The sequence below is a fragment of the Lissotriton helveticus genome, chromosome 7 (assembly GCF_964261635.1).
Source record: "Lissotriton helveticus chromosome 7, aLisHel1.1, whole genome shotgun sequence".
Classification (NCBI taxonomy): domain Eukaryota; kingdom Metazoa; phylum Chordata; class Amphibia; order Caudata; family Salamandridae; genus Lissotriton; species Lissotriton helveticus.
Genome location: NC_136068.1, coordinates 606,845,573 through 606,987,302, shown reverse-complemented (window position 1 = coordinate 606,987,302; position 141,730 = coordinate 606,845,573). Strand labels below are relative to the sequence as shown.

The window sequence follows — 141,730 nt, the reverse complement described above, 5'->3', positions numbered from 1 at the left end:
GGGGCTCTGTTTAACTTTAACCAGGTTTACCAGTAACTACATGTCTTCTCCCTCTAGAAGGGTGGAATGCTACCCCCGCCGCCAGAACTGGCGGGGGGTAATATTCCAACGTGTTTGACCCCTTACACGACTTGTTTTGATAAAGCCAAAGCAAAGTTAGCATTAACCGAGAGGATTATAATGCACTTAAGAGTATATGGAATGGCTATATCATAGAACAGATATAAGGAGATGGTTCCAAAAGCTGCAGAGGGGCTCAGCTCATGCTAGGGCACCCTCTCACATAAACCCAAGTACTCCGCCTTTAGGATTGTCAAGGCCTGCCATAGGAGTGACTTATAGGTTACTTGGGGGCCTATTAGGATAGCGGGCGGATTGCCCCCGCCAACCCGGCGGGGGCATTCCGCCTGCCATCCTGAACAAAACGACCCCCGGCACATTAGGATGGCTGGAGGGTCCACGGCGGACGGAAAGTCCGTCCGCCGAATTCTCGACCGGTGGAAAAAGTGCTTTCCTATGGTGGCGGTGTCTGCGAGACACCGCCAACCATATTAGGATGAGTGTGGGAGGGTGCCTTTCCGTGGCTGCGTTGCCGCCACGGAAAGGCATGCAGTCTTTCTGTTTGGGGGCCCGTTGCGGGCCCCCATGATGATGGGGGATTGGGGGAGGCACATGGGGGGTACCTATGGTACCCCCTACATGTGCCTGCACAACATGGCAGGCACCGCGCGGTGCCTGCCACGTTGTGCATGCACATGCACGACAAGCTGTTTTAGCATTGTGGCGGGCGGTGCTGAGAGCACCGCCCGCCTCAATGTTAAAAATGCAGGATGCGCCCACCACTGTGGCGGGCGCATCCTAATACCCCCCACAGGACCCCCGCCCTTATGGCGGGCGGTCCCATTATCCGATAGGATGGCGGCCAGACAAAGTCCGCCCGTCATCCTAATGGCCCCCTATGTGTCTATATAAGGTAGATATCGGTATACTATATCTAAGTAAGGGGTGCTTACACCACCTTACCCAGATTGCAAGTGCAGACCTGTGGTGTTAGTTTGGAAGGCTAACCAAGGGTGGCACAATACATGCTGCAGCCCCTGGTAGGCCTCTGGGGTCGCTATGCCCTGGGTACCTAAGGTACCATATACAGGGGCTCACAAGGGTGCCTCAGTAACCAATCTGGTATGTACCTAAAGTACATGGTAACAATTTAGAGAGAGTACAGCTAGGCTGTGGGCCTGATTAGCAGGGCCACAGACATACTAAAGTCGAAAAACCAGTGAAGCACAGCAAAAAGTGGGGTAACCATAGGAAGCCGACCCTACTCTCCTACACCTCCACCACGGATTCCTTCACTACCACCCTTTAACAGTGCCCCTCAAGTCTCCATAACCACATTCTCATGCATGCACATGCACGACAAGCTGTTTTAGCATTGTGGCGGGCGGTGCTGAGAGCTCCGCCCGCCTCAATGTTAAAAATGCAGGATGCCCCCACCACTGTGGCGGGCGCATCCTAATACCCCCCCACGGGACCCCCACCCTTATGGCGGGCGGTCACGTCATCCTGATGGCCCCCTATGTGTCTATATATAAGGTAGATATAGGTATACTATATCTAAGTAAGGGGTGCTTACACCACCTTACCCAGGCTGCAAGTGCAGACCTCTGGTGTTAGTTTGGAAGGCTAACCAAGGGTGGCACAATACATGCTGCAGCCCCTGGTAGGCCTCTGGGGTCGCTATGCCCTGGGTACCTAAGGTATCATATACAGGGACTCACAAGGGTGCCTGGGTAACCAATCTGGTATGTACCTAAAGTACATGGTAACAATTTAGAGAGAGTACAGCTAGGCTGTGGGCCTGATTAGCAGGACCACAGACATACTAAAGTCGAAAAACCAGTGAAGCACAGCAAAAAGTGGGGTAACCGTAGGAAGCCGACCCTACTCTCCTACACCTCCGCCACGGATTCCTTCACTACCACCCTTTAACAGTGCCCCTCAAGTCTCCATAACTACATTCTCTCTCAGTTGCATTTAATTTGATTTACACTGCCACTCATGCTATTGTAGGGTGTCAGAGCACTTTACATCACGCACATTACATAATCAATATGTGTGTAAATTACTGTATAGAAAAAGACTAAGGACTACAAGGTTTAGGAGTCACATGACAACCATACTAATAGGCTGAATAGTTTAATAGTGATTGGTCTGGAGAAACACAAACTCATAATTTAAAACGTAGTACCATGGTCGGGGGTTCTCTTTAATAATCAGAATTGATTTCTATCCAAAATAACACTCTTTGCAATATTAGGATAATCAAAGACTAGGGGAAAAAACATAACACTCTAATTTATACCTTGCAGTTTGTATGCAGCTCTTAGATGACAGTTAATAGCTCATTGTTCTATGTTAGGATTTTAACTTATAAACTGCAAGTAACAAAAGGATCTCTCTGACAAAAGCAGTAGCCCACTGACATATTTATATTATGTGCACTTTGTGATCTGCATGGTACATGTTCTTTGCAGCAGGCACATTAACCCTCTGCGCTACCTTTCTATGAGTCAAATCATCTGACACTAAATAAAACTCTGATCTCTCTCTAGGTAGAACATTACTCACCAGAGTCATCAGGACATTTTTATTGTTGCCGAAAATTGCTGGAGGCCACGAAGGAGGCAGCAAGCAATTTTAAAACCATAATATACTTGCAAAAATGATGCCTCCACCCAAGGTCAACACCCGGTGCATTCACATCGGTTGCACCGCCCTAGAGCAGACAGAGTCACTGTTGTTCTAGGCTGTGCTGCTTCATAGGCCTGCCGGCAAGACTGGAGGTGAACTTCAGTATGAATTGTGGTGGACAAACCTTGAAGGTTAACCCACACTTGCCACTGCTAGGGTGTGATCCAGCGCGGTTCTCAAACAACCCTCACAATTTACCTAGCTTAACCCAAGGGCTGATTTAATTTACTCATCAGTGGGGCCCATAGCACCGCGAGTCACACATTCACACACCACACTGCTCCTGAATCAGTGGGAACAGAAGGCGAGCTGCTGGACAGCGGAGTACCTTATTAATCTAGATCCAAAATGTTATACATTATAGACATATATGTACATATTCCCTTTCTCTAAAATTATTAGGAAATAACATCAATGCACCCCACTGTTTAGTCGATGGACCAGCTAGTAGAAGTTAGTTGATGGAGATTAGGACCAGCTCAATCATAATATTCCCATTACTTTATAATTTACCTTGTCATGACTTTTAATTTAAAGGAACACAGACTCAAATATTTTTAGAGAAGCGTTTATCTAAATTGAGTCAGAAAACAAAATAGTGTTTCAAAAATATTTTTTTTAGCATTTATTAAAACATTAAAAAAATAGGAAATTTAGCAAACATATTACCAGTCTGCCATAGAGGATGACAGAACTACAGCGAAACAGGTTCCCAAGCTGACTGTCTTTCTAAGCTTCGCGATGTCTACCTCCCAAAAGGACTCTGCATTCGATTCTTTGCCCCATCAAAATTTAAAGTCCAAAAATAATTTAAAGTCTTTCTGCACCAAAAACCGTTCAAACCGACAACATGTCGTGGTGCGCAATTATATCCACGGAACCAACTTTTTCCCTCTTTCATATAGGCTCTTATATACCCTTTTTCCCTAACTATCTAACTCAAAATTGAAACTTTTAGGGTCCGCACTCATTTCTCATTGATCCATTAGAGGGGTGGTGATGGTCACCTCATGTCCTCCTTGTCCAAACCAGTTCATAATTTCGCTATGTCATCCTTGCATACTCTCTCACGGCCGAAATTGTCCACTTTGCAATTTGTCATTCCGTCCTTGTATCTTTTGTACATCAAGAAGTTACAGCATGCTAGTTGCCCAGGCTTTTAAATTCAAGCATCCTTTTTGGCACGTCTCCAGTGTCCTAGGCCAAGCTAACCTTGACATCTTTTACTTCGAGCACAGGCCATTCAAGCATCTCTAGCACAGTTGCCCATCCGTAGGGGCCATGATTCTCGAAGTCTCGCATAAACAGCCATTTTCGAACTAGGCCGCACGTGCCTTTATGGGAACTAATATGAAAACAAACACAACAGACGTTAGATTCAGAATTGTAGCCCTTCTGTTTACCTCCCACCATTCTAATTTTCCCTGTTAGAGGTTACCTAGCAAAAAGCATACACATATGCATCTTTTACTTACCAATTTCATTGTTTTTGCCACACAAATGTTTAATAAAAGCACAAGTACACACTTTTATCCAATTAATTTAAAAATACTACAACTCTATATTAGTTTGATTTATTCAATTTATTACTAAATTATTCTTTGCAAATCAGCAAGTTAGTTTTCCCACATGTAATTTTAATCTATGTATGTTTGGTTGATTAATTCTCATGCTCCACACGTTTAATGCATGTTACTGTTATGAGAGACTGACTTTACAAGGGGTACACAACCTTTTTTGTCTCTCCCTATGCTCCATCAGGTGCACCTGCTGGTGCTAAGACACCAGGGCTGCCAAGACCTTGCTGGGCCTTCTAAGGTCTTGCATCGGATTGAGCTCCCTCAGTAGAGTGGTCTGGGGGACTGGTCATTAAGGCTGAACCTGGTTACCCAGTTCCAAATTCAGCCACTCTGGCCATAGTGCCATATCCTCTCCCCCACCGAACACCATACTGTCCCACTGAGAGATACTCACACTGCCTTCAACTACAACCCAATTGTTGCCGGCAATAAACTCCTGGATGTGGCTCAATTTAAATGACGCACTAGACAAGAGCAATATGTGGCCTACAAAACAAAGTAACAACATCCTGGGAAAAGCACTGTCTATTGCTTATATCCTTACAAAACGTAAGCAGTATGGTAAAAAGACCACATCCCTGAACGCAGAGCCACAGTACACATTTTGTTTTCCAATCCATGCATTGCAGTACCTCCAGGATTGGTGCACTAGTTCCAAGCCAAGGGAAAACAAAGACAAGAAAACAAAAATAGCGCTTCACTGGCAAGCTCTGTAAAAGTGGCACTAATGTGTTTGAGTGTGAATAAAATCAATCTGGCCAGTTTGCTACCACTCTGTCTTACTTTATTTCTTTTTCATAGTTTCAACCTTTTATTCCTGTCAAAAGAATTCGACACTTCCAGCAAAAGTGCTTTTCTTTTTTTGATCCATTTCACAGGGGAGCAAATAGAAGAAAGGAGAGGAAAGCGAGACAGAGCCCCTTCTTGAAGTCACGGTTTTCAGTAAGTGAGGAACTGCTAGACAGAAAGAAAGGGAAGAAGGGAAGAGGGAAAGAGTAAGGGGGCAGCTGAAGCGGCAGAGCACAAGTGGACACAATCTTTGTCTTCTCTGGGCAAGAAGGAAAAGACAGAGTCCTGTTACTTCTCTGTCGCCCCGAACCTCACGAACGCCAGGAACGCCGAGCTTTATTAATAGGCATTGCAATTTCTTGCGTCCTGGGATGCATTTTTAAAATAAATAAGTAGGGGAACGGAATCTTTGGAATTTAAGAAGTAGGGGCACACCGTGCCCTGCCGATCCCGCCCACTTCGACCACTGGCTTGGGTCAGATGTTGACTCGTGACTCCTAATGCACTGGTATGTATACACAGTACAGGGTTTAGCTTTTCTGGGTAAATATATTTCCTTATTAATAAATTAATCCAGCTTCTCCAGTAAGTAATGTGGTTATTCAAATATATTTCAGAAGTTGACATGGTATTCCACTTATACAACTATGCATTGCTGCACTGCCCTCTGCTAAGCAATTGGCTTAAGAAATGCTCACATTTTAAACACTTTCCACAATTTAATACATAAGTAGCAGAATAATGTGAGTGTGCAATCATAAGGATTCTTAATAGGCCATTCTACCACTCCATCAATCTCTAATTGCAATCCTGATATGGTGGCCACGTTTTACTAGGTACAGTGGCCATGCACCTGCATGTAAGTTCATAGCTTCACATCACTCAAATATTATCATCTTTGGGAAGTATATTCCAGTCCCATCACTACGTGACAGGGTAACCACAGTCTGGCAATAGAAGAGAACCAGCAATAGATTCACCATTGAGGAAAGTTTCTATTTCCAGAGAGCCGTGTGTAAGTAGAGGACTTCACACACTCATATTGAACATCGCCCTTGGAAAGCACTCTGACAGAGTACAGAAATGACCACTTTAGCAATACTCAATGACAGTGACCTGTAAATCTGTCTTCTCTAGCAGTCACCTTCCAATGCACACTGGCAGAAACCTCTAAGAATCTTTCATCTGATACCACACCTCACTCCAAGCACAGGCAGAGATCACAGAACCAGCTTCCTGGTGGTGCTCTCTGACAGACACCTCCAAACTTTTTTTTAGTAAAATACATCCTGCAATGAGGCCTGAGATCCACTTTACTGAGACATAATCATTTACAAATTGATTTACTCACATGTCAAATTACACCCACCTGGTGTACTTGTATGCACGCAAAAACGTATCCATGGGCCTGGAAGCGGGAGCTACAAAGCAGGGAAGCCTTTAAAATAGATGAGCACCCTCTACCAGTGTTTTTGTAAGTATTCACAAACTTTAGAATGTGCTTTTCCACCCTTCAGAAGGTCAGCAATTTATTTCTATCGATGACAGGCACACACCAGCATTACAGGTGCGAATTAGACGTTAGCACCCTCAAAACTGGGATAGGAATAGAGGAAATGGAAATGGTTTGAACATACAGAAAAATATTTTGCCTACGAAGAAATAAAAATCTAAAATGTTTTCGTGAAAAGGCTCTCTTGGATTAAACATTTGTTGCATTTATAAACGTATAAATATATTAAATCCTTCATAGATTCATACGCTTGAATCAGACAAGTTAGCAGTATCGAAGAGAGAAGAGGCCATGGGTACAATAAAACCACCCTGCACCAATAAATAAACATAATAAAAGCAGTCAACTTATAAAACTGCAAAACATATACATATATTTATATATAGATACATATATATACATATATATATATATATAAATACACACATATATATACACACACATATAAATATATATATACACACACACATAAATATATATATATATATATTCACTGAAAAAAAACATAGGTTTCAGGAGTTATATAGTTAGGAATTCGTTTTTAAAAAACCTTTGAAATTCACTCAAAAAACTATAAGTTTTAGTGGTGTTATAGTTAGCTGGACATTTTACTCATACAAAACCAATGAAATTGCTCCTATATAGTTAGTTGTACTAACTATATTTCGCGCACCCGCAATCCACTGCTGATGATGTCACATATTAGATCATTCATGACATGGCCAGTGACATCACTGATGACATCTCAAATGACATCACTGATGACATCACTGATGACATCATCCAGTAAATGTGGTTTGCTTCGTTATTTAAATATGCATTATATATATATAGCAATTTACATTGAAGAATGAGTGGATATATATAAATAAATATTTGGATGGAGAATTTAGTAGCAGTGTAATTGACTGTTTACTTGACCAATTTATAATGTCTCACTAAATATAGTGGATAGTGACTAAACTGTGTGAATATCTGTATCACTTTGTCAGTTGTTGTGTAAACTGATTCTACAGTTGGTTACTAGCTATGTGAAAGTCTATATTAGTTATTGATTAGTTAACTGAGTATTTGTATGGGAGTGTGAAAGTGTGTGTGGTTCGGTGGGGGGTGTGTGACTGTCCAAAGATGTGTGAATAGTTGATTCAGTAGATATATGAAGTTAAAACTACATGTTCTAACAGTTTGGGTGAGGGAATCTCTTTATGGGTGTGGTGAGGAGCAAATATATTTCTCAAAGGTACAGGTCCAACAAACTAGAAAAAGAAAAGGCAGTGTATGTGTCAATTGTTGTATATAAATAAGTATACATAAGACACAATGATTGTGTGAGCGACTGTATGGATAACTGTATACTTATAATAATGATTTTATAATTCACTAAGTATGACTACCTATCTAAATGAATAGAAGAAGTGGTGTTTGTATAAGTGTTTTGCTAAGTAAATATGTAAGTATGATCCATTGTTTGCATAAGTGAGTAGGATGACTTCATATGTGAATAGGATGCGTGCTGTTGTTTAATGTCGATATAGATGTATAAGTATTTTTGATAGTGTTCTATTGTTCATTGACAGCATGTATGAGTGAATCCATAGGTAAGTGACTAGATGTGTGTATACATCTATGAATCACTGAGTGGATTTTTAGATACTTGTATTGCTGTGACAATGGATTTAAATATGATATTCTGTATTTTACAAAGAATGATGAAAAATTGTAATAGTGTATGAAAAGGTGTATGAGATTGTCACGTGGATGATGTCATCAGTGATGTCATCAGTGATGTCATTTGAGATGTCATCAGTGATGTCACTGACCATGTCATGAATGATCTAATATGTGACATCATCAGCAGTGGATTGCGGGTGCGCGAAATATAGTTAGTACAACTAACTATATAGGAGCAATTTCATTGGTTTTGTATGAGTAAAATGTCCAGCTAACTATAACACCACTAAAACTTATAGTTTTTTGAGTGAATTTCAAAGGTTTTTTAAAAACGAATTCCTAACTATATAACTCCTGAAACCTATGGTTTTTTCAGTGAATTTCAAAGGTTTTTTTAAATGCTAATTCCTAACTATATAAGGCCTGAAACCTATGGTTTTTTCAGTGAATTTTAAAGGTTTTTTAAATGCTGGTTCCTAACTATATAAGGCCTGAAACCTATGGTTTTTTCAGTGAATTTCAAAGGTTTTTTAAATGCTAATTCCTAACTATATAAGGCCTGAAACCTATGGTTTTTTCAGTGAATTTCAAAGGTTTTTTAAATGCTAATTCCTAACTATATAAGGCCTGAAACCTATGGTTTTTTCAGTGAATTCGCAAGGTTTTTTAAATGCTAATTCCTAACTATATAATGCCTGAAACCTAAGGTTTTTTCATTGAATTCGCAAGGTTTTTTAAATGCTAATTCTATTAGCGGATAACGTTTTTATATATTCAAACGTTTTTTAAATGCTAATTCCTAACTATATAAGGCCTGAAACCTATGGTTTTTTCAGTGAATTTCAAAGGTTTTTTAAATGCTAATTCCTAACTATATAAGGCCTGAAACCTATGGTTTTTTCAGTGAATTTCAAAGGTTTTTTAAATTCTATTAGCGGATAACGTTTAAATATATTAATATCCTAGTGGGACCGCCTGAGCAGCCCTAAGGGGTCAGGGTGTTTCTACCCTGCCCCCTTTTTGTGTTCTACACGTTTGTTTTTCTGCTTTCTTGTGCCTCAGTCTACTGAGACCCAAGATGGATGCCAACACTTCCTGGTTAGAAGTGTTGACAGCCAATGAGCATGCAGCTTTCTCGGGAAGGCATGCTGATTGGCTGTCACTGTCTGTCAACACTAGCACAAGATGGATGCCAACACCTCCTGGTTCGAAGTGTTGACAGCCAATGACCATGCAGCTTTCTCGGGAAGGCATGCTGATTGGCTACCACTGTCTGTCAACACTCAAAACCAGGAAGTGTTGACAGCCATCTTGTGCCTTGTTAGAACCAAGGCACAAGAAAGCAGTGAAACAAAGGTGTGAAACTCGCAAAGGGGCCAGAGTAGAAACACCCTGACCCCCTAGGCCTGCTCAGAAGGTCCCACAAAGACCCCAAAGGCAAAAAAAGTCGGAGTACGCGTACCATGCGCGTACGGTGCGCGTACCCCGCGATTTTTAATTTTTTTAAAAAAAATTTGCCTTGGGGGTCCTTGTGGGACCCCTGAGCAGGTCTAGGGGGTCAGGGTGCTTCTACCCTGCCCCCTTTTTGAGTTCTACACATTTGTTTTTCTGCTTTCCTGTACCTCACTCTACCGAGGCACAAGATGGCTGCCCACAATTTCTGTTTTAGAGTGTTGACAGACAGTGGCAGCCAATCAGCATGCAGCTCGTGCACGTAGGGGTACGCGTACCGTACGCGTACATGCGCGTACCGTAAGCGCACGGGTAAGCTCCCGGGTAAGCTGCTATAGATATATACATTTTTTGGAACCTAAATTACTCAAAATCCTCTGGAGCACATATCTTGAGACATAGCAAAGGCACATCGGGCTACCAGTCCCTACAATTTTGCCAAGTTTGGTGAAAATCCATTCAGTCAATCGAGCTAAAAGTGAAACCGACCGCCCTATGGAAATTAACATGGGGAAAACACGTTTTGGGACCCCCCTTTTATCTCGGCCCCCGCTTCACGGATCCCCCCCAAACTTTCAGAGAAGGATCGGACCGCCGCGAGGCAAAGTTGCTGAAAAATTCAGGCAGATTCCTCAACCGGCGCCAAAGTTATTCCCAATAGAATGTTGCGATTTCCCTCTGGAAAACAATCCTAACTATATATACCTACTGGCTATCGCCAGTAGGTAATATATATATATATATAATATGTATATATAAAATATAGGACTATCCATTCTTTCGAAAAATAATAATCCGGCACTCCAAGGTAGTTCTTATGACACTCGGTCTTGATTTATTGACAAAGTTTCAAAACATCAACACGTTTCAGCAGTCTCATGCTGACTTGTTCACGATGTCAAAGCGCCATTTTTTTTGCATTAAAATACACAGTCAGAAGTGAGTGACACTAACAAAGGACACAACAAAATGCATGGAGGGCTCTACCTCTCACAAACTGGCGGCCATACTTTAATATCCACAAAAAAGTTGCTCCTTCTGGACTTCATCAACCCATGGGGAGTGGCGCGCGCACCGGCGGGGCACACCGACTGATTCAACTTGTAAACATACAGTTCAGCGCGTTCTCAGGAAAATCAAACTCGGCACAATCTGGCATTCACCTCCAAGTTTATTCACTACGCGTTTCGCTTCAGGACGAAGCTGTAATGGTTGCCAGCAGGTTCCGCAGGAGCGTCAGGAATCCGAAGATTATTCCACAGCCTTCCTCTACGGTCTTCCGACTCTATCAAACCATAGAGTACGAGAGACTCGCCAGAGGAAAACAGGGAGACAAAACAAGGAGAGATTGGGGGAAAAAGGTGCTTGCGGGTGGTCTTCAAAAAGGGATGCGAAGCAACTCCAATCAGTACTGGACAACAGGTGGCTGTAACAAAAGGTCAGTAACAGCTTATCTATAGGAAACACTTATCTCTAAACTCTCTGATACATTTAAATCCATCCAGAAACATTACATACCCAGGGGTTTTTCTGATAAGATGCAGAACTGATATGTAGACTAATTCTAGGAGAATCTTCTTGAGTCTGTGGCAAAGATGAGACAACAGAACAATAAGCAACTCTTCTACATCAATACAAGTGAGAATAGTACACTTAAATAATTACGCTTCTCACTCTGATGGTTGCAGAAGGTTCGAGGAATACACATCCAATAGCCTGATGGACATGTAGAAAACCTGTTTACCAACACCACTGACCGTTGCAATAAAATCTATGAAAAGAAACCAGAAATACATTCAATTTTCTCTTATAGTTATAAGCTTACTCTATATCATGTATAGTGCAAGTGGCGCTGTTACCGTGTTTCTAGGTCGAGATGAAGAAGTCTGGATTCCACTCCGGTCCACGCAAGCACTCCAAACAGGTAAAAATGTAAAACCCCGGAAAATGTGGTAACCAACAGGATTACCTAAGAGGGGGTACGCAGTCACCAAGAAAGGGAATTGTAGAAGGAGAGAAAGGGATAGAGACACGCACCTATCTATCTTCCTAAAGGGAAGGGGAGAAACCCAGCCGGGCAGCGGAGACAAAGCCCGGCCACCGGGCGGAGCAAAGCAATAAAGGGGCTTTGGAATGGGATGCCCGGCCGCGCAGCGGAGACCAAGCCCGGCTGCAAGGCGGAGCAACAAATGGGGGGAAACTGAAGAAGACGCCCAGCCGAGCAGCGGAGAACAAGCCCGGCTGCTAGGCGGAGCAACAAAAGGAGAAGGAAACTAATAATGCAGAGCCCAGCCGGATGGCGGGGAAGAACCCGGCCGCCGGGCGGGACTCAAGGAGGGGAATTAAAACCAGCTACGGAGAAGTAGCTGAAAACACCAGAACAGCAGACGCCAGTAGAATGACACGCCCGCTGAACTGGCCGCTGGAAAGGGAGAGTAGAATACCGGAGCCTCGCAAAGATGCGCGAGGGGCCGAGAATACTCTCTCAAAGTACAACAGGAAGTACCAAAACGGAAGTCAGGCAAACAGGATCTGGACGGAACTGCACCCAACGGAGCTAAACGCAAGAACGTGAAGCGTTGCTCCATAGGTCAGGGTGCCCTAAATAGCAAGCTAGTTAAAGAGACAGAGGTACAGAGGACTCGAGGCATGACAGAAGCTTGATCACGTGAATTTTACAACAACGTGGGCAACTGATATTGAAAACCATCATGAAAATAGAAACGGGACTGAAATAAAATAAAGAAGTCGCACTGTTCATTCCAAAACAATAACATGGTGCATGAATCAAAGTGACGCAAAGTGGCCGCGAAAAATACACACACAATGACTATGATAATGACTGACTAACAATAGTAGCATAAAATGGCTGTAGATGTCATGTTTGCAAATCTGCTTTGGAGTTTAAAATAAATTGGCCGGATACATCTCATTGACTAAAACATCTGGACTGTTCTAAAATATAAACAGTTAATTTCTCTTTATATCATGTATGGCCAAGCAGAAAGGAAAGGAAGATTAATCAAAAGCCCATTGCTGCTTGTGCATGTGCGCAGCCCGGTGAACAATAAAGTTACACGCGACTGATAACAAGGCGGTAACCTGAGCTTGTGCAGAAGAGAACAAGCAACGAATCAAAAGCACCAGGAGGTGTTCTGATCACAGTGGAAGGCCAATTTTGGAAAAGGGGGGTGGTGATGGACAGAATTTCTGAATGATGCAGAATACTCTTACCAAGTCAATAGATCATGGTTTTAATCCATCACCGTTTTTTAGCTCACTGCACCATCCCAGCTCAGAACCTGGCTATATGCAAATTAGTCTGTTCCTGTCCCAGTGCATGATGGGAACAGGGCAAACCAAACTACCAAGCCAATTCTTATACTGGGAAGGAAACAAGCTTCCGGGGACCGGTTTCTGGCATCACAGCCTTCTTCAGCCCGGCTTGCTTGAATCCTGATGGTGCAATGAGCAAGGGACTCACGTCTGAGTATACCCTCCCACACATAGTGTGGATAAAACCGATTTTGGAAAAGGGGGGTGGTGATGGACAGAGTTTCTGAATGAGGCAGAATACTCTTACCAAGTCAATAGATCATGGTTTTAATCCATCACCGTTTTTGAGCTCACTGCACCATCCCAGCTCAGAACCTGGCTATATGCAAATTAGTCTGTTCCTTTCCCAGTGCATGATGGGAACAGGGCAAACCAAACTACCAAGCCAATTCTTATACTGGGAAGGAAACAAGCTTCCGGGGACCGGTTTCTGGCATCACAGCCTTCTTCGGCCCGGCTTGCTTGAATCCTGATGGTGCAATGAGCAAGGGACTCACGTCTGAGTATACCCTCCCACACATAGGGGGTCATTATGATGGCGGATTTTCCGCATACTCCGGGCCGGCGGAAGCCACCGCCGGCCCGGAGTATGCGGGAAATCCGCCGAGGTGGCCTGAAAGACCCACCGCCAAATCAGGATGGCTGGTGGGTCTCACAATGTGTCCGCCGCTTTTCCGCCGCGGTCGGAAGGCGACCACGGCGGAAAAGCACTAACATGGCTGGCGGTGTCTATCAGACACCTCCAGCCATATTAGGATGTAGGGAAAGTAATGCTTTTCCGCGGGGCTTTTCCGCCGTGGAAAAGCATACGGACAATCACTTTGGGGGCCCGTTGCGGGCCCCCTGGGTGAAGGTTGCGTGGGGGGTGCACATGGGGGGTACCTATGGTACCCCCCTGCCTTTGCGTGCACGAAGCGGCAGGCACCGCGCGGTGCCTGCCGCTTTGTGCATGCAAATGCACAGCTTTCGTTTTTTACATTGCGGCGGGTGCTGCTTCAAGCTGCACCCGCCGCAATGTAAAACATACAGGATGTGACCGCCAGGGTGGCGGTCACATCCTAATTGCCATGGAGGGACCGCCGCTGCCCATGCGGACGGTCCCTCCTACTCAGGGGTGGCGGACGGACGCAAGTCCGTCCGCCATCCTAATCGGCCCCATAGTGTGGATAAAACCGATTTTGGAAAAGGGGGGTGGTGGACAGAGTTTCTGAATGATGCAGAATACTCTTACCAAGTCAATAGATCATGATTTTAATCCATCACCGTTTTTTAGCTCACTGCACCATCCCAGCTCAGAACCTGGCTATATGCAAATTAGTCTGTTCCTGTCCCAGTGCATGATGGGAACAGGGCAAACCAAACTACCAAGCCAATTTTTATACTGGGAAGGAAACAAGCTTCCGGGGACCGGTTTCTGGCATTTCAGCCGGCGTCGGCCCGGCTTGCTTGAATCCTGATGGTGCAATGAGCAAGGGACTCACATCTGAGTATACCCTTCCACGCTTATGGTGGACAAACGACGACGGCTGAAATGCCAGAAACCGGTCCAGTGGAAGGCCAAGCATAATGTCCAATCTGCCCTAGTGGCTAATGTGGCTGTAATGTTATGGGCGAATGCGCAATACTACGTGTTACACAAGAGTATAATGTGAAAATGAGAATGTGCTCACAATGCTCAGACAGCCCACAAAATGTGCCAAGTATTGCCATGGTGGCATGGTCATGTCCATAGTGGGAGAGGTAAGTACCCAGATCAGTCCGCCCTAAATACAGGAGTTGAAGCACAAGTCCTTTGTATAAGGGAAATCCACTTGGTTATAGGGCAATAGTTCTACAGAAAAAATCCGATGTTGCAAAAAGCGAGGCATGTAAACAGTACCTCGGTGCTATGCGTCCCGGAAGTATGCTCATGATAATATTAAAAAGTACAAAATACGTTACCCACAAGTTGTACGGTGACAAAGTGCTCATGTGAGAAAGGAGAAGAAAAAAAAAAGGTAGGTGGTCCGTGCTGGGGGATACCGGTGAGTGGACCCCTTCCTTTCCTCCTGTGAGATAGAACAAAGAGAAAGAGAAATGGTGGTTAAAAACAATGCTATCTTCCTGTAGTGTACTCAATACAACTAAATAATATTACAAACACTGAATAAATTCTTCATCAAAAAATGGAAGAAGGAGAATAACAGTTACTACGCAAAAGCCAGGGCTAATTGCAGGAGACACGATAACAGCAAAATAACATCCGTTCTCTCTGTCATAGACTCAGAGAGAGAGAATACGGATGTATCATAATCATAAGGGTGGAGATATGGAACTAAAGGCAACTGGTAGTTATTCTTTGAGGTGTATTGACAATTCCTCTTCCTGATTCAGACCACCTGGGTTCTTAGTTTGGAAGTCTATGATGTATTTTGACTCCTTTTGCCTCAGAGTAAGGGCCCTCTTACCACCCCTGGGATGTTTCTCGATATGTTCAAGGATAAAATATCTCATGTCTTTGGTGTTAGAGAAATGTTTATCCCTAAAGTGTCTGGCCACTGGGTACTTAGGGTCGAAGTTATTAATAGCTCTCCAATGCTCTAATAAGCGTTTTTTCGCCATACAGGTAGTACTGCCGATACACCATAAATTAAGGGTACATTCTATGGCATAAATGGCGAATGTGGTGCTGCACGTCAAAAATTGGGTTACGTTCTTACTGATCCCATTGTAAAGGACCTGTGTTTTGGATGTACTGTTGTTGCATGCTTTGCAAAGGCCGCAAGGGTAAAAACCCTTGAGGCCATGCTGGTTTTTCTGAGGATAGGTGGTGATGTTGCAATGTACAAGCATGTCTCTTAAGTTTCTACTCCTTCTATAGGTGATACTCGGTCTGTCTGGTATACTGTTGCCTATAATGCTGTCATTCTTGAGGATATTCCAGTTTTTTGCCATTATTTTTCTGATGTTGTCGGCATCTGTGCTGAAAGTCATGATCATTCTGGTTTGGTCGTTGACATTATCATTGCCTTGTTCAGGTTTCTCTGAGATAGTCACGGATCTGTCAATGAGATTGGCCCTATCTGTGGCTTTTTTCAGTACCCACTTGGGATAACCGCGGTCCCTGAAACGTGCATTGATGATGGAGCTTTCTCGTTGGTAGGCCGCCACCGTATGACAGTTCCTTTTTGCCCTCTGTAGTTCCCCATAAAGAATGCTCCACTTGAGGGTGTCTGGGTGACTACCGAGGGCATGCAGGATGCTGTTACCTGCAATTGTTTTCCTGAACAGAGATGTACAGATTGAGTTGTTAATTATTTCCAGTCTGACATCAAGAAATTCTATCTCTGTCTTGCTGATCTTACCACTAAGTATATTATGGTGGTCGTTGTTGTTGAGTTTCTGAATGAAACTTTCGGCCTCCACTGTTGACCCTCTCCAGATGATAAACAAATCGTCGATGTAGCGTAGCCACACCGACACATGTTTCCAATCAGACTGGAGATCGGGTTGGGATCTTGTCTCTTCCTCCCAAAAAACAAGATCCCATGGCTGCGCCTGTCGCCTGTCGCCTGTCGGAACAAGTTACCATCAAACAAAAATATATTGTTTGCGAGGCTATGTTTCAGCATTTCCACCAACATGCTAGAATGTTCCCGCAATCTGATAGCTCTAGTTTTGAGTTAGTGCTCACATGCCTCAAGTCCCTGTTGATGGTCTATAATGGTGTAGAGGATGTGGACATCCAGTGTGATGAGCAGAGAATCATCATCCCACCTGAGGTCTTTAATTTTATTAAGGAAATCTTTGGTGTCCCTGATGTAACTGGGAAGATTCAACACAAAATCTCTTTAAAAATGGTCAATGTACTTGGAAATGCATTCAGCAGCACTGCCTCTAGATGACACGATGGGTCGCCCTGGTGGTCTAATGGGATCCTTCTGTAGCTTTGGCTGCTGGTAGAGAGCAGGAAGAATTGGATAATCTACCTTGAGGTAACAGTATTCCTCCCAGGTGAGAATGCCCTTGTCCCTCCATACAGTCAAGAGGTCCCATACCAACGTGATACTTGAGTTGTATCTTTCAGAGTTGACTGTTTCTTAGAACCTAACATCACCTAGTTGTCTAGTAGCTTCCTGAATGTAAAGTTCCCGATCAAGGACAACAACATTGCCACCCTTGTCAGCTGGGCGGATGACAATCCTGTCGTCCTCCATGAGTGCCTTAAGGGCTAGTCTCTGTTTATATGTGAGGATGGTGCCCTGCCTAAAGTGTTGTTTCTTGTTCTTCTGCCTAGAATTATTGAGCGCTTTGCTAACACATTAGTGGAAAGTGTCTATACTGTCATGTGGTAACATGGGAATGAAACTGGATTTCGGTTTAAATTTGGTCATGCGCGAGGTGTCTGTAGGAATGCCTAGATCAGCATGTAACTGGGTGGTTACATGCTGTCGGAGCAGCCTAGTCGTATATAGTGTCAAGAACTGCAGCATCACTGATGTTGAAATTATAATTAAGACGATCAGTAAGCCGATTATGCTCAGTGCTCAGTGTTGCTGGTATTACCTTTGATTTTGTGCCATTTTTTAAGTTTCAGCTTCCTGACATATTTAAATAAATCTATACGAGTGTTAGCATAGTTTGATGGACATGAGAGACAGAATGACAGTCCTAGGCAGAGGGTCATTTTTTCTATCAAAATTCAAAAGTCTTGGGGAAAGATTAATAATGGTTTTATTAACCATTTCTTCATCCATTAGTAGGTTCTTTTGGCGCGTCCCTTGTTGTTTCCCATGGCGTGTTTTCTCTTCCGCGGCCACGTCCCCATCCCCTCTGGCCTCTTGGTTTCGGCTGAGGTGTTTCTCTCATTGTTTGCCTGCCTCTCCTTAGAGTCCGATACTCGTCTAAAAAAGTAAGTTGACGAATAGTGCGTCGTTCGGGTATCATACTGTGAGTAGATACGTCTGATTCACTTTTACTGGTGCTGATCATCCTGGTTTGTGTTTTGTCTGTATTGGCATCAACATGCGTCTCCTCTTTCTGTTCTTGTACATATAAATGATCATACTTGTGGCTGAAGGTTAATATTCTCCCACTGTCATAATCATTGTAGTCCTGAGTCAGTTTTACTTGTTTGTGCGATTTTATGTTTTCCTTGTGTTTCTTTAGGCGGTCCTTAATCGCACTAAGTGCTTTATTGAGTTTCTCCGATTACATGTTTTTACTGAGGTGTTCCATGAGTGATTTAATTTCTTCCAGTAATGTCTCACGATCCAACCAGGCATATTTTACAAGAATTTCTAGCATTCTTCTTGAACTTTGTGCTGAGTTGGCGAAAAATACACACACAATCATAGTCATTGTGTGTGTATTTTTCGCGGCCGCTTTGCGTCACATTGATTCATGCACCATGTTATTGTTTTGGAATGAACAGCGCTACTTCTTTATTTTATTTCAGTCCCGTTTCTATTTTCATGATGATTTTCAATATCAGTTGTCCCAGTGGTTGTAAAATTCACGTGATCAAGCTTCGTCCTGAAGCGAAACGTGTCGTGAATAAACTTGGAGGTGAACGCCAGATTGTGCCGAGTTTGATTTTCCTGAGAGTGCTGAACTGTATGTTTACAAGTTGAATTGAGACAGTCGGTGTACCCCGTCGGCGTGCGCGCCGCTCCCCATAGGTTGATGAAGTCCAGAAGGAGCAACTTTTCTGTGGATTTAAATTAAGGACTTCGCTAAGACCGGCCGTGGCATTGAGCATCTGGAAGTACGGTCTGTCTCACCTCTTTCTAAGCGTTAGAGAAAAGCAACGGGATTATTATAGGGTGCTTCTAACACAGGACGAAGTTAAAGTCTTGATGATATAGCTAATGTATTTAGCCTACGTTACAAAGCAGATAGCACATTCTGTGCACATCGGCAATTTTTCCCTCTATCTGACACTGCCGCTTTGAAATATCATTTAATAGCCCCAGTGCTATTGGGTAGGTCGTTTTTATAATAATATCAAAAATATTTCGAATGCAAGACAACATGAGACAAATGGGGTAATAACACTTTAAACCCTAATGGTCAAGTTATTTTTTACATAAACGGTATTGCTATTAATAAGTAAAGTATAAACATACAAGGTATGCCATCAATAAAATGACTATATCGAGAGTCGGAGATGATGTGTGTTAATAAGATATCACTACACAGACTTACTAAAATGGCAATTACAGATGCCATCGTACAATTGACAGGAATCTTCAAATTAATTTTTTTTTCAGAACTGAAATGAGAAAGTGATTGGGAGAAACAAGGCCCCTCGCCATTCTCAGCGAAGTGCCAGCAGACCAATTTCTCAGTCTGGTTCATTTTCATTTCAAGGCAAGTCGACGTGGACCTCTGTTTTAATTATCTTGCTTAACATTCAATAGATGTATAGAGACTTCACATTATATTTCTATTTATCTTTAGTGTCATATATACACTTCCAAATACTTCGGTGGCACCCACAGACGGCCGTCCAATTTGAATATTCCCTTATTATAGGGTAGGTCTAAAAAATATAAATCTCTACCTAAGATAATCTTTGAGATAAATAAAGACTTAAGAAACGTAAAGATTGATAAGTTCAAACACTATTTTATCTACCTATAGGTTTTCAACTTTGGACCGATACAAACAATTCAATGATAAAAGAATTGTTATTTTAAATCATTTATAGAAGTTGAAATCTACATTCGACCCTTTAAGCTTATAGAGGTATGTCATTCCACGATAATATATCGTTGTATAGATGGCTAACGGAAAGAAGGCTCAAAATGTACTATCTATAGATGGTTGTTGTTTTGTATAACCTGATAGACCGATTATTAATAGAAGACGTATAATGGTGATATGTCATAAAGACCAGATATGATATATTGTTCCTTTGTCTAATAAATAAGACACATCAGTATATGAAAGAGTTATTTTTAAATGCCAATGTTATAGGCATAAGGATTTTAGATGAATCAATAATGTTATGCTTATAGTTGTCAACAAACATGTGGTCACCAACAATGGATGTTAATATTAATTGTAAATATCATTTCTTGTAGAAAACAGTCCTGAAGAAGGTGTATATAGTAGAAAATTCACCGAAACGCTGCGTCGACGAATGTTTTCTTTTTCTTTTAATTTGGAATATAATCGTTGAGAACTGTATTGACTATACGATTTTGTGATTTTTAACCTATTTTTATATGTGATATTTAAAAAAAATATATGAATCTAATGTATTCCTTGTTCTCTATGAGATGATATAATAAAATATGTTTATGTTTTTACTCTTAGAGTACATTTTGCTTTTATTACGATTTATTGTTGGTGTGACCCTTGATAAAATCTCATTTGTTTGTATAAAATATTTGAATTGTTGTAAACTAATATATGGCCTAACAGTCATCTGCCCCAGTAGAGATACATTTCTAAGAATAGATCTTGAGGGACGTTTACTTACTTTTTCGCATCTGGAAGTACGCCAAGTCGATAGTGCCGCAAGCGTGGATTGTGAAGGACTTAGTGGTAAGTGGGTGCTGGCGATTTCTCCAGGCCCTAGTGCGAGAAGGGTGGGGCGCTCTACTGAGGTGGGGCGTTGTTTCCTAACTCCTGGGGCAGCGGGGAATAACTGCCACGCCCTGTCACGCCTGATCACACCACACAGTGCATGATTGTCAAACTGGGAGGAAATACCTACTCTGCAGGCTTTACACCCAGAAGGGACTTACAGGTGCAATGTGTTCCTACCTGTAGGATTGGACCACAAACTCTGAATTTGTCATTTGGCAGGGAGAACCTGAAATTTAAATGGGGAGTATCAAACTCAACAGACATTTATTTTATTCACCACTGAGGTGCAAGACATGGAGGAAGACGAGGAACGCAAAATGGCAGCACATGCCCTATTTACATGTCAAACTGGGCCCGCAAAAATAACAACAAAAGACACGACCACTCAAGGAGAGTCTATTGATGATTAAGTGAAGCAGTATGAAAAACTTAAAAGGAATGAGATCGCCAAGTGGTGGGAGGCAACCTCACTACAAAATTATATAGACCAGAACATGGTGCCCAGAGGTCTAAGGATCTTCACAACTCCAACTTATGAGAAACCGAACCCTCAAATGCTAGAGGAATGGTCCGCCAACTCAGCACAAAGTTCAAGAAGAATGCTAGAAATTCTTGTAAAATATGCCTGGTTGGATCGTGGGACATTACAGGAAGAAATTAAAGCACTCATGGAACACCTCAGTAAAAACAAGACTGACTGGAAATAATTAACAACTCAAGCTGTACATCTCTGTTCAGGAAAACAACTGCAGGTAACAGCATCCTGCATGCCCTCAGTAGTTACCCAGACAACCTCAAGTGTAGGATTCCTTATGAGGAACTACTGAGGGCAAAAAGGAACTGCATTACGGTGGCGGCCTACCAACGAGAAAGCTCCATCACCAATGCACGTTTCAGGGACCGCAGTTATCCCAAGTGGGTACTGAAAAAAGCCACAGATAGGGCCAATCTCATTGACCGATCCATGACTATCTCAGAGAAACCTGAACAAGACAATGATAATGTCAACGACCAAACCAGAATGATCATGACTTTCAGCACAGATGCTGACAACATCAGAAAAATAATGGCAAAAAACTGGAATATCCTCAAGAATGACAGCATTATAGGCAACAGTATACCGGACAGACCGAGTATCACCTATCGGAGTAGAAACTTAAGAGACATTCTAGTACATAGCGACAGCACCACCTATCCTCAGAAAAACCAGCATGGCCTCAAGGGTTTTTACCCTTGGGCCATTGCAAAGCATGCAACAACAGTACATCGAAAACACAGGTCCTTTACAATGGGATCAGTAAGAACTTGACCCGATTTTTGACGTGCAGCACCACATTCGTCATTTATGCCATAGAATGTACCTGCAATTTATGGTATATCGGCAGTACTACCTGTATGGCGACAAAAACGTATATTAGAGCATGGGAGAGATATTACTAACTTCGACCCTAAGTACCCAGTGGCCAGACACTTTAGGGATAAACATTTCTCTAACACCAAAGACATGAGATATTTTATCCTTGAACAGATCGAGAAACATCCGAGGGGTGGTAACAGGGCCCTTACACTGAGGCAAAAGGAGTCAAAATACATCATAGACTTCCAAACTAAGAACCCAGGTGGTCTGAATCAGGAAGAGGAATTGTCAATACACCTCAAAGAATAACTACCAGTTGCCTTTAGTTCCATATCTCCACCCTTATAATTAGGATAAGTCCTTATTCTCTCTCCTGAGTCTATGCCAGAGAGAACAGATGTTATTTGCTGTTATTGTGTCTCCTTCAATTAGCCCTGCCATTTGCGTGTTAACTGTTAGTCTCCTTCTTCCATTTTTTGACGAATAATTTATTAATTGTTTTTAATGTTATTTAGTTGCATTGAGTAACACTACAGGAAGGTAGCATTGTTTTTAACCACCATTTCTCTTTCTTATCTTTTTTCTATCTCACAGGAGGAAAGGAAGGGGTCCACTCACCGGTATCCACCAGCACGGACCACCTACCCTTTTTTCTACTCCTTTCTCACATGAGCACTTCATCACCGTACAACTTGTGGGTAACGTGTTTTGTACTTTTTAATATCATCATGAGCATACTTCCGGGACGCATAGCACCGAGGTACTGTTTACATGCCTTGCTTTTTGCAACATACGATTTTTTCTACAGAACTATTGCCCTACAACCAAGTGAATTTCCTTTTTACAAAGGACTTGTCCTTCAACTCCTGTACTTAGAGCGGACTGATCTGGGTACATACTTCTCCCACTATGGACATGACCATGCCACCATGGCAATACTTGAGAAAACACATGAAAATGCCTAGCCACCTACATTTGAATCCACGCTTAGGGAATGTCGAAAACGCTGACTGTCAAGATCGACAAGGTACTTTTATTTATACCAATTATTTCATAGTTATTCAAAGTTTTTTTTCCAAAAAGAGTAATTAAAGGCAGAAAAAACAGATATCTACATCACATATTTACAACACATTTTTACAATTATATCTACACAAGTGTGTTCCCGACTTGACACATACAATTCAAACGAAAAAGACCAAAGAGTGAATCCAGTGTCTACATCAAATATATCCCACATAGAAACAATACAAAAGCAATGGACATATGCATTGAAAACAGTGACTCTGTACAAGTGAAAATAACGAATAAAACAACAATGAAAGTGAAGGAGTCAGGTCAACTTATGACCGTTAATGCAACCAGCAGTTGCTGGTATGAAGGACTTTATCACAGTTGCTCCTTTTTTAACAAGCCAACGCGTTTAGATACCAGGGCGAGAGTTCCTGGAATCTCATCAGGGCGCTGTCAGTCTATCTGTGGGGGGTGCAATTCGACCCAGACACCCAACTAATGGTTACGATGGATGTCACCTCCCTCTATACGCAGATCCCACAGGAGGAAGCGTTAGAGGTGATGGAGATATACCTGGACAGGAGAGAAAGACCCCACAGAGTGCCCACCTCCTTTATCTTAAGGCTGGCTGAAATCGCTCTCAAAATGAACTATTTTTCGTTCAATGGCGAATACTTTATGCAGGTTAAGGGCACCGCGATGGGGTGCCCTTACGCTCCGGAAAGGGCCGTATTGTATATGGCACAATATGAGGAAAGATTTGTCAAGAATAATAACCCGTTTAAACAGCATGCCATCCAGTGGTATCGATATATAGATGACGTCTGGCTCCTGTCGCAGGGGCGCCAGACCCATCTGTTGGCGTTCCACGAATGGCTCAACAACAGACATGGAGATATTAAATTCTCTATGGCGTGCAGCAACACAAAGATGACTTTCCTCGATGTTGAAATCGCATGCGCCGAGGGAGAATTGAAATCATCCCTCTATAAAAAGAATACGGACAGAAATACCATCCTGCATCATAAGAGCGCACACCCCAGGAATTTGAAATCTAATCTCCCATACGGGCAGTTATTGCGTATCAGGAGAAACTGCTCTGACGTTGAGGACTTCTCGTCCCATGCACAAAAATTCTGTGAAGAAATGAAAGAAAGAGGGTATCCGAAGAAGTTATTAAAACACTCTTTCAAAAGAGCGCGTTTTACTCCTCGAGAAACCCTTCTCCAAGTACGATCTAAACCTGCACTTGAAAGACTGGTCTGTGTAACCACCTTTGGACCAGACACCAATAAACTTAGAAAAGCTGTGTTGAACAACTGGCATCTACTAGAAAATCTTGAATGCTCTTTTCCACATCCCCTGTTCGCATATAAGAAAAACCAAAACTTAGGCCAACAGATCATGAGAGCAGACGTGTCCTTACCAAAAAAGAAAAATGACTTACTGGCTCAATGGAACCTTAAACCAATTACAGGGCACCACAAATGTGGCACCTATGTGGTATGCCCCAACACGATTGAAGGATGTGAGTTCCGACATGCAGGGACTAGGTGGAAACATCTTGAATTTCCCAACTGTAAGACCAAGAACGTGGTCTATTTGGTTCAATGTCCCTGCGACAAAATATATATTGGTAAAACATGCCAACAAGTTAACCTACGCATTTGCCAACATAGATCCAGGATAAAAAACTAAATTTTTACTGCACCAATGGTCGAGCACTATGTGACAGCCAAACATGATGAAAACGACCTTAGGTGGACAGTGTTGTACACTTTGCGATCAATACATCGGAACGCAGACGTGAACAGAATGCTTCTAAAAAAAGAAGCATACTTAATTCTTAAGTTCAACAGCGTACAGAAAGGGTTAAACAGTTTGTCTAAAATTGCAAGACTGTAAATCCCAAGTGCTTTGTGCGTTCCGCACCGGCCATGACTGTTCTGTCTGTCTCAATGATGCCCTCTTCCAAATTCTTGATTAAATTTCCTTTTTTAAACGGGGCGCCACCCCCATTTTCTCTAACAAGTAAATTCTTTCCCCTACATATAAAATGCCACCCTTTGAATTCCCATGCACCAAACACGTGCAGCTGTATATTATTAACAAACGTAGAATAATGAAATAGGTCTTTCATATACACAGAACCACATTTCCCATAATGCACAGGTCTGGTATCCCAGGGTCATAACCAGTCATACACCTGGCATCCATGTTGGATTGACCGCAGAATGTTTTAGGCGAGGATGAGGAAGGACATAGGTAAGTGCTGTCAGCGCTATCAGCTACATTCAGAGCATAACAAAGGTTTTTAGAGCCATGAAGTAATTACTTCAACTGTTTCCACAGCGGACTCCACGCCGCCCGAGAAACGGTGAAAGTCAATGTGAGGAATAAATATTCAACCCCACGCGCGACTAAAAGGTATGTTAACATACTTACAAATTCACTGTCAGTACCCTACGCCCCACCAAAAAGCAACAATTTAAAAATAACCCCTCCCATTCTCCCCAGCGTTCACGCTTTGGCGTCCAAGCTTTTGCGGATGAAATTTGTTTTTTCTACAACGCAAAGTCGGAGGCAGTTTAGAGCCTCCTTCAAACGAATTATTTGAAGGTACGTGTTCTTCTTTTGATATTACACATGAAATCCGTTGAAATAATGGTTCAAACAAGGAAGTTACTTTATTGCTTCATTCATTTCTTTAGGTGGCCGCTCACTCCCTCCCCTCAGTTGCGCTGCAACAGGACCCAATTATATAAATAAGGAAGGTTACAGCACGTGAAGAATTCCGTGCCAGACCCCCATTCTACGAATCCATTTCTTCTTAAAATATTGGTAGGTCTCGATTTACACTTTACTCTGAGTGTCACTTGAAGTGAGGCGAGTCCTGAGTTCTTGAGATTGAAACTCCTTTTCACTCTCTTTGCACCCCCCACAGATAAACTGACAGCGCCCTGATGAGATTCCAGGAACTCTCGCCCTGGTATCGAAACGCGTTGGCTTGTTAAAAAAGGAGCAACTGTGATAAAGTCCTTCATACCAGCAACTGCTGGTTGCATTAGCGGTCATAAGTTGACCTGACTCCTTCACTTTCATTGTTGTTTTATTCGTTATTTTCACTTGTACAGAGTCACTGTTTTCAATGCATATGTCCATTGCTTTTGTATTGTTTCTATGTGGGATATATTTGATGTAGACACTGGATTCACTCTTTGGTCTTTTTTCGTTTGAATTGTATGTGTCAAGTCGGGAACACACTTGTGTAGATATAATTGTAAAAATGTGTTGTAAATATGTGATGTAGATATCTGTTTTTTCTGACTTTAATTACTCTTTTTGGAAAAAAAACTTTGAATAACTATGAAATAATTGGTATAAATAAAAGTACCTTGTCGATCTTGACAGTCAGCATTTTCGACATTCCCTAAGCGTGGATTCAAATGTAGGTGGCTAGGCATTTTCATGTGTTTTCTTATTTAAATAGGGTCCAGCCTCTTCACCTGTCCTCAAGGGCCTGACTCCTTAGGTTTCTCACCATGGCAATACTTGGCACATTTTGTGGGCTGTCTGAACATTGTGAGCACATTCTCATTTTCACATTATACTCTTGTGTAACACATAGTATTGCGCATTCGCGCATAACATTACAGCCACATTAGCCAGTAGGGCAGATTGGATATTATGCTTGGCCTTTCACTGTGATCAGTACACCTCCTGGTGCTTTTTATTCATTGCTTGTTCTCTTCTGCACAAGCTCAGGTTACCGCCTTGTTACCAGTCGCGTGTAACTTTATTATTCACCGAGCCGAGCACACGCACAAGCAGCAATGCGCTTTTGATTAATATTGGTTTCCTTTCTGCTTGGACATACATGATATTTTGAGAAATGAACTGTTTATATTTTAGAACAGTCCAGATGTATTAGTCAATGAGATGTATTCGACCAATTTATTTTAAACTCCAAAGCAGATTTGCAAACATGACATGTACAGCCATTTTATGCTACTATTGTTAGTCAGTCATTATCATCGTCATTGTGTGTGTACTTTTCGCGACCGCATTGCGTGACATTGATTCATGCACCATGTTATTGCTTTGGAATGAACAGCGCGACTTCTTTATTTTATTTCAGTCCCGTTTCGATTTTTATGATAGTTTTCAATATCAGTTGCCCCAGTGGTTGTAAAATTCACGTGATCAAGCTTCGTCCTGAAGCGAAACGCATCATGAATAAACTTGGAGGTGAACGCCAGATTGTACCGAGTTTGATTTTCCTGAAAGTGTGCTGAACTGTATGTTTACAAGCTGAATATATATAAATATATATATATATGTATATATATGTGTATATATATATATATATATATATATATATATATAAATAAAAATAAATAGAAGCAAACTTGAGAAAATCACCATACAACCATGTAACCTGCAATACGAATTCAATGACAATATTTTTGTACCTTACTGGAAGAGGCACCGTAATACTGCCTTACCAAGGGCAGCATCCGTCTTCCAAGACTAGTCCAGACAGTAATGCTTGATGAAGGTATGGGCATTAGACCATGTTGTCGCTCTACAAATGTCGGGCAGAGACACTCCAGCAGATAGGGCTGTGGACTCCGCCACTTTCCAAGTAGAATGTGGCCCAACTTTTGAAGATAGTGGTATTTCTGCTTTCTCGTGGCACAGTGCAATTTCTGAAGACACCCACGAGGTATAGCGCTCCTTGATATTGCATATTCCTTCTTAGACTCAGAGAAAGAGATAAGAAGCTGGTCGGACTTTCTAAAAGTCTTCGTCCTTTCAATATAAAATGTCAAACTATGTCTGACATCCAATGAGTGTAACACTCTTTATGCCAAAGTAGTAGGTCTCTTAAAAAATGTTGATAGCACAATAGGCTCATTCAAATGAAACAAAGTTGCGACCTTTGGAATGAACTTGGAATTAATCCTCAATATGGTTCTGTCATCTTTGGATTGCAAGAAAGATTCTCCAATCGTAAAGGCTTGGATTTTGCTTATGTGTCTCACAGACGTGAGGGGCAAGGGAATAACGGTTTCCACAATGCATACTTAATATTTGCCTTGTGAGTAGGTTAGAATGGGTCTTTCATGAGCTGAGATAGGGTGGTATTCAATCGTCAGGATACTGGAGGACACTTTGATTGATGTATAGGCTAAGCCAGATTTGGCAAGGTGAAGAAGGAAAGGCAGTAATTACTCTGGAGCAGATGCAAAAGGATGCAGATTGATATTGCTACACCAATAGATAGCAAAAGAACCTTTTCCATTTGGCGCAATAAGATTTACTTGTTGTCACATCATGGGGCTGCTCAAGAATTGATCTACATTCTTGAGGAATGGTCATTGATCCGAATACATTGTCACGAGGAGCCAAGCTGATAAATTGAGACCTTGTCTGTGGATGGAAAACTTGCCCCTTGTTCATTGAGATGAGATTCTATATCAGGAACCAGGGGCTCAGATTAACCTCTACTCTTTAATTTATGTTGCTCAGCAGCCTTATTAAAACAACATGCTTCATTCAAAGACTACAACTTCCAAGAGTCTTTGCAATAAATGACCACAACCATAGAGTCCGCACTATATGAGTTCCGCAGGGGGCATGGCACGGAGACTGACCTTATTGTTGCAACAGAGGAAATCTGTTCCACCTTGGCAGAGCTGCCTTGGTCGTACTGGGCCTAACTGCTGCTTTTGATATGGTCGACCACATATGTTTGGTTGATTGGTTGAACAACCTGGGGGTCGGAGACCCTGCACTTGCTCTGCTCAAGTCCTTTTTAACCTATAGATTTCAATCAGTAAGCCCAGATGACTACACTTCAGAACCTTACATCTTATCACATGGTGTTCCCCAAGGTTCCTCTGTAAGCCCATCTTTGGTCAACATTTATGTCACCCTTTTGGCAGCACTCATTTAGATACTTTGGGTTTTCATTAGTGTCATAGGCTGATGATACAGAGATAGTGGTGTCCAATTCCAACACTAGTCATGGCATAGATTAACCTTTTTAAAATTGCGTGTCTGCAGTCAGCGACTGGATGGGCAAAACTTGCCTAAAACTAAACTCAGCCAAAACAGAGGTGATGCTGTTTGGGCATAGTAAGTCCTTCTGGACCCCTCGTATTGGCCGATTGACATGGGAACTCTTCCTACTCCAAGTAAAAATCCTGGGAGTCATGCTGGATAATAGTCTAACTTATAAAAACCGTATAAAACCAGGATAATGCAGTCATTCCTCTTCCTTTTTTTGTTTTAAAAACTTTGAAGAAAATGAGTCACCTAATCCCATTCGACCTACTCAAAACTGCAGTCATTGCACTGGTTATCTTGACTAGTGCAATGGCTTGTATCTGAAACTGCAAGTAAAGTCTATGCAGAAGTTACAAACTGTGCAGAACTCTGCAGCCAAAATGCTTTTAAAATTCAATAAATTCCACTCTGCAACCTCAGCCCTGAACGAGCTTCATTGGCTCCCCACAAAAAAGCGAGCACATTTAAAGTGTTATGAATTGCTTTCAAAGCCTTAGCTGGAACAGGCTACTTGAAAAATAAGTTCAGATGGTATATTCCAAACAGATCCCTCCGATCTAGCTTTGAAAATAAAAAAAAATGGTACCCCGACTTAACTGGTTTCTTGGCGTGGCAGAGGCTTCATGAGAAACACTACACTCCTTTGGAATTTTGGAATAAGCGGCCTCTGGATATAAAAATGGCCCCTACTCTTCTCGGCTTCAGGAAAAAAAACAAAAAAAAAACTGTCTATACAGTAAGTAATGTTCCGGTAAAATGTTAAAGAATTTAAAAACGTGGCCATAGTAAGTAACTGTACACTACTCTTGATTTCAGGGATCACTGACATAATATCGAGTGACAAAATATCGACTACCAAAAATATCGAGGAAAAAATATCTACAGACAAAATATCGAGTTTGTATCTACAAACAGGTAAGTACAAAAATATCGAGTACAAAATATCGTTTACAAAAATATAGTTTTAAAAAATATCAAATTTATTAAAAATAGTGTTAAATTAAATTAAAATTTAAAATTAATTACTAAAATATACTTAAAAATACTTACACTAACTTATAATAATTAAATATTTTAAAAAAGTTATAAAAAATTTAACAATCATATTTGTTAAAACATATATATATATATATTAACATAAAATAATTAATTAATATCCAATATTATTAACGTACAATAGCACAATGTAAAACATACTATTCCCACTCCAGTGGGTGCAACAGTGAGGAAAGCGTTGGATAGCGTAGGGGTAAAAAATACTATTCCCACTCCAGTGGGTGCAACAGTTGGGAAAGCGTTGGATAGCGTAGGGGTAAAAATTACTATTCCCACTCCAGTGGGTGCAACAGTAGGGAAAGCGTTGGATAGCGTAGGGGTTAAATTTACTAATTCCACTCCAAATAGTGCAACAGTAGGGAAAGCGTTGGATAGCGTAGGGGTTTAAATTACTATTCCCACTCCAAAGAGTGCAACAGTAGGGAAAGCGTTGGATAGCGTAGGGGTTTAAATTACTATTCCCACTCCAAAGAGTGCAACAGTAGGGAAAGCGTTGGATAGCGTAGGGGTTTAAATTACTATTCCCACTCCAGTGGGTGCAACAGTAGGGAAAGCTTTGGATAGCGTAGGGGTAAAAATTACTATTCCCACTCCAGTGAGTGCAACAGTAGGGAAAGCGTTGGATAGCGTAGGGGTAAAAATCACTATTCCCACTCCAGTGGGTGCAACAGTAGGGAAAGCGTTGGATAGCGTAGGGGTAAAAATGACTATTCCCACTCCAGTGGGTGCAACAGTAGGGAAAGCGTTGGATAGCGTAGGGGTAAAAATTACTATTCCCACTCCAAAGAGTGCAACAGTAGGGAAAGCGTTGGATAGCGTAGGGGTAAAAATTACTATTCCCACTCCAGAGAGTGCAACAGTAGGGAAATTAAATACTTCATATATTATTTCAATAAATATAAATTAATATCTATCAAAAACGAATTAAAAATAATTACGAATTTAATATAACATAATAATTAATCAATTAAAATTACAAATTAAATTTAATTATTACAATTATTTAACTATTAATACAAATTAATTACAAATTAACAATTAATAATTTAACATTTAAAAATTACTTTACAATAAATTGTAATTAAATACAATAAAATAAATTGATTTATTTAATTAATTATAAATAAATTACTTCCCACCCAATTCCCCTATAAACCCACAACCCGCTACAGAAAATAAATTAGGAAAATTAACATAATTAACAATTAATCAATTAATTTAAATTAATTGCAAATTAAAATGTAATTAATTACCAAATATAAATTAATTAACAAATAACTAAAAATTAATAATAAATAAATTTACATATTTAATTAATTATAATTAAATTACTTCTTACCCTATTCCCCTATAAACCCACAACCCGCTACAGAATTAAATAACGCAAAAATAAAAAAATAAAAAAATAAAAATGTCATTAATTATAATTATTTATAACATAAATACACACTTTTCGCACATATAATAACATAAAAAACACTATAAAAAATACAATATTATTAAAAATTGGATAATTTTAATGACCTATATTCGATATTTTAACTGTCTATATTTTTAACAGTCGATATTACTTTACTTACCTTAAAAACGATATTTTTGATGTCTATATTCTGTCCAGTCGATATTTTGTCCATTCGATATTTAAAACTCGATATTATGTCCAGTCGATATTTGGAAGTCGATATTTTGACTGTTCACCATTCAACATCAAGTAAAAGTACTTCCTTGTTCTTTGCTGCTCAGCTGCCTGATAAGTGCTTTACCTTCATATCGGATATCTTTGACTAATTGCTGCTGTTGTAATATGGGCTGTTTATTTCCACGTGGGGTCGTGGAGAGCACACGTCTTGACAGAGGGCGTCCCATCCTCCTGAAACATTCTGCACATTCCTTCCTTGGTGGCTTGCAGGGTTAATTTCAAATGCTTCTTCACCAATTTATTTAGGCTCCTGTTAAGCAGGTTTTCCTGTGGATCGCTTTTCCCTCAGGGCCTGTGTTATTTAGAGGGTTGTATTCACCCTTCCCCAGTCACCCTGCATCAAACATTAGTACATACACGCCTACAAGCGCCGGCTGGCGAGTTTGGGGGATTGCATATTCTGTGTATTCCTGCTTAGTACCACTAATTCTCACCTGATCACCATGGCAGGTGGGTTTGATGAATTCTGGGTGTCTGTTGAAGAGTAACAGGAGCTTCTCCCTACTAAGGAGGAGCTAGCGGATGCTACTGACACTTCTTTGGAGTGGGCGGTATCTTCAGTCTTGCAACCTCCGAGTCAGAGAATTATCGAGTTGACGATAAGACGCATTTGTTTAAGCCTGAAAGGGGAAGACTTGAGGCGTGAGCATTCTATTGATAACAGGGGAGCCCCTAAGGGTAAAGGCAAGGCCAAGCCTAATACCACCATTTAACAGACCGCTACATCATTGGATGTCTTTGAAAGGCTCCGCCAGGCCTTTGGATGATTCCCAGCCTCGTTGTATCCCAACAACTGTTCCTGCTCCCATCAGGGAATAGATGATTATACCGGGGAAGTCTTAGATAACCCAGATGGGGACTCGGATGATGAGCCTGGTCCGAGCCGACCCTGGTGACCGGAGGGTGGCGCCAAGAAACTCAGGCTGGAGGAGAGGGCAATAAGGACACTGCAGGGATGTTGGGGTTCCTGAACCCAGAGGATACTTACCATTCCTGTTCAGCGGACTGGATTCCTGCATCCAATGTGGCGAGATATGTGGCCACCCGCACCAAGAAACCTATGGACCGGGAGGTCAGGGGTCGTCTGCGTGCCCCAGACCTTCTTTAGCTAACAAAGTAGCTCATACCCCAGACATCGACGCCAGGGTCGCAACTTTTATTACAAAATTTGTTAAAGACCCTAAGAAGGGTCTGGACCACTTCTAGCGGGACAAGGTCTTGGATGTTCTGGGGCCTCTGACTAAGATCCTAGATATGGCAGAGGATGCCAAGCCTTCGGGTCACATGATTGACCCCATGAGTTTGTCAGGTTGGGCTTAATTGGCCCTATGTTTCTTAGGCAACAGCACATGTGCCTTATCAACGGAGCACAGACGCTTGTAAATTAAGATCGAGCCCAGATTGGTTGAATTAGCCATTGCACAAGCTGGCCTAGTAGCCAATGGAGGTCTCTTCAGAGAACCCGTCATCAAGGAGCTCTCATGCTTTTTTAACACCTTCTCATCGCTGGACGAAGCCCAGCAGTCAATCAAAAGGTGTTTAACCAACACATTTTTTGAGGGACTGTGAGAGGTAGGGGGTCGCTCCTCTAGCCGGGCCACCTCTTCCAACCCTCTTGAAGCTCCAAGCGCAGCCCCATCCAGTAACAAGACTACAAGAAATTTGGAGGGTTTTATCCCTGAAGAGGGTCATGGCAGAGGACGTGGCAATAAAGGATCCTTCCGAGTAGCCAGCAACGCACCAGGTGGCACAAACGGTAAGCGATATCCCTTCTTCCCTACTAGGAGTGGGGGGGCGGCTACAGTGGTTCCGCTGAAATAGAGAGTCCATAACAGGGGACACATGGGTGCCTGAGACTGTAATGGGCTTTTATATAGAGTTTTACAGCACACCCCCAAAGCACTCGCATCTCCGTCCTTTGGTTTTCTCACAAGAGGGGATGCGAGTGGTAAACCAAGATGTGTCAGACCTTCTAACAAAAGGGACGATTACCAGTACAACCCTTCATCCCTCCGGTTTCTTGAGCAATATTTTCCTAGTAGAAAAGGACAACGGTCATAAATCTGAAAGATTTCAATCGATTGGTGGTTTGTCGCCATTTCAAGATGGAGGGCATTCACCTTGTACAGGATATTCTGTTGCCCAATGATTTGTTGGTACAGCTCGACCTAAAGGAAGCCTACCTCACGATTCCCATTTTTCCGTTGTAGGCCACTTGTCCTTGTTGATCTAAGCAATCTTTCTGGGGCCAATGCATTACCAGGTCCTGCAACGCCTGAAAGTATAGCACCTCCAGCGAGGTCTGTCATATGTGCAAGAGGACTCACTGTCACCAGAAGGCCAGGTGGAGCTTCGGTGGTGGCTTAATGACATGCAGGCCTGGAATAGCAGAGCCATCTTCGGCTAGCCCCGGACTTGGTCACGTAGTCCGATGCCAGTCAGCAGGGATGGGGCGCATGCTGTGGTGATATTACAACAGGAGGATAGTGGTCAGAGTGCGAGGAAGCTCTACACATCATTTGCCTGGAGCTCCTCGTAGGTTCCTTTGCGGTGAGGAGTCTAGCGTCCAAGAAGGTTTCTTGTGCCATTCTGCTGAAAATGGACAAAATCTCACCAGTTAGATACATAAACCTCTTAGGGGGCCACCATTTCCTTTTTTTTTTTTTAAACTTTATTTTTATTTTTCCTTTAAAGATAGCATGTTGGCAGGAGACTGTAAAACATACAATTATACATAGAAAAACAAAAAAAATGTAATCGAAAGGTGAACAAGAAGAAAAAAAAAGATTATACAATACGATAAAGTAATTTTTAGTTGGCGAGCCAATTCTCAAAAGGTGCCCAGTTCTTAGAAGCAAGCAAACACCTTCTCCTCCCTCTCAACAACTGGACCGACGTTTCCAATTTATGCCATGCAAGCATCCTTGCTTTCTAATGACAGAAAATGGGGGGTTCCACGCTAAGCCATTGTGATGTAATACACAGTCTGATCATAGCCATTGCAATAAACAAAAAAGCTTGGGTGTGTCTCGTTCTTTCAGAGGCCATTGAATGTTCGTACCCAGTTATTATTAACTCCGCTGTAATCTTAACAGGCGTTTGAATTAACTGATTAATAAAAACTTCGATTTCATTTATAAAGGAATGTAAATCAGGACATGCATAAAACATGTGAATAGAATCAGCAGAGAAAAATGTACATCTAGCACAAGAGGACCCTTTAGCACCTCTGACAACTCCCCAGCTAGCTAGTTTGGCAGGGGTATGATAGAGATTAAACATTGACATATAGCTTTGAGTACGAAGCGTACCAGAAACCAGAACCGACCTGGCTAATTCTAACGGAAATTTTAAATCTACAAATGAGACCCCAAATTTACCAGCCCACTTAGTATTCTGAACATCTAGATCATCAGGGAGTTGAGAAAGAAGACACTGGTAGAGAGCACCTAATCTAGCCTTTCTTCGTATTAATTCAACAATGGTAATCTTATCGAACATATTAGGATTCCTAAGGGAATTCTTGTCAAGAAAACTTCTGAGCTGTAAATATTTAAAAAAATGATTGGATTGTAAATGAAACTTCTCCTGCAAATATGAGAATGAAGCCATCTGACCTAACTGAGCCAGATCCCCAATTTCTTTCAAACCAACAAAGCTCCATTTAATGATCACACCCTCATAAAATATTAGTGGTAATAATTCTGGAGCATTAAATGGAGTATAATAATTAAGCTTTGAGATAAGAAAGTGGCGACGGATTCTTTGCCAGACTGAAAATAGGGCCCACAAACCTTAAATTTTGTTTTTTTGAAGTAGCTTGGTTCGAGGTTAGAACTCCTTTGGCAGCATCGCCAAGCGATATTGCATATATAGATGGCGACATATGTAAAGGAATGTCAACTGAATCACCCAGCAAGGGAACGCCAAAATGTTGTATCAGAGCGGCCCAGTAATAATATAACAGATTCGGAACTGTCCAACCGCCACGCTCCCGCGGTAGACAGGTCCACTTTGCCGCCCTTCTTGGTCTGCGATAACCCCATAACAATCGTTGACATATCCTTTCTGCTCTTATTAATGTTGCAGTAGGAATTAAGAGTGGGATGGATCTGAAAAGATATAAAAATTTCGGGAGGACAGGCATTTTTAAGATGTTACAGCGTCCAAAAAGATGTAGATGATCCAATCTCTCTAACTTAGTGTGAAGTGAGTCGATTATAGGAGAGTAATTCAGGTCAGGGATTTGATCTACATCAGCCGAAATGTGCACACCTAAGTATGTAGCCTCTGGAACTGCAGGAGCTTGTGACAAAGGCATAGCTATAGATTGAACAATTTGCGTCTTTGCAACGTTTAACTTAAAGCCAGATATAGCACCAAATCGCCCCGCAAGAATTTCAAACGCACTGAACGACGGACCAACATTATCAGTTAGCACAACAATGTCGTCGGCATATGCCAATGCCTTGTACTCAACTCCCTGAACCCTGAGAGGAGAAATGCCCTGAGACCTTTCGATCATACTAAGGAAGGGATCAATGAACAAGGCAAAAAGGAGGAGGGAACAAGGACAAACTTGTCTAGTCCCCCTGCTGATAGAAAAGTACTCTGACTCCTTCCCTGAAATACGAATTGCAGCAGATGGAGCCAAGTAAAGGGCTTGAAGGGCCTGAATAAAATTCACGGAGAATCCTTTCCAGCGCAAAACGGCCCACAGATATCCCCAGGAGACCCTGTCGAACGCCTTCTCGGCGTCCAACAGGATCACCCCAAGAGGGCCCAATCAAGCAAAGCAATGACACGCCGAATATGATCGGTTGTGTCCCTACCGGGAATAAACCCGTGTTGACGGGGCGAAACCAAAGAGATAATAATTTGGGCTAGTCTAAAAGCTAAAATTCTAGAGTAGATTTTACTATCGGTATTGATGAGGGCTATTGGCCGATATGATGAAGGGTTCAACTCATCCTAGCCTTTTTTCTTGAAAAGGACGATTATCGCCCGTCGCCAGGAGTCGGGAACGGTCCCGGCTTGGGCAGACCTAAAAACGTCTAGCATTTCCTGCTTAAATACTGATGAAAAGGTCTTGTAGAACTCTAAATGAATAAGATCGGGGCCAGCTGCTTTGCCATTAGAGAGGGATTTTATAGCAATTTCAACCTCCTCCCAACTGATAGGTGCTGACAAGACTTCATTTTGTTCTGCTGTGACCCTCAGAGTGTCCAAAGGATAAAAAAAATTGATCCGTGCTAGCTTGTTGTTGCAGGGTGATAATAGGATCTTCCATATATAAGCTAGAATAGAAGTTCACAAAAATATTCATGACACCGCTAGGAGTTTCCTGAACACTACCGAACTGGTCCATAACTCGGACAATCCGATTAGCCATGGCCCTTTGTTGTAATCTTTTTGCAAGGACCTTGCCTGAGTTTCCCCCAAACTCATACATTAAGGTTCGAAATTGTGTATATTTAACTGCAAGATCTTTATACAGTGGTTCTAACAGATTGGACTTTGGTATTGCAACCAGTTTCTGACTACTGGCCACATCTTGACTCAGCCGGATATTAGTACTTAAATCAAATTCTGCTTGTCGGAGTGCTTCTAATCTAGATTTGATTTGCTGCTGCGCTGGTTTACACCGATAAGAAGCAAATCTTTTAGTTTCTCCACGCAAAGCAGCTTTGAATGTGTCCCAGACAACACAATTAGAAGCTGCGCCCCTATTGATATTCAAAAATTCTACAATCCAAGCAGTCATCTGTTCCTGATATTGCTCATCTAAGAGCAGTTTCCTTTCAAAGGTCCATGATCTGATCTGTTTGATAGGACGATCCCATAAAAGATTAACAGTTATGGAATTGTGATCAGATATAGTCCTAGAAGTGACTTCAATCATTGCAGATCCAACAGATTGATCGGACATAAAGACATAATCGAGACGCACCATTTTATTGTGCGGAATGGAATAGAATGTATAGCCATCCTTATTTTGATGATGATAATGCCACACATCAATCAGGCCATGTTCCACAAGGAGGGTCTGAAGGGCCCTAAAAACTTGGGGCTTCCGACCTACATAACCATGGTACATTGATATATTGATTAGACTGGAGATATTGATATTGAAATCGCCACAAAACAACATTGGGTGGGGCCAACCTGCCAATTCCACATTTCCAAGGTACTGGCGAATTTGGCCAGGGACTTCGGGAATTACTGTCTAGAGCACAAGTTGTTGGTGAAGGCAGAATATCTACCGGGAAGACTCAACCAGTCGGCAGATTGGTGCTCCAAGTATCTGAAGGATTACAGCGCAAGGAAGCTGGATCCTTCTCTGTTCCAGAGGATCATGGATAGGTTGGGTCCTTGTCAGGAGGATCTTTTTGCCTCGAGGCTCAACCACAAACTTCCCATTTTTCCAATTGGCATCCTGACTCTGGCGGAAGAAATAGATGCTTTTCGCCAGGATTGGAGTTAATTTTGGGGTATGCATTTCCTCCGTTCTCAATGATAGCCAGACCCATGTCTGTGGTCAGGCATCAGAAGGTGGATGTGATCTTGGTGACACCACTCTGGAGGTCGCAAGTGTGGTATCCAGTTTTTCTGAAACTTTCTATGGATTTTCCAATCCAACTACTCGACTCCGACTTTTGACTGACCCTCATGGCAACTTGCACCAGCTGGTTCAGGAGGGAACTCTTCAGCTGATGAGCTGGAGGATTACGAGGGACGTTGGGAAGTCCTGGGCCTTTGGACACAAGCTTCTTCCCTCATCACAAGAGCTTGGGCAGACTCTACCATCAAGAGATATGGTTCAGCAAGGAAGAGATGGTCACGCTGGTATATGCGAACGGATCTTGATCCCGTGGGGGCAGATGTAGTGCATGTTGTCAATTTTCTATAGGAGTTAGTGGAAATGTGATTGGCCTACTACACTATCAATGCATTTGGATCTGCAATTTCGGCAGGTCATGTGCCTCTCCAGGATGTCCAAGTAGGTGAAGACCCTTTAGTCTGTTGTCTCCTGAGGGTTATTCAGTTATACTTCCTGCTAGAGCCGAAATATTCCTCCTTTTGGTATGTTACTGTTGTACTTAGAATGCTACGTTCATAGCAGGATAATCAATACCTGTCACAGAAGGAACTTACAGGTAAGCTAGCAATGTTGTTGTGCCTCATTTCCTGCAAGTGTCTGACGTTCATGCCCTCAACATTACAGTGCATGTTTACTCCAGAAGGAGTGTCATTTACTATTTTGAGTCAAACGAAATCCAACACTAGGGTGGTTCATTACCTACTTTTCCTGGTCATCCAAAGTTGTGTGTGGTCCGCAGCCTGAGGGCCTATGAAACCATGACTGAAGAATTCAGACTACCAGGGGTGGCGTAGTTATTAATTTCCCTCAAGCAGCCTTTCAAGTCGGTCTCTACAATGACCATCGCCCACTAGGTGAGATGGTTCTTGCAGGAGGAAGAAATGTACACGATATCCATTGGAGCACACTCTTCTAGGGGTCTAGGGGTGCTATGGCCTCCAAGGCGTTTGCATTAGGAGGCCACCTGGAGGATATCCTCAGAGTGGCCGATTAGTCTTCAGTGTCAACCTTCAAGACCTATTATTTCAAATCAATTAATAGTATGGCTTCACTGGTTGTTAACCAACTAGCATAATCTGGGCTTCTAAGTCCTGACACAGAATATAAAACTTCCTAGCTAACGTGAAGGAACATTTCAATTCTATTAAGGTCATGGAGGCGAGGACTATCCTGCCTGATTGGATACCCTGCCAGTAGTCTCAGAAGACTTCGGTTGAATAAGTAACTTGGTTTAGAGACACAATAAGAACCTTTCAAGGATTTCAAATGTTATGTATGTTTAAAGCAGTGCTGTTATTTAACATGTCTTGAATGCCCTGATGTTGCGTTGATTTTGGATCCCTGATTTTGTAACAAAGGTTAAAGGTGATACTTTGTTTTACATGGAGTTGGTATTTGGTTTCTTACCTGGGATGTTTTTGGTTTTTCCATAGGGTCGGACCAGAAACAAGAATTCTGAGAGGAAAACTGAGTTCAAGTTGCCTCGCTTGAAGAAAGAGGAAGTGCTTTTCCTTGATGTTGGATATATAGGACTGGCTCTATAGTTGTGTTGTTCATTTAACGCAAAGACTCTAGGAAGTTGTAGTCTTTGAGTGAATTATGTTGTTTTCATAAAGGCTGCTGAGCAAAATAAATGAAAGAGTAAAGAATAATACCCGCCTCCGTGTGCTTAATAGAATGGAAACTTTCAGAAGAATGTCTTGTACCTTTCTGCAGAATTTCCTTGCTTTTTTTCCTTGTCTTCAGACAAGTAGTGAAGGAAGGCTGACAAATCCAATCACATCTGCCTATCATAATGCCCGAAAAAGGTGTGAGCATTAGACGCTCCAATAGACGTGGCTGTCATAGTCGAAAATCGTTTTTCAATGTTATCTAATCTTCTGCCCTCCTTGTATGGGTTTGTTGAACATTGGGCAGAAAGGATCTTATAATAATAATAATAATAATAGGGGGTTTTATAAAGCGCTTGGTGACGCACAGCGGCGTGTCCCCGCGCTAAGGAGCGAGTGCTGTGGGAGAAGTACTAGGCGGAAACCTGTTACCGGGTAAATAATAATGTTTTTAACTTGGCTCTGAAGATAAGTTCTGATGGTTCTAGACGCAGCGCCACAGGAAGTTTATTCCAGCTTGACGCAGCCAGATACCTAAAGGATCTTCCGCCCATCCGAGCTTTATACACCTTGGGAATAGACAGGAGCCCCGTGCCGGAAGCAGGTTGTTGAATTTGCAGTTTTTCTGTATTTCTTATTGAGTCGGTGTACGGGATCGGGAGCAGGAGGGGAGGAAGGGAGCGAGTCTGACACTTGAAGTATAGATTTCAAAGAAGGCTTTATTTTCAGATAGGCTTTTCGTCTTCTACTAGTGAGTCTCAATCGAGCAAACTCGTCCGGCTCCGTCCTTACGCCCTTGGGGAACGCTGGTAGTTCCAGGATGCTTCTACCACGCAGGGGGTGCGAGCCCGCCAGACCGGAAGTTCAGCGGTGTTTGTCGGGGCCGATGTCCTCAGCAAAGGTCGGGAAGGCAAAAGAAAGGAGAAAGACAGCAGTCACTCTGATGTTCCTCGTAGGACGTTTGGGGCCAGGGAAGTGAGGGACACCAAGTGCGTAAGTGTATTTACAAATGGTCGATCCTGTGCCTTTAGTGCTCGTGAGGGTAAAGGGTTGAGGAGACTATACACTAATATACACGTTGGCTGTTAGTCGTTTGGATGGCCACTACGAGTAACCCAACCCGCCACTCTGCCCCGTACCTTTGTGAGCCACGCTCCTCCCGCGGGAACGTGGCGGGGCGAATCGCCAATCCGTTGGCCTCCTGGCTTGAAGTCCACAGCTGGGCTCGTCAGGGTTTCTTCCTTGCCGCACTTCGGTTCCGTTCTCGCTCTCCAGTCTCTCACGCCTTCTTCCTCCGGGGAAACGCCGTCCGCAGTCTTCCGGGTTCCACCTTCTTTTAGCTCCGTGACGACCCAGGGGCGGAGTTTCGTCTCCCTCCAGATCGGCATTAAAGGGGCCGTGTCCCTTCTTGTCTTCATCTCCCCACCGGTGCTCTGTGTCCGCCTGAGGCCACTCCTCAGGCCAGGGGGAGGAAGGCTGTTTGTCAGGAATAGAAAGGGGTGATAAGGGAACAGCTGACCACCAGTCTTTTGCAACATCAAGTTCATCACTGTGGGCATCACTGTGGTGCCCCGCCCCGTCACACCCCCCCCCCCCCCTGGAATCTCCCGATAGGGGAGAGGAAAGACCCTTGACAGAAAGTCCGCATTCCCGTTTTCCGTGCCCTTTTTATGTTGCATAGAAAAGGAGTAGGGCTGTAGGGACAGGAACCACCGGAGCACTCTCGTATTCACTGTTCGATTCTGGTACATCCATTTTAATGGAGCATGATCGGTCTGTAAGATGAAGGCCCTCCCTTCCAAGTAATAGTGCAATTTGTCAATAGCCCACTTGATAGCCAGGCACTCACGTTCCACAGTGGAATATCGACACTCTCTAGGGAACAGCTTACGGATGGTATATAAAATGGGGTGCTCTACCCCATCGTCGCCCACCTGTGATAGTACAGCGCCTATACCTACGTCTGAGGCGTCAGTGGCAAGTATGAAGGTCTTAGCGAAGTTGGGAGACTCCAAGACCGGGGCGGTTGTTATAATGTTTTTCAAGCCTTCAAATGCGTCTCGGGCTTCCCTAGAGGGGTTCTGTATCTCCTTGGGTCTGATGTCTTTTCGTAGGAGATCCGTGAGGGGCGCGGCGACCTCAGCAAACTTGGGAATTAATCTCCTGTAATAGCCGATTAGTCCCAGGAAGGCTCGTAGTTCTCTTTTGTTGGTCGGAAAACAGGTATTCCGAATGGCTTTCACCTTCTCTGCTTGGGGTGCGATAGTGCCCTTCCCCAGGACATATCCCAAGTATTTAACACTGTTGAAGGCGGCACGGGATTTCTTTGAGTTGACGTGCAACCCTGCTTGTTGTAGCGCTGACAAGATGATGTGTAGGTGCCTTAAGTGCTCCTCCCATGTTTTGCTGTAAATGACGATGTCGTCCAAGTAGGCCGAACTGAATGATGGATAGGGTTTCAACACATGGTTCATAAGGTGCTGAAAGGTGGCAGGTGCCCCGTGTAATCCAAACGGAAGAACCGTGAACTCATACATTCCGTCGTCGGTGACGAACGTGGTCTTCTTTCTGGCTTCTTCACGGAGGGGCACCTGCCAATACCCTTTTGTTAGATCAAGGGTGGTGATGAAGACAGCATCCCCTAACTTTTCCACCAGTTCGTCCACCCGGGGTATAGGGTAGGCATCAAATGTAGAGATGGCATTAAGGGCCCTAAAATCCATACAGAATCTCTTCAATCCATCAGGTTTTGGAACCATCACAATCCGGGAGGCCCAACTGCTTTTGAACAGCCGGATCACACCCAGTTTTAACATGTCCAGCACCTCTTGTCTCATGGCTTCTCGTCTGGACGCGGGGAGCCTATATGGTTGTTGCTGCACTGTTTTTCCTGGTGGTGTTTCAATACAGTGCTCCACCAGGGTTGTCTTCCCTGGAAAGTCAGAAAAAATATTGGATAAGGGTTGTATGACGTCCTGAAGATCCTTCTTCATTTGTTTGGAAAGATCAGGGTTTACGACGAGGTGTTCTATTGTTGAGGCCTTTTCTGGCAGCGTAGGGAGCACCAAGTTATTGCCCCTTGGAATCGGACCGATCCACTTCTTCAATAAATTGATGTGGTAACTTTGGGTCTTAGTCGAGGAAAGCCGAAGTCAATATGTGGTGTTCCCGATCGTCTCAATCATTTCATAGGGTCCAACCCATTCGTTCTTGTGGGTAATAGATGGTAGTAGTATCAGTGCCCACTCTCCGACTCTGAGTCTTCTCAGTTTGGTCCCCTTGTCATAATACCTTTTCTGTTTTTGCCTTTGTTGTTCTAGGTTCGTATGTGCAAGACTTCGTAGTTTTCCCAGTTTTGAGCGGAGTTGCAGCGTATATTCCAGGAGGGACTTCTGTTCTTGTGCCTCTTGTGTTTCCCAGGTGTCTTTCGTAATTTCCAACAAGGACCTCGGGACACGTCCGTAGAGGAGTTCAAAAGATGAACAGCCAAGGCTGCTCTGTTTTTGAGCCCTGAGCACATATAGTGCTAGCGGAAGCAGACGGTCCCAGGCCTGCCCTTCTGTGGAGAGCATCTTCTTTAAGGTAGTTTTCAACGTCTGGTTGTACCTCTCGACCAGACCGTCGGTCTGGGGATGATAGACCGACGTCTTCAGGTGATGGATGTTCAGAGACTTTCTAGACCTCTTTCATCATACGTGATGTGAAGGGAGTCCCCTGGTCTGTTAGGACCTCTTTGGGAAAACCGACACGGGCGAATAATTCCACAAACTTCTCTGCCACGTTTGCTGTGGTGGGTGCCCTTAGGGGAAATGCCTCTATGAATCTTGTAGCGTAATCCACAATGACAAGAGCATATTGGTGTCCCTTAGACGACTTGGGCAGGGGTCCGATTAGGTCCATCCCTACCCTCTCGAAGGGTACACCGACAATAGGCATCGGTTGTAGAGGCACAGCCGGGGGTCTGTGGGTATTCGTTCGCTGGCAGATTTCGCATTTCTTACAATAGTCCTGCACATCTCTGTAGACGCCTGGCCAATAGAAATGCCGCACAATGCTCTCAGTTGTTTTTTCTTTGCCTGCATGACCAGCCGTTAGATGGGCATGAGCAAAGAAGAGTACCTGCTCACGGAAGGAAAAGGACACTAAGAGTTGAGGGCATTTTCCCGCTTCTGCCTCGTTATATAGGAGGTCGTTCTGTATGACGAATCTGGGAAAGGATGGGTTTGGTGCATCTTGGGCGGCATGAGCGGCTTCACAGGCATTGTATAGAGTTCTGTCCTCTGCTTGAGCGAATCTGAAGCTGCGATCCAATATCCACGGGTCAAGGGGTTATGTATGCTGCCTTGGGAACCTCTACAGTCAGGGGGCGTTCAAACACAGTCTCCTGAAACAGGGCAAGGAACTCAGGATTGTCCACCCCCAGAATCATGTCCTCTGGAAGGGAGTCCACTACTCCTACTTTCACTACACAAGCTGGTTTGTCTGTAGGCCGTATGGTAACATTGGCTATGGGATATGGTTTTATGTCCCCATGGACGCAGCGGATATGAACCAGGGTATCGGGGACATACTGATTGGGGAGGACAAGGCATTCTTGGACAACTGTCTGTCTGCAGCCTGAATCTAAAAGGGCTTTCACCACATGATCATTTATCCTCATAATCACGTAGAATGAGGTTCCCATCTCTGCGGAGTATAGAATGGTTTTGGGTAGATAGCCCACCTCCATTGGCTCTTCTGGTGGGTGTTTTCTAGGACATAAGCGGGCTATGTGGCCCCATTCGCCACACTCAAAGCATTGAGGCCCACGTAACACATAGGTGATTCCATCCTGTATGGTCTGGGTCTTGAGGGTTCCACTATCGGTTTTGTTTTTTTCTCTGGTTTGGCAGGTGGCAGGCTTTTGGTGTATTTATCATGTTCCCAGCCTGAACCGCGGGGTTGAGCCCTTGCATAATTGCCTGCCATCTCGATGGCCTGCTCTACCGTGAGCCCTGAGTGTTGTCTCAGCCATCTCTGAGACCCATACGGAAGGGCCTCCATGAACTGCCCCAAGTATATTTTGGCAAGGATATCTTCTTTGGTGCAGGCCTCGGGCTTCAAACACTTGTCTGCCATCATTTTAAGTCTGAAGAAAAGGGTTTTCGGATTCTCCCCAGGTGTCCCCTTTTCTTATCTAAATCGTACTCGATACGCCTCAGGGTCTAACCCTAAGTGATCCAGTATCACGTTTTTGATCAGGTGGTATGGAGCATTGCCTACAGGATTGGCCACCTGGCATGCAAACTGAGCCTCGCCAGTCAACAAGGGGGCAAGAAAGAAGGGCCATTTCTCCTCCGGCCATCCTAATGCCCTAGCCGCTCGTTCAAAATTCATGAGGAAGGCATCAGGGTCTTCCCCCTGTACTTATTTCTGTAGAGCTATCCCCGAGGGGTTGGGGACGTGTACCCTACTCTCCACCGCAACAGAGCTGGATGGTGTTGACATGTTTTTCTGTAGACTTTCCAGCTGGGCTGATATAGTGTTTTTGAACATGTCCCGGTCAGCTTGCGCCGCAGAGAGCTGCCGCTCCACCGCCCATTCCAATTTCTCCTGCCCCTTTACGAGATGTTGAATGAGGGCGTCCATCTCGGGAGTACAGACGGACTGAGATGTTGATCCCACTTCTGACACCAGTTGTACGGGATCGGGAGCAGGAGGGGAGGAAGGGAGCGAGTCTGACACTTGAAGTAGAGATTTCAAAGAAGGCTTTATTTTCAGATAGGCTTTTCGTCTTCTACTAGTGAGTCTCAATCGAGCAAACTCATCCGGCTCCGTCCTTACGCCCTTGGGGAACGCTGGTAGGTAGTTCCAGGGTGCTTCTACCACGCAGGGGGTGCGAGCCCGCCAGACCGGAAGTTCAGCGGTGTTCGTCGGGGCCGATGTCCTCAGCAAAGGTCGGGAAGGCAAAAGAAAGGAGAAAGACAGCAGTCACTCTGATGTTCCCCGTAGGATGTTTGGGGCCAGGGAAGTGAGGGACACCAAGTGCGTGAGTGTATTTACAAATGGTCGATCCTGTGCCTTTAGTGCTCGTGAGGGTAAAGAGTTGAGGAGACTATACACTAATATACACGTTGGCTGTTAGTCGTTTGGATGGCCACTACGAGTAACCCAACCCGCCACTCTGCCCGGTACCTTTGTGAGCCACGCTCCTCCCGCGGGAATGTGGCGGGGCGAATCGCCGATCCGTTGGCCTCCTGGCTTGAAGTCCACAGCTGGGCTCGTCAGGGTTTCTTCCTCGCCGCACTTTGGTTCCGTTCTCGCTCTCCAGTCTCTCACGCCTTCTTCCTCCGGGGAAACGCCGTCCGCAGTCTTCCGGGTTCCACCTTCTTTTAGCTCCGTGACGACCCAGGGGGGCAGAGTTTGGTCTCCCTCCAGATCGGCATTAAAGGGGCCGTGTCCCTTCTTGTCTTCGTCTCCCCACCGGTGCTCTGTGTCCGCCCGAGGCCACTCCTCAGGCCAGGGGGAGGAAGGCTGTTTGTCGGGAATAGAAAGGGGTGATAAGGGAACAGCTGACCACCAGTCTTTTGCAACATCAAGTTCATCACTGTGGGCATCACTGTGGTGCCCCGCCCCGTCACAGTCGGGGAACAGTCGTTGCTACAGAAGCTGGAGACTTCATCAGCTTTGAGCTGTCCTCCCAAATATAATCCACGATTGGAATGGATCTAACAGACTTCCTCGCTGGATCCTTGAAATCATAAAGGAAACATTTGGTTTGCTTTACTGGCAGTCGCAAGTCAAAGCGCTTGGAAGCATGCTCTAGGAGTTCGTGGAAACCTCTTATGTCCTATAGAGAACTAGCCGGTGGCGATGAGAGCGATGGAGACGAGGGAGCGATGTAGTCATCCCAATCCTGCCCAAAGTCATCTGGGTCCTCAGGAAATTCCCCGTCCGCTGGTTGATTTTGCCCTCCACTATCAATGTAATCATCTCTGACAGTGAGTGGAGGCTACACTTGTTTTTCCTTATGAAGTGGAGAATCTATTGGGCTTCTAGACAGTGATGTTATGGATATCTGAGCACCCCGGACTACTTGGCACTAGAGCATTCACCTCTGGAAATCTTTTAAAACAGTCACTGAGCATGTGACTTAGGTCAATAACCAAAGAGGCAAAGATAGTGTCACCCCTAGGCACATGCTGATCTGTATACTGGGCATTGTAAGGGTAATGTTCCTGAAACAAACGTAGGGGGCTGTCCCGGGGTGTCCGGGGACGCGAGGGGTAGGCGGCCCTCCTCGATAGTATCCTGCTTTGTAACGGAAGGAGAGGCCGAGACCTCGGTTCTTAAAGATGGTTTTATTTGTGTGTAGGTTTGTGTGTAGGTTTTTCGGTTTCTACTGGTGATGCGTTCTCTGGCGAACGCGGCGGGGTCATAAGCAGGAGGGCGAGGCGGGTCCAGGGTGGCTATTGCTTCAGTTCTCCACGTCTTCCGACTCGGACTCCGTATGGAAGGAAAGAAGACAGGGGAGGTATCAGTACTGGGTAATCCGCTCTACTACAAGGGACCGGGAGTGAGGGAAACCAGTGGTAGGTGAATTCAGTACACTCTTAGTGGAGGGTAGTGCTCGTGATGGGGTGGGGGTCAGAGGCTTAGGCTACGACGCTGCACTTCACTCTTTGACGTTAGGGACTGAACTTCCCATCCACCCTGCCATACGCCCCGTACCTGCTGAAGCCACGTTCCTCCCGTGGGACCGCGGCGGGGCGGGTCGCAAAACCGTGGGCCTCCTGGCTTCGCCGACACTTCTGTTCTCCTCAGGATACCGTCCTCTTCTTCCTCACGACTGCAGCTCTCTCGCTTCTCCTCTCCGTGGCTCGCTGCTCGGGAAACCCCGTCCGATGCTTCCTGGTTCCGGGTCCCTTTTGACCTCGACGCGTCATGCTTAGGGGGCGTGGCTACTCCTCCAGAGCCCAGTTCCTTAAAGGAATAGGCGTCTTCATCGTCCGCTGTCGGCCACCAGTATCCGCGGTCTCCAGTCGTCCAATCTGCTTCGTCTTTCGGTTCCTGGGGCTGGGACTGAGGAGAAGAAACGGAGGTATGTGAAAACATGGGGCCGGACCACCATTCGGTGGTCAGACCCCCTTCAAGGGGCCCCCGGGAACCCACCCCGTCACACTCCTCCACCCCTGGACTCTCCCGATCGGGGAGAGGAAACACCCGGGAAAGGAAGTCCGCATTCCCATTGTCCTTCCCTTTCTTGTGCACCACCGTAAGGAATAGGGCTGGAGGGAAAGGAACCACCGGAGCACTCGGGGATTGTGCCCACTGTTCTGGTGCATCCACTTCAATGGGGCATGATCGGTATGGAGAATGAATGGCTGTCCCTCCAAGTAATACCTCAGTTTTTCTACTGCCCACTTGATGGCCAATCCCTCTCGTTCTATAGTAGAATACCTGGTCTCCCTCGGGAATAGTTTCCGACTGATAAACAGCAGTGGATGTTCAACTCCATCAGGGCCTGTCTGTGATAGGACCGCCCCCACCCCCACATTAGAAGCGTCCGTGGCCAGCACAAAGAGTTTGGAGAAGTCGGGGGATGCCAAAACAGGGGCGGTGGACATGGAGACCTTCAGGTGAGTGAAGGCCGCGAGGGCGCCCTGAGAGGGCTGATGTAGTTCCCTCGGCCTTACGTCATTCTTCAACAGATCCGTCAGAGGAGAGGCTACTTCGGCGAAGTTGGGTATGAACCGCCTATAGTAACCGATTAGGCCCAAAAAGGCCCGTAGTTCCTTTTTCGTGGAGGGAAAGGGAACTGCGGTAATGGCTTTGACCTTTTCTGTCTGGGGGGCTATGTGTCCCTCCCCCAGTACGTACCCCAAGTAGTTCACTTTTGAGAACGCCGCCCTTGACTTTTTGGCGTTGATATGCAGGCCTGCCTGGCGTAGAGCGTTGAGGATGGTTTGTATGTGGCGTAGGTGTTCGTCCCAACTTCTGCTGAAAATGACGATGTCGTCCAGAGAGGCCGAACTAAAGGTGAGAAAAGGTTGTAGAACTTGGTTCATGAGGCGCTGGAAGGTGGCCGGTGCCCCATGGAGGCCGAAGGGGAGGACGGTGAACTCATAGAGGCCTTAATCTGTTACGAAGGCGGTTTTCTTTCTGTCTTCCTCACGAAGGGGCACCTGCCAATATCCCTTCGTGAGGTCAAGGGTGGTGATGAACCGGGCGTCGCCGATCTTTTCTATCAGTTCGTCCACCCGTGGAATCGGGAACGTATCAAAGGTGGAAATCGCATTCAGAGCGCGGAAGTCCATACAAAACCTTTTGGACCCGTCTGGTTTCGGGATCATCACAATCGGGGAGGACCATTCGCTGTTCGAGGGTCGGATAACCCCCAGGTCCAACATCTCCCGGACCTCCTTTTGGACTGCCGCTCGACGAGCCGCGGGGATCCTGTAGGGCCTCTGTTTTACCACCTTCCCCTCGGGGGTGTTGATGTGATGCTCCACGAGACGAGTGTGTCCGGGTATGTCGGAGAAGATGTGGGCATAGGGTTGTAGGACGCCGTGCAGGGCCTTCTCCTCAGTAGGTGTTAGGTCGGGATTCACCACTAGTTTGCTTACGGTGGAAGGGGCACCAGGGTGAGGAGAAGCACTGTGTACGCCTCGAGGGGAGGGGCCCAACCATTCCTTCAAAAGGTTTATGTGGTAGGTTTGGGTTTTCCGCGCCGACATACGCAGCCTGTATGTGGTGTCCCCGATGGTATCCACGACTTGATATGGCCCCTGCCATTCGTACTTGCTTTTGCCTCCTACGGAAGGGAGAAGCACCAGGGCCCACTTCCCTACGGATAGACGTCTCAGTCTCTTCCCTTGATCGTACCTTTTCTTCTGGGCAGCCTGTTTCCCTTCCAGGTTGGAGGAAGCCAGGTTCCTCAGCTTACCTAGCTTCCCTTTCAACTGTTGCGTATAGTCCAATACCGTCTTCTGGTCATAGATTTCCTCGTTTTCCCATAGGTCCTTAGTGATGTCTAACAGGGAACGAGGTAAGCGTCCGTATAAAAGCAAGCTCAAAGGAAGAGCAACCCAGGCTGCTTTGTTTTTGCGCGCGCAACACGTATAGGGCCAAGGGCAACAGTCGGTCCCATTCGGGCCCTTCGGATGTCAGCATCTTCTTGAGTACTGTCTTAAGAGACTGGTTATACCTTTCGACCAATCCGTCGGTCTGGGGATGGTAGACTGATGTTCTCAAGTGTTTGATGTTCAAGGTCTTGCAGATCTCCTTCATCAGTCGGGACGTATACGGCGTTCCTTGGTCCGTCAACACCTCCTTAGGGAAACCGACTCTTGCAAACAGCTCCACGAAACGATCCGAGATGGCAGCAGTGGTGGGGGCCCTCAAGGGAAACGCCTCGATGAACCGGGTGGCGTAGTCCACCAACGCATACACGTGTCCTTTGGGAGTTCTCGGCAAGGGGCCTATCAAATCCATACCCACCCTTTCAAAAGGGACACCAATGATGGGCAAGGGATATAAAGGGGCCACACTCGGTCGGTGCGTGTTCCTTCGTTGACAGACTTCACACCGGGCACAGTATTCCTGGACCTCTTTGTAGATGCCTGGCCAGAAGAAACACCTCAAGATGACGTCCGTGGTTTTCTCCTTCCCGGCGTGACCGGCCGTGAGGTGGGTATGGGCGTAGAAAAGGACTTGATCCCTAAAGGACTTTTGTACCACCAGTTGGGGCGGGCTATGTACCTGGGCCAGTCGGTATAAGAGCCCGTTCCTGATTTGAAACCCCGGGTAGACCCGGGTTTGTGATCCCTGTTGGGCATGGGCAGTTTCCCAGGCGTTGAACAGGGTTCGGTCCTCGGTCTGTGCGAACCTAAAGCTCTGGTCAGTAACCCAGGGTTCCGGAGTGAGATAAGCAGGAAGGGGGCTGTTATCGTGGGGGGGGGGGCTTCTTCAGTAAATCCCTAAACAGGGAAAGGAAATCGGGATTATCGACCCCCATGATGACGTCTTCAGGCAATGTATCCACCACCCAAACCCGAACGGTACAGGGCCCTCTAGTTTTGTGCTTCAGAGTGACAGAGGCCAGCGGGTAGGACTTCACGTCCCCATGGACGCATCTTATGTGTACTAGTGCTCTAGGTACGTACTGGGTCGGGAGAACATATTGTTCCTGTACAACGGACTGACGACAGCCTGAGTCTAGGAGCACCCAAACCTGATAGCCATTCATCCCCATACTTACATAAAAGGATGCACCCATTTCAGCGGAGTAGAGGACTGTCCGAGGCAAATACCCAACTTCCATGGGTTCCTCTGGGGGTCGTTTTCTGGGACACACCCGAGCGATGTGTCCCCAGTCCCCACATTCATAGCATTGTGGGCCTCGTCCCATGGGGGAAACCATGCCAGGGGGTTTGGGGCGGGGCTGCTCCATGAGGGGTTTGGGTTTTCTGTCCGGTTTAACAGGTAGGGGATGTTTCGTGGTCTTCTCTATGTCCCAGGGGAGGGCCTTCGGTTGGGCTCTCGCAAAATTCGCCGCCATCTCTATAGCCTGCTCTATTCCTATACCGGAATGCTGTCTTAGCCACCGCTGAGTGGCGTAGGGGAGGGCGTCCATGAACTGTTCTAAATAGACCTTCTGGAGAATCTCTTCTTTGGAGCATGAGTCAGGGGTCAGCCACTTGTCGGCCATCATTTTCAGTCGGAAGTACAACGTTTTAGGGTTCTCCCCAGGGGTGCCTCTCTCCTTCCTGAACCGGACTCTATACGCCTCTTGGTCCAGGCCTAAGTGATCCAGGATCACGCCCTTGATGGTGGCATATGGAGTGTTGCCCAACGGGTTGGCCGCTTGGTAGGCGGATTGCGCCTCTCCGGTGAGTAAAGGGGCGAGAAAGAAGGGCCACTTTTCTTCGGGCCAGCCTAGGGCTCTGGCGGCCCTCTTGAAGTTCATCAGGAAGGCGTCGGGGTCTTCTCCTGGGAGGCATTTCTGGAGCGATATGCCGGAGGTGTGAGGGGAATGCACCCGGGCTTCCCCTAGGGCGGTCGCTATGGGAGGCGGCACATTCTTCAGGCTTTCAATTTGGGCGGTGAAGGTGGCCTTAAAGAGCTCCCGGTCGGCCCGTGCCGACGACAATTGCCGTTCCACCGCCCACTCCAGCTTCTCCTGTCCTTTGATCATGTGATGTATGAGGGCGTCCATCTCGGGGTTACAGACGGACTGGTCTTCCAATCCCACTTCTGACACCAGTTGTCCCGGGGTGTCCGGGGACGCGAGGGGTAGGCGGCCCTCCTCGATAGTATCCTGCTTTGTAACGGAAGGAGAGGCCGAGACCCGGAATAAGGTTCTTAAAGATGGTTTTATTTGTGTGTAGGTTTTTCGGTTTCTACTGGTGATGCGTTCTCTGGCGAACGCGGCGGGGTCATAAGCAGGAGGGCGAGGCGGGTCCAGGGTGGCTCTTGCTTCGGTTCTCCACGTCTTCCGACTCGGACTCCGTATGGAAGGAAAGAAGACAGGGGAGGTATCAGTACTGGGTACTCCGCTCTACTACAAGGGACCGGGAGTGAGGGAAACCAGTGGTAGGTGAATTCAGTACACTCTTAGTGGAGAGTAGTGCTCGTGATGGGGTGGGGGTCGGAGGCTTAGGCTACGATGCTGCACTTCACTCTTTGACGTTAGGGACTGAACTTCCCATCCACCCTGCCATACGCCCCCGTACCTGCTGAAGCCACGTTCCTCCCGTGGGACCGTGGCGGGTCGCAAAACCGTGGGCCTCCTGGCTTCGCCGACACTTCTGTTCTCCTCAGGATACCGTCCTCTTCTTCCTCACGACTGCAGCTCTCTCGCTTCTCCTCTCCGTGGCTTGCTGCTCAGGAAACCCCGTCCGATGCTTCCTGGTTCCGGGTCCCTTTTGACCTCGACACGTCATGCTTAGGGGGCGTGGTTACTCCTCCAGAGCCCAGTTCCTTAAAGGAATAGGCGTCTTCATCGTCCGCTGTAAGCCACCAGTATCCGGGGTCTCCAGTCGTCCAATCTGCTTCGTCTTCCGGTTCCTGGGGCTGGGGCTGAGGAGAAGAAACGGAGGTATGTGAAAACATGGGGCCGGACCACCATTCGGTGGTCAGACCCCCTTCAAGGGGCCCCCGGGAACCCACCCCGTCACAGGGGCCTATTACGATTGCGGTTTTTCCGCATCCTCCAGGCCGGCGGAAGCCACGGCCGGCCCGGAGGATGCGGAAAAAACGCAGCGGACCCACCAAAGACCCACCACCACATTAGGATGGCTGGTGGGTCCTGGTTTCCGTCCGCAGCATTTCCGCTGCGGTTGGCTTACAACCGCGGCGGAAAAGCTCTAATATGGTGGCGGTGTCTCTCAGACACCGTCCGCCATATTAGGAAGGGCTTTAAAAAATGCTTTTCCGCGGCGGGTTTTCCGCTGTGGAAAAGCATGTGTAACTTCACTGCAGGGGCCCGTTGCGGGTCCCCTGGGTGAAGGGGGGGTGCACATGGGGGGTACCCCCCTGCATTTGTATGCAGAAATCGGCAGGCACCGCACGGTGCCTGCCGCTTTCTGCATACAAATGCAATGTATGCATTTTTACCACTGCGGCGGATGCAGCTTGAAGCCGCTCCCGCCGCAATGGTAAAAATAGAGGATGCGACCGCCAGGGTGGCGGTCACATCCTAATTGCACAGGAGGGAACTCCGCAGGCAATGCGGAGGTTTCCTCCTACTCTATGGTGGCGGACAGACTCAGGTCCGTCCGCCATCATAATCGGCCCCATTGTGTTGAGGCACTGATTGATGAACTTTGGTGAACAACACTTACAACGCAACTTTTACATCGCAGAGCCTTTACAACGCAACCATTACAACGCAAACTATTACAACGCATTGCTCTGGGGGGCGCTCTAGGATAGGGAATAGGTTAATTTACTATCCAATAACCTTCCCTAGTGTCCACGGGGACTGGAGTTGGAATAGTAAATTAAACTATTCACTATCCAGCGCCCCAAAGCACTATGCGTTGTAATGGACTGCGTTGTAATAATTGTGTTGTAAAGGCATGCGATGTAAATGCATGCGTTGTAACGTCATACATCCATGAACTTTACCACAGTTTAAGGGTAGGTGGATAGGGAAGTAGTGGCAGGCTTCATGTGCACAGATTTTTTGAAGATAGGTGGAACCATACCTAGATTGATGTCTTGGGCCGGGGGACCAGACAAATGTAAGATAGCTCAGAAATTAATTTGAAAGTTGAATGCAAGGTCAGAGGGGTGCAAAAAAAGGGGTTGGCGTTATTAAGGTATTCTGGGAGTGAGGCATGGAAAGTCATATATTTTTTTTAATTGGGTACTGCAGCAGTCCGTGATCACATGCATACTAGTTGTTGGGTTGGAAAGATGGGGCAGGAAGAGGCAAGGACCACTTTCCGCAAGACATTTTTTGATTATGAATCTTAAGGAAGGTCATGCTTCTTTCAAAGGGCTCTTCCTTTGCCACTAAGCACACATACATTCTTATACCTCCCCAAACACTATACTTTTTTTTTTTTTAAATCACTTGCGGGTGGTGCCAGCACACACAGAAAGGAGCCATAGGCATAGGAGTAATAAGCACTCAAGACAAAATGTAACAGCCACCATCATGATGAGATGGTAGCATGATGACAGGTTTATGTGATGATGTCACTTTCTGCATGGATCACATTCCTACATTTTTTAATAAATTGTATTAGGACTATCACAACACAACTAAAAGTTTAGGTATCCAGACCTATAAACGGAACTTAAGAGATGATGGTTGTAAAGAAGGCTTTATTACAAACAAACAAATTTACAATTTTCAACCAAAATAAATCATACTGTAACAGTTTGCCATCATTTGACACAGAGTTCTATGGCACAATGTCCACATTACATCATATCCATAAAAGCACGAAAAAGGAAAGATAGGCTTAGCATATGATGAATATAGAAGAGAAGCTTTAAGGGGGCTGTGTGTTCTGCTTAAGTTGAGAAAGCCAGGGAAGGCCCAACTCTGCCATGTGATTGGCTACAGGGGCATGTGCAACTGTAGGATAACATCATAGATCTTTCCTCCTCGTGCACAGCCCAGGTCAGAGCTGTTTGTGTAGGGAAAACCCTTATCATAACAGCCATAGAACCTGCATTCTGTTCTCACACATCCTCAGGCAAGAATCCCTTTAACTACAATTTTGATACTCATATCTTGATGTGCAACATTCTCATCTGTAGTTAACAGAGTATAGTTACTGTCAAAGACATTGCTCCAGAATGGTGTTTGACCTTTGACCTTCTAGAAAACAGGGGTGTTTGAGGGAAGGAACTCGGGAGGGAAGCATGAGGAAAGCCTCATAAAATGCATTAGAGAAACTTTAAATTCAAAAGAAGCTACTGCTCTGCATATCAACGAAAATGAACACAGTTACAGAAGATGTCTCTCTTTAAGATGCAATGTTCCTTATCTCTGTGGTGTTCCTTGCTCCTTCCACCTACACGGCTATAGCAACAGTGAAAAAAGCATTAATGTCAGTAGTCAAATATATCCATAATAGGGATGCATTGGACCCTAAAACCTCTGGGCCAAGGTGTCACTACACCTGTTGCACAAGGGTAGCCCACCCCTTTAACAAAGTAAGGCCTTCAAGACTTACTTGAAGACAAAACAATTTAATGTAATTGTTTTAAATCACCACCCAGCTGCTTAAGGGTCTTCATCCCAAAATCGAAGGCATGGGCAGTAAATGTGGGGGTGACTTTTATATCAACACCCACTTTTTTAAGCTTTTATGTATCACATCGGAAATTGAAAATAATGTCATATTCCACATTCAGCACCATGTTAAATGTGATTGCCAGCCAAAGTCATTTCTCAAAAATGTGCAAAAACCAGATATTTTTCAACATTTTGGGGCTTACCTGTACGCCACAGTTGGGTCATTCTTTGTCTTTTGTAGTAGGGAAAGTTAGATTAACTATATGTTTTTACTAGCTATAGACACACTGCAGAGTTAGCAATAGAAAGAATAATATTATGGCTACATTATTACTCAGTACGTAGTTTCTCATCCAAGTCACCATAAATTTGCTTCATAACAATGCTTGTGGCTAACCTTAAAACAATAAGCTTTCAAAAAAGATTCAGAAGCATAAATATGCCTTTAAGCAGAAAAGTTACAATCCTATTCAGCATGTTTTAGGTGATTGATGTTGACTTTGGTGACATCATCAGTGATGGCAAATATGAGTCCATGAATGGCGTGAGGGGAGTATTCGGAGCAGCTAGCCATGACTGGCAAACGTCAGTGTCTTAACTTTGGGATTGTAAACATAATTCGATACATGTCCATTTCATAACCAATCACATAGTTCACCATTGCAGAACTCATGGCAAAAGGATTTTTTTCTCACAGACATAATAGCCAATGTACACCTGATCCAGTAGTACAATAAATCCCAAGAGGGCCACCTAAAGTTGATTAAAATTGAAATAATTCGATCTTGTTGATGTGCTGTGTTGACTGTAGTACTGGATCAGGTGTCCATTAAGTATTATGTCTATGAGAAAAAAATTCCTTTTACCATGAGTTTTTCAATGATGAACTATGTGGTTGGTACTGAAATTAACATGTATAAAATAAGAATTTTTCAAATAATATTATGATCCTGCATAATAGCACATGGGGTTAATGATGTTACACTATTATTGATTTTTGTATGGAACTATGTGTTTTCAACATTGTACTTGGCAAGAGGGGAATATGTGAGAATACTGGTGAAAAATATTAGTATTTTTTAATGTTTATTTATAGGATATTGAATGGTGCATTTCAAAGGATGACTCAAAATGTCTCTAGTTTTCATGAACAAGGCTACTTGTTAGCCGAAATGCGTGGAGTCTATGCCACCGCGCAGCTTTTGAATAAATACGCATTTAAGCTCCAGAAGTGTACTAGCACCTTTCTTGAATTCGGCGGAGTTCTTTGTGTAATGTGTGTGACTGGAACAGTGTTCTCCTTGTTTTGATCATGTGGGAGGTGTTTCCATTTTTTGATTGATGGCCACTGAGCTCTGGTTTTTGTGTTGTGGGACACAGTGCTTAGCAGTGCAATGGATTAAGAACTGTGAAACATAGGCATGCAGTTTTATATTTCTTATGGTCACAGACCCCTAAGCTGGTCACCCCACAGGATTGCCCATACTGAGATTCTTCTGTTTATATTTATGGCCCGATCACATATAAGTTGGTGAAGGAGAGGGTAAGTAGATTTTTTGATTTTGCTGCACTCATCCCTAATACGATTATCACTGTAAGATGACATGAAGTGATCATAGTATGCAGTTAGTTGGAGTTTTCAAAAGTAGACTAAATTAGAGTCCTCAGCGGCCAGCAGTGTGTGGTGGATTATTTCAATTAATCCATGCATGTTCACTTGGTGATGGCCGGTTTGATGCTTTGGACTAGTAAAGTACTATGTGATAGTCATGACCTGTTGAGGCTCTGCCTTACGTAAGCATAAGCTGGCTAAGAAGTATAAGGGAGTTATTATGCAGCCTGTATTTTATGGACATTCACAAACTCTTATCCAACCACTTCCCACCCTGGAAATTGTCAGCCATTTACAAGTGTCACTACCTTTCCTTTAGGATGGGAAAGGGAATTTATCACTGACCGATTTGGTGGTGGTGTGTGTGGATGGGCTTTCGTTAAGATTAAAATACTTTTTAAGCAGAGATAAAAAGAGCTCCATTCCCCCTGTGCTTAAATCTATGCTCTGTAGTTTTCTACTAGGAGAGTAAAATAGGAGCCAGCGGGAGAGGTCCCATGACATTAGTAGTAGTAGGCCTGGAAAGCATCGGGGAATTGGAGAGAATAAAAGTACATTCAGGTAAAGATGCAAACCTTCACATGTACCTTTACTTTTTGGGGGACTAAGATTCTTTGTATTCAATGTTTAACTAATAGTGTGACTGTTCAAGGATTATTCACATTGCTTGAAGAGAAAGCAGACTATTAAAAGGGCAACAGGGAAGCTGGGCATTTGCTTTAATGTGCTGTTTAAATGCTGTGGCATGGTTATGGACTACAGAACTGATGAGAACAAAATGCAACAGAGAACCCAAGGTTCTAGATTTGGGATTTTGCTGAAACCAATGATTCACTGCAGTTCTGTAATCTAATAATGACAAATAAGTCATGATTATAACATTATCCATGGGAAATACGCGTTTTAAAACCACTGCTTTTTTAATAAAATCTACAGCCAGTACTCACTCTCTTAATAAAAGCACAAGACACCTATGAGACTAACACCATTCTGGCTGCATCCCAATATGCACGACAAGTTTTCAGATAAAGGAGACTGCATCTTAAAACATTTGTTTGATACAAATATGAAAGAGAACAGGAATTGAATCACAACACGTAATTTGTAGTTATAAATACACAGAAATCCAGCAAGTGTGAACAAACATCTACCATTTCCCTCCTCCATGGCCACTCAACTCCTCCACGTAAAATTAGGAATTTAAAAGTGTTTGTTGTTGGTAACTGTAACAAATCCTGGTGGCATTCCAAAAATATATCAAGCCATCTAAATGTAGAATTCACTTAACTCACCGCACAAGGAGGGCTGAACTCACTCACATACAGACTTCTACTTACAAACATCAACAGATCAACTCGGGCTGTGCCCTATTTTGAAACGGACTCAGTCTTCTACGTAAACCAGTACCCCTTGAAGAAAATGGCCACTTATGGCACTGACAATGCAGAGTTTGAACTGGCCCACTTCTGGTAAACTATGACATCACATCCCAGGTGACATATAATGGAAAGTGCCAGGCACAGAGTGGGATTCGATCGGAGTGATTTTGTTTTTGCACAGTACATCCTCAAACTCAACTGCTTCTAAGCAATTCAGTAACTAGAGCTCAATGAAAGGTTTGCATTGAGAACACCAGTAAGTGAATTGCTCCCTGTCTATCCCTCACCCCCACACCACCGTAAGTGCAAGCTGCCTCATTCTACCTCTCAGTGTGCTTATCTTCTCAGTCTCTGTGGTAGTTGGTGGCTTAGACACTAAAACCGAGCTGTCAGTTCTTTGTGAGTGGGATAGTGGATGGTCTAGGAGGGGGTGGATGCATGAAGCTCCACAGATTGCTAGTGCTGTTAGGTTTGCTATCATTCACATCTGGAATTTTTCTTCATTTTACTGTTGCCGAAAGCACTTCTGGTACAGTTTTAATCTCATTGGACAATTTATCTGTACTTCAGAAGCAGATGACATTCTGCAGTTTATACTCTGCTTTTTCCAAGAAAGGCAATTAGGGGTTCTAATTTTTGTTCAGGTCCGAAATGGTCAGAAGCTGTGAATGTTGTATTGCAAAATAGAAAAATCAAATGTGGAATCTCCTTAATTAAAAATGTGTCCTATGGAAAACTCAGCAAAATATTTGCATCGGGTAAGCTTTTAGCAGGGAGTTCAATGATTTATTTTAAAGTTTCTGAAAATTTCCACCCCAGATTGGGATGGCCCTTACAAGTACATTACGTACCTACTAAATAGTCCATTGCCACGCTGCAAGTCTGGGAATGTCAGCCAATAGCGCTTTCCATGCTTCCACACCTGATGAAGGCTTCATTCAAATCCATTCACAAAATCAATATGAAATCTCTAATTTGGAAAATAGCACTTTTATTGGCTCTGACATTGGCAAGAAGAGTTAGTGAAAAACAGACCTTCACAGTAAAAAAAGCCATTTATCCAGGATAATAGTGTGTTTCTCCAAACCAATCCCAAATTTATCCCTAAAGTCGCAATGGATTTTGGTTAAAATAAACCTATTGTCCTGAAGACATTCTTTCCAAATCCTCAGGGTGCAGCCGAAAGATCATTACATACTTTGGATGTTAAAAGATGCCTGAAATTATATTTGCACCAGACAAGACAATTCAGGAGAATAGACCAATTGCTGGTTGCATATGGAAATCATTGCAAGGGTTTTCCCGTTTCCAGCCTAGTATAGCTCGATGGATTTTAGGGGCTATCCAACTCAGTCACAAAAAGGCTGGAAAACCTTACAAGGCCAAAGTACAAGCGCACTCTACCAGAGCTGTCTCTACGACTGTAGCCCTTTTTGCTATTGTGTCTCTCAAGGAAATGAGTAAAGCAGCAAAATGGGGCAACAGCCATATCTTCACACAGTATAACTGCCTGGAGTCCTCAGAGCAAGTGATGCAGCTTTGGGACAAGCAGTGTTGCGTCATTTATTCCAATAAGGTGATTTCCTTATCCCACTATCCACAATTGTGTCATTGTACTTATGATTGTGCATATGTTCTAACTGATAGCTATTAGGATTCAAGCATGTGAATATATGGAAGATCCAAAACTTGAGAAGAAAATAAGTTACTTATCTGTAACTGTAATTCTCCAGTATTGGCATCTTTTATAGATTCCAATGTGACTTACACTCCTCCCCATGGAGGCTCCCTTTAATTTTATGGGATTAATCTTTTTACCACTTGTGTTTAAAAATCTGAGGGAGTAAAGCCTTTGCGTAGAGCATTCTGAAGGGTGCCGTCCCCTGATAAATTATATGGGTAAGATAATGCAGTGAATGTTTTTTGGCCATTATAGGCAGAGACACTGGAATTTTGCGGCAGGAGAGGGCCAAATTATGCGGCAGAATGAGTAAATTATGCAACTAAAAATACCAAATTAGATGGCATTATGTGGCACATTACTTTAATATTTTGTCATTTCTAAACTTGTTTACACTGTCTGGTTATTAATTGCCCCTCTTTAGTATCAGGTTAACACCCGAATATTGCATTAAGTTACGGAAAGGTGACCAGTCAGAGTTTGCAAAGTGGCTTCCACTGCGTGGCAACATGTGTCACAGCATTTTTAGTAGCGTTTGAACTGTTGGAGCAAGAAACACACTTTTGTTTGTTAAAATTTGAAGTTTATGCAGCTGATGATGGATTAAGTGACAAATGCGGCAAATCTACATGTACAAATTGCTACGGCTCCAAAATTGCATACTTCCAGTGGCTCTCAATATAGGCTACATATCGAACTGTACTGCCTTCTAATTACACTGCGGGACTCCCACTTTGACAACTCGGAATGATTCAAGCATGTGAATTGTTGAACGATCCAACACTGGGGAACATTCAAATGGCCCCAAGTCCTGTGTGACACCTTCAGATAGTCTTTTTCATAAGCAGGTAATACCAGAAAAGACTTGTTTTTCAAAGGCGCCTGACAAAATGTTCATACTCATTTGTTGGCTATGATTTTCCGCTACATGTATGGTTGCTCTTCCATGAAGCACCTCTAACTAAAAGGCCAAGAATTGCTGAGAGAGTGACACACCGCCATTGGGTAACTTGTTATCTAGGAAAGAATGCACAAATTACTCACAACTATCAATCTGGTGGCATAAACGTAAATCTCTCTTTCGTGAAAGAAGCAGTTAGGATCTCTGTAGCATGCCCTTTTCTGAAGAAAATGAGTTAAAGAGTAAGACAATGCAATAATGTGCACAGTACATAACCTTGTCGGATGGAATTCTGGGCAGGTTGAGTGTAGTATAGGTATAAATATGTAGCAGTTAAAATAGGAGCGCTAATATCTAGCAGGAATGAACTTTTAACCTAATGTTGGCAAAATGGTATCTCATGATGTCAGGTTTACAAATTGAAATATTCACAATGCCTGGTAATGGCAAAAACATAGACTGAATTATGGTTCACATATTGTTTTTGTGTTCACGGCGTGGCAGGTGGCATCCAGTTGAGCCTCTTAAAAGCCCAGGCAAAGAAAAGAGATTTAATTACAAGACAGGAGGCTACCATAATGCATATTTCTTTCAATGCTAACTCCAAGCAGCAACTTAAAAGCAACATATCATAAAGTGAAACAGTTCTAGAACAGAATCTTCTTGATGTACAATAGCCATGAGCATAGAATAGTCTGCCTCTTTTAAATGTGGCTCAAGGCAGATAAGTACAACTTTACTATTCCTTGTCTTTTGGTGTAACCTATTTTTTTTAAAGTGTGGTTGATTGGTATTAGTATCTTTCACTTCATTAACCGTTGTGCTGCTTCATCACCTCTCTCCTAAAAAAAACAACCCTACTCAGTTGGATTCTAAACTGACCTCCAATTTACAGAGATCACCCCCTCCTCCCCTTCCCATAGGTTGTGATGCTCTCAGTCCTTGACCCGATACCCTCGACTTTGCCCCTAACCGGGCCCGTCTCTCTGCAACATCCGTTGCACTTTGAAAACTAATCTCACCTTCAATACCGCTTACAAGCTTTTTCTTTCAAGCGATCCTTGAGCACTCTCCCGGGAGCTACAATCACAACCTCTAGAGCAAACGCTCTCTCTCTCTCAGCCCCAATCCCCGCCCAAAATACGAGACCCATGTCGCAGTGGCACGCAGTAGAAATTCAGAGGAATGCACCTCGGCAAAGGTCTCGTCAGCGTCTGACGCAGAACTGCAGCCAAGCTACAAAAGTAAGACATGTCCCTGCCTAGGCAACTGTTGTATATCTCTATCATCTTATTTATAGCTCGATTGTATTTTACTGTGTGTTCACTCTGTACAGTATTTGCCAACTTGTTGGTTCCACTGTTATGTCATGTTTACAATTTTGATTAGGTGTTTATATGATCTCATAGAACATTGTCGGCATTCATAGCCTCTACTTTTACCAGTATGCCTCGTTTGTATTCTGACCTTTATTAATAAATCCTTTTTACATAAACATCACTTCGTGACTTCCTTTGTTGCAACAATTTGACGACGATTTATGTGAGTTTAAAATAAAGGATAATCTGAAACTAAAAGGCTTGCGGAAGATGACAAAGGATATACGAAGTAGAAACTAGTTTAAAAAGAATACAAACTGGAATGTGCACTCGCCCAAGATAACTAGGGATGGGGGGATACTACCATCTGTCCCTTTCTACCTTCCCAAATTTCCATGAGACCGATTCAGTGAAGTATGTGATGGGAACGATTCTACTGTGTATGTTTTTGTTACAATGTCATATTATGTAATGTGGATAACAGCCCTGCTTGGTGATTCTTCCTATAGGGGACGTGGGTCCTCAGTTCGTCTGATCTTAGTTGTATTGTTCAATAATCAATAAACAGAATTTGAAAATAAAAAAAGATTAAAAACTTGAATCCATGATTTGAGCAAGTTATCATTCTTGTTAAGTTTAACAGCGCGTTGTGCTCACCGTTAAAACTGACAGTTGATCCAACTGAATTTGCCATTGCGTGCTGTTCCCTTTTGAGCCTCTGCAGTTTAAGACTTGTGCAGAATGAGACAAGGAAGTGCACGCGTCATCATGTTGGACGCACATTTGCACGCGTGAAGTCATTTTGAAGCCAAGGATAAGCATTACATACGCGTATTTGATCAGTTTTTCCTGTCAGTTTCACTAAGAATAACGAAAGAAATAAACATAATGGAATCCAAGAAACTTCTCATTTTACAAGTGCAACAGAAGAATTGATGGTAAAGCGCACTATTTAAAACTTTTACTTGTTTTGTTGAAATAAACTGAGGTATTTATTTACAAGAGAGAATCATTTTGGACACTAATTTTTTTATTCTTCAAAATATCTATAATTTAAACAACTTTCATCGCTTATTTAAAAAATATTTAAACACAAGAAAGATGGCACAAAACAATACAATTTGTATACCTGCAGCATTTCTCAATGAACCCGGAAAACCAAGTATGAGATGGAAACATTGGTTGAGGTCGTTTAAAAATTATTTAGCGGCTGTTGATGGCAAAGCATATGCGCCAGACCGTAAGAAAACCATTATGTTAGGGCTATTGGGAGCTGCAGGTCAAGAGATTTTTCACAGTTTACCCGAGTATGAGAGTCTACCAGGGCAATGTATTCCTCTAAATGAACCAGGAAGCTATAAAACAGATGGAAAAACAGTTTGGTGAAGAACCAAACATAATAGTTGGAATACATACATTCAGCATGAGGAAGCAATAAGAGAACAAGACTATAGAGGAATACATTGCTAGTTTGAGAGTTTGGGCAACTAAATGTGAGTTTAAAGACATGGTTGGGACCAATTTGTTTTCCACAGTTTTTCTAAAAAAGTTCAAGAGAGATTATTGGCCTGCAGGAATCCTATTCTACTGGAAGTTATAGACACTGGTAAAGGAATTGAACGTTCACTTGAATCGTCTAAAGTTCTTTCTATAGAGACTTTTCATCCTGCAAGTGTTTTTGCAATACAGGATAGAAAGAATCAAGAGTTTAGAAAAGATAAGAGTATCAAAAGTGAAAGTCTAAATGATATTTAATTTATTGTTTGTTACAGGTGTGGTTCCAAGAGTCACAAAGCAGATTACGTAGCATGCCCAGCCAAAGGTAAGAATTGTACCAAGTGTTTTTAAATTGGTCACTTAGCATCGGTTTGCAAAAACATAAAAAGCAACTTTTTACAAAAGGTTAAAGTTAACAAGGTTGAGTTCGACGAAGAAATGTGTAATAACATTGTTTTAACTGTAGAAGAAAGTACAGACGGAATCATAGGGCCACTTGGTTATGTGAAAATAGGATCAGTCGATCTTAAAATAATGGCTGATTCAGGTTCACCAATAACCATTATTTCTGACAAAACGTTTGAGGAATTTTGGGATGGTAAAACACTTTTACCATCTGATGTGAATCCCAAGGTGTTAGGTGAATTTGAAATTGTAATGCATGGTTATTTTGAAGACTGCTTACATTTTAAGGAAAGGTCAATAAACACAAAATGTAATGTAGCTGAAAAGGGAAGGAACATAGTTGGTTGGAAGGACTTGGCCAAACTTGGTATCATTCTAAAAGCAGGTGCTGAAGAACCAATTATTCTGGGTGAAATAGATGTCTGTTATGTTCAAGTAGAAATAGCAACAAATATTTTGGAAAATGTATGAAAGAAATATGAAGGAGTATTTGAGGCCTGCATTGGTTGTGTGAGTGGATTTGAGCATAAAATAAAGCTTTAAAAAGGTGCCATTCCTGTAAAGCATAAAGTAAGACAGGTTTCGTTTTCAGTTAGCGATGATTTGAGAAAAGATATTAGATAAATTGGTGAGTGAAAAGGTTATTGAACAAACTAATTCATCTGAATGGGTTTCGGAAATTGTTATCATTAAAAAATGGACTGGAGACATTCTTCTATGTGCTGACTTGAAATCTTTAAACAAAAATATCATTTTTGACATTCATCCACTATCTAAAATACAGGAAGTGTTGGCAGCAACATCTGGGTCAAAACATTTTCGTTTGATAGATCTCAAGTCAGCCTACCATCAGGTCAAACTTTCAGAGGAATCAAGAGAATATACCACTTTTGTGACTCGATTTTGAGCATTTATATTCATTAGGTCACCTTTTGGGCTTGCATCTGCTTCAAGTGTTTTTCAATAATTAATGGATGTTATTTTCAAAGATTTAAAGGGAGTTGAAAAATTCCAAGATGACATACTGATACACGCTAGCACTTTGGAAGAACACAATGACATTTTGGATGCAGTCCTTTGTACATTAATGAAAAAAGGTATGACAGTTTCTCTTAACAAATGCAAGTTTTTAAAGACAGAGATTGATTATTTAGACCATGTTTTAAGTCCAGTAAGTATCAAACCTAAACTTAATTTAGTAAAAGCTATTTCTGAATCACCCAAACCAGAGGACAAGGATTCTCTTAAATCATTCATGGGTTTAAGTGAATATTACTCACGATTTGTAGTAAATTATGCTGACAAAGTGGAACCCTTACGATGTTTGTTAAGGAAATGTGTGAAATTCATATGGGGGAAAGGAACAAAATGATGCTTTTATTGAAGTTAAGAAGGCTATTGTTGAAGCACTTTCTTTTCAACCTTACGATTCTGAGGGTAGCAATATTGTGACTGTAGATGCGAGTGGTGTCAGAATTGGTGCTGTTTTCACTCAGAAAGTAATAGGAAAAATTCTAACAGTTGCTTTCATTTCAAGAAGATTAAACAATGCTGAACAATCTTACAGTACCACCGAGAGAGAAATGTTAGCCTGTGTTTGAGCTGTAGAAAAACTCAAGATGTATCTTTGGGGTAACCACTCTGAGTTAGTCACTGACCATAAACCTTTAATTTTCATGATGGATGATCCAGGAAGAGGTTTTGGCAGAGCATCTTCTAGACTTGTTAGAATATTAGCCAAGTTACAGGAGTTTAATTTCACGATCAAACATATTTCTGATAAAAACAACATACGTGCTGATTTTTTATCAAGATTACCTATTTCTGATTCTGAGGTGATTGAAGACACCGAGTGTGTTGTTTTCAGTGTTAATATCATTAGAGAGTTAGAAGGAATTATTACTGAGTCTGATTGGATGGACATGGCAAAACAGGATAATGTTTTAGGTAAAGTCATGGAATATGTCTCATGTCAATGGCCACCCATTAGAAATTTAAGTAGCACTTTGAATCTTTTTTCAACATGTATCTAAAGAATTGAACATACAGAATGGTGTGCTGCTCAGGGGAGACATATTTATACCTCCTATTAAGTTAAGAAAAAGAATAATAAATCTTGCACCTAAAGGACATCCAGGTTCGACTTCTACAAAGATACTTTTAAAAGTTTATTACTGGTGGCCAGGTTTAGATGCCAATATAAACTCATGTGTTGATATGTGTCCCGAATGCTTGAAGTCTGATAAACACTGGAAATCCAGTGTAAGTGAGATGGAATTAGTCTCTGTTCTAAAAGTGTCTTGGTCTAAGGTTGCTATAGATTTTTCAGGACCATACCAAATTCACGAAAGTAATTGTAGATACATTATTGTTTTTTAGTGACTATTACAGCAAATAGATTTATTTCGAATTTGTACCATAAATAAATACTGAATGTGTTATCAGTTTTTTGGAAAAATGTTTCTCAACTGAGGGACTTCCTTCTATCATTGTCTCAGATAATGGACACAGTTTACATCTAAAAAAAAATGATTTAATTTTTTTAAAAGTATGGAATCAAACAAGAATAAACTCCTTTATATTCTTCTCAATCTAATGGTCAAGTGGAACGTGTCAATACATTTATTAAAGAAGGAATTCAACTTGTTGTAGCATCCAAAGTTCATTCAGGAAAAAGTTAATTGTTATAATAACACTGTCTATTCAACCAATGGTTATACATCGTTCTTTCTAATGCGGGGTAGGAACAGTAATACGGTTCACAATCCAAAGTTTGGTACTATTCATGATTAAACTGAACAAATAAAAGTTCTAGATGACAAAAAAACTTAAGGTTAATCAAAATATTGTTGAAAAACAATTCAAGGCAAAGTCCTATCATGACACTGTTCATAGAGCAATTAAAAAACATTTTGAAAAAAGGGACTGCGTAATAATAAAAAAAAACATGAAAGTGCAGAAAGGTGAATTTGTTTAGTCTGAAACATTTTTGGTTGAGCAGGTTGCCAGTAACTCTTTATTTTAAGAGTAAAAGGGTGGTGGAATATGAGTGATGTTAAAAAACTCAAACCAGGTCAACACAAGAAAATTCTAAAAAATGTTTGCATCAGGAGGGAGAAGGGTTGATCTGGCATTATGTTGATTTTGACAAAGAAAGAAATTTTGATGATTTGGTTATAGTGCAAGCAAGAATTTCAGGAAAGTGAAAATGTTAATCCTGCTAAAGATACCTTAAACGAAGTTTGTATTAATCAACAAACTTTTGATTTTCAAGGAAATGTTGTATTACCTAATGTTAATTCTTCTGCACATTTAAACACAAATGATATTTCAATGTTCAATTCAGAAATAGTAGTATTAATAACAGAGAAATTGTTTCTCATAACTCATCAGAATGTGTTTCAACTTGTTCTGGAAGGGTTTCTAAAATTTCAGATAAATTTAAAGATTTTGTTTTGTTTGCGTCTTTTCATGATAAAAGGGAGATGTTGAACATTTCTAACATCTTATTTATAGCTCAATTGTATTTTACTGTGTGTTCACTCTGTACAGTATTTGCCAACTTGTTGGTTCCACTGTTATGTTATGATTAGAACTTTGACTAGGTATTTATATGATGTCATAGAACGTTGTCGGCATTCATAGCCTCTACTTTTACCAGTAAGACTACTTTGTATCCTGTCTGCTTGCAGGCCTTTATTTATTAATGAACCCCTTTTATATGAACCTCACTTCGTGACTTCTTTTGTCACAACAGCAGTATTTCAAGATGGGTGTGAATCCATCTCTTGAGAGACATTTTACTAGAAAAAAGACTGGCTTGTGAAGTTGGACCTGAAGGATGCTTACTTCACCATTCCCATGTCCATGGAGTTTCAAAGTTACCTCCAGTTCATTGGAATGACAGTCTTTTTCAGTTTCAGGCACTTCCCTTACGCCTATCCTCAGCTCCTTTGTGTTTCACCAAGGTAATGAGAGTGGCTGCATCCTTCTGAGAGAGAGGGGGATACGGTTAACTGTTTCTCTAGACGATATGCTCATAATGTCCCAATATCATTCTCAAATTTAGTTTCCAAATTGCAATATTCACAACGCCTGGTAATGGCAGAAACGTAGACTGAATTAAGGTCCATATATGTTTTTTTGTTCAATGTGTGCCAGGTGGCTCCAAAAGTGGCGTCCACTTGAGCCTCTTAAAAGACCAGACAAAGTAAAGAGATTTAAATTTACCTTTAAACCAAGCAGTAAAAGAAGGGAATATTGAAATATCCCTCTGGATGGTAGGTACTCAGTTCACAGGTATTTGGAAGAAGCGCCTTTAATAAGCCATTCAGTGTTTTGATGGAAAAGGGAGTTGGATTGTTAGGGGGAAGGGGAGTCACTTTACTTTGCCTGAGCTTGAATTTGGCCACTCTAGAGCAGATATTAGGAAGGTGTGTAGAGAATGTAATCCTTTTCCAATAATCCTGACTAGGTGATGAGTATTATCTGGAGGTCGTCTATTCTATATTAAAAATCTTGCTTTTATTTCAGTGAACAGCAGGAACAAAGGAAAACTTTTGACCTGGTACACGTTAACCTAGGGCAAGCCCCCAAAACTACTGGTCAGCAATACAGATCCACTTTCCCAATGCAGATAACACTGCCTCCTGTATTCAGGTTTTTCGCGTCAACTTCACCCAGAAAGGTCACTGAACAAGTTGCTGGATGGTGGCAAAATGCTTGACTCTTTAGCTGAAGAATCATCAAGTACCGACATGCCCTAGTTGGAATGAACTGGAATGACTACCATTGTAGCTGAGTGCTAGAATGCAACCTCAACTCGGGGGCACAGGAAGTTCTCAAGTTATGGCCCCACATTCCTCTAATAGAGGTCACAGTACCATAACTGATTGTACTTTGGTTAAATCCTCTTGCTACTTTAACACACTTTTAAAAAATCATTGGCATGGTAAAGTGATCTCTAAGCTCTGGCTGCTACTTATGCACTTTAATGAACGGGTAGATTGGGTTTCCCATTATATTCAATTACTTATGCACTTTAAGCGCCCGTTCTAGCTGGTTGGATGATTCCTCAGCTCAACATCTAGGATTACTCTTGGCAGGACAAGTCCTTTCAAATAGGCTTAGTAGTGAACCACCTAGAGTGCCGCTGAGTATTATTTGGCTGCACCAGTGGGGCAAACCATTCTATGAGGAAAGGCTCCCTTCTCCTTTTAACTATTTGAAGAAAAATAATTGGTATCTCCATTTACCCAGGAATTGAACTTGACAGGCTGATAAAAGATAGTGTCAAACACTCATTCCAAGAACAGTGTTTCTCCCTGGAAGCAGCCAAAAAGGAAGAGAACTGGCGTTTTGGGGGGCTAGCATAAGTGCTGAAGATCAGTCTCACTGTAATCATCCTCATATGGTCTAACCAATAAACACTTTAGTTTTCCTCTTTCTGAGACTAGATAGCCTGCCTTCCTGGACTTGCATAAACAATGCCAACAGTCATCTTCATGAGCAATACTCGAGGAATTGTTTTGAGAGTTTTAAACACACATCAGACCCTTTCCTGCCAATCTGACTGCACCATGATCCTTTTAGGGGCCAAGCAAGATGTTGTGCTGGAAAAGGAAGCCATCAACCTTCTGAGATGTAGTAAATCCTCCTTACTTTATGCAGAGTCAAATCCTTGCATGAGGCGGAAAAAATGCTCTTGATTGGTAATTCTTCAAGTCCTGCTTTGTACCTTTGGATTCCTGTCATTTTGATTAACGCCGTCATAAATATGGGACTTAAACTACCAGACTAAATTGAAAAAAAAACAAGACTAGGGAAGCAACGCACACCAGTCATGGGGCAACATAAGACCTCTAAACATCTTACCCCATAATGGTCCAGAGATTTGCCTAGCCTGTTATATAGAGGCATGCAATTTTTGCTGAGCTCTACACTAATCACAGCTCAAGACCATAACCATGACCTTTAGACATGTTATACTTCTTATGACATCTTTACAGAACAGTTATTTTTCATTTAAATAAATGTCTAACATCTGAGGTGAACCAGCTTCTAAACCAGGGATGTCCAGCGTAGGTCTACAAGGGCCAGATCAAAGCAGAATTTCAGGATATCCAAATAATATTAAAAAAAATTACACAATGCATTTATAAGTAACTAATTGGAATTCATTTACACTTTCAGTGGTAATCCTGAATCTTGGGAAAGGATCTGGCCCTCCTAAACCAAACGTGGACACTGTTTTTCTAAGCGCTCTCAATTTCTGCAAATATAATGGGACAGAGGCGCACAAATATAAGATGATTTGCTTTGCTTTACACTAGGAGGAAAAGTGAGGAAACTGAAGTATGAATTCAAATCTCTTGCTTCCACAACTCCCTCACTAGACGACATGTCCACTCATTCAACCAGGAATGTCATCAACCAGTAGGACAAATGATGTTGAAAGGAGTTCACCTCCTCCCTCCGTGGAGACTGGCCCTGTAATAGGAAGGAATATTTAATCTGGAGGTGCATTTGTTTAACATTCAGACACAGGATCTTAGAATCTACAGGGTACTGGCTACATTCACACCTCACTCATACAATAACCACAAGCTCTTACTAGCTCTTTTCCGATAATCTTACTACTGCGCCATACAAACGAAATCTGCGATTGCGAATAACTAGTGCACTCTTGCTTAGTGTTCCTCCAAGGAGGGGAGGGCTGGAGTGGGAGGTAACGGTCAGAGGGTCCCACATAAATGACAAAGGCCAATAAGTGAAGGCCACTGTTGCTGTTGTAAAAGGGGTAGTAAAAAATTGGGAAGGCGATACACAATGCCATTGTTTGTAGACCCAGTGTTAACAGTGTGCGGTTTAGGCTCAGGTTTCCGACCAAATACTGTGCTTGACTACTTCTTATCAGCTTACAGCTGGGCTGGCCAAGTCCATGGATGTTAATAAAAAGTGGAACAGCCAACCAGGAAGAAACTCTCCTCTTGGGTCCCAAAGCCTTATTTTACAACCAACTACAATACATTCATAACTCTCTTTTCTCACTGGTAAACTTTAGGAATGGAGGATGCCTCAGGAGAACCCAGTTTGTCTATTCATCCTTTGAATGAGCATATCCATCTGGAGGGGAAGAAGGTTTTAAGAAACATCATACTCAATGACCACTCAGCAGTATGGATCACTTGATACTAGGTGACCATGTTCAGCAAGGGCTAGTCAATCTTGTGGTTAGGTTTTGGGGCCTAAAATAAAACCTTAAAGCACAGACAAGACTCTCCTACCCTCTTGATGGACATGTTAGTAGAACTGCCTAGAAAAACATTGTATCATGTTCACCCTTCTGACAACTATATAAAATCATGTGTCTCTGAGTTTTTTTTACTCTGCAGCGGGCCCCGCTCTAGAGCAGCAGCGTGGTCGGCGCATGTTGTGCAGCAAAGCCCGGAAGATGCTGGGCGGCCTTTTGGCATCTCCTTTGGCTGGAGCTCCGCGAATGGAGCTGGCGCGGGTGTTTTGAGGTGTCATTACTTTTTGTCGACCGTGTTCCTCAATCTGTTTTTCCAGGTGCTTTTGAATAGCCATACCCAACACTTCCACCTCCATGGATGCACCATACACCTCCCAAGTCATGCCCTTTTCATCCCAGCTCACCTCACGCACTGGTTCAGTCTGCTCTGCCTTGGCCCCCTTCACATGCACCTCCGGGTACGATGTCCTGGGAGACTTTCCCACTGGAGTCATGGGCCCGGTGGCAATAGACCGAGTTTCTACTGAAATATACACTTGCATCTCTGCGTCTCTCATGGAGAGTGTCTGCCCAGGTTTGGCACTAATGGATGGTGATCCTTGATCACCTACAACCGATTGAAAAGAGAATGGCTGGGATCCATCTGGTGGGATTATGGGACTGACAGCCATATGTACACAGTGCACAAGTGTGTCAACTTGAACTCCAACGTCTTGCTGAGGAGGAGTGATTTCAAATGAGATCCCTTTGGAAAGTGTATCCACATTCCTGGAGTCCCTCTCTCTGCACTGATCTACATAGGAGTTTTTCTGAGGTGAATGTCCTGGGTGTAACCCATCTGTCGAGAACGAAAATGAGGAAGTTTCACCAGGCAGGATTATGGGACTGACAGCTGCAGATTTACACTCCACTCTGGTGTCAGCCTGTGTGCTGATATCTTGCTGAAGAGAACTGCTATCTATTGAAGTGGTCTTTGACAAAGTGCCTATGGGACTAGTCTGTTTGCTAGAGCTCTTCGGAGAAAGCTGGTTTACTTTCCCGGCTTGGAAAGTGAATGAGGAACAGCCATCAGGTGGGATTATAGGGCTGATAGCCACCGATTTACACTCAACCCTCGTATCAGCCTGTGTCCCCACATCTTGCTGCTCTCCTGCGAGCTCAAACAAACATGTTTTTGATAGAACACCAGCGATGTGACACTTCATATCCGTAGTTGGGTCAATTTTCAGTGGCTTCTCTGAAGACGGAGACCCCTGTTTCTTCTTTTCTGCTTGGAATGTGAACGCTGTGGACCCATCATATACAATTATGGGACTGACTGCCACAGATTTATATTCCACTCTTTTGTCAATATTGGTGCCATCATCCTGTTGAAGAGAGGTGACTCTAGATGAACACATTTTGGTAAAGGTGTCTTCAGTCATAGCTTTTTCAGATCCTACCTGGCCTTTAAGGAAACCTTTCTGGGATGAGCACACCTGGCTCTCCTTGTCCGTATGAAAACTAAATGATGAAGACCCATCTGGTGGAATGATGGGGCTAACAGCCACAGACTTAGACTCCGCTCTAATGCCCAATGGAGTCCCTTCATCCTCCTGGGGAGGTGTAAGCTCAAATGAGTAGGTCTTTGTGAAAGTCTCCACCATCCGGGTGACTTCAGCTTTAGCCTGTTCTTTCATTGTGGTCATTGAAGAAATAGAAGATTGTAAAACCTTGTTTTCCTGATACGTAAAGGATGAATCTCCATCGGGTGGTATGATCGGGCTCAAAGCCACAGATTTAAATTCCACTCTGGTGTCAGCTTGAGCCATAGTGTTTTGTTCGGGAGGTGCAAGCACGAAAGAGCATGACTTTGGGGGTGTATCCATAGTTCTAGTCTCAATACCTCTTACCTGATCTTTACAGGACAAGCTCTGCACGGGTTGTTGAGTGTCCTTTTCACTCTGGAATGTGAAAGATGAGCCATCCGATGGGAATACTATGGGACTGACGGCCACAGACTTGCACTCCACCCTGGTATCAGCCTGGGACCCAAAATCTTGCTTAGGAGGCATGAGTTCGAATGAGGATGTCTTTGGGAATGCATCCAAAGTCCTCAACCCAGTGCCTCTGGTGTGGTCCTCACACGAAGAGCTCTTAAGTGAGGTACACTCCTGTTTCTCCTTGATTTCTTGGAATGGGAAGGATGAAGACCCAACTGGGAGAATGAAGGGACTGACAGCCACAGATTTACACTCTGCTCTGGTGCCGGCCTGCGTGCCGACTTCTTGCTGTGGGGGTGTACGTTCAGATGAGCATGTCTTTGAGAGAGTATGCCCGGCTCTAGGTTCTTCACCAACAACCTGCTCATTTGCAGCTGTAGACCACAAGTTTGCCTTGTCTGTCTGGAAACTGAATGATGGAGACCCATCCGGTGGAACGATTGGACTGTTGGCCACTGATTTGCAGTCTGCTCTGATTCCAGCTTGAGTTCCAACTTCCTGCTGGGGAGGAACAAGCTCATATGAACCTATTTTTGAGATGGTGTGTACAGTCCTGGCCACTTTCTTTCCAGGGGGGCCCTTCGGAGAACCCTTTGGAGAGGAAGGTGCTCGTTTTCCTACATGAACATGAAAGGTGAAGGATGAGGATCCGCCTGGTGGGACAATAGGGCTAACTGCCACTGATTTATAATCCACCCTAGAACCAGCCTGAGTGCCAACATTGTGTTGGGGATGATTGATCCCAGGTGAGCAACTCTTTGAGAGAGTACCTGGATCTTTGTTCTCATGTCCTTCCTGGTTGGCATCATTTGATGATGTAGCAGCCAGATCATACGTTGTATCTTGGCTCAAATCAGAATGCATGGTTGATGGGCAAGGGTGGGGAATGGTTTGTTTTGCTTCCTGGCTACACATTTTTGTAATTTCTGTCAACTTTGTTTTTTGCTTTGAAGTAATTGTTAGAGTATCAGAACCACCTGGAGGATCGCTGGCACTCTTACAGACCCCTAAAATGAAGGAGCCAGAACCTGAGGTTGTGGCAGAATCTAATGAAGACTTGCTGATGCCTTGGCCAAGATTTACTGTAGCCCCTGGCACCTCTGCAGATTGATCTCTCTTAGTGTTAACATCTGTTGCCAAAGAAACTTGTGGGTCTTTGGATTTTAATTGTGGTTCATCTGCCTTTTGCTTCTTGGAACATTGCTCAACCTGTGTCACGAAGCATAAAGAGGACAATGGACCCGTTTCTAAAAAAACAGGCTCCTTCTTGATGCTCTCATGACTAGATGTTGTTGAGTACTGCTGCAAAGCAGCGCCCTTTGACGTTTCCTTAATGTGTTCACCCATCAAAGAAGCACTGTCCGATCTTTCTCTCCTAAGTGAAGATGCAGTGGTAGAAGTCACTTCTTGGGCGGAACCAGACTGTTCTCCTGTCCTACTCAAGTTTTGCTTCTTAGCATCGTCCACAATGAGGTCACCCGACTTTTGTAATGGCTCCCTTCCAGGCACAGTTTCACTAGGAAGTGTTGTGGTAGAGGTGATGTTTGTGGTATTAGACGAGGCATCTGAAGGTTCTTTTGTCAACTCTGTGGCTTTTTTCTGAATGGTACTGTCGAGGGCTTCAACACTTGTTTCAGTATTCATTTTAGCACTGAGCTCGCCTGGGATACATGTCCTCATTTTAAGATCCTCTGAAGCCTTGCTTGCATTACTGGCAGACCTGTCTTCACATACAGGGCTAGGAATGTTCAATGCTATGATCTCTGGTGCACTAGAGTCCTTGCAGATTATTTCTGGTGGCAGTGGCTGCAAGCTCTGTGGTTCATTAAAGCTGCTCATCTCTGCATAAAGCTTCTTCCATAATTCCAAAATTGAGGCTTCTAATAGAAAGACAACAAAAACGGAAATCAGACTTTACATATTCATTTTGAATTAGCACAGCAGTTTGATATTTTATTAAAAATATATAATATATATCACATGCCTAAGCAACACCTGGAAACTCTGACTCCATGAGCAAAGAAAAAGATAACAAGACATAAATAGCAACATACAGTTAAATAATATAGTGTGAGTACATATATGAAGCAAGTGATGTGTAACACATTTTTCCACAGCTCTGCTAATCTTTACAGACACCGGTTTAATGATAAACCTATCAAAATTCCTACAGGAATACCCTTCTCTGTGCATAAGTGTGCATACCCTTTAAGTAGGGGGCATTGCAGACTCGGGGCAAAAGACCAGGACACAACGTGAGCAAGGGAAAAGGAAATATTTCGCTTAGATTGATAAAATAATTAGAGGAAGGGGGTGGCACATGCATTTGCTCTTTATTGTTTATATAGTTTGAATACTGGCGTTCTCTCACCCGGGGCCAACTGGCAATTTTTGTATCTAGTCACTTGTTAAGTAGTTAGACTGCTGCACATTAGGTATTGGTTGTTGTACTTCACTTGGTGGTCTAGGAGGGTGGTCTGTGCTAAGTTCTTTAAAAATGGAGGCTGGTTCTTAACCTCTTCCATGCTCATGACGAGCTGAGCTCGTCATGAGTTGCGCCGCTCGCATGCTCATGACGAGCTCAGCTCGTCATGTAACGCGGCTTTTTAAAAAAAGCCGCACAGCGCGAAAAAAGCCGCCGCACGCATGCGGTTAAGGGTTGGTTGGAAACAGACTTTAAGAAAGAATCTTTCAGTATGGATTACAACAGAATAGGAAACTATAGAAAATAAAGCCCAAAAAGTGGTAAGGGCGAGTTTCACATTTTTGTGAATTGTTAAATTTAGTGTATGTCAGAGTAAGAAAGTCACGAGTGAAAGATGTTTCACATAAACACATCAAGACGATTGAAAGGTGTCTTAAGGCTACAGGTTGGAAGTGTCTCTATGAAGGGAGGGGTGAGTGGACTAAATCTAGGTTATAGAAGAAGTTGGCTGACTGTGGCACAGAAAAAAAACAATGCTGTTACATGGGTTATTTGAACTTCAAAAGCATAATTCTGTGCTGGGTTGGGTGAAGGAGGTGCCACAAAGTACCATAGAGGGCAGTCACAAAATAGGTTGTAGGTCAATATTTTGTTTAAAAAATATTGTGCTACCATAACATGGTGGGCAAAATATTGAGTACCAAAGCTGCGAGATGAGAAGTGCATATGGGTAAGTTGGATTTACTACTATAAACTCCACATCTACATACTTTACAGATAAAGACCATGTGCATATACTTGCAGTTAAGTAAAATAAAATTATGCTTACTGTGGTAGACACACACCTTGTTGATGGTTTTCTCATGATTTTATGCTAGCACAATATTTTGAAAACAATTTTTTATAGGAATACCGAAAAAATATAATAATTTCAATACTTCTATGGCATCAATACATTTGATCAAATATTATAACGGACCAAACTCAGTGACGCAACACAGAATGGTGAGTATGTAGATACTGGAAAGCTTGTTCGGAATAATATTGTAACTTAGCAAGTAGTGTGTTACAAAGTCACCATTCTTGGCCTGTTCACCCTCATTTTTTGGTGCTGAATCGAACTGGTGGTAGCCAACTCTGATTGTGTCCTGGGCTCTGCTAGTCAGACTAAACTAAAACACATACATTGAGGTACACTTATAATTGGCATAACCTACCCTAAAAGTCCCTAGTAGATAATAGAGCAAAGGGGATGAAAACTACTTAAAGGTCCCTCATATATATATATTAGGGCATGGCAGTTTAGAAGCCCCCTTGTGAGGGAAAGCTGGCCATTTTCTTGTTCCCCAGTGTATGAAATTCCCTACAAATTCGACTTTGGTGCTGTGGGCACTGTGAAATAATAACCAAAATCGTTTTTGCATAGTTCGCTTAGCTCTTGCTGCTCTGCTGACATTTTAGCCATGAAGGATTTTGAGAGACTAGTGTTTTCTGGGACAAGACTATGCCCCACTTTGTTGCCACACAAAGTTGTGGAGCTTTGGGGTGTTGCCCTGCACCTCTTTAGACAGGGGTTCTCCCCTCACTCTCACGAGAGAACACTGGATAAATATGCGAGTGGTGCAGAGCTTCTCAGTTCTTCTGCCTAAAACTACAAGAAGAAGGAGGATTGTCCTGCTGGAATCCTGATTTTCACCCAAGGGCCTGCCTGGTGCAGACTGCGCCTGCTGCACTATCTGGGACCACAGCTGTGAGGACTTTTCCTTAATTCAAGAAGGAGTGGACTCCCTGCAGCTACAGGTTAACAGACCTTAAGTGACCCTTCTCCAGCCGGAGTCCCCCTCTTGGAGTGCATGCAGTGGAGTTTTAAGTGGTTGACCAAGTGAATTGTGGACAGTGAACTCAAGGCTTGCCAAGGACCATCTAGGAGATTCCAGACCCTTACATTTGTGTTTTGGACACTTGAACCCACTAGGATAACTTCTTGGAGGACCTCCAGAAGTTTAGGAAACTTTTTTTAAAAAAGCTCCAGGAGGTGACCGACCCGACCGCAAGAGCCAAGACGGCCACCTTCTACCGTGACCTGGCCCAGTTTCCAGGTTCATCCCACTGAGAAGCTCTGGAGGTCCGACTTCCAGAGTTTGACCGGGAGCTCCCTGAAAGTCAAGCCGGTGAACCCTCACAGAATCCAGACTGGTGGAGAGCAGTGAGGGCCCTTGGCGGAAAAAGCTCCAGAAAAGCTTTGAAGTCCAAAAGTAAAATTTAGTCCGAGGTCTACCGTGTGGGATATCGGAGTATGGTTCTATTGCGGTCATCCTCAACTTTGACTTTGTCTCAGTCACGTGTGACTAGATGTCCAGAAGTGGCACTATTGGTTTCTAAGCACTAGAAAGGGTTTATTCTTTAAAAATTCATATCTCTGGTTTGCTACATTGGAGTTTCATGGTTGTGGTGTCATTTTAAAGATACAACTATTTCCTAGCTTTATAAATTGGTGTGGGACTTTTATTTTGTGTTGTGTCTTACTTATTCACTTTACTGGTGTTTTATATGCTTTACATGTGTGTCTCCTATGTTAAGCCGTATTGCTCTATGTCAGCTACCATTGTTGAGCAAGGGACTCATTTATAGAGACCCTATTTAGGACCCAGTACCATGTTGGTGGCCTTGTTGCTGGTGTTAGGTGCCTACCTACCACTCCCCATAACCCACCTTCCAACATAGTGTCACTAAACACAGAAGGTTGTAGTGATGAAGGTCAGTCCTTGCCTTGTGCGATGCTATGTTTTCCACTCCTTCACAACCGTCCACTTTTCGAAATAAGCATATTTCAATGTCTACCAATTATTTGCCACTGGATGGCACTGTAATCACATATGCTGAATTCTAAGGTATATCTCTTGCACTTTCCTCCTCCTACTGCTTCTACTCAGTTATCACTTTCCATCTTCTTCCATCCTGACATTCAGTTGCATAGATTGAGTATAAAAATATTATTTATCCTTCATTAATATTGTAGCTAGAATGTCGACTAGTGCAATATCTTGAAGTTAAGTATATAAGGTAACTAATTACTATTCTCAACTCCACATTTATGTACTTTAAAGGCATACATCCAGAGGGTGAAGTGAGCAGAAACTAATAAGATGAACATTATTTATTTATTTATTTATTTATGCGATTTATAAAGCGCGAACAAATGCCCGAAGGCGTCTCGGCGCTGTGGACGCTGTGGATATGTATATATATATATATATATCATTCTTTTTTATTAATGCAAATTGTTCATAAACTTTGCACAAAAAAGTGCAGGTGTTCCCAACTGCAGCAAGCAACTACAGGTCTTGCAAGAGCAAAAACGTCTTTCAGACACACTCTGCTAATGCTGCGCCACTGCCTGGGCTATGTGCTGTGTTCATATCTTAAAGCACAGTCAACTGAAGGCTCTGTGCTGGGCAATATCCTTGTTAGAGAGCCTCTCTGCACCTGAAAGACAACTCTGCCATCTTTCCCCACTACCATGAATCACCTTCAATTTCCTCCCAGAATGTGGTCTCTCCTTTCTGAAAATATGACTGCCTGTCCCGCATGTATAATCAATGTAAGCTTCCAGAAAGCCCCAAGTCATAGGTGACAACTTAATCAAGATTTTTTGGTTTTGCTAAATCCACTTTGCATTATAGACCTTGTATTATTGTATTTTATAGTACAGCTGTTGGTGGGTCTCTTCTCAGGCTCATGGATCCTTCTATACACTCTGACAGCACCCAGACGATCATCATCCTCCCCACACCCTCACCTTTGTGCGTCATAGCTCCCATACTTTTCATAGTGTAGTTACACAGCTGTATACCCTTTTATTTACTTACATTCGAATGTATGACTAAATTACGACTTCCTAAACAACGACTTTCTGTACCACGAAAGCTGAACAACTAGCTATGCTAAACCACTACTGTATTTTACAACGACTTCCTAATCCACGAAAAAAAACACACTTCGCGACTGGCCATTAGATGGCACTATTGTATTTACAATACTTTTTTGAAATATTTTTACATTGCTCATTATCCATTTTATTTTTAATTTATTCAGTTTATATTTTAATTTATTGTTATATTTTCTAAAACCTGACAAACTATAAATGATTGTAATTTTTTTTAATTGATATGCTTAAAAACTTAAATGTTTGGAAAAGGCAACATTAACAATATCGATTAAGCTTATTTTTGATAATTTCATATTTCATTATTTAAAATATTGTTTTACAAAATGTTGACTCTGATTTAATTATTTTAAAAAAGAATAAAATAAATAATATTTAAATCAATTCAATCTTAAATTTAAATCACCTACCTGACAACATCGATGGGGAGGAGGAGAGACTTGTGGTGTTTGGTTCCCCCAACCTATTACCATGTTGGCATTATGAAGGCTGGCTGCTTCCCAACCTTCCTCTGAGCTCGTCAGCCTGATATTTTTATTCAAGTGTCTTGTTGGGGGTGGGGGACGTGCATAGCCTAATTAAAGAAGATTTGAGCGCTATCTCGTCAAAATCTGAGGCATGTAGAATCACGCACCATAGTGTGCCCTGAACAAACAACAGAGTGTGCCAGCTGGGCACACATCACGTACCCAGGAACCAATTTAACTGTTTACTTAATATTTTGAGGAAGCGTCTCACTGTGATCTAGACCCCGAGAAACCTTTGCGACCAATAGGAAACGGGATTAATTGTGTACTGATCCAGAGTTACAGCCAGCAGTCTAGTGTTTCTTGTATTCCCTACACTAGACACCCACCCACCACTGATGTCACTGGTCAGGTGACACAGCTCTAATAAAAGGGGCCGAGCGCACGTGCTCGAGGCCAGTTGTACCAGTACCTGACTGTGTCCGTGTCAGTCATTCTTAGCAATGAGGGCCCAGGGCCCCCAACATTACATTGGCGACGAGGCGGACGCTAGCCACGCGTGCCGCAGCTGAAGATCCCCGGGAAAGAAGAAGGGAAGTGCCCATGTGCAGAGCATTCCCCTGGGGAAGCGGCGCCGGCCGCCGAGAGGCCCGTGGGGCGTGTGCTGTGCCCCGGGCCTGAAAATCCATGAGGAGGTGCCTGGGAGTCCACCCCGCACCTCCATGCCCAGCACGTGCCCTCCGGCGTGAGGGGAAAGAAGAGCGGACCGACCGGAGCCTACCCGCGTCGGCCGCGACTGCGCCCCTGCCTGGGGTGAAGAGAGAGAGCCGTGCAGAGCCCACCTGCATCGGCCGCCACCGCATGGTAACCTCCGCGGAGCCCACCCGCGTGGAGGAGGAAGGCCTTCATCTGAAGGTGAGCCCGGGCGTTGCTAGATGCCTGGGAGGTGGCCGCGCAAGCCGGGAGCGACCCCCCGTGACTGCATGATAAGCGGTGCCCACCCGCGATCAACTTAAGTGCCCCAAGCAATGTGAGCCGTACCAGCTGTTGCCCGTAATTAAGCAGGACTCGCGGAGCCCACCCGCGGCCTGCCTGCAGCGACTTCACCCCCGCCGCGCAGCATGTGACTGAAGCTGCGGCGGCGGAGAGTGTGTGGAGAGCGGCCGGGAACTGCCCAAAGCCAGCGGGAGGCTACCCCGCCCCTCGATGTGCCCGCGGTGAGACCCGCAATAAAGTGCTATCATCTCCCCCGAGAGCGGCGCGAGCCCCCTGCGCAGCCTAACTAACAAAAAGACTCACCGCAAACGAGAAGTTGCCCAGCGGTGACCGCCTGCCTCGCCCTACTACGGAGGGTGACTGAAGTGGCTGCTGTGGGTGTGCGGCCCGGAGAACAGCGCCGGCACCCCTCCCCCGCCGCACAGCGTGAGAAAAGTAAGGCTGCGGCAGTGGGGTGCGAGAGCACGAAGAAGGCAACCAGATTGTAGGCAAAAGTGAACCCCGGCGCCTGCCCATGCCTCAACAGAGCGGGCAAAAGCTCCGGCAGCAACACCTCCTCTGCCCCGCGCAGCATGTGAACCATGAGGCTGCTGCGAGCGGAGATCACGAGGATAAGGAATGGAAAACAAGTACTAAAGCGGAGCCCACCCGCTGAAACAGGAGCCCCGTGTCTGTGCCCCAAACCCCCTCCTAGCAAAGCCCCAAACCGGCAAAAGAACAGGCTTAGGGGGGGGGGGGGGGGGGGGGGGGAGAGAGAAGGAGGTCTCTGGTAGTGTGAGTACACCCCAGCCAGCACTTGCCTGGTCAACTCGAGTCCCGTGGCCTAGGCGGACCTGCCTCCTTGCTCCGAAGCCTGCTCCTCGCCTCCCGGCCGGGACGAGCAATACCAGCATCAATCAGGGAGCTGCCTGCCTTGCAGAGCCATCTAGTGGCCAAAACACATCATCGCGCCCACCAATTGAATAATCAGTGTGAAGGCTGCAATAATGTGAAGAACAATGAGGCACAAAGCAAAGCAGATCCAGGCTGCTTAGAAGAAGCGAATACAGCAGCAGCACATGACTGAAAGGCGCAGTCCACTAGGGGAAAAGAAAGAGAGGTCACTGCAGCCCTGCACTAGTGACCCCAAGCGCGCCACAGCAAAGCAGACTCCCAGCAGGGGACAACGGGTTGCAAAGCACGCAAGGAGCCAAGCAAGGAACAAAGGTCTGCACGGCGCAGGAACGCGCCAAAACTGCAGGAACGCGCCAGAACCGCAGGAACACACCACAAAGAACTGCAACAAGCATTGCACAAAGCAAGAACTCCCGGCACCGTGTTCACAAACCCACCGTCACTGCCCAGTGACACAGGACAACATAGAACCGCAGGAACACGCCAAGAGGCGCAGGAACGCGCCAGAAGCACAGGACCACTGCAACCCTGCAGCACAGCCTAAGTGCGCCAGAAGACAGCTGACTCCCCGCAGAGGACACTCGACAGAAACTGTCAGCCGCAAAGAAAGACATTTCACAGGTACTCCCCAGGAAGTGCCAGAACGTTCAGGACCGCACCAGGAGATAGCGCAGGAACGCGCCAACACTCCAGGAACACTTCAAGAAACGACACAGGAATGCGCAAGACTGAAGGACAAAGAACTGTACAGAGTTCAAGGCAGTGTGTGCAAACACGCCAGGACAGCGCAGCACTGCGCCGGGAGTGCCAGAAGTCAGGAGCGCCCATTGACGCTGCACAGCGACACACCAACGCCACAGACCAGCATTGTGCGAGACCGCGCAAGGAGTGAAGGAACTCCACACCTCAGAACCAAACAGCATTGCGCAGGACCGCGCAAGGAGTGAAGGAACTCCACGCCACCACGACCGAGTAACGCAGGGATCGCGTCCTCGGAGACCTGTCAGTAGGTCACAGCGAAGATGACTTGCCAAAAAGTCACCGCCAGATGATGACCAGGCTGTTGGTCACCCGGAAAGAAAAGGAGAAGATGACCAGGCCGTTGGTCACCCGGAAAGAAAAGGAGAAGATGACCAGGCTGTTGGTCACCCGGAAAGAAAAGGAGAAGATGACCAGGCCGTTGGTCACCCGGAAAGAAAAGGAGAAGATGACCAGGCTGTTGGTCACCAGGAAAGGAAAGGAGAAGATGACCAGGCTGTTGGTCACCCGGAAGGAAAAGAAAGGAGAAGCGGACAGTCAGAAGATCACGACTGCAAAGACATGCCAGAAGATCGAAGGCATAGCAACTGAATAGATCAAGAAGAGGTCCATGGACGGGACCCAGAAGAGGTCTGATGACACCGACCCGAAGTAAAGAAGGAGCGACAGGAAGAAAGGTGCGATGCCTGGTTTTGGTCATCGGAAAAAGAGAAGGCGTGTCCTAAGGGTAGGACGCAACCAGGGAGATTCGTGTGGAGTGCACGCCACACGGAGATGGCCTGGGTGATTGAAGAAAAGAAAGGGACCGACCACGTCGTGAAAGGAATGGAGGAGAAGAAGGGTAGTGAGTGCCACTCGAAGACCACAAGAAGTGAAGAGGTGTGACCAGTCAACTCACACACCCATCAGAAGAAGATGGCGACATGCACCGGAACACCGGAGTGCAGCGGAGAACAAGGCCTGGCATGAACACCGGCGGCACAAGTCAAAGATATCCATCTACAAGCCATCCATCCATGTGGCGATCGTAGAAGATAGCAAGTTTGGACTGTTGACAACATTCTACCTTTGGGGTTGAGCGGAAGATTGAATGGCGAGAGTGCTCACACATCCGGCTGAGGAACTGACCACTCCACATCAACCCGTGGCAGCCCAATAAGCAAAGGCCTCAAGGGACTCTGGTGGCAGCAAGTCCCGCAAGAGAGACGGATCCATGACGGTGCGTCTGCAAGACCCACGGAGAGGAAAGCTTTGCGTGCAAGAAAAGAGTCAACAGCGTAACCTTCAGGTGGAACTCGGACACAACGGTGAAGATCGTGGAGCGCCCCGCTCACGGCCCGAAGGCTATGGTGGAGCAACATGACCGACAACACCAGTCCAGTGGAAGCCTGGCAAAGAGGTCCTCCCGGACATCTTGTGAGAGAGGAATACCGGCGAAGAGGGGCATCCTAGTGAGAGGGATGTATGCACCTACTCCTTTCATCTGCCCAGAAATACTTTGAAGCCTGCCCAGAGACATCACCAAGGACCAGGACTGAAGAGGAGAACCGAGAAGACAACCCATACTCGGATCACGTCACCCTTCTATCTAAACTACCAACTGTCACCAGTGGTGCCAAGCAAAGGCAAGATCGAGAACAATGTCCAAGCGGCGCAGATAGAAGGTAGGACCCGCTGAAGAACGGCAAACCATGCCACAATGACTCATGAGTCCTGAATGCAGTAACTACACCATCTGCGATCTGCAATCCACCAAAGAGACTCATTTCAATTTACAGAGTCCAGTATTATATTGCACGTACATTTTTCATTCCCACAGGTTGAACTTTATCGTGGGGTTTGCAAACTGCATTTTTCTTCCACAGGTTGGACTTTCATTTGTTTTCATTTTTCCCGAAGTTTGGGAGGGATGTACTGATCCAGAGTTACAGCCAGCAGTCTAGTGTTTCTTGTATTCCCTACACTAGACACCCACCCACCACTGATGTCACTGGTCAGGTGACACAGCTCTAATAAAAGGGGCCGAGCGCACGTGCTCGAGGCCAGTTGTACCAGTACCTGACTGTGTCCGTGTCAGTCATTCTTAGCAATGAGGGCCCAGGGCCCCCAACATTACAAATTGTGCACATTGATGGCTCTATCACTTCTCAATGCTGATTGGATATATCCCGAGCAAAGATTATTTGAGTAAACATCTCCCGGAACAATGGTGTTCACTTGTTTTCGTGAGTCTACAGGGGTGGGGGTGGAGATGAGTGACGTGAGCAGTCCGGGTTCTGAGATTAATGTCGGGGGAAGAGAGTGACGTGCAGACAATGGGGGCGGAGAGAAGCCAAGCATAGTTTTGCATTGCAGTCCGGGAAAAGTCGTGGTTTAGAACTTCGTGGTTTAGAACTTCGTTGTTTGGAATTTGTCGTGGTTCGGACATCGTTGTTCAGGTAAGTCGGAATTAGTACTTCGTTGTTAAGGGTGTTCCCCTTACATTCACAGGATTATGGCAACCAACATTCTGGCTTTGATATAATTAAAAGACGATATGTAAAACTCAATATTTTGCAATACTACATTCTCTCTCATGGGTTTTCTCCTTTCAGTCCTACCTTGCAATTGGAATCCTTGATCACTACCACCGCTAATGCAGCTTGGGACCAAGTAATGAACATACGTAAATTCTGACCTTTCTTCATTGACACGTATGGATTACTTCTCTTATTATAGAAACTGAGAGGGACCCCTCATGCCAAAGGAATAGGGTACCATACAGATATGTAATCGCAAACGTTTCCTCTGGACAGAACTCAACAACCAACAATGTCTATTACAGGACCGAAGTCTCCAACTTCATCACTCAATCACATCCATTTCACGCAGAATAGGAGACTATATCTGTATAACCGGAACTACTATTGTGTACAAGACTAATAACATAGGATTAAAATGATTCTATTCGTCATGAGACACACAATCAAATTAAACCGGTCCGAACAAGTAATAACATTGCATCATAAAGTATAAAAACAGAACAAATTCCATAAATTTATTCAAAAAACACAATAAGATTCACAGAAGTCACCGAAAGGAGGTCTTGAGGCTGTTGCCCGCCAGCAAATCCTAATCATCATAGGATTGCTGAAAGAAGTTTCCTGATCCTTGTATCTCCACCATAAGGGAAAATAGAACTGTAGGAAGAATAACCTATCGATAGAAGGTTGAAAATTGAGTGATGAAGTTGGAGACTTAGGTCCTGTAATAGACATTGTTGGTTGTTGAGTGCTGTCCAAAGGAAACCTTTGCGATTACTTACTTCTCTTGTTTTCAGTAACCTGGATTAACAGTCTGCCTCCTTAACTTTTTTCCTCGATTGAACATGGCTATAAAACTTACCTCTAAAATGCCTATACAGGCCTACAGACCTTTAGAAGCAAGGCTACTTATTGGTAATACTGGAAGGAGAGAAATCTCTCAGCTCTACCATAAGCTCATTCTCAATGCCCGATGCCCTTTTTTCACTCTGAAGCAGTGAAAGATTGGTTCAGTACCACGATTAGGTGGTCTGGAGGCAGGCCTAAATGGCCCTGTGCGAATTTGCAATTTCATCCCGCCTTCAACTGATCTAGCTCCATTTTTTCCATATTACAGATCTTACACTCTATGCCCACTGGTGGTGGTCATGTGGGGTGACCCCTGCATGTCCACGCTGTTACCATAATGAGGCCGACTCCTATCATATGACCTGGCAGTATCCCCAGATTGCCCGCTTCTGGGATACGGATTGTACCAGAGGCGGCTTGCTCGGAGTGGGGTGGTGGGGAGGGAGGGGGGATACAATTATTTTAATAAATATTAATTTACCTTGTCTGATGTGCCACTGCATGCCTCTCACACTGCTGCACGCCTCTTTTCTGTCTGCTGGAAGCACCGGAAGTATACAGGCTTCCGGACTCTCCCATCCAATCACAGAGCTGCAAGAGCAGCATCGTGAGTGGTCTGAGTGTGCTGTTTGGATGCTCAGGCAGTGCCTGGGGTTGCTGGGCATGCTCTCTATGAGAATGTGCAACACAGCCCAATGTAGAACATGCCAAGTGCACATGACGGTTTGGCCGGCCCTAGAGGGCCGCCCAAACCGTCATGTGCACCTAAAGGAGTGCAAACCACTCCTCCCCTGCTCAGGCGTCATGAAGCCAGCCCGCCCTGACTCCCGAAGAGAAAAAGAAAATGATAATAACATCATATTATTATCATTTTCTATTTTGCACTGCTGAAATAGCAGTTGAGCGACGCTCTTCCGCCTTAGCAGAGGAGCTGCCACTGGTTCATACTACCCTGTCCTACATACTGGAATGACAAATCACCAGAACACTGAAGAATGCACTACAATGTATCCTGGAAGATGTAGGCAACACTGGATGGGGGGTGAGGAGGAATGGTGGACCCTGGTAGCAAAATGGAATATCACCTGCACCCACACCCACCCTTCACTGGCAACCTGGGGCAGAGCAGATTGGTGTGCATAACAGGAAGTGCAAGGGTCTCTGGAAACATTCCAAAATATGGGGCAAATGGTGGGAATACCATGGACTAGACTTTGTATCGTGATACGTACATTGATGCTTTGTATTATGATATTTACAACGATGTATGGTGCAGCACCTTAGGAGCTTTGTTTTCTGGGATGTTTGTTCATTGTATTATTTAAGCTGGTACAAAACCTAATAAGATTTTACAAAAAAAAAAAACGTTACTTTACTTCAAAGTTCTACATCTTCCTATCACCAATACGCCAGCTGGTTCTCTGACCAAAAGCGAGCCTCTTAAGTGTTAGGAACAATCGTCTTTAAAGATTACCACATAATTACCTTACTTCCGCCATTAGCTCTGTAACCCAACCTGTATCCTACGATCTGCCAACTAAATCTTATGGTCTAGCCAAACCACATGAGATCCACTGAGATTATGGTCCTTCCATCTACTTGACCCTCTCCACTGCTCTGACTACAGGCAATACGAAAATTGGTATCCACCCCAAGGACCCCCTCCTTTTTTTGGCTAGGGACAATGGCGACCATCCAGAGGACGGAGTGGCAACTGGCAACAAAGACCACAACGTGGACAGACACAGTTCAGTGGGAACTGGGGACAGGGACGAGCACAGATACAAGTTTGCTTCCAGCCAGAGAACCATGGAGAAATTCAAACCCGTCGCAAAACTTACAGGTGGTAAAACGACTTTATAATCCTATAGTGAATATTTCCTCTTACACCCTGAAAGAAGAGGAAAACAGGGTGCTCAGTAAGGGCCTAGCATTTGTGCCAACTGCTTACCCCAACAACTTTGCAATCAAGACAGAACTCCATAGCTTCTTCAGGAAGGTACGCCTACGTTATTTCTTTAGGCAATCCCTATCCACCCACACAACTTCACTGACAGGATTACAAGTACCATCCACTTTCTACCCACCAGCTCATGCAATTACAAATAGGATCCTTGCTTTGCTATTGAGAGCGTGGTTATGAGGGACATTGCCAACATCCTCAGAATCCATAAACACGTCATTCATAACGTCTCCCACATGGAACGTGAAGCACTCACAGCGTTGAAACAGAACAAGGAAATTGGTGTTAAACCAGCGGATAAGGGTGGGGCAATTGTGATCCAGGATACATCCCAATACAAGAATGAGATCCTCAATCAGCTCCAAGATGGGACCAGCTATAGAAGACTACAATCTGACCCCACTAAGGATCTTCAAAAAGAGATCCTGACAATCACGGAGGAAGGGCATGAAAAAGGCTTCTTATCAAATCTGGAATTTCTCTACCTCAACCAAAAGCAGACACATATCCCTTCCATCTATACACTGCCGAAAATCGAGAAGGACATGCAGAATCCCCAAGGAAGACCTATTGTCTCTGGGTGCGGATCCCTACTGGAACCACTGAGCAAGTATATTGATTTCTTTTTTAAACCAATTGCTGAAACTACAAGGGCATACTTGTGTGACACAATGGAGACAATCAAATTGATCGACCAACAACCTTTCGATCCCATGAAACAACTGTTAGTAACCTTTGATATTGTGTCCCTCCACACGAGTATACCCCAAGGTTCTGTGTTGGAAATAATGAGAAGAGCATTGGATCAAAGACCAGCACCAATGGCAGTACCAACTGAATTCATAATCAGTCTACTCAAAATTGCCATGAGGAAGAACTTTTTTTACTTCCAGGGTAACTACTACTTACAAGTCAAGGGGGTAGCGATGGGCGCAGCCTTTTCTCCAGATCTGGCAATCATCTTCATGGACGACTATGCAAATACATTCATCTTCAATACCAATAACCCTTTCAATCATAGGATTACATTATGGAGGAGGTATATAGACGACGTCCTGATGATCTGGACCGGTGACTTAGCTGAACTAACCCTATTCCATGAATGGTTGAACCAAAGGAGTGATGACATAAAGTTCACGGCACACTCTAACTCAGAAAAAAATCGACTTCTTTGACATTACCATTAAAAGTGAGAACAACACTCTGCACCACTTTGTACCGCAAACCGGCAGAACGGAACTCTTTGCTCCGTTATACAAGTCATCACCCACGAAGCCTAAGGGATAACCTCCCTTTCGGGCAATTCCTGCGCATCCGGCGGAACTGTTCGAGGAAAGAGGATTTCATGATGGAATGAGAAGAACTTTGCACACGACTAATACAAAGAGGCTATCCCAAATGACTGGTTAAGAGAGCACGAAAAAGGGCATGGTTCTGTCCCAGAGAAACACTTCTGACACTGAATGAACGAGAACGCGGTTCCACACAAAGGTTGATTTGTGTTACCACTTTCTCCACTCAAAGCAATGCTATCAAGAACGTAGTCAATAAACACTGGAATCTGATAGCTGATGACGTGCTACAATTACATCTACCGATGCATTCCTTTAAAAAGGCTAAGAACGTGAAGGATCATGTTTTACGCTCGTCCTTGGATCCACCAGAGGTACCTTCCCTCCAGTCTCTAGGGAATCTACCTCCCACCGTGGGCCACTACAAGTGTGGGCACTGTAAGGCCTGCAGTATGACAATTCAGACCTAACAACTTGCCTTTAAGCAACACACGATCGATCTCAAGTCCTTTACCAACTGCAATATGTCCAAAGTCATCTACGGGATCATCTGTCACTGCGATAAAATCTATACTGGCCAGACGCAACAGAAGGTAAAGGCACGCATACTACAGCACTGTAGTAGGATCTGAAGTGATGTACAAGGAGCTCCCCTGGTTGAACACTTCAAAAACGCTAACCATGGCCCTGAGGACTTCAAATGGCTAGTCTTGGAGAAGGCAGAACTAGTTCCTAGAGGGGGCACTATTGAAATAATTCTTATTGTATGACAATGTAATTGGTTGTACCGATTAGACTCTATACATGGTGAACTGGACACTAGCCAAGCACAACTGGCATGCCTAACCACATACTCTTAATATGACTGCCACCATACTCTTGCCCAGTATCCCCCATGGTGGGTCCCGGCCCAGTTCCTTATTTTCAACCAGCAATTGTGCCGGTAATCCGAGGCATACTTTGTCTGTTCTTATTATTGAGTTAATATTATATGATGTAACTACCTGCTCGGTTCACTTGGATGTTCCTATGTTCAAGTCCTGATCTCACACTATTTATCATTCAATGCATCCCTTGATTTACCGCTGTTTGATATGTTTTCCAACCTGTCTGTTATCTGTACATGTACGCTTAATCTTTGAGCATTCAACCACCCTGAGACTATTGTGCTTGTCTCCATGTGATGTACGCTTAATCTTTGAGCATTCAACCACCCTGAGACAATTGTGCTTGTCTCCATGTGGTAGCAATGTTCTCCATGTCTCCATGGGATAGCCATGTTTAGGCCTCTTAATTTTTTATTTTAACTCACCAGCTTGCTGTTTTACCGGTGTTTGACATGTTTTCCAACCGATTTGCATCTGTACATGTACGCTTACTCCTTGAGCATTCAACCGTCCAAGGCTATTGTGGATGTCTCCATGTGATAGCCATATTTGGGCTTCTTAGTTTGTAATGTTAATCCACCAGCGTACTTAGTTGAGGAGTTCCATTATATTGGCTCTATTCCATGTTTTACCCATTCAATTCCTTTTTTCACTTTCCTCCATGAATTGCCATGTATGTATGTATGTATGTATGTATAGGCATACTTATATAGCGCAATTACTGTCACCCGACGGGCATCCTGGCGCTTAGACTGTAATGACACATACATGATGTTTCCAGCATCCGATACATTTACATTGCTCTAGGGAACAAGTGGGTTTTCAGGGCTTTTTTAAAAGAGTAAAAATTTTCCAGGCCCAACAGAAGAGAATGCCACAATCTTGCTGCGGTAAACCTGAAGGACCGGCCGCCCGTCCGAGACCTCAAAATCTTGGGTACTACCACCAAATGAGCTGAGGCTGACCGCAAAGATCTAGAGAGGGTGTACCAGGAAAAGAGATCCTGCAAAGGGGACGGACCCTGTCCGTGTAGCGCCCTAAATACCAGGCACAGTGCTTTAAAATCAATCCGTTGGGAGACTGGCAGCCAGTGGAGGTCCTTAAGTGCCTTGGCAGAAGAGTCCAGGCGTCGACGTGAGAGGGCCAATTTGCCGGCAAAATTCTGTACCCGCTGTAGTTTTCCAACTAGAGTAGCAGGAGCCCCCAAAAGTAGTGCGTTACAATAGTCAATTCGACTTAAAATTATGCTCCGCACTACCTCTGGTCTAGCCTGTGCAGGAAGCAAGGGTAAGATCTTACGCAGCGAGCAGAGAAGCGCCATGCAAGTGGCCACCGTTCTATTCACTGACACATCAAGCTGCAGGCTGGCACTGAACATCACCCCCAGATTGCGAACCGATTCGGCGGACAGGCTAGTGCCTTGATAGTCAGGAGGCCAAAAATCCTGTGGAAGCGGTCTGGGGATACGGTCCAAGGAGCAATGTAGCACCTCGGTTTTCGAGCTGTTAAACTGCAGGGAGTTGTTACCCAGCCATTCAGCCGTGGTGCTCATGCAGCGATGAAAGACCTCCTGAGACACCCCATCCTTACCCTCAAAGGAGAAGATGAGGTGGGTGTCATCGGCTTAATTGGTGACTGTTATGCCAAAGGATTTAATCAACGTGATCAGGGGGCGGAGGTAAAGATTGAAAAGAATGGGGCTAATGGCTGACCCCTGGGGTACACCCTGACCAACCCTCCTGATGTTAGATTTAAAGGGTGGCAAGGCCACTACCTGGTGCCTATGATCGAGATACGACACCAGCCACTCAAGGGCCATGCCAGATACTCCACCCTTCGCCAATCTCCTGATCAGAATTGCATGGCTGACCGTGTCGAACGCGGCCGACATATCGAGCAGCACTAAAAAGGCAGCTTGACCCTGGTCGGCCCGCGTTCGCAGGTCATCGAGAACAGTCACCAGTGCCGATTCTGTCCCATGCGCTGGTCTAATGCCAAACTGAGCCACATCCAAACAGTCGCTGACCTCAAGAAAGTTGGAAAGATGTTTTGTGGCCAGTTTCTCCAGGATCTTAATGGGAAATGGCAACAGAGAAATGGGTCTATAGTTAGCTGGGCAGGCGGGATCCAGATTTTCCTTCTTAAGTAATGGGGAAACAACCGCCAATTTCCAGCTATCTGGGACCCGCCCCGATCTAAGGGACTGACAGCAGCTGGAAAAAAGAGGGGGAAAAAGCTCTTCCCGAAACAGTTTCCAAAATTTAGGTGGGAGAGGATCAGATGGTGAGCCTGAAGATATACCGTCGGCCAACGCGCAAAAATCCTTGAACGATGGTAAAGGCAAGTTGTTCAATTCAGCTGACTTAACGCCCTCCTCCGAGTTCTCAGTACAGTTGGAATAGTGCACAGGCTGACCAGATGACGAGGCAAGATTATTTAAGATGGTGGCAATCTTGTCCTCGAAAGCCTGTGCCAACGAGTCACAGAGAACTTGGGAGGCCGGGATGTTGTTTTTAGTACAAGCTGGATGGGCCAGGTCTTTTACGATCTTAAATAGGGCCTGAGACTTATTTGCAGCAGCCAGCAATAGTTCTTCTAGGTGTCTAGCCTTGGCCAACTTAATCTGGACCTTATAGGTCGCCAGAGCTTGTTTAAAACGGACTCTACATGGTTCCAGATACTGTTTCCTCCAAGCACGCTCAGCCTGTTTACACTGAAGCTTGAGCTGCCGGAGTTCCTCTGAATACCATGGCATAGCCAGATTAGTCCTAGCTCTAATTTTGCGCATCGGCGCCAGAGAGTCTAGAGAGGCCGAGATTTGCTGACAAAAAGTCTCGTAGCTCACGTCCACCGTATCTCCCAATGTGAAGCCGTCTGGAAGCAGGGTAGGCAGGGTAGGCTGTTTAAGAAGTCTAGACCATTGTCTACCCATTCTAGTACCACCCACACTACCTTTCGTTGCTGTGACGACTGGGCATGAGAGGGAAAAGAGGACGAGAGCGTGGTCCGTCCAACCCTGGGGTATGACATCCCGCAGAGACGTTTGACAAGCGCCGGCGAAGAGCAGGTCAAGAATATGACCCTTAGAGTGGGTTTGCGAGAGTACTAGCTGTTGAAACTCAATATTGCGGCAGGCTTGGACCAGCTCTACAAAAGCAGAGTTAGTCGGTCCATTTGGCCAAAGGTTGAAATCCCCTAGCACCATCAGCCTAGTGTGGGAATGAGACAGGTCATAGATTAAATCTATGAGCTCAGGCACAGCAGACAGCGTGCCCGCAGGGGGTCTGTAACATAACAGCCCCGTGTATAGAACAACTCCTGGACCCTTGATGGAAAGGCCAAGTACTTCACATCCAGTGATAGCCTTGATGTTGAGCTGAGAGAAGTTCAGTGTCTCTCTAAAGATTAGTCCGATTCCGCCTCCTCTAGCCCCCACTCTGGGATTGTGTATTATTTTAAAACCCGGGGGGCACGCTGTCCCCAATTCCACCGAACTAGCCGCTGTGGTCCAAGTCTCTGTCATGAAGAGTGCGTCTAGATCATAGGACTCTATGAGTAGCGCAATCTCTTCACAGTGCTTGATGAGCGATCTCACGTTCAGCAGGCCACAGGATAAGGAATCTGGGTGCCTTCCGATGGATTTATGACTACGGCATGGGAGAGTGCCGGGATTCAAGCGTATAAGATCGTCACGGGAGTACAGTGGTACGGTATGATCCTGACAGGCAGAGTTTCCGGCGCCCGGCGCGTCCTTTGCGGGCTTACCTCTGGCGCACCTCCGGCGATCCGCCGGCGCGCCCACTGCGCGCCTACGCTGCGCGCATTAGAGTCAGCCATCTTATATAGCCGTAGGCACGGGAGTCCTGCAGTGAAAACACTAGCCCCCCAACCAAGATGGCGCCTGCTATTCGGCACACCCTGGTTCCCTCACCCAAAATGGCGGCTCCAATCGCCGCAACGCGATCTCCCCAAGAGCCCAAGAAGCCCCTGAAGGGCTCTAATTCCCTCAAGTGCGGGATGGGGACACAATTATAGTGCAGGTAAGAGCTGTTCTGGGTGTAGCCCCCCCAAGACAAGCTAGGACGAAAGAATGCACCTAGCGCTAGAGTTGTCAGCGCGAACGCGCAGTAAAGCAAAAGATTCTAAAATTATTTAAAACAGCAATACAGCAACAAATGCCTCAGCGCGCGAAGGTCAAGTAAGTCTGCAGTACGCACACGCAGTAGTCTTTTCACAATGACTACGTCATGATGCTATTCAGTTCGGGCAACGCGGTAGAGCGCGTGCACGTACTTTTGACGTTTCCCCTCTTATTTAACCGGTATTTTGCAGTCTCAGCGCTCCCTTCATGGAGACGGACTAACGAGGCAGATCAGAGGTAAGAAGCGGCCCATGCCGCTTGCCGCTAACGGGCTACACTCCCCATTTGTCCGCTTTTATCTCACACCGCTGAAGCACATAACTGCACATGTGACTTTCGGCATTTACTTACCGAAGCTTTCACTCAAGCATCAAGAGCTTTTTATTTCACTATGCCAGGGGTGCTCGTGTCACACGGCAATTGCATTCAGTGCCGCCACACGTTTCCAGTTGATTTAGGTCTAAGCAGCCCTTTTCTTATCATTAAACTGCTTTCGCATTGCGTTCTGTAGCCAAAACCGACGTTCCTTTTTTAAGCTTGAGAACTTGAGAGGCTTCCTTAATTTGGTTTGGGATGCGCCACCACACCAGTGTCTGTTAATTTTGGACCTTTATTCAAAGGTCAGGTTGTGACACTGGGTCCTCTTCTCTTTTTTAGAGTTTACTACAACGGAGCACGGGAACCTTTCGGTCCATGCTTTTTGATTGGTATTATATTGAACCATCACAGGAAGCTCCAAATTATCTATGGAAGGTTTGATGGCTTCCAGGTCTCTACTCTTCTAAATTATCTGATTGGGTGTGATTCACTTTAACAGCACTTAATTCACATTTCAGGTGCCAACCCTCCGCTCTCAGCCAAGGGGAGCCTACGGGCCCCATCTCAACTCCACCACCCACGGTCAAGGGTGGCTCATGGTACGTTTTTACACCCTTTTTGATAATTTACAACTAGTGCCACAAACTTTAGACTTAGCATTGTTTCTCATTTTTCTCAGGTCCCCCTTTGTTCTAGTCCTGAGGAAGAGCCGCCGTAAGAAACTTAATAGCCTACACTCTAGTTTGGGTAGAAACGCCAACTGTGTTGTCGTTTTATGCCAGCCATTATCAACAGTGAATTGTACCTGTGATACTGTTTCTTGATATGGCAATGTTACAAAGACCATCACTTTTTGCAGCTCAAGCAAGCCATTTCTATTGTAACTCATTTTGTGATTATGACGATGTCACCATCTTTTTCTTTCACCTTTACAACCCTCACTTAATGCACTTGTACCTTCCCTTTCCTTTCTCCCACTGTTGTGGGGCACTTGTGCAGTGTTTGGAATTATATGCTGACTAAGCAGCACCTACAATTGTTCAAAGTGATTAAATAACATTGAACTCATTTTCTCTAAAAGCATCAGTGTTATTTTGTTTAAATTGTCTTCAATTTGCACACGTTCCTTGTTAATGCCCACTGGGACCACTTGCTACTGTACTGTTGAAGCTAAAATGGGCGGAAGTGACCTTTTGCATGTGCATGCATTGTTACCTGAAGCATAGTGTTGTGGGATGAAATGGGAGTCAAATTATGCCTTAACTGGGTGCACTTGTGCTCGAAATCTTGCAAGATCTGATGAGATTCAAGGAAAAGGGGCAACCCAGGACCCTAAGGACCTGGGTAAAACAATGATTAATAACACAAAAGGTTTAACGTTGGGAAATGTGGCCCTTGACTTCCAGGGCAATAGTTTCTTAAGGAATCCTTCTTACAAGCAACATTTTCTTATGCATTTTTTTATTTATTCTCATTTCAACAAATATTTATTCCAAACAAAGTAATTTCAAATGCTAAACTGGGGTGGTCCTTTTTGGTGACAGCGCAATGAAAAGTGATGTGGTTAATAAAAAAAGTGTTAGTTGCTTTATACAATACTATATACATATAGTATGATGTTATTTATGACATTCGTGTTAAGGAGTGTCATGATCCACAATTAAATTAAATCAGTCCACATTTGAAAAATTGTCGACGTTTCGACCCACAATGTCAAATGAATCAGAAAAGGTTCATCATCAAGATGGAGGATTTGAAGGAGACACAAAGAAAAGAAAGAATCATGTGTAAGTATCCTCATTATTGTGTTCCAAGAATAGTATATTTTGGAATTTAAGAGTTTGTGGCACAACACACTAATTGTGCAAACAGTACTACAATCTTAAGGAATGTCATCCGGCTTGGTCTTAAAAACGACAAGATGTGAGAAGAAAAAGTATATTGGTAAATTCACTGTTTAGTGTCCCTGGACAATGAAGTACTGACATGAATAACACCTACCTAAAGAAGTAAAGGTCTGGCTGAAAAGGTCTAGGAAAAGAGTTGAGTTCATGTAGCGCTGGAATATTGATATATTGTCTAGAATAATCAAATGAAGAAAATAAAAAGAAGACTCTTTAAAATTAAACACAAGAGTGGTACCCTTATTTAGAGTTAGGCACAGTTCCTACTAGTTTCTTCCGCAACCCTATTCACACGAGGGGCCCAGATGTTATCTTAATTACATTAGAGAGACTGGATGAAATGCACCGATGTCATTGTCTTTTCTCCATCTTAGAAGATGGGATTGCCACTCCATGGGATGAGGAAAAACGTGCTTTAAGCTCACTTCCTGCCCTGGAGGTGACGGGGCACTCAGGTTTGCAATATAAGACAGAATGTCCTGAGCTGTGAGATACTTACAGCTCACCTGCAATATGTTTTATTTTATCCTGACCTGATTTGCAAAGTCTGCAGACCAGCCAGACGATACAGCAATTTTGGTTACAAGCCCAGACTCTCTGAGCTGCTGTTTGGCCAGTGGACTCACAGGAGTTACACTCAACTGTCTGGTGGAGTGAGAGCTGTCTGGCAGAGCATTATACATGACATATGGGCAGGACAGTGCAGCGCCCCCGCTACAAGTTAGGATGAACCAGTCATTTAAATTATTATCATTTATGTTTATAACATGCACTAACACCGAAGGTTTCCATGCGCCACAACAGCAGAAAAATAATATGAACATGACTTGACATTTGATGAACAAGGTATTTTCAAGGCACGTCTATATGCTAGTTTATTAGAAAGGACTTTGATAGTCAGAGAAAGTGACTTTCACAGCTTGGAAGTAAGGTAATGAAAAGAGCGGCCTCTGCAACATCCTTTGTTCTCTCAAGAGTATCTTTGAAGTAGGGACTGGGAAATGTAGGGTAAGAATAAGTTGTATATCGCATTGTTCTGATCAATAGAAGATTCTCTGTCAGAAGTTCTGAACCTGCGGTCCAGGGACCACTGGGAGCCGGTGATACCTACTCAAAGGGGTTGCAACTGCTTACAAAATTAAATAATATTAACAGATTAATAAGATCTATATAAAGAAGAAAGAGCACAATTGAACATTTTTATAAGTTCTGTAAATTTAATTTAATTTAATTGCGGGTTTATATAGCGCTAGGAATCGACTCCCGGAGGAGTATCTCCACGCTTCGACCGCTGGGGAACCCGTCCTGGCTCACCCTGAGAGATGGTCCCTGATGGGTATCTCTAAGGTGCGACCAAGCATCCCCGGCGGTCTGGGGGGCCGTTGTGAGGGAATTTGAAATTGGAGACTAAAAATGAGGTTGGTAGCCTCAGATTGTTGAGTGGGAGCAGTGCAAGTGCATCAAATAGAATTTAGTATGGACGATGGGTGACCTCAACTGAATTCAGATAAGCTCCAACCTGACAATTAAAAAAAATGTTTTTATATGTTTTTTCATTCAATTTAATATTTCATCATATGTGCATTTGTTTGATGCATGCTTGTTTCCCCATTTTTATGCATATTGTTTTGTGGTTCAAATCATAAAAATTGCTGTTGTCTAGTAGCCCTGGATTCCAATAATGACTAAGTAGGGGTCCCCAGATTCCAGTAATAAATAAGTGGGAATCCACAAAGGTCAAAAGGTTAAATATCAACACAGAGGGTCTTGAATTGGACGCATTACTCTACAGGTAGCCTATATATATATAGAGAGCGACGCATATTACAGGCATGTTGAAATTGGTGCAGCTTACATATTGTTCAACCAGCAAAATTGTGCATAGGTTGGAGTTTAGTTAAGAAGTATGCTGGAAGTCCCACGGATAGACTTTGCATTAGTCTCACTGGGGAGCGGGATGGGCAGGGGGAATGGGGGAAATCAAAGCAGATACTACTGCTGCATGTTCATCTGTGGGAATGACGGCCAGGTTTTTTTCTAAGTTGGTATTGTATCAGAAAGCAAGTAGAGGCAACTGAATTGACCTTCGCAGAGAGGGCATTAGGAGTTGATGGTAACATCGAGAACTTTAGCCTCATCTGATGGGAGTGGCCCAAAATATTACAACAAACACGATCCTTTGTGGGCAAACTGAACATTCCTTAGAGAGCCTGATACTACTACTAAACTATGAAGTCAGACCTTTAGCAAGTGGCAGCCATGTTAAAACAGAGGTTTGACCGCGGTTCTGTAAATGTATCACTCTTGATTAAATGCATAATGAAATGTGACAACCTGGAAACCAGAGACAAGTTACTTGCTTTATTTCGCCTTGCAAAAGACAGCCAAACTGAATGAACGACTTACTATGCTTGTCATGCACACACTATTATCAATGGTATTGAGGTGCAAAACGTACAGCTTAAGATATGTGTATCTTCATAGATGTTATCAAGATTGTCAATAACGGCACAGTTTAAGCGGAAGGGAGTTCCAAAAACAAAGGTCCTTGGACAGAATAGAGAAAGCCATACCCCACGTATAGGATGACGTATAGCAAATAACCACCAATAACTTGTGGTCGTAGCTATGGTATAAGCAGGACTAATGTAGGACCAAACAATGCCACAGGAAACGGCAAATCATGCAGGATTAATGAGGCCCACTGTGGCAAATATTTTGCATTTTGTTTGTTTTAACACACACTGATAGGCCTTCATTTCGCTAGTACCACTTTAGCAACTGAATAAAGCAATTGGCTACTGGAAGGTGACCAGCTCGTCTTTGCCAAGGGTCTTCCACTGGATGGCGCCACTTGTAGCACTTTTAGGGCTTGGGTAATCCTTCTGTGCACAATAATTTGGGTCAGCACAATGGTCATGACCAGTTGGCTTCCTTATCTCTTTCACTTGCTTTCAATTCAATTGCTGTTATGATCATCTTTATCGGCCTGCTGTCAGATGCTCCAAGCGTCGTGTGGGACTACAATTCCTGGCATGCCTCAGCACTTCCAAGAAATGCGAGGTGCTTCCGGTCTGGGCAGGAGTAAAAGAGCGGCCAGCGCACCGGCTGAGTGCAGATTATTCACTGTCATGGAGAGAGACACCGGTTGCACGTGCTACCTTGAAGAGTCGGGTAAGGGTGCCTCAGTACCGCTATTTTCTCTACCATCTGGCCAATTCTGCTGCGCAATATTTGTTCCGGTTTGAGTGGGTGCAAGAACCCGCTGAGCCAGTTTTGGTGTATGTCTTTTGCTAGATGTTCTAGGGGTGAAGGAACCATTGGGATATAATGCGTGTTTACGCGGGTGGTAGAGTTAGTACTTCGAGTTCTGCTGTTGGAGAAGTGGAGACGTCTATTGGGGGTTATTGTCATACTTGGAAGTGGCAAAGCCTGGCATACTCTTTTACCTAACATTGAGGGTGTTACCCCAGAACTAGCTTCCGAGGACCGGTTTCTGGCAGAAGACGGCTGGAATGCCAGAAACCGGTCCTCGGAAGCTTGTTTCCGGTCCAGGGAAGACATGGCTTGGCAGTTCGGCCTGGACTGTTCCTATGAGGCACAGGGTCAGACTGATTTGCATATAGCCATGTCTGAACTGGGGTGGCAGAGTGGGCTAAAGAACGGTGATGGATTCAACCCAGATCTTTTGACTGGATGTGAGTGTTTGATTGATTCAGATGCTCCGTCCATCACCACCCCCTTTTGTACCGCTTTTGGCCACCATAAGTGTGGCAGGGTATGCTCAGACGTGAGTCCCTTGCTCACTTTGCCACTGGATTCAAGCAAGCCAGGCTGAAGACGGCTGGAATGCCAGAAACCGGTCCTCGGAAGCTTGTTTCCGGTCCAAGGAAGACATGGCTTGGCAGTTCGGGCTGGACTGTTCCTATGAGGCACAGGGTCAGACTGATTTGCATATAGCCATGTCTGAACTGGGGTGGCAGAGTGGGCTAAAGAACGGTGATGGATTCAACCCAGATCTTTTGACTGGATGTGAGTGTTTGATTGATTCAGATGCTCCGTCCATCACCACCCCCTTTTGTACCGCTATATTTAGGTTGAGCATTCAAGACCTCTTGTATATACTTTAGTATATGCTTGTATGTGTATGTACGTTGTGGGCTCTGGAGATCAGCCCTAGGACTTGTCTGCTTCAGCTTAAGAACTTTTTTCTATTCAACGGCCTCTATTTAACTATCTTGATAGAAAACGACCAGGAGAGGTCAGTAAAATACCAGAATTGCTTTCTGTTTGTTCAACTGCCTCTATTTAACTGTCTTGATAGAAAATGATCAGTAACGGTCAGTAAAATACCAGAATTGCTTTCGGCTGAGGGACTTTCTTTTTTACGTTTTTTTGGCTACTGCCTCTATTTAACTTTCTTGATAGAAAACGACCAGCAGAGGTCAGTAAAATACCAGAATCACCTTACCATTCTCTAGATTCCAGTCCATAGAAATTGTCTTCCACGTTCACCCGTAGACAATAATATTGTTTTAAAATCTTGTATTTTCAGTGATATGACCACCGAAAGCCCAGATTTTATATTCAAAATAGAGCTTTGGACTATACCATTTCCCGCTGAAAGGCAATATTTCTCTCCATGTGTTCCCATACCAGGCATGTCACGCAGTTTGGTGCTTACTTTCCCTCCATGTTAAAGAACAGTAGCTGTTTCAGCACCCAGGCTAATGTTCTGCATAGCTAAATACATATAAGGTCCCAAAGGCGAGACTGATTGCATTGCAAATGCTTGTTTTATTGTCATGGTGGGTGCATGGCGTGCACTGCATATCATCAAATCGGCACCAGGAACTTGTCAGAGATATTTGGCTCTAGCAGAAAAGCTGTGCATCTGCATTGGAAATAGTAGCTCTGAAACGATGAGATAATCCAAACTCTTTAACGCCACTAGGCCTGTCTTCCACTGCTTCCCTAGACACTAACAGGTTTTCATATGAAGGCAGATCAGCGAATAACAATAATTCACGTCTTGGGAATTTAGCAATTCTAATGTGGGGGAAAAGGAACTCACGTTTTACCGGCATATCTTTTATGGGGGAAAATGGTTACTAAGGCATATGAAATGAAATGAAATGAAAAAGGGTTTTGTAGAGCGCTACAGCTGCCCTGAGGCGTCCAGGCGCTGGGACTAGAGCAATGCCTTCCGGAGAGTCGGTCCAGAGATTAGTCTAGTTAGTTAAAGAGAAAGGTCTTGAGCTGTTTACGAAAGCTCAACAGGTTGGAGTTGGTTCTCAGATGAAGGGGGAGTGTATTCCATAATTTGGAAGCATTGTAGGTAAAGGATCGGCCTCCTGCTCTAGCTCTCCGAATCCTGGGAACCTTCGCCAGGAAGGCGTGTGATGAGCGGAGTTGTTTATTGGGTTGGTAGGGAGAGATCAAGGAGTGACTGATTTCTGGGCCAGATTTCCAATATGCTTGATGGGCAATGCACATAGATTTGAGCTTGACTCTCTCCCTAACGGGAAGCCAGTGCAGAGCTCTCAACCCCGGCTTTATCGAGATTCTATGTGGGAGTCCAAGCAATGTGCGGGCTGCACAGTTCTGAATCCGCTGGAGCTTTTGCAGACTGAACTCAGGCACCCCAAGGTACAGGGCATTACTAAAGTCAAGGCGAGATTGAATTAAGCCTTGTATCACTATCTGCTTGGCCTCAAAGGGAAGAAGTGGGATAATTCTTTTCATCATCCTAATGAGGCCAAAGCAGGTCGCTGACACTTTGGTTACCTGTGTATTGAAGGTCAATGATTTGTCCAGCCACACCCCAAGACTTTTTATGTTGTCTCTGGGAGTGGGAGGAGCGCCCATGCTCATGGGCCATAACAGCTCCAAGGTGGAGGGGGCTGAAGGGCCAAGGAGCATAAGCTCCGTTTTATCGTCATTGAGCTTCAAACAGGACTTCGTCATCCAACTTTTGACCTGTTCCAAGCATGTTGTTAAATTGGACTGTGGTTGGAGGTCGTTCTTTTGCACAAGGGAGACCACTAGCTGAGTGTCATCTGCATAGGTAACGATGTTAATACCATGCGGATGAACAATCCCAGCCAGCGGTCTCATGTATGCATTGAAAAGCGTAGGGCTCAGTGAAGAGCCCTGCGGCACCCCACAGCCTAGAGGCTTGCTTAAGGAGACAGATGTGCCTTCAAAGACCTGGAAGGTTCGGTCACTTAAGAAGGACTTGAACCAGGCCAAGGCTTCTCCTGATATTCCTAGGTCAAAAAGACGGCTCAGAAGGATTTTATGGTTTACGGTATCAAAGGCGGCGCTCAGATCAAGGAGGATCACTGCCACTGATCCTCCCTGATCCAAGATCTGCCTCGCTTCCTCTGTCACGGCCAACAAAGCAGTCTCCGTCCCGTGTTTGGGGCGGAAACTCGTCTGGGAAACATCAAGCAGATGGTTACACTCGAGAAACTGAGTTAAGAGGGTGTTAATGTGTTTCTCGAGGATCTTGGTTACCCAGGGGAGCAGTGAGATCGGACGGTAGTTGTTGGGGTTGCCCGGATCAAGAGCGGGTTTCTTCAGCAAAGCCCGTACCATGGCATGCTTCCAGGCCGGTGGTACCGTCCCAGTCATTATGGAGGAGTTCAACAAATCCACAAGTGTGGGAAGGATGGCTTTATCGGCTAGAACCAACGTGCTCGGAGGAGCAGGGTCACATGGGGAGCCAGATTTTATTTGATGTATTAAAAGCTCGAGTGTTGCAGAATTCAGCAGAGGGAGGTGGTCTAAGTTGTTTTGATGAGAATCTTCTGTTTCCGTGGCCGAGTCAGATCTTTGAGTGGGGAGGTCTACAGCTGGATCCGGGAAGGAAAGATAGATTGTGTTTACTTTATGAAAAAAGAAGTTAGCCAAATCATTACATCGGGAGAGCGGATTGTAATTAACTGCCGGGGGAGGTGGGAGCCTAGTCAGAGTTTTTACTATCTGATATATCTCTTTAGGCTTGGACTTAGCTCATACGCCACTTTCTTTCCAATCTCTTGCATAGACGTTTTTTATCCCTGAGCTCTTCTGAATACCAGGGCGCTGTTTTTTGCTGCCTTTTTGAGCCAGAGGTACGAAGGGGGATTATGGAATCCAGAGAGCTTGTGATCCATTCATTATATAGGTTATTATTAACAAGGGGGTCGTACAGGAGTGAGGGTGTGGTGGTGGTAAGAGTATTGATCCAGTTATCTATGCGAAGTTTAGACCAGTTTCGTGTTTTACTTGGGATAGAAGTGAGAGATGGTGATTTATATGTGGTCCAGGTAAAAGGGATCAGGAAATGATCTGTCCAGGGGAGGCGACTAATAGTGCCCACTTTGAGATGTTCACAGTTACTGAATACAGGGTCTAAGAGGTGACCTTTAACATGTGTTGGAGATGGAACAAGTTGCTCCAGTTGGACGGCAGCCAAACTTGCTATCGTCTCTGTGGCGGTGGTGTCTGAGGTGTTATCAAATGGACATTAAAATCGCCAAGTAGCGTGAAGTTTGAAGGGGATGTGACCAGTTCTGCTACGGCAGAGGGGAGAGCTATTTGAAAATGTTTGATTGATCCAGGAGGGCGATAAATAAGAATGCCTGTAAAGCTGTTATTAGGAGAGAATTCAATGACAAAGGGCATGCTTTCACAGTCAGCGATGGGCTCAGACGAACAGCGACATACATATGTGTCCTTGTATATAAGGGCGAACTAAACGGGCTATCTGGTAACCTGATATGAGAGCTTGCACCAGGTCAGGTTCGGAGTCTTAGGTCAACCAGGTTTCCGTAAAAAGACTACATCAGGCGCATGTTCGTCCAACAGCAGGGACACTTCTAGACTATGTTTTGGGAGGGACCTACAGTTAAGGAGGAACATGCGGTAGTCCCTTGAGTCAGTCTTGGTCGATGGGCTAGCAAGCTCAATCTTACAATGAGGGCAGAAACGGGGAGTCTCCAAAGGGTGGAGCCGGTAGCAACAGCTTGCTGATGTGGAGGGTCGTAGTTGGTAGAGGGAGTCCATGCAATAATATTTCCTCTGACTCAATAAAGGAGCAGGGGGGGTGGCCCCTGGACCCGGTCGGGCGCGGACGGGCGCAGACGAGCTTGCCTTTGGCGCGCCCGCTGCGCCCGCCCGCTGCACCGTTGGGAATAGGTCTTCATTTTATAGGACTGAGGAGGGCGGGGAACAGACAACAGCTGGTACGCTCGCCTCTTTCACGCCTAAGATGGCGTCCAACCCTGTCTGCGCCTGCGTGAGAGCCTACTCGCCTGCTCGAGGAGCGGGGTTCTAGCCACGGCGAGGGAGCGAGGATTCAAGGTGAGGATGTTGTAATCACAATCACACACAACAATAGTACATTTTTAAAAGGTTAAAAAAGGTTAGCGCCTAACCCCTGGCTTCCGCCTCAGGGGAATGCAAAGCTAGTTCTGCACTGTCTCAAATGTCAGCAAAATGCTTAGCAGAGGAGGTGAAAATAGAAAATGGATTATGGACCACCTCCAGTCAAATGATTAAACAAGATATTTAATTAACATCTAACTTGCCAGTCATATTTATTGAGAATGGTAATTATTGTTTTATACTCTATACCGTACCAACAGCCAGGTCTGCTCTTAAAGACCTTGGCTCTTGTGCTCTTTACCCTGAACCAGAGGGATCCAACTAAGCTATGCACACTTTGACACAAGAGTGTCTAAGCCCAGTGCAAAAGTAGGGCAACATTCTGAATCAAATTTGAGGATACTTACAGACTACGTAAATGTTCTCCACTTAGTAAAAATTGTATGTGAATTTGGTATGGACGGCCTTCTCAGGCCAATGCTGGATAACCCTTGCTTATCATGTGCATTCATAGTACCGAGCATCTTAACTAATAAGGAGTGCACGCACTACCACATTTTAGATCGCTTGGGGCAACCTCATCTTTCCCCAGATCTGTTTAAAGTTCAGACAAGGCAGCAGAGAGACTTGAGACATTCCAGCTCCTCCTAGTTTCCCAGGCAAACGCATGACTAGCTGCTTCAATTCAGGTTTCTTCTTTGTATTCTGGGACTTTTCCATTATAAGTCCAGGACAAAAAAGTCCCAGAAAGTAAAAAAACAACAACAAAATAAACACTAGACTGGAGTAGCTAGTTACACATGGCCTAGGAAGTCTAGCACCTATCACACTCAGATGACTAGAGTTTACTTGAGTGATCCTACCAGGAGATGCAGACTCAATATACCCCTCATACATGCCCAAAATGTCCATGCAGGAGCCAGCTATATGGTTTACAGTATCCTAGATCAGTAAAATTAGCAGGAAAGTGAGGATGAGCAGGAACTAGATATTGTTAAAGACCTGAACCGGCTCTTCTGGAAAGACACAATTATTTTTGTGATTTGGGGTATTTTTTGCTTCCTTCCAGATCTGATTTTTAATGACCTCTAAATCTAAAACTTAACAAACATGTTGAGTATTAACAGGTGGAAAAATGGAAACTTACATAAATCAACACCCTCCTCAAGAAGCCAACAGCTGACCTGAATCAACTGAGCAACTTCTGACCCATCTTCCTGCTCCCCTATCCAGCCATAGCGATTGAGAAGGCCATCAACAAGCAACTCGCAACCCACCTTGAGCTTCACTATCTTCTAGACAACACTCAATCAGAATGTAGAAAGAACCACAGCACCAAAACAACATGTATTGCGACCACTAATAACATTCGAAACACCCTGAACCGAGGAGAAACAGCGACCCTTGCCCTACTAGACCTCACGGAGGCCTTCAACACATTCTCCCACAACACCCTCATCAGAAGACTCCATGGGATTGGCATGCAATAATCCACTCTAAAATGGATCTGTACCTTCCTTAGTGGAAGAACCCAAAGGGTCAGGCTGCCACCCTTCACATCAGAGACCAAGAAACAGATGCAGAGTCCCACAATTATCGCCCCTCAGCCCCACCATTTTCAACATATGCTTGACACCACTCTCCAACATTGTCCAATCACAAGACATCACCGTCATCTCCTACGCCGATGACACCTAACCCATTCCCTCCCTGATGGAAAAGACAACCACCACCAGACCAAACTTCACCAATTGTAGGAACATGGTAGCGGACTGGATGCGAACCAACTGCCTGAAGCTTAACTCCGACAAGACAGAAGTACTGGTCTTTGCCAACTACACCTCTCAAAGAGACATAACCTGGTGGAAGTAGGAGCTAGGACCCACACCCACAGACCACACAAGAAACCTAGGGATCATCCTAGACGACAAGCTCAACATGACAGCTCAAGTTAATACAGAGTGCACCTCTCGCTTCCATGTCCTATGCATGCTGCAAAAGATCTTCAAACTGTTGCCTCAGAACACCAGACAGAACGTCACGCAAGCACTCATCACAAGCAAGGTTGGACTGGGGCAAAAAAATAGACCCAGGAACCAGAATAAAAGTGACTCCCATATAACAAACCAGGTAGCTAAAAAGATGGCCCTCATTTGCAAGTCAGGCCAGTTTTGATCTTGTAAAGACACGATACAGGAGTATTTTGCAAAGTATGTGAGACTGCATGAATTTGTGTATGCTGCAGGTGATTTTTGTTGCAATATCAGGGAAATCAAAAGTAAAAACCGACCAAACATGAATCAGTCTTTAGAATATAACCTTTTAAAAAGAACCCTGCTAACTAGCCCTACCCTATCAGTCTCCAAGCTGTTAATTTGAGTTTCCTCAGTCTGCTACTTTGCAAGAGTGGGAAAGCAAGAGGGGATGGATCTATGGGGAGAACACACTTCTTTCAGGTTTTCAGAGAGATCTAGGAAGACGGACCATCCCGGACCTATCAAAAATCACTTTTACTCTCTTCCTCTTCAATCTGACCAAGAATCTGAGGATTAATAAAAAGGCAGGGAAGTGAAGGGAAAGTGTAAATAAGGCACCTTGGCCACAGGCATGAAAGAGCATCCAGGTACTATGAATTGTTCTCTCCTGCCCTTGAGCAAGAGAGCAGAGCATTCTGACTCATAGCGAAGGAGCCCAGAACTGGGCGACCCAACCTCTGACAGATCTGAGCAAAACTGTTTTACTCTGGCAAAATTTGTTTGAGGATTAAATCCCCCTGCTTAGCTTGTCCGCAACTACATTAACCCTTCCCTGGACATATATTGCCTATAAGTAGGTGATGCTGGTCTTGACCAAACTGAAATTTAGATCTGAAATCTGTGAGAGAGTTGGAGATCTTGTACCCCCTTGTCTGTTGACATAAGACCTTGCAGTATTGTTGCTTGTTCTGCCTACCACAGCTTTGCCGAGATGATGAGAAAACGAAAGAAGTGCTATGTGAATTGCCTCCAGCTCTTTCCAATTGGAAGACTTGGTCAGTTGGTCTCTCGACCAGTGACCCTGAACTTGATAGGGTTCTATCCATGCAACTAACCTGTTGTGCTGGCATCCGTTGTTAGTACTCTCAGGTAGTGGGTGTATAAAGGTACATCTTAAAGAATGTTCAAGGCTACCCTTCACCAAGCTAATTCCTTCTTCATCTGCTGTGACACCAGCATTGCCAAAGACAGGTTCTAATATGCAGGGGACTGATGGCTCAGAATGTGTCTTATTAGTTTATTCAGATAACATATGGTCCAAGAGACCAGAGTCATCCTGCACTTGTAACCAGGCAGTACCTGTTGGTCTGTCTAAGTCCATGAGATCAGTGAGCTATTTCTGAATCTTTAGTATCCTCTTTTCCAGCAGAGTACCAAATGCTATTTCTGATTTGACTCTGGCCATGATATAAACGTGATCCCGAGATGGGACCAATTGCGAGTTCTGTAGATGTATTAGACATGGATGTTTTCTTAAAACAGTCAGCACTCTTCTGAAGTTCATCTCCGTTGTTTTCCCAGATGCTGAAGCTATGACACAATTGTCCAGGTACAGTAGAATGGATATTCCCTCCTGGTGCAGGATTGCCATGAGAGGTGCTTAATCTTTGCAGAACACTTAGGGAGCTGAGTTGAACTTGAAAGGTAGAATCCTGAATTGAAAGTACTGCAGGCCCTCAGTGAAGTGAAGGAACCTCTGCTGACCTGGATGAATGGGAATGTGTAGAAAGGCGTCTTGCAGGTCGATGGCTAATAGAAAGTACACTTGACAAACCGATGGATTTACTTTCTGCAAGGTCACCATCCTAAAATGTATTGTTTTCACCCAAGTATTTATAATTCTAAGGACAAGTACCTGTCTGTATTCTTCTGACGTCTTCTTTTTCAGAAACAGAATGGAGTGTACACATTATCCCTTTCTTCTACCGGTACTGGAAGATTGCCCTCCATTTTTTTTCCTTTTTTTTTTTTTAATGCCTGGGTTCCCGAACCACAAAATACCTTTTTATTACAGGACTGGCGGGGATATACGTAGGGAGGACTTCTGATCCAAGCGGCAATTCATTGATTTAAAAAAGATATCCTCTCTTGATCAAACCTAACACCCGCTTAACCTTTATGAAGGACTTCCAAGCCCCATAAAAATCCAATAGTTTTCATCCCACCTGAGTTGTGTTTCAGGGAGGAAGTATGTCGTTAGAACCGTTTTTTAACAGATCCAGTATGGGCTGGGGTATTCTGTCCATTGATAGATTACTTGGGCTAGAATCTTTGCTTTCAAGAGGACCTGTTGTCTTTTCCAGCAGAACCCCTGGTGTCTTAGTTTCATGACTTGAAGACCTTCAAGGTACTACTCTTGAAAGGGAGAATATGTCTCCTGCCCTGGCAGGACTTTATTATAAATACATCCAACTGTTCTTCAAAACGTTTCTTCCCCTTGTCTGGGATCTTTAGGAAGGCAGCCTGCTCGGAAGAGTCGGTCTTCTAATCTCTCATTCAGTAGTTACGACTAGTTGGGACAGACACACCAGCTGGATGACACACCTACTAAAAATGTGTCTACCCGTTCCATTAGTAGTAAGATGTCGGAGTAGTCGGTATCCTCCTGAATGGCATTGGATAATGCCTCAAAATCTTTCACTATAGACTGGGAGGCCTAGGCTGCCTAAATCGATTTTAAAGTGAGATTACTAGAGAAGGAGGGTTTCTTGAGTGCACTATCCACTTTGTGCTCAACTACATTTTCGGCGAGCAGACATCAGGATTTAGAGCCATCCTCCCTATTAACAGCCCCAATATTGAATCTACCTTAAAATTAGGCTGAATAATCTCCTCCCAAACAGAGTTTTCAGTAGAAATTTTGGGATTGAAGATTGGCTGACTTTCTTCCAATGCCTGAAAATAAACTCTTTAATTCTCTTGTGGAGAGGCAATGTCATACTCGCTCATTTTTCGTATTGGGAAAGGACTCCCTCCTAATCCTTCTATTGTGGGCCTTGTTCAATTCCCAAATGATCTCTTCCAGTTTCAAAAAGATGACTTAATTGGTCTTTTATTATATATTTGCCTGACAAAGCGGTACTGGGACTCTAAGAGGTTGAATCGAAATCTGGTGAAACAGCTTTATCATTGGGAAAAAAAACAGTAATGTAATTGTATTTATTGTTTCAGCTTTACAATAAAACCATACAGTATTTGGGCATAAAATCTACAAATTAAGGATTACCTAGAAACATGCACTACATCAATACAATACATACCCATGTGATACAATGTTTTAAAAGACATCCCGATAAGCATGATTCCTTATTATTAACATGCCTCCCTTCTGCATCCTTGACTATGAACTACAGTTTAGATGAATTGTACACCTCGGTAGACTTACAGTTGAATCATATAACTTCGCTAAATGACAGAGGACTAATCCAAGAATGTAATGTAGCTATCATACTCCACTTCAATGCTATTAAAAGGCCGTATTTCTAAGCAGGAGGCACACAGTAGCAAATAGCAGCATACATAAGTTGAATCAAAAGGTGCATCTCCAGCGCAGAAAGGAGCCAGAATGAAAAAATCGTATCTACTAAAACGACGAGGGCAATTAAGATATTGTGTGAACGTTCTAAAGGATAAAAATGGGCAGGTGATGATATTATAACTTCTCAGAGAGCAGGCAGTGCTAAGTGTGATTATGAGTTAAGGTGACTGATGATTTAAGGGAATTAGTTCATCTCCATGGCTTTGTGCAGAGGCAGTTATAGTGCATCCATATAAGGCAAAGCCTACTATAGGATATATCAATGCCAGAGATGGGCATGTACTACCATAAGTAGCCTTGTAAGAAAGCTATAAATGCTGATCAACCACTTTTATAAAAAATGAAACCTATGACTTAAATATTCACACTAAGTCTCCGTTACTGCTATGGCAAATAAAAGTGGAAGTTAGTCCATTAGCAGCCAAATGTTCCAGACAAAAGTAACTGATAAACTCCCTAAATTCTCTATCTTGCTGTAATTGTTACTCTCACCATCCTGCCTTTTGACCAGTTGTCTGTCCTCACAAGCAGCATATATATTAAAGATCTCTATCTGAAGTGGATTTGGAGCCTTTCTTGTTGTGGTAGAGTATGGCAGACAATGCTTTAGAAACTGCCTCTTCAATCATGGCCTGTATCTGAGAGACTGATAATAGGACAGCACTGCCTGTGGGACACGACAGGGAAAGTCTGGGTTTTCGTGCACTGAGTTCTCCCTCCTCGAATGCAGAAATGGGATACCTTGTGTCCCTGCTTTTTTGCCTGTTTTTACCCTCCATTTTCTCACTTTGAAGGCATGAACAGAAGTGAGGCACAAACAAACAACACATATCAAGAGGCTAAATGCAATAACCTAAAGCCACTAAATCTATTTTATCCAATAGCTTACATATAATCGTCTACTGGGGGACTCTTACCTTCCCTCTGTGTTAATGGGCCATCAGGGTGGCTAACCTACTGCTGGCACCCCTGTCTGGTGCACTGAGGTGATCACTGCTAGTAATCTTGCATGGGGTGGCCACGAATGTAATCTTTGCTTATGTGATCACCACTGGAGTAACGAAACTCGAGGGGGCCTCCCTGCCCCCTCTGGGCTCAATCAGGAGCTCTCTGGCCAGAGTGCTGTGCTGAGGGAATGCACCGCGTGGCTGCAGGGCACAGCGTTTCGCCCCTAGTGATCACTATTAAAACATTAATAATATTAGTATCCCACCCTGATTTAAACTGAAAATAAGTAGCTCTTATTGCACAAAAGGTTGAATACCTCTGTGCTAGAGCCTCTTACTCATACAGGAATTACTGTATGCAAAAGAAGTCTATTAGGGCTCTGTGCACTCTCATAAAAAACAGCATGGGATATTTGTACTTTATATGGGCAGTACGAAGGAGGGTAAGTCAAGCGGCAATGTCCCGGACCTCACTAAGTGTCTTGCAGTTTCTCTGGGACCCTCTGCCTTGCCTAAGGGGTAATTTCCTCTGCACCTTGGGGTAGAATCATTGTGCTGCAACCATCCAGGTGTAGTATTGTACTTATTGAGTGGCAATCCTTTACTAGAAAGGAGGTTCCATGCCCCTCAGGGCAACAAACTACCCTCAGGGGCAACAAACTACTATTGTGTTGGTCCTGATGAAATGCCGACTGACCCTTTGGGCAATTAAGGCATGAAACATGTCAACCTTACTTTGTTGATAGCTCTCTAAGTACATTGTGACCGAATGATAGCACCGCTGTTTTTATTTACTCCTGGTACTCTTACCCCATAAAGAATTGCTTTAGGGCGCCAGAGTATATTTTAGACACACTTCACTTTCCACTAGATACACTTCTGTACTGTCTCCTCTCATGCATTCACCTAAATGGTGTATTCGGATCAAAAGACCTCTGAGAAAGAGCCCCCATGCCCATCGGGGATTGCAGAACCGGCCAGACGAGGAGCGCCCAATGATGAAGCATGACACCCCAAAAGGTGTGGGAGGGCATTAAGATCTGAACTTCTGGTCCCCCTGCAACATAATTGGCCAACCTTGTGGCCTCACCACCTTGCAAGCCCTTTTCTTACGAGGAACTACTCCTACTTTGATGCTTAGTCAGTGTACTTTATATGGGCCAGTTTATGTTTGCAGACAGACCATTGAGGTCAATAGATACAGAGTCTGAATGTTAATATCAGTTAACTGCAATCAATGAAAACTATGAATTATTTTTGTAACTCATAGCACACATCTAATTGTACATTGTCCCTTGTGAGACAATATAATTTACAGTTCTTTCTGGACGATAAAACATATCTATGTTCGTAATTGTTCTTTTTAATTTGTCAACACTCATTAACCAACTGGTCTGTCTTGGTGGCTACGGAGTCAAATTTAGGCTGTTTAGTTACAACTGAGAAACCTAGAGGTCACATGGACATAAGTTACAGTAAACATAGCTGTTTGTAAACATTAAATGCGGATTAGGGTTGGCAACACATCCGGGAGAATGGGGACAGAGAGCTCTTACACTGTTCTAGCCAAGAATCCCAGCCTTACTCTGGCCCAACTAAGAAGGTTTGAGGCAGGTGTAAGAAGTTGGCCTGGTATATGCTGACCAATAATTATAGTGGGCACCTTGTACCAGTCTAAACAACCCTTATTGATGATTAGGTTAAAGACAACCTTTATTGAAAGCTATCCTAGTGGTAGCTATGGAGAGCAGCCTTCAGGCTAAGTCTCGAAGGAATGTAAAGCAGATTGTTTTACAAGATCAGAACCTCCCGAATGACCAAATGAAACGAGAACCACACAAGGAATATATAAAATATATGTATTTAGTACTAAACACTCTCTACTAACCTCTTTATAAGATTAGAGAACAAAGCACACAATATTAAATCACTAGATCAACAGTAAATAGCACAATTCACAGTGGGCTCCAGGGGGAGACCAAACCATATACTAAGAAAGTGGTATAACAACCACGACTTGACTAGACACAGTGCCTAGAGCACATAGAATCGCCGGGACTCCAAGGAACCACCCAAGGTAGTGACACAGGGGACCCATGGAGGACGGGTGCAGTGTGAGAACACAGGCGCGAGCTCCGTACAACTCTATGGGAAAGTCACGGTTGGAATTTTAAAGATTAAGGACACTTCGGAGAGGACTTTGAGCAAACCCTTTCAAACACAGAAGGTCTAGAAGGCCAGCACCCTTGTGAGCACCGGAGTACTCGTGTTAGCTAAGTCTGGGAAGCCGGGTGCATAGGTGTCAAGTGATTTCGGGAATCTTCGTAGGCCTGATGCTGAAAAGTGCTGCTGCAGGGAAGAGGAAAAGTGTCCGGAGGAATCTAAGCCTGGATTTGAGGTGAGAAGAACCTGAAAGCAGAGGGGACAGAGTCTGAATTACTTCAGGGTGACCAGGGGCTCGGTAGACAAATGCCCACCGCTGTCAGGTGCTTCAGGTGAGTTGATGCGATGCATGACTCTGCAGCCACGGGGCCCACGAGACATCGATGACAACCAAAGTCTGAAGGTGAGCTGTCTCACGAAGGTGTCCAGATGGAAACCCAACAAGCCTTGGCAACAGCAAACCAAGTGGTCAGAGGAAATCAGCTTTGGTGAGGACCGGCAAGGTCCTGGGGACTTTCCAAGCAATGGAGAGTCAGGGCACGTCTGGAGCAACCAGGAAAGCTCAAAGAAAGTAAAAGTTACCTTCTCAGGGACCCACAGGCCAACGGACCAGGGATCGCGAAGGGACCTCGAGATGAATCATGAAATACTAGCCCACGCAACCCTCGTGGAGGGTAGGCCGGAAAGCTTCGGTGGAAACACTACTCGGGGTCAGGACTACAAGTAGCCCAAAGCACAGCTTCAGGGGTCGCCGAAAAGCATATGCTGCTGCAAAAGAGCACGGTGCACAGGGGTCCGGGTTGCACGGTGTCCACAAGGGATACGGGCCTCTGAATTGCTGAGAGTGCAGGTCAACGTCAGAGACCTTGAACCCACTTCTTGTGTTGCAGAAATCTTCGGAGTCCTCAGGAGCTTCGGAGATCTAAACCAGTCAGATGCGTTTTGGTGCCTGCTTAGCACGGGAGTAACTCCTTTACTGCAAGGGAGATTCTTCAGTCGTCCAGCGTTGTGCAGATCGTCAAAGTACTTGGTTTCTGTAGCAGAGTTTAGTCCAGGTAAAATCTTAAGTCCTGTAGTCAGGGGTTCCTACTTTATACCCAAGGAATGGGTGGGAAAAACTCTTGGGACCCACCTATGGGAGGGTCAGGACAGAGGGGTGGTTACACCCATGTCCTTTGTCCAGTTTCGTGCCAGAGCAGGAGCAAGTGGCTCCTGCAACCGGTTTGAGCTGGACTATGCGCAGGGACACCATATGTGTCCCCAGTGCAGACATCACAGCACTCGCAGAGAGCACCCACCCATCCCCTATACACTAAAGCCTGTCCGGGAGGTGGTTACACCTCCCTGTGACAGGAAACCTATTGTCAAGCCTTCCTCTGCTCGAGCTTGGCTCTGCAGCAGGAGGACAGACATGTGTCTGTGGCTGGCAGCATCCATTTTGTGATGCCCAGGTCGAGACTGCTGGTACCGGGTGTACCGGTGTGTCACATATGTCCCTTTAGGAGGGTGGAATCATACCTCCCCTGCCAGTTACTGGCTGGGAGGTATGATTTCAAGGTGTTTGACACCAAACACAACATGTTTCTAAGCAGCGGTTTTAAAGTTAGTATTTACCGCGAGGTTATAATGCACTTAGAAGTATATGGTTGGCTGCATCACAAACAACCCCGGAAAATAGGTTCTGAAGTCTGCAGAAGGACTCTGCTCATGCATGGGCACCCGCTAACATAAAAACTCAGCACCATGCCTTCAGGATTGATAAGGCCTGCCATAGGGGTGACTGATAGGTTTATATGTGCAGTGATATAAGGTAGATATAGTGAACCTATATCTAAGTAAGGGGTGTATGCACCACCTTACACAGGCTGCAGTAGCAGACCTGCGGTGTCAGTTTGAGTGGTCTTTCAGGGGTGGCACCATACATGCTCCAGCCCCTGGGAGACCTCTGGGGTACCTATGCCCTGGGTACATAGTATACCATATATTAGGGACTTATAAGGATACCCCATAATCCAATCTGGAGTGTACCTAAAGTACATGCAATCAATTTAGAGGAGAAAGCAGCTAGGCTGGGGTCCTGGATAGCAGGATCCCAGCCAGTCTAAGTCGAAAACAGTGAAACATCAGCAAAAAGTGGGGGTAACTATAAGAAGCAGATCCTACTCTCCTACAGCTGGTAAGGAGCCTGAGGGCACTTAGCTGAGTGTAATGAGACAAATGAGCAGAGCGTGTGCTCTTGGCACATTGACAGGGTGTAGGAGGCTGGGGCACATGGGTAGAGTGCAATGCGGCCGAGGCACGTGAAGCACACAGTGAGGTGTTTGGGACACGTGAACATCAAGAGCTCGATGCACGTGGGCAAACACGGGATGGCTAGTGACAAACTGATAGGGTGTGGGGAGTTTGATGCACACGGACTGTGCACAAGGCACCCAGGTCAGTGTAGGGAGCTTTAGGTACAGAACAGACTATCCAAGAACCTAGGGTGTGCGTGTGTGTAAGGAAAGATCGAGGAACTTGGAGCACATGTAGAAAATGGCAGTAGGGTACATAAGCATAACGCGTAGATACTACACAATATAACCTAACAAAAACAGCTTAACGCAGCAATACAACTAGGTGACATCATTCAAACAGAAGCATGGGATAGCTAAACGCCCTTCACACGGCATAATTAGCAATAGAAGATGACACTACTATAACATACGCCATATATAAAAACAGAACTACCTTTCGCAACGTGGCAAAGGGAGGCGGTTGGGGCTCCGGGAGACCCCCCTCGCCCCAATCTGCATTTCTTATTTGAGAGGTTGCTTCTCGTGAAACCTTGTGCTTTCTATGGAACTCACCCCCCCCCCCCCCCCCCCGAATAGTAGATAGAAAGAATACAACATTCACAATGTCCGTTTACGTGCTCCTCCCACCAACTAAATTGTCCTTTGTCAATTAAAAAATATCTTATTAGTACCCGGCTCATTTTTGTCGTGCATAGAAGAGTGAAAGACTAGGTCAACCCAAGCCTGTGAGCCATCTTTAAGTTACACTCTGTCCATACCATATAGGAATATTCCCCGCGTTGCTTTTGTTTACAAGGAATAAAACACAATGCAATATAAATTGTATAAAGAGGTATGTAGGAGGTGCAGTGACCAGCGGAACTATCTTGCCATCTCCGAAACCCCGTAAGTTCGACAGTACTAATAAAACACAGCATAGTAGCCATAATCACGTGCACCTACCGGCTGTCCGGCGGCAGCTGCCCCCACTCTCCTCCAAAACCAAAACAAACAAGGAAGGAGCGCGCGCATACGCAGGGCCGCGGCGGGTGCGCGCGGCACGCGGCTCAAAAGGTGCTCGATGGTCAGGTTCTCCGACTACAGGGGCCCGGAGACCGCGCGTGGTATCGGGGAGCCTGCACCCCCGTGCCGCACAGGTGAACGAAGGAAGGCGGAACACGAGTGCAGAGGGGGCCGATGCAGCGGGCGCAGCGCTCCCATCTCAAGGCCGTTTCCATGGGAACCGCTAGCGGCGGCCATGGCGCGACGACGACGTTCGTTAAACCGTTAAGTGCGGAGGAGGGTGACGAAGCCGCCACGATTAGCTGCTGCGACCCGGGATTGGCTGCGCCAACCCCGGTCTCTGTGTGTATCTTGCACTCTTATTTGTGTAGCGTTTGGACCCTCAGGTATCCCAGGTGCACGTGTGAGCTCCGCCAGTGCTTATCCAATGTACCACATACTCGGCCCCCTCAAAATCTCAAGGCGAATTTACTATGTCACTGCCGGTCACGTACGCTGAATCATACGGCCCTCAAAACCGCGAAGGTCAATCTAGAGCGATGTCCGGTCCGGCTTTTATTTTATATAGGAAGTTGTTTCTATTTTTCGTACCATATTGTTTGCACCAATGTGCAGTTGAATGAGTATAGCGCTTAATAGCGCGATTAGGCTTCGTGGCGCTTTCGGTTGTGAGGCAGCAGGCTACTCTGTTGATTTTGGACCATGAATGAAATATAAATATGGTCCATTTTCTGTACGAATTGGGTAACAAAAAATACCAGTGCAGGAAGCTCAGTCCTCGATGACGTGCCCCAATCACGAACGCATAGGACGGAAGCTTTAAAGCAGACACAGGCCATTTATGATATTTAGAACATTTTATGATTGGGTTTATTCGTCATGTGCAGCGCAAACAGCGACACAACCCTCCTGTGGCAGTCACAGGAGCTACGTTGGACTCCAAAGCCTTGCATTTCATCTATTTGTCTGGGGCCACGTGACTCAGCCAATATTGCTTTTTGGGGGCCGATTCACAAATATTGTACAGCGATTTCGGTGTCTCGTGTACTCCTGGCTGCGACGTTGGACTCCAAAGCCTTGCATTTCATCTATTTGTCTGGTGCCACATTGCTTTTTGGGGCCCTATTCACAAATATTGTGCGGCGACTTGACTGTCTCATGTACTCCTGGCTGTTACGTTGGACTCCAAAGCCTTTATCTATTTGTCTGGTGCCACGACCCAGCCAATAATGTTTTTTGGGGGCCGGTTCACAAATATTGTGCAGCGACTTGGTTGTTTCCTGTACTTCTGGCTGCTACTTCTGTTTTTCACGTTTGTCTGCTTCACTGAATAACCACGAGTCCACATTGTGGCACGTAATGTTGGCGACCCTCAGCGTGCATGATAGATTCTTCTGCAAGGATGGTGTGTGTAGAAGGGTGCAATCTGAGGAGAGGGTGGCGGTGGGAGGCTCGAGTGTCGAGGAAGCACAGGGCAGTGCTGTACACCATGGAAGTTTTCGCCTGTGGACAAACTTTAGGCCGCCCTCCATCGCTTGTTATTCCGTCATTTGTCTATTTCATTAGATTTGCCTTTTTAATGTATTAGTTCTACCAGTCAGCGCTATCCACCACTCTTAATTGTCCGCACTCCCCAAGGGACTATCCCATTAACATTGTTCTCTTTGCCATTACTGCCATGCTGCATATATCACCCATACAACCTATACACTCATAAGTGCCTGTGCATTTCAATATATCAATCCTGCCTCAATTAACTGTGAAGCTTTTAGTTTTTTAAAATGTTGTTTTATATAGTGCGAACTTCACCCTACAGAGTTCTGGAAAACTCTGTACATATAGGTATGAAGAAACAAGACATAAAAGTTGACCTTCCGTGGACTGTGGTGGCATAACAGATTTTCACATAGTATGGATTTGCTAATGGCATTTGCAAAGGAAAGTAAACTGCAGCACACAAAATGCAAACGTATGGTGGATGTGAGATGCATATCGTCACCATTAAATACAAATTGTCAGCAGCATATTGACCTTTTGAAGCAATAAACAAAAGCTATTAGAAGGCGTAGATACAATTGTAGTACCCAGAATGTAAATATATGGCGGATGAGGGATACAGGTCATCAACATAGTTTAAAGGTTTTATATAGCGCTGGCTAGACTCAGAGGTATCAGAGTGCTTTACAGAAGCAAGAGAAAGGCAATATTAATAGAACAGTGCAAAATACAATCAAGTACATGGACATCTCACCATCAAAACAGGAGAAAGGCAACAATCTTAGGATTTGAAGGTTATATACAGTTAAATAAATTAAGGGAGGTATAACCTAGGAGCAAACCTTAAAATATAACAGCATACTGCACATATTGGCTGTAGCATGTTGGTCATGTTAAGCAAGATAAATCAACATGCTTAGATAGAAATCATATTTTTATATGGTATAGGGTGAAGAAAAATGGGATTAAAAAGGCTGCGAGCCAGGGAATAAAGTATGATGGAAGAGACATTCATAAAACTGGTTGGTGGAGCGTTAAGAGGGAATGCTTGTTTGGTTGTGGAGAAAGGGGGTATGAAGAGGGACAGGCGCACTAAACCACAAGGGCGGAAGACTGGAGCAGAGAACATCCATAATGAGACAGATAAGCAGGACGATGTAGCTGCCATGTGCAGAGGCAGGAGTTTAAAGACCCCACTGACGTTTTTCAGCAAAGTGGGGTTTGTTCGATTAAAGGCAGATGAGGAACATAGAAAACAGATTCCAAGTCTTTTCTGTTCTTACAGTCCTTATTCAAATTGTTGGCATCATAGCCCATACTGCTCAATCTATCCTGCCCATACCACCGTTGCTATTCATAACCCCCATTTGTGCATAAAACACATACTGGCTGTAATGTATGCACCATCCAAGTGTCTCTGCTGACCCCAGTGGTTTATACTGCTACTAGATGTACTTCAATCTATACTGTCTTTACTTGCCACAAAGACCAACTCTCCAATCTGTTAATTCTTCCCATCTGCAAATACAACAAGATGATGGACGGAGTGCTGAAACCTTTTAACCACTCCACTCCAGGCAAGAGATCTGGGATAAATCCATCGCTTTTTTGCTCACTATGCCACCCCAGTTTGGACTCAGCCATATGCAAATCAGTCTTGACCCTTCTGCTCATGGGAACAGTCCAGCCCAATCTGCCAGGCCGGGTCCTACATAGGCTGTAAACAAGCATCCTGGGATTGGTTTCGGGATATCACCCCATATGAGCCAGTCTAGCTTTAATCCAGTGGCACAGCGAGCAAGGGCCCCACGTCTTGGCCTACCCATGGCCACATAGGGCAAACATAGCAAACACGTAGCAAAATCATGTAGAAGACGCGATATTCCATCCGTCTACATAATTTTGTAGGTCCCACTGAGGATACAGATATACAGCTTCCTCTTTTCTCTGGTGTATTCTATCCAGGAAGAATCAATAGAAAATAAAACATTTTTAAAACCATGGTGGGACAAAACGTGTTGGCCGGGCTGTTGTTGGCTGTTGTAAACAATAAAGAAAATCTTATTTGGAAAAATCATATCATGACTCCTGCATTATATTGGATCTAGAAGAAAACTTCTTATGTGTGAAATTTTTTGACTCATAATACACTCATTGAATTTTCAGTAAAAAAATGCTGGACTTCTTAAGCACTCCCTTTTTGCTGAAGTTTTCCTACTTTGGTTTATGGTTTCTGAGCAGTAGGACCATTAGAAGGTCGAGTGCTATCACTTACATACTTATGGTATGAACGCCTGTGCGGCCAAGTTAGAACCTAAACTGCTCTTTTTGGAAGTATCTACTTTTTGTTGTGTTTAATTTAACCCTTCATATTCTGCTTTTATTTTTTATGTCTGTTGCCACACTACTTCTTTCATATGAAAGAGCAAGACAATAATTTAAGCAGTTTGTGGGAAGGGTGATGATGCAACCATGTATTATAAGGAATAAAGTACCCCCTGCAGTACATGAAAAGGATATCTCATGTCACCTCGCAGTTCAACAACACTATAAAGGAACTCAGTGACTTGTAATATCCAAGTACTGTATGGGAGGGACTACTTTATCCCATATATTATGATTTTATGTTTTCACACTGCCATTCTCTTTGCTGTCATTTGCGCCCTGATGCGTTCACTGCTTCATGCACTGTTTGCCAGGCTACGTTCAACAAATGGTCCATATTTTCCATCAGTCCAGACTGATATCTATTTCAATGTTTATATTACAAGTGTTTTTAATTGCCTATAAGTTCCACTAGTCCATATCGAAAATACTATCATCAGTCCCTACAGTTAATATTGTACACTAGTCCACATAGCCCATGGTCTCCACAAGTCCTCACTGTTCAACATTCCATACTGCCCACAATCCAATAAAGTTCATCAGTAAATATTGCCCAATGGCCTATGTGCCCACAAGACCGTATTATCACCAGCTCATATTTTCCACATGCTGTTTGGTCCATATTGTCTCGGTTCATACTGTTCACTCACTCCTCTATCCATGCTATCCACAATTTTGAGATAGTCTATGCCAGTGGTATTGTCCACACTTTCAATAGACTTCACAATACCTACAATGAACACATTGTCCACCACCTTGGATCTGTAATGTCCATATTACATGCAATTTCCTCTTGTGCACAGTGCCCATAATGTCCACTATTCATTACTGTGCAAATTGTTGGTCCATATAGCCCACCAGCCCCTTCTATACATACTGGATCTGATTCACAAAGGTAAACTGAGACAAAAGTCTAACTTAACGACTTTCGGTATTCACAAAGGGTACTGATGAGTAGTAAAGTTAGACTTTTGTCTCAGTTAAACGTACATTTTGGTCTCAAATTTAACTGAGACCAAAACTGGGACAAAAGTTTAACTTTACTACTCGTAAATGCCTTTTGTGAATACCGAAAGTCGTAAAGTTGGACTTTCTTCTCAGTTTACCTTTGTGAATCGGGCAATCTGTTTGTTTGAGAGTTGATATTGACCATTTAGTAAGCAATTATAATAACTGTAGTCCTGTTAACACCAACCAGGTCTTACTATTCATACTACGTAGCATACATACCATGCTCCAGTATGGCAAACATGCCCCACTCTAGTGTCATGGCGCAGGGAAGTTGGTTAATGTGCGAAAATAGAGGAGCCTATCTTTATGGCCAGGGGATGCCTGCAGAGACATTACAGGATCTGGGGCAAATGGTGGGGTTATTTCACCATTTTAAATGTTTCACGATGCTTGGTTTCGATGCTTAAATAACACAACAACTGTCGTGTCTAGTGTTGTGGCAATATAAGTTGTATTTTGTTTGTGATGATTATACAAGAAAACCCAATTAAATGGATTATTAAAAACAACTGGTGCTAATGAGGTGAAACTTTTGTGCTGACAGTATTAATATCTATTAGGTGTAAGTAAGTATGTAGGTGGTATTTGCATACCATGAACACGATCGGAAGGCAGCAGAGCACTGTATAGAGTTCAGGGCAAAAATAAAGTCAAAGTGTGATTGGAGGGGTAGGTGGTTTCTAAGAGTGAAAGTGAACTGGTAATGCATCACGATGTAGTGTATTTTTAAAGAGATATGTCTTCAGTTCTTTCCTCAATTGGAGAATAAATAGGATGTTGATGATGGATAGAGGTGTGTTGTTTCTGATCCTGAATGCAGAGATGGAGATGGCCTGTTGTGGACTTTTTACTTTTGCACATTTCTCCGTTTCAGTCTGATGATGTCCTGGCTGCGTAAGAGCTTCATTTGCAGCCAGATAGACAGAAGTGCTGATTGTGCTGGCTTCGTCCAAACTGGGGTGGTGAGCAACATTAAGATGGATTAAACCCAGATTCTTGTGACTGGGGGTGAATGTTTGCATTATCCAGCATTCCATCCATCAATTGTTTCTTTGGCTTTGTAGATGGTGCACCTGGATTTGCGGATACTGTGGGCCTGTAAGCAGTTGTGACAAAATGCAGAACTATTACTGCCATAGAATGCCTACACTATGCTGCTTAATTTGCCTTTTATGCTGTATTCCTGTGACATAATTAGGTCAACCCTGACACATAATTAGTTCCTACATTGCCACACAATTCCAGTGGTTCAGTCCATGTTACATCCCAATCCATCTGGTCTATACTTTCAATGCTGTCCATAAAAGGAGTCTTACCTTTTGCATGCTGGGCAATATTGAACACATGTAATGCCCACCATAGTACCAACTGACAACTTTTTACACTGTCCTTTGTGCCAATTTTATTACATTGTTTATACTCGCACTACTGTTCTAACTTTCCATATTGCTATTACTAACCCCAGTCCAATCTGTCCATATTCTCAATTCTGTAGTGTCCATCAGTCCATACTATTGGCAAGCCAATAATGTGCAGCAGTCGAGTCCATACTACCCACTAACCAGTACTGTTGAACTGTCTGAACTTTTACTCATAACTTTGAGCCCATATTGACCCTCACGCTATACTATCCACCCTCCCTATTTTCTATGTTGTCCACTGGGTTGAACTAGTTCATATCACTATAAATATCTGGGCTGTCTCTCTAAATGGTCCACACTGGCAATTGCTCCTATACTGTCAACCACTCTGCATCTTTGATGGTCATTGTATTCACAAGTGAGTACCGACTGTAGATCACAGCAACCACCAGTCCACCATATGCCATAATGTGCGATATGACCGTCAATATATTGCATCTGTACTGTCAATGCTGCCTACCAGTTGATACTCTAAATAGTATTCACCAGCCTACTCTACCACCCAATCTCTACCAGTCCATACTGCTTAATCTCTCCACCCTACACCAGTCCGTATACTGCAGAAACGAATCCTACCCGTGCTGTAGGTCCACACTGGCTGTGCTAGCTATAGGGCTTTAGTGATCCCTAGGCTTTATCTCTACAGAATTCCCTGACCCAGAAGTGCTGTGCCACCAGTACTGTCCTCCAGTTGATTGTTGAACTCCTTCCCAGCATCCCACACTAACTTTACCGCGTAGACTGGCTGCAGTCCACGTTATCCACCAGTACATAATTAACTCAAGCTTTTTATGTTAGCAAAACTTTTAATAATCCCATTCTCTTCATATGTACATACTGCTCATCAGTGTATATTATCAGTATTGTCTACCAGCCCATATTGTCAACAACCAATACCGTAGTCCTCGCTCTGCTATACGTACTGTGGGCCGTAACGCCAACACTTGCTAAAGTATCTACCAGGCCATTCTGTCGACATGGCATGTACCATTCTTTCTCTTGATGCCTCCAATAAGAGCAAACGTTTTCATACTGCCTTTGCTGCCAGTGTAGTCAATTTAAGTCTATTACCACATTCCTTATATCGCCTTTATCTACGCGGTACACAAAGGGAGCTCATAAATAGGGCTCAACTGGCCACCAGGTCACAATGATCACACCGTGAAACTGAACATATCCCTTCTATCCATACTCCCCATTGGGCCATGCTGCCTAAAATGTAATACTCTCCAAGACTTTCAGACATTGAAAGACTGCATGTAAGAAGTAGAAATGCAAACCGAAATTGACCTAAAGGAAAGAGTCAAAGAAAGAGGTTTGGCTGCTAGTTACTTGTCAGATGATGCGGCCAATGGAAATTCTTTCTTTGCAGTTTGGCATCCCTACTACATATGCAAATAAAGTTAAAAACGTGAGAGAAATCTAGGACTCAGAAGTATACTTTGGTGGCCGTATTAGCTCGGTGGTCCAAACTGGTCTTTCTGCATGCGCCAGTTGAAACACGTTCTACCTTTATAAACAAAATCCATCACCAGGGCCCAGGAGACTCCTTAATTTCACATTGGACTACCCCCATCTCTCTTTATGGACCTCTCCCTTGATTTCAAACTGTCTGACTGCAGCAGATTCAGAACACCGTAGCTCATCTACTACAGAAGACCAGCAATAATAATAGTATTAAAGTGGGCATTAAGTCCAGACACTAGCTCCTGATGGAGAAACAAATTGTGTTCAAATTGCTCTGCCTGACATATAAATGTATCCAAGGGCAGCATATTTTGCAGAGAAGATATTGTCTTACATCCAGAAAGGTCATACAAACTAGGACTCCTAGAGCTGTTGAATACGTTCTTTGATGCAGAGGGGATCGGATACTTTTGATTCTTGGTCTCAAATAATGGAACTCTTTGCCTTTAGGCTTCAGAATATATCTTCCCCCTTACTTTCAGGAAGGTTCCTACAATCTGCTTGCTGTTCCTAAAATGACTTCCCTATGTGGGAGATCTGAGAGTATTTTGCTGCGCATCCAAGATAAATGTTTTATTATTAAGAGCCTTGGAGCCGAAGGGTTATTCAATTTGTGCTTTCCACCTTATAAAGAAAATAAATAAATCTGGTCGAAACTAACCATGATGTTCATTAGGTATTTCTGATTAATCTGTCCACTGGTCCGCATTTCGCACCATGACTAATTATTTCAACGGTTTCACCGCCCGCCTACTTGTCAGTCCACCCGATTTATTTATATGTTAGCGAGTGCATGGTCCAAAGACTGCCCGATTGCCGCCGACTCTGCCAGGAATTTTCACCCACATCAACAGCATCATAGGCAGAAGTGGCTATCGGCGGAAGTCCAGCAAAGATTATCGGCGGGCCAATCACGATGCGCCTTTCCGTTGAGGAAACTGTGGCAGGGATACTTCCCAATTTGAGTTGGTGGAATTGAAGGAAATAAGGTAGAAACATACCTTTTTTCTGTTTCCCACTTCCGTCTTAAACCGCATTGCGCAGGTCCTTCCTTTGCTGCTACTACGTGATCACAACGCTAATCAGCTCCGATGAGAGGCACTATTGGAGGGTGATAGTGAGGGAATCATCAAAGAGCCCCAATAAAGATTGCTGTATCCTGGTGCACTGTAACGCATAATTTACTATGCAATTAATACTACTACAATCGAAAATATAATGAAAAATGTGTTGTAGAATGCACCATTTCCCCTCACATTTTCTTGGGGGTAGAACCCTCCCAAACCCCTTGCAGTAGTCCGCTTCGATTGCTCGCTATGCAGTGTATGGGGGCTGGTCTGTTAAAATTTGCCAGTGCTGCTTGGGGTTCCCAGTCCGGACCCTCTTCCTTACTGGAAGCCTGGGGATTTGTTGGGTATGTTTGGAAATGACTCGAATTTCCTATGTCCTAACAGAAATCGGGCTGCATAATTTTGTATGCACTACGGTCTGTCTAAAGATTTACCCCTGCAATATCAAATAAACAGAATTGCAAAAGTGAAGGAGGTAATTGTACACAAGTGCAGTCAGTATCAAGACTTTGTGGGTAAAGGTAAGACATGGAAAAACCATTCAAAATGAAAAATGTAGAAGCAACTCTTTAATACTGTTGACATTTGTACTTCATTTGACGGGTTACAGTCCATTAAGACTCCCAAATTCATCATTACATTTATCGGAGTGGAAGAGAAGGGTATGCTCCTCTGCAACTAGCCCATATGGTTCTACTCCACTTGGTCTGGGAATCAACAGCATTTCTGACTTTGATGAGCTCAGCTTGAGCCATATTGCTTTCACCCATCACCTCGCCCAATCATCAACCCCAGGACCTGACCCACCTCTGAATACACCCCACCTAATGTCTAACAATATCTAGAAGTGTCGTCATACGTGAAGAAGTCTTACTGTAATCCATTTTTTGCAAGGCAAGGGTGCAATGGGGAGCAGTAGCCTTGCTATTTGTAATGAGTGTCTCACACTCATCTCAGAACAATTCCCCAACTTCTAACTTCAACACATAGTCATTCGTCCGAGAAAAAGAAGACAAGAAGGACTCCCTCTTTGGACTATGAAGGCCAGGTAGAGCTGTTTGGTAAATGAATATAACGCAGGCGTTGAGACTGGCCTTTGGCTTTTAGTGGTGCTGTTGAAGCCCTTTAAGAGAAAGTACTGTCTATGATGGTCCAAAAAAAGAAGTACATCTCCCTTATAAGCATACCCCTCAATGGGCTTTAACGAACATACCCCTCACTGTGCTTGACAAGCATACCCCTCACTGTGCTTGTTTCTCCCTTTGTTTGTTCAACATTGCCAATCCAGAGTTCCTGCACTGTGTATGTCAGATAATTGAGTGAAGCAATACAGGCTCGCTGTTGATGATTTGAGTATAAGTTGCAGATGAACTAGAATCGGTGGTAGAGTTGAATCGGTGGCATTGGGAGCCTATCTAGATCTTATGGTTTCTTCAAGGTCGTTGATTACACCCCTGCCTTTGTCACCATTCTTAAAGCCAAAGACAAGCCGAGAAATAGTTTGACCTGTTCTGCCCGGATAACTATCAGGCTTCCTCTCAGTCAGAGAATCTTTAACATGTTAGTGATTACGGTGCTCACTTTGTAGCATCCCACTGCCTGAGCAGGAAGGAGCAAACCATACCTACGTAAGACATGTGTAAACCACTCTCTCTTACCAAGACTATATTGCCTGGAGTTCCGCAGGGTCATCTTTAATCCCCACTCTATTTAATATTTATTTCCCTTAATTAGCCAAACTGATCCATTATCTGTGTTCACCTTTTGTCAATAGGCTGACACCACTCTGGTCAGGCTCGGCAATAGTTTGACTATGTTCCGATCCAAATTTCACAACTGCTCTCACATCTAAAGTAAGCTGGATGAATTTAAAACAAATATGGAGCAAACATGGATCCATGATCCACTAATTTGTGGCATATATAGCTTCCTTCTCTGTCCCATGCCAGTTCAGTCAGTCCAAAATTTGCCTCTCTATTTTTATGTTTCACTGCCACATAACACACATAAGCAAAGTCTTTTCTTCCAGCCTTTTCTCTATTCACATCCTATGAAATATCATCAGTCTTTTACCTGCTTCATCGAGGCAAGCTGTATTCCAGGCCATCACACTCTCCTGCCTGGTCTGCTGTAATTCTGTGTACTAAGGCTTCACAATCTGTCACCTCTCTATGCTGCAGAGTGCTCTGAATAAGGCAGTATGTGTGATTCACAGTCTTCCACATTGGTCTCGTTTCTCGTTATCTATGGCATCGTTATATTGGCTCACTATTCGAAAAAAAGGTCAATTTACCTACATTCAACGGAAGTGATCACATTTTCATCAAGCAAATTTTTTTTGTTACACTCTGGGCCCGATTCTGATCTTGTTCGGAAAGCAAATCGAACGACTTGTGTCCGGAATACTTTCCATACGACTCATGTCAGGGGAATCTGACCGAACCAGTATGATGCATTTGAATGCATCCGGATATTATTCGATCGGACTCCTATTGAATTCAATGGGAGCCTGCGAACTGAACGCGTACACAGGCTGCCATTGACAAAAGCGGTGGTTGGGGATGATCGTTCACCCTGTGGCGGGCACCCCTTGATGCCTGCCACACTGTGCATGGTCTGAAAGGGAGGACCTATGGGTCCCCGTCGGTCACGATTCGTAGGACCCTGAGTAAAGGGCGGGTCTGTTATGGACCCCCAAAGACCGATTCCAGCAGCCTTTTCGATCAGGTCGAAACGAATCGTAAAGGTTCTCCGAATTGTTCATCGTACTTGCTCGCTTGGAAAACCTACTCCATAGAGCTGTACGATACCGTTCCGAAGGGCTCTATCTCTCCGTATGCCTTCCGGAACTGATTCGGTCAGTGCTAATGGTTTCCAGGCATCGTACTTGGTCATCCGGAATTGGGAACAAGTCGGTCAGAAACAAGGGCTCTGTATCAGTGTAGGTAAAACCAAATCCGATTTGGAGCCCTTCCGACCAAGATCGGAATCGGGCCCTCTGTGTAGATCCACTTCCGTATGCCTCTTGATAGTACCCGGTTATGTTATGTTATGTTATGTTATGTTATGTTATTCATACTTATACCGCGCACAGCTGCCCCAGCAAAGGGGCGTCCTGGCGCTTTAACAAGGTACACTAAACACAACACTAATAGAAGACCAGAAAAAGGGGGTCCGACGCAGATTAAGAGCTAAACAAATAGAATAGTCTTGATGGCACGTCTAAACTGGAGAAGGTCATCAAGAACCCGGATATGAGGAGGAAGAGAGTTCCACCACTTTGCTGCTAACACTCGGAAAGAGCGGCCACCAGCTCTACTCAGCCTGAAACGTGGAACCACTACCAGATTCTGACCCAGAGATCTGAGGGTTCGCGAGGGTACATAAGGCACCAACAAGTTCTCCAGAATTTGAGGTGATGTACCCTTGAGGATTTTAAACGCAAGGCAAAGTACCTTGAATTTGACCCTCTGAATTACAGGGAGCCAGTGGAGAGAATGCAGCGATTTGGAGACCGAACACCGCCTTGGCAGACCTATCACCACTCTGGCTGCAGCATTTTGAACTCGCTGCAGCCGGGTGAGTTCCGACTGATTAATTCCCGCCATAAGCAAGCTAGCATAATCCAGCCGAGACAACACTGACGCTTGAACCACCAGTTGCCTGGTGGGTGCTTCAAAGAATTTAAGGATATGTCTTAAACCTCTGATGATGCCATAGCAGGTAGCCGCTACCTTTTAGTGTGACAAATAAAACTAAGGGTCGGATCAAGTCAAACCCCTAGGTTTTTTATTTCCGATGCTGGAGAAGGGGTAACACCCAGTTCAGAGGGCCACCACCTATCACCCCACAACTCCGCCTGCTTGCCGACCACCATAACCTCGGTCTTCTTGGTATTTAACTGGAGACAGTTGGAATTCATCCAGTTTGCCACTGCCCGTAATCCGTCCCGGAACCTGGGAGCCTCCATGTCTGAGTTCCCACTCAACGTGACCACCAGCTGCGTATCGTCTGCGTATGATACCATCGTCAAGCCCCATTGCTTGATGACCGCAGCTAGCGGCCTCACGTAGAGGTTGAAAAGAGTGGGACTTAACGATGACCCTGTGGGACCCCCAGGTCCAACGGATAAGATTTAGACTTGCCAGGGGGGATCGCAACTTTGAAGGACCGCTCAGTAAGAAAAGAGTGGAACCAACATAAGGCGGAACCCGTGACACCCACTTCTTCTAGTTGCTGGAGCAAGATCCTGTGCGAGACAGTGTCGAACGCGGCACTAAGCTCTAATAACAGTAGCGCCGCCGTCCGACCCGAATCAAGCACCGAACGCAGATGTTCGACCATAGAAAGTAGGGCCGTCTCCGTGCTGTGGCCCGCACAGAAGCCATTCTGGGTGGGATCGAGGACATTTGCCCTGGTGAGATGGTCTGCAAGAATTCCGTTCACATGAGCCTCAGTGACTTTCATGGCCAAAGGAAGCAAGGAAATAGGGCGGTAATTCTCAGGTTTCAGGGGGTCAAGGGTGGCCTTCTTCAAGATAGGTGTAACTACAGCCTGCTTCCACCTAATGGGAACTACACCTGAAGAAAGAGAGAGGTTGATCAAAGAAAGCACCGGTGTGCGACATAATGGCGACATATTCCTGAACTGAGCTGTTTCATCGGATCTGCAGGAGATCCTGACTTAATTTTCAGGCTCAGGGAGTCAAAAGCCTCCATTGATAGGGAGGGCAAGGTGGTAAGGTACTCAAAGTTCAGCTAAATGGCTGCAAATGTTCCAAACTTGCTTCCTAGTATTGCAATAAACATCTGTCCCAAATTTATTTATTGGATTATCCTTTCCAGTTTAGGAAAATTCTTAAAACCTGTGTTTTATCTACTATGGGAAATCTGCAGTGCTTCTAAATGAAGGCTTTTCAATTCAGCTCTCTTGCCTGGACCTCCTAGATTTATAGCATGTGGTTACAAAGCCAATCATCATTTTAACTATGAACCCTGTAGTATCCAACTGCCTACACACCTGCTAATCTTAGATAGTTTTGAACGTGCCCAGGTGGTTGCTTAGTCTTATATTTTATGGATGTAGGTTACATAATTTAGAGCTAAAGATTTCTGTGGTTATATGCCCTGGTGTTGAAAATCGAAAGATGCTCAAATTAGCTAGCATTGACCCCAGACGTTTAGATAGTGGAGCAGCGAAGTGAGCTTGTTCAATGAGTTGGTCCGCTTCCATGATAGGATTTATGCACCAGTTACCACACATGGCTTTCATGTCTAGATCCACCATTGTTCCACTGTAAAGCTTTGATCATAAATCACATGGGCAAATTTAGGGCTTCATCATATGCGATTGTAGCAGCATCATTTTATATTTTTGTTGTCTATGGATTAACGTGCACCCAACATCAGAGCTATTCCATAGGCCAATTATAGCCTTCCTTGCTCTTGTTCTTCCATCCAGAAATGGACTCATTTGCTTTAAGATGCTCTTTTGGTAATTACAAGTCTTTGTGATAGTAAAGCCCTGACTTTCTAGGGATATTGAGGGTGAAAAGTGAACCCAGATGTCTTTATCTCACGTTTCTGGATAACAAAAGTTTGCTAACCTTTTAGCGATTGTTTATGGCAATGGTGAGAACTCAACATCATCGGCTCTAAGTATAAAAAGTTAGTGATGTGAACCGGACAAGCAGGATGTTGTGGTGACGGGGGTTGAGCCAACCATGCCATCACACTTATATTTAGAAGACACACCAGAGGTTTTTCCACTGTGGTGTTAAAGCCATCAGTAGGTTATTGGTCATGATATGGTACTGACATTTTTCATAAAGGTTGGATTGTTGTTGGAATATGCAGACGCTTTCAAGGACACAATTGCAGACATCTGAGAAGAACCAGCTGTGCCCTTCGCATTCCAGACCACGGGTACGAGATGCAGGTCTAAGCTGGTTGAACCCATCTACCTTACAGAACACCCAGTTGATGTGTCTTTTCTTGTAAAGCGCACTGCTGCCCTGAGGCGTCGTGGCGCTGTAGACCGCTGGGGAACCCGTCCTGGCTATCCCTGTGAGATTGTCCCTACTGGGTATCTCCAAGGTGAAACCAGGCATCCCCGGCGAATGTGGGGGGCCGTTGTAGAGATGAGGCAAGCTAATGCCCAGTGTTGCCGAGTGTGATCCCTGGTTAGAGGCGAGAATTATCACCAAGGCGAGAATTATCGAGTCCGCTGACCCTGGTCCATGACCCTGCCGCTTCCGGGTCTGCCGCCTCTAACCAGTGAGCCACACTACTCCACTCAGCTTTGTACTTGGCTCAGCTGAGAATCCCACCTTTTCTAACATTACATCGCTGATTTAGCTAAAGAAATATTTTCTGATGCCAATTATGTCATACGGAAGTATGAGTGAGTTGCAAGTTCTGTCCGCAGATTATAAGAACAAGGAACTTTAAGAATATCGCTATTTTCTTAAGGTGATAACTAAGTTTTGCTCCAACCAATCCAACGTCACAACTTCTTGCTTTACCTTCAACAACATCTATTAAGGATTTGTTAATCTTTCGAAGCAATCAATAGACAGAGTGTGATCCATTGAAGGAAAGAGTTTCCTTCTTTAGGTAACATTGGTTCTGTGAAATATTACGTTTCCTCTGCAGATTCTTTAGTGCCCATCCACCTCTGCCTTAGTTTTTAGATCTTATGAAACTTAAGCCCCTAGAAAAACCTGTGAGCTCAAAGCGACAGATGAGTCTATTAGGTGAACCAGGGCTCATCGTCGGCTCCGGGTTATGGGGAGATGTTGAGCCTATGCTCCACCAATAACACAAGAATGTTTTGTTTTAGATATGACCTCTGGAGAGAAAAGGTGATGTGGTGTATTAGGAGACAAACAGCTTAGGAAGACAACAGGAGACCTTTTCACTGCAAAGCTTAATATTGCCAGATGCCACTTGCTTTCTTGAAGGACTTGGAAAGATGTTGGCTTGGTTAGCATGTCAATAGGCTTCAACAAAGTTACACATATTAGTTACAGTTGAAAGTCACATTGCAACTTCGAATTTTAGTTTTGTCACTTTAAACAAATACGCTGTAAACCTTTGTTTACTGAAAACAACTTTATGCAAGTCATAAGATATAATTTATTGGTTGTTTTTGTATAGACCTCACACAAACGAGATGCTGCATGGGAGTGCTGATAAAAACAGAAGTTGAACACAAATTTGTGAACATTTTTACAAGCCTGTGAGATCATTGAATGGAAACCATCCTCATGCCTTCATTACGGCCTATTAGCCAGAAACCGTCCCAGGATGCTTGTTTCCGGTCCAGAGAAGACATGGCTTGGCAGTTAGGGCTGGACTGATCCCATGAGGTACAGGGTCAGACTGATTTGCATATGGCCTGACCTGACCTGACCTCGTCAGATCCGGTCCCTCCTCCCGCCGCATGGCTCCTCCCGAGTGCGCCGCCCCCCCCCCCCGCCTCCGCCCCCTGCTCGCCGCTGCCCCTGCGGCTTAGGTGCCTCCTGGTCCGGTCTTCTGTCTTTTTCTACCATTCTTGTCTCTATTTTATTTTTGTCACTGTTGTGCCCCTGTTTTGTTCATGATATTGTGATTGTCTGCCGCCTTCTTTCCCACTGGTCTCCCTTGCTCCCTGCCGCTGTTCCCCTGCGGCCCCGCCCCCCTTCTTCCTCGGTACCCTCTCCCCTTCCCTTTTGCCACCCCGCTCCCGCCTCACAGCTGCGCCTCCCTCCCTCCTCCCTCCCACTCTCCATTATGGCAGAGTCCACACGTATGCGCAGCGGGCGCGCCAAAGGTGTGCCAAAGGAAAGCCCGTCCACGCCTGGACCGTGCCCAGCGCCAGGAACCCTGGTCCCCGACGATGCCAGCGCACCCGACGGACCTACGACGCCGCCACCCTCCACGCACTCAATGCCGGCCAGAACCCCTACTGCTACCGAGCCACCCCGAAACGCACCCACGGACCCTTCACCTGCCAAGCCTGCCGATTCACCTGCCTCCGGACCTGCACCTCACCCACCAAGCCAAGCACCAGCAACAACCACCTCAAGACCATCCTGCTCAACACCCGCTCCGTCCACATGCACTCCGTGGAACTCTGGAACCTCCTCGACTCAACCTCACCAGATGTCGCCTTCCTCACGGAAACATGGATGAACGCCTCCTCAGCCCCCGACATCGCCATAGCCATCCCGGACGGCTACAAGATCACCCGGAGGGACCGCATCAACCAAACCAGAGGAGGCATCGCCATCGTCCACAGGAACACCATCCGCATCATGACCAACTCCGACGACACCCTCACCGCCGCCGAGCACTTTCACTTCCAGATACACACCAACCCCAAGACCACCCTCAGAGGCACCCTCCTCTACAGACCTCCGGGACCACGCACAAAATTCAGCGAAGCCATCGCAGACTTCGTCAGTCCACACGCCCTCACCTCCACAGACTACATCCTCCTAGGGGACCTCAACTTCCACCTGGAGAACAACATAACTGCAACACCACCGCCCTACTGGACAACCTCGCCAACCTCGGACTCAAGCAACTGGTGAACACCCCCACCCACTACGCCGGACACATGCTTGACCCCGTCTTCTCCTCCAGCAAGGACATCTCCTTCAGCCACTACACTGGACAGACCACAGCTGCGTCCACTTCAACTTCAGGAGAACCACGACCCACCACCACCCGCAACAGGTTCCCCGCAGAAGCTGGAGCAAGATCACCGCCGACCAGCTCACCACCGCCATCAACCAGAACCCGCCCACCAACACGACGGACCCCGAAGCAGCCTGCAACCTCACACAGTGGCTCACCAACTGCGCCGACGAACTCGCACCACTGAAGAATCCTCCCAGCAGACCCACAGCAGGAAAGCTTCGTGGTTTACCATCGACCTCAAAAGCTCCAAGATAACCTGCCGCACCCTCAAGAAAGCCTGGCGCCACGACCAGACAGCAGAGAACATGACCACCCTCAAGAACGCCACCCGCAAACACCACCAGCTGATCCGAAGCACCAAGAAGACAGCATTCAAAGAAACACTGGACAACAACACCCACAACAGCGAGGAGCTCTTCAACATCGTCAAAGAGCTCTCAAATCCCAGCGCCTGCAACACCGACATCACTCCCTCGCAAGACCTCTATGACTCTCTCGCCTCGTTCTTCCACCGCAAGATCGCCGACATTCACAACCGCTTCGGCGCACAAACCATGCACCCAACCACCGAACCAGCGCCCCCAACCACCACCCTCTGCACCTGGACCCCTGTCAGCACCGAAGACACCACCCGCATGATGAACACCATCCACTCCGGCTCCCCCACCGACCCCTGCCCACACCACATCTTCAACAAAGCCAACTCCACCATCGCACCCCAACTCCGGAACATCATCAACAGCTCCTTTGCATCCTCCACCTTCCCGGAGAGCTAAAAACATGCCGAGCTGAGCGCCCTCCTCAAGAAACCCACCGCGGACCCCACGGACCTGAAGAACTTCCGCCCCATCTCGCTCCTCCCCTTTCCAGCCAAAGACATCAAGAAGACCGTCAACATACAACTCTCCGCCTTCCTCGAGACCAACGGATCCCTCGACCCCTCACAGTCCGGCTTCCAAGCAAACCACATCACCAAGACCGCCCTCATCGCAGCCACCGACGACATCAGGTCCCTGCTCGACAACGGGGAAACGGCTGCCCTAATCCTCCTGGACCTCTCAGCAGCCTTCGACACCGTCTGCCACCGCACCCTGATACAGCGCCTCAGAAACACCGGAATCCAAGGAGCGGCCCTGGAGTGGATCATCTCGTTCCTCTCCGGAAGAACCCAGAGAGTCCGCCTCCCCCCGTTCCAATCCGCGGCCACCGAAGTCATCTGCGGCGTCCCGCAAGGATCCTCACTCAGCCCCACCCTCTTCAACGTCTACATGAGCCAACTCGCAGCCATCGCCTGCCAACACAACCTCAACATCATCTCCTATGCCGACGACACCCAGCTGATCCTCTCCCTCACCAACGACCCCGCCACCGCCAAAGCCAACCTCCAGGAAGGAATGAAAGACGTCGCGGAATGGATGAAGATCAGCCGTCTGAAACTGAACTCAGACAAGACGGAAGTCCTCATCCTCGGACCATCCCCTTCCGCCTGGGACAACTCCTGGTGGCCGCCTACCCTGGGCAGCGCACCCAAACCAACGGACCACGCACGCAACCTGGGCGTCATCCTGGACTCCTCCCTCACGATGACCAAGCAAGTGAATGCAGTCTCATCATCCTGCTTCAACACCCTGCGCATGCTCCGAAAGATCTTCCGATGGATCCCCACCGAAACCAGGAAGACGGTCACCCAGGCCCTCGTCACCAGCCGTCTGGACTACGGGAACACCCTCTACGCTGGAACCACAACCAAACTCCAGAAAAGACTCCAGCGCATCCAGAACGCCTCAGCACGACTCATCCTGGACATCCCGCACAGCAGCCACATCTCTGCCCACCTGAAAGACCTGCACTGGCTCCCCGTCAACAAGAGGATCACGTTCAGACTACTCACCCACGCACACAAGACTCTCCACGACTTGGGCCCGAAGTACCTCAACAGCCGCCTCACTTTCTACACACCCACCCGCCAGCTCCGATCCGCCAGCCTCGCCCTCGCCTCCGTTCCAAGAATTCGGAAATCCTCCGTCGGAGGAAGATCCTTCTCCTACCTGGCAGCCAAGACATGGAACTTCCTGCCTACTCACCTACTGCTGACCCAGGATCACCTCTCCTTCAGGAAACTACTCAAGACCTGGCTGTTCGAGCAGTAGCGCCCCCCCCCCCTCCCCCCTCAGCGCCTTGAGACCCTTACGGGTGAGTAGCGCGCTATACAAATTTTGTGATTGATTGATTGATTGATTGATTGAACTGGGGTGGTGGAGTGAGCTAAAGAATGATGATGGATTAACCCCAGATCAGTTGACTGGGGTGAGTGCTTGCAATGTTCAACACTCCGTCCATCATCCCCTTTGGTTTTGCTTTACTCTTTTTCACAGCACAAAAACATAATATATTATTAATGATAATAATTTCATTAGACCGTGTATAGAATTTCAAAGTATGACAGTGTACAAATTGTGAAATCAATCTTTGCATTCCTCAGTTTCTATTTTATTGCATGGCAGGTGTGTTTAAATATTTATCAATTTGTGCGTAATATTGTTATGTTAACTTTGTATCACCTCTAATATTTACAGCTGCTCTGCAGTGACAAAGATGTTCATAAGCATGAATGTGTATTTTATATTCTGTAGTATTGTTTTGTATTGGTATTTACAAACAGGGGCTTAGCTAGACCTTTTGCCGCCCGTGGCGATCCCTGCATTTGCCGTACAGTGACGGCCGCAGGTAAGAGCAGGGGGGAGGCCACCGCCCCAAAACTCGTGCCAACCCCCCCCCCCCCCGCCTCTACACCACTGTTTACACAGCTGATGAGGAACTATTTTGTATGTGTATGTATTTATGTTTAAGTACATGCATGCAGCGCAAGACGCACAAAGGTCGCTGTGGCTGCTGGGATCGCTACTGTGCTATCTGCCACTGCGACCATCACTCCAGGAGACCCAGAGCTCGGTATAATGCTGGAATTTGGTATGTCCTGGAAGCATCGCTTTAATATGTAGAAGTGCGGGTTCTCACTATTACAGTACCTGTTTGCTCCTGAGAAGTGCCAGTACTCTCCCATTAAATGTTTTGAAGCAGTGCTGAGAACTGCAGGCACTCTTCCTATCAAATTAAAGAAGTGTAGGTACTCAGTACCGGACGGTACCTGCCCATTTAAAGCACTGCCTTGAAGACGCTAGGTGTGCTTGTGCCCCTGGGCGGGGACCTCTTAAGAATTTCGGGGGCCCTGGGCCAAACGTATTTACTGGACCTCTGTTCATAAGAGCTTTGAATTCATGATCCAATTTCAGCTTGTTAATGCCTTCTTCGGCCAGATCACTGACAGTACACAGGCACATTAGTCCACATTCTAAATGTATTTGCATCTAAGGTTCAGGGATACTGAAGTGTGTTTTCAATATTATAATTCAGTAGCAGCTCATTATATTATGGCTAATAATCTTTATGACCCCCTGCTATTTCTCATAAGGGAGGTCCTGTTTTGATTTAAAATTTAGTTGCATGGTGTTGAAAATCAAACATTTCTTTGCCAGATGTCTGTAATAGTTTCCGAAACATCACCCACATAAAACATAAATTAAAGGTAAGCAGTATTTTTAAAAATCTGCTAAGAATTAGTCTCACTCATCAGGACAAGAACAGAGCTGGCTAGATCAGGGCCCCCCCTGAAAGGCTGGGGCCCTGGCCTAGGACCCATTTTGCCCGTGCCTCAAAATGCCTCTGCCCCTGGGTAGATGGTTCTCTTGTACCCGGTTCAGCTCCATGTTCCCGCGCTTTTCCCCGCGTTTTGGTGCCAGGGAGCTGACTGCAACAATGGGGGGTTTAACAGGGCATCTTTCCTGGGCCTGAGGGAACACGACCGCCCAGTGAACGCGGACGTGGTGCGGCTTATGCCGGCAGCCCAAACAACTGCCTATAGCACCAATCCTTGCACTTTCACAGCTCTTTGTGGACTACCTCGCTTGCCATAGCTGTGGGGTCTGTTTGATCATTTTTCCTCCCAGACGGCTAGCTAGTCAACCCTGCATGGTCCCTTGAGTTGTTTTTCTTCTCTGGAGTTTTGATTGGGACACGAGTAAGCTGCACCATTGGACTTTGCGGTTTCACCACTGTTCATTTGCTTCTGCCTGGTGGACACAGTGCTGGCTGTGCACCCAGTACTAGATGGTTCAATTGACTAAATTATGGTTAGCCCCAGCTTGGCTTGGCTGCCATTGCCACCACCCCTCTGTCGAGTTAGTCTGTCACATCCACCTGGACTAACTACATGACCAAAAAAGAAAAAAAAAGCGGGTAACCCATTCAGAAGATACTTGGTGTATCATAAGGACAGCAGATAACTATAAAAGTTTTTATTTTATTTTATTTGCCCTGGTAAATTTGCATCTGGTATTGCCAATAGGAGTAACTGGAAACCATCGAGGCACTGCACCAGAGATATCAGTAAATTGCTAAATGAAAACCACTGCCCTAATCCGAAAGGATCAAATTACTGGTGGGCGCTGACATCTATGATATAGGCTGATCAGCATACAACAGTGGTCCCTGCTCCCATGCAACTTACATCAACTGTTTCAGAACTTAGACTATCTAAGGCATATTGTAAAAAATGATACCTGTCAACTGATGCCTAAACTCTACCTCACCTCTTCATTCAGAATTTAGTGACCAGCTTACTTGTTGTACATTGACTAAGCTCTCAATAAATGTATATCCAGCCTTTTGAGTTATATCCATTAAGTGATGAAAACTAGATCAAAAAATAATTCTTATGTTTTCAGAAACAGAAAACAAAATGTCCTACATAGAAGTATTGGTTAGCAGTTCTGAAAAGTATGGTGTCTGCAGTCATTGTCCAGGTATGCTAATAGTACATTCTCGACTTTCCACCTCTCCTAAAGACGCGGCCCATGAGGAGAGCAGAACTATGAAACAAAGTGCCATATGAGACTGATTTTTACCAAATTAAGCTACTATTGGGCTCAGTATTCTCTCAATTGATCAACCTTTGACTAGAAAAGCGAGCGCAAACTAACTTGTTTTTACAACAGTCATTCAGTTGCTCAAACAATAAACTAACCACTGTGCTGCAAATAAACCACTCGCCGGCAGAACATGATATAATGTCTGTTTTCGACTCTGGTTCTGTATCTGGCAGAGAAGACCTCACATCAAATGCCTCCATCTAAGATTATCCACCTGATATTGACAACCCTCTTGGCCGAGCCGATATTTTGCAAGCAAATGAAGAAATAATGGAGCAGGATGAACTAGGTGACATATCACAGAAACTAAAAACAGACAAGCAGATAGGAATGGATAACAGCTACAAACCACGACCATATCCGGTCCAGACAAAATGGCCACCATTGGTCACACCCTGACTAGAAACTCTGAATCTTTAATCAATTAATTTACCATACTGAAGGAACAAATGAGTGTTCTCAAAAAAGAGGCAAAAAGATGTCAAAACCTTGACTGAGGCAGCTAATTCTGATTTAAAAAAGCATATGAACAGCAAAGATGGTGGAAGCCCGCATGTAAAAAAGTAAATGAAGCCCCTGCGTGGAGCTGATGATTTGATTGACTTAATGCAATTACAGCCTATAAAAATAGCAACTTAGTGCAACAGTCTCATGGTATAAGCCTAACTAGGGATCCTGTTGCAACCAAAAGTCTAACAATTAGTATATTATAAATAGAAGCGGACAGCATAAATTATTATGCCTCTCTGGGAATATATCATTTTCATCATCTTCATCAAAAATAACAGCATCTCAAACAACTCATGGAGAAAATAGCTTGCTAAACTGACACACAAATAATTCGGTCAGCAGATACAAACAGAGCTTTTCAAGCCAATAGTACAGAGGGACAATAGCAGGGAATATCATTAATGGAACAACAAGAAGTATAGGTTTTGAAAATGTGTAAGAAAACGTAGACTTGAAACGTGAATCAATAAAATAGTTAAAACGGGAGAGTTTTATCTGTAAAATCACTAAGGCCTCCCAGTAAAGGTGTGGGCGATAATAACTCCAAACAAGAAATCTGTTTTAATCAAAAATAGACGACCTCAATGAATTATAGAAAATATTAATCAAAAGTACATCCTGTGAGGGCAGATCTATTTGGACCTTAAAATGTAGCATTAACATATCTAAAGATTGCTAACTCTAAATTCAACACTTCAGAGGCACCTCAAATTGATTACTGTCCACAATAACATTCAGAAGGCAAACATCATTTAAAAAAAGTAAAATATCTTACAACTATTGCTGCCACTTAAAGACCTAAATCAATTCACATCCGAAGATCTAGTAAGCAATGAGTTCATATTTGATGAACCCGTATAAAAAGGAGAATGGTCACACCACGTGGTGTTCAAGAAACCTTCTGAGCAGAATTGGGCATGGAAAAATGACTTCACGCAATGTGGTACTGTCCTCAAACTGGTGGCATCAGATAAATACAAGTTTCCACCTAGACACTCTATTTTTGGCGGTAATACACTAACTAAATCAAAATCTAAAAATAAGTGGAGCCTACAAAAAAAGGTCCAGATGAAAATACATTTAATGAGGTGGATAATTTCATAATTACGCTACATAAAGACATTACGATTCC

General features: G+C 44.5%; 1 protein-coding gene across 1 annotated transcript; it reads right to left on the bottom strand.

Moving 5' to 3' along the window:
- Positions 1-57,017: 57,017 nt before the first annotated feature.
- On the bottom strand, positions 57,018-117,636 carry GPRIN1 (G protein regulated inducer of neurite outgrowth 1). Its single transcript, XM_078652805.1, has 2 exons — positions 117,506-117,636; positions 57,018-75,726 (listed from the first exon to the last, which is right to left on the bottom strand). Exon 2 carries the CDS (start codon positions 75,683-75,685, stop codon positions 71,996-71,998), a length of 3,690 nt encoding a protein of 1,229 aa, XP_078508931.1. The 5' UTR covers positions 75,686-75,726; positions 117,506-117,636; the 3' UTR covers positions 57,018-71,995.
- Between the last annotated feature and the right edge of the window lie 24,094 nt (positions 117,637-141,730).

Bases quoted from the DNA above. Each gene is read 5' to 3' on its own strand.
- GPRIN1 (XM_078652805.1), bottom strand. From the start codon at position 75,685: ATGAGCAGCTTTAATGAACCACAGAGCTTGCAGCCACTGCCACCAGAA.